The 140,952-nt window shown below is 50.0% G+C and overlaps 5 protein-coding genes across 14 annotated transcripts; 2 read left to right on the plus strand and 3 right to left on the minus strand.

Moving 5' to 3' along the window:
* Positions 1-16,765: 16,765 nt before the first annotated feature.
* Positions 16,766-50,349, plus strand: CEP85 (centrosomal protein 85). The gene is made up of 14 exons (XM_032645180.1): positions 16,766-16,897; positions 23,213-23,286; positions 26,877-27,029; positions 33,742-34,433; positions 35,259-35,392; positions 35,805-35,922; positions 36,993-37,178; positions 41,347-41,499; positions 41,720-41,874; positions 43,005-43,119; positions 44,053-44,103; positions 46,752-46,859; positions 48,014-48,239; positions 48,631-50,349. The coding sequence occupies exons 2-14, from the start codon at positions 23,232-23,234 to the stop codon at positions 48,789-48,791; spliced, it is 2,307 nt and encodes a 768-aa protein (XP_032501071.1). The 5' UTR covers positions 16,766-16,897; positions 23,213-23,231; the 3' UTR covers positions 48,792-50,349.
* Positions 50,350-51,541: 1,192 nt separating this feature from the next.
* SH3BGRL3 (SH3 domain binding glutamate rich protein like 3) lies at positions 51,542-53,035 on the plus strand. The gene is made up of 3 exons (XM_032645196.1): positions 51,542-51,724; positions 52,311-52,478; positions 52,592-53,035. Exons 1-3 carry the CDS (start codon positions 51,557-51,559, stop codon positions 52,655-52,657), a joined length of 402 nt encoding a protein of 133 aa, XP_032501087.1. The 5' UTR covers positions 51,542-51,556; the 3' UTR covers positions 52,658-53,035.
* Positions 53,036-53,711: 676 nt separating this feature from the next.
* Positions 53,712-76,331, minus strand: UBXN11 (UBX domain protein 11). Of its 9 annotated transcripts, none has more exons than XM_032610171.1 (16): positions 75,832-76,331; positions 71,571-71,676; positions 70,796-70,824; positions 70,123-70,221; positions 67,587-67,687; positions 67,085-67,139; positions 66,542-66,618; positions 64,549-64,657; positions 60,579-60,647; positions 57,155-57,369; positions 56,776-56,853; positions 55,701-55,818; positions 55,473-55,576; positions 54,165-54,214; positions 53,950-54,090; positions 53,712-53,869 (listed from the first exon to the last, which is right to left on the minus strand). In XM_032610171.1, the coding sequence occupies exons 2-16, from the start codon at positions 71,639-71,641 to the stop codon at positions 53,713-53,715; spliced, it is 1,473 nt and encodes a 490-aa protein (XP_032466062.1). In that variant the 5' UTR covers positions 71,642-71,676; positions 75,832-76,331; the 3' UTR covers position 53,712. The 9 variants fall into 9 exon arrangements, 8 of the variants coding, with proteins under 8 accessions (XP_032466062.1, XP_032466055.1, XP_032466069.1 ...); XM_032610164.1 differs by having other exon boundaries at positions 75,605-76,331; XM_032610178.1 differs by lacking the exon at positions 60,579-60,647 and having other exon boundaries at positions 75,605-76,331.
* Positions 76,332-87,411: 11,080 nt separating this feature from the next.
* Positions 87,412-111,109, minus strand: CRYBG2 (crystallin beta-gamma domain containing 2). Of its 2 annotated transcripts, none has more exons than XM_032609696.1 (20): positions 110,781-111,109; positions 101,809-104,395; positions 101,349-101,396; positions 101,149-101,261; positions 100,849-100,978; positions 98,801-98,940; positions 97,850-97,976; positions 97,574-97,609; positions 97,083-97,219; positions 96,796-96,922; positions 96,377-96,516; positions 96,154-96,280; positions 95,873-95,905; positions 95,632-95,744; positions 92,428-92,557; positions 91,019-91,158; positions 90,535-90,658; positions 88,845-89,003; positions 87,686-87,845; positions 87,412-87,591 (listed from the first exon to the last, which is right to left on the minus strand). In XM_032609696.1, exons 1-20 carry the CDS (start codon positions 110,801-110,803, stop codon positions 87,503-87,505), a joined length of 4,683 nt encoding a protein of 1,560 aa, XP_032465587.1. In that variant the 5' UTR covers positions 110,804-111,109; the 3' UTR covers positions 87,412-87,502. The 2 variants fall into 2 exon arrangements, with proteins under 2 accessions (XP_032465587.1, XP_032465577.1); XM_032609686.1 differs by having other exon boundaries at positions 101,809-104,640.
* Positions 111,110-116,974: 5,865 nt separating this feature from the next.
* Positions 116,975-123,556, minus strand: ZNF683 (zinc finger protein 683). The gene is given in 8 exon segments (XM_032651898.1): positions 116,975-117,051; positions 117,054-117,310; positions 117,312-117,346; positions 118,364-118,492; positions 119,592-120,286; positions 121,675-121,879; positions 122,494-122,618; positions 123,490-123,556. Coding segments are annotated over 7 exon segments (1,512 nt in total). The 5' UTR covers positions 122,608-122,618; positions 123,490-123,556.
* Between the last annotated feature and the right edge of the window lie 17,396 nt (positions 123,557-140,952).

Genomic DNA, 140,952 nt, shown 5'->3' on the forward strand with positions numbered 1-140,952 from the left:
ACAACTGGTTAACCACATGGAAAAAACATGAAATCAGATCCAGTGGAAACATCTCTTCCTGCACATAAAAACTCAAGACTCCCGTAGCAAGACATCTGTTCATTTCAGCCTGGAATTTTGTTGCAGACAGACCCGCAGATCACTAGAGTTTAGAGGACTCTTGCGATATTAAGCCCAAGTCCCTCACTGTGCTGAGGGGGATGTAGAAGCACTGAGAGTGGTGGGGGTCTTCCCCAAGACTACACAGCAAGTCAGTAATAGAGCCAGGTCTAGAGCCTAGATCCCCCACTCTTTCTGTGCATCCTGGCCAGCACTCTTGCCCTATTGTGACCCCTTAGCTCTATTCAGGGCTAGAAGAAAGTGGGAGGTGGAAGGAGCAGATGCCAGATGGGGGCAGGGTCAGGGAGAAGGATCAGTGCCTCTTTGGAGCTAGGCTGTAGGAAGGACAAGCCCATCACCTCCAGTTTTCTGAATTAGTCCTTTGACAAAGACCAAGGTTGCAATGACAGGGCATCAGGTGATGTGCCTATTTCTGCCCATTGCCCAGGGGGAAGAGGAAGGTTTTCAAGGGATACAGCTCAGTGTAGCTGATTTGGGCCTTTTTCTCTAGAGAGAGTGGCTGGCTCGGACGTGAGAATGAAGCAATGTCTTTGTGAGGCAATGCAGCGTGGTTGGGAAGACATTGGGCTCTGGGATCTGATGGATCTGATTTCAAATCCAGTGCCACCACTTCCTGGCTGTGTGACCTTGAACAGATGCCTTCACCTGTCTGAGCCTCAGTTTCTTCATCTGATAAATAGAAATAATTTTCCTTACTTCAGGGTGGATGTGAGGATTCAGTGCACCAACACCTGCACATTGGAACAGCACCTTACTCAGACAAGGTGAAAAACCAAAGGTTGTCGAAATTATCTTTGACTGCTCTTGCGCTAAATGAAGCACTTGGCTTTTGATTAGGGGTCACGTTGTAGAAAAAAATTGTGTATCTTTAAATATTAGAATCGTATTCAATGCAGTAGGAAACACATCAAAAAAGCCATCGAGAATCAAAGAGCAAGTGTAATAATAGATTTCCATCTTTTTCTGACTCTGTCTCTGTAATAATTCTTGAGTGGAATGAGACATAGTTGCCTGAATTAGTTAAATTCGCTCTCCCTGGAATGCATCAGCTGAGATCTATTAGCACAGAGCTGGCACGTAAATGAATGCGCGCCAGTAATAATGTAGTTGGTGTTTTGTTTTTTGTTTTTGTTTTTGGCTGCGTTGGGTCTTTGTTGCTGTACGCAGGCTGTCTCTAATTGCAGTGAATGGGGGCTACTCTTCATTGCGGTGCACGGGCTTCTCATTGCAGTGGCTTCTCTTGTGGAGCACGGGCTCTAGACGCGCAGGCTTCAGCAGTTGTGGCACATGGATTCAGTAGTTGTGGCTCGCAGGCTCTAGAGCGCAAGCTCAGTAGTTGTGGCTCACAGGCTTAGCTGCTCCACATCATGTGGGATCTTCCCAGACCAGGGCTCAAACCCGTATCCCCTGCATTGGCAGGTGGTTTCTTAACCTCTGCGTCACCAGGGAAGTCCCATGTAGATGGTGTTGATATCATTTTTTTTTAATCTTCCAATAAGGATATTTGATAAAGTGAGAACATCTGAGAAGAACTCTGGATTGGTGGAGGGAATGGGTATATAGGTTTCTTTTTGTTTGTTTTACAGGCATTATGACAACCTGGGGTCAGCTACAACATCTTCCACTAAAGACTCTGTGTTCTTCCACAATTTCATCTCCATCCAACAATGGGAGAGACAATGGCCCTGCAGTTCCACCTAACACCTCACCAACAACTGGCAGGACAGAACCGTCTGAGTCCCAGCAGCATATCACATCAGCTGCTCCTCCAGTTTCACTACCAGCCAGCAGCTCTGCTGGGTCCACTGAGCAGACAACCCCAGCACATGAGACTCAAGAGGAGAGATTAAATACAGTTATCACCACAACCTCTGAGGGCACAACGCTGCCAAATTCCATGGTGACTTCTGTGCTCGGCCCCGGGCGTCCCCGGGAGTCCCGACCAGCAGGACAAATCCTTGTGAGTCCGAGGAGGAACCTGTAGGGGTTGAAAAGAGAAGAAGGGGCAGGAGACGCGAAAGAATGGAGGCAAGACAAAATCCTGATCAAGCCTCAAACTTTTATTGCTGCAGTAGCTGTATTTATACAGTACAGAGAAAGGGGGGCGGGATCCAGAATAAGGGAAGTATTTGGCAAATTATCATTGGTGCTGCGTGCGCGGGCTTTCGTTTTAGGCGCGGGCTTTTATCTCATTAAGCAGGAAGAGAAGCAGGATGTCGGCCATCTTCTAATGGCGAAAACTTCTTGGCTCCCAACAGACTTCTACATTGAAGGACCAGGGAGGGACAACCAGAAGCACAGCCTCATCCAGCATGGCCACCTCAGCAAACCCCTCAAAACAGAACCAGTGTGCTCCAGCTGCAACCCCACTCGCATCCAGTTCCGGAGCCAATGGATCGGAGTCATCAGTGGTCGCTGACTCTCCAAAGGTCAGCCACGATCACAGCTCTAACGGCCTTAAACACACCAGGCAATGACGTCACATCATCGGGGGCCATGAGAACCACTGTCTCTGAGAGGTCAGCTACAACGCTATCCCCCGCAACACTGGACGAAATCACTGATGTGAAAGAATCTTTACCTGTGACAAGCAGTGCAGTTATACCGCTTCGCTAACCATGACCACCTGGGGACAGACATGCCTGGCACTCAGGCAGGGGTAACTACCGCTGCACCCCCAACCCCAATAACAGCCCCCATGATGAGCATGCTGTCCAGAAGACATCACAACACCATCACACAAGCACCTTCCCATCCAGTGGAATCAGCCCCCAGTGCTGGCACTGCAATGGCCCAGTCACCTGAGACAACAGCTGCTCATTCAACAACCCTTATTCCCAGCTCCTCGGGGATGACAAAATCTGCTGCCAGCACTGGAGCCAGTCAAGACTCCCCTAAACACACCAAGAACAGTAGTCCTGGAGCAGGAGTCTGTACTTCAGATGAATACCCGGCGGACAGGAGAGCTTGTATGTACAATAACAGCTACTATGCCCATCAGGTAAGTCTGAGGAACTCATGTCAGTACAGCGAAGAACTCTTCACAACTCTCTTCACATCTGAAGGCCCAGATGAACACATGTCCAAAGGGTGTGGGAGGGCCAGTGAGGTTTGGTCAGACATTGACATCTAAAGAGTCCATCTGGGCAGAGGTGATTTCTAGTGAGAGGAACGGTAGCTGAGCGTATGAATTTGTCTTAGTCAGTTCAGGCTGCTATAACAAAATACCATGCACTGGGTGGCTTATGAACAGCAGAAACATTTCTCACATTTCTGGAGGCTGGAAGTTCAAGATCAAGGCACCGGTAGGTTTGCTATTAGGTGAGGGCCCACGTCCTGGTTCACAGAGAGCTGTTCTCTTGCTGTGTCCTCACATGATGGAAGGACCAAGGGAGCTCTCTGGGGTCTCTTTTATAAGGGCACTAATCCCATTCATAAGGGCTCCACCCTCATGACCTAATCACCTCCCAAAGGCCCCACCTCCTAATACTGTCACATTGGGCATTAGGATTTAACATATGGATTTGGGGTGGGGGTGTGTGCAAATATTCAGTATATAGCAGAGGTAGAATGGACAATTCATCAACCCCCAGCCCCCAGGATTCTAATTACTGACTAGAGATTAAGCCTTCCTGGGGGGAGTAGATGATGATCCACCAAAGAAAAAGGCTGTAGCCCCAACACAGGCCTGGAGGGCTAGACAGGGAAACGGAGGCAAAAATCTTGTTGAGGCAAGACCAGTGTGGCTGGGTTCACAGGGTCTCCCTGTGTTAGTAGCAGTACAACTAACTCCCAGGCTCACCCTCTGGCAGGGCAGAAGCTGGGTCCTGGGAACCAAAAAAGATGATGGTGTCCCCCAAACATATGCCTCCTACAGTTGAAATAAATCTAACCCCCCCCCCCAAAATTTCAAGTTAGCAAAATTCTGATTTTCCTAAAATGACTAGCCTGTTTTGTTTTTTTTTTTTCTTCTTTTGGCTGTGTTGGGTCTTTGTTGCTGCATGGGCTTTCTCTAGCTGCAGCGAGCGGGGGCTACTCTTCGTTGCTGTGTGCAGGCTTCTCAATGCAGTAGCTTCTCTTGTTGCGGAGCACAGGCTTCACTACTTGTGGCTCGTGGGCTCTAGAGCACAGGCTCAGTAGTTGCGGCGCATGGGCTTAGTTGCTCTGTGGCATGTGGGATCTTCCTGGACCAGGGATCGAACCTGTCTCCCCTGCATTGGCAGGTGGATTCTTAACCACTGCACCACTAGGGAAGTCCTACCCTGCTTTTTAAAATATCAAATTTCTTCAAAAAATATTTCCTTGGCATTCCTGCTTTGGTCTATTGGATAATCCGGCCTTAGGATGAAGCTCCTATTACATTTAAAACTAGGCAGTGCTTAACTTATGGACCAGTATTTTCCAAAATGTATTTTGTGGGACACCAATGCTATGGGATTTCAATAGACATTACACTAAAACAAAAGGGTTGTATTGTCAAGTATATTTTGGAAATACTGGATTAAACAAAACTGTTTTTTGACTGCAGGACTTTTCAGAGCCTTTAATATTTAGTATTCCACTGTTCACTGTGACTCCTTTCAAAGTCAGATTTTTAAAACAGATTATGGTATGCATTTTCCAAGAGTGTCCCCAGAAACCTCATTCTTAGGAACATATAAGCAGTACCTTGGAATATACCCTGTTGCCAACGAGGGAGTTCAGATGAGAGTTGAGCAGGCTGGGCAAGGTAGAAGTGACCAGGATGACAAGTCTGACCCAGGGGGGCTTTAGTCAAACTCTGGCTCATTAGAGGTTTGTCCCCATGTCAACAAACTCTCCTGGGGAGACCAGGGTTATGTACCCACTTGTACAATGCAACATGTGTCCCTCCACAGAATATAGGAAGTATATCATTGTGTTTTCACACATTGAGAATGAGACACCTTTTCTTTTCGTGTTAACTTTCTTCCCTGTGAGTAAGAACATGGACTCTGCAAGATAGACTGTCTGGGTTTGAATCATGACTCATTTTCTTCTGCTGGAGATAATATGATCACATTAACTTCCGGGCATCAGATTTTGAGTGTTAGCTATTACTGATATTATTATTTGTCATTCCATATCACAATATACTATTGATTGCAATAGCAGAAAGTTATGTGACTGACTTATACTGCTCCCCTTCCACCAACTCAGGTTGGTACAAAACATCTGCTCTTTTTTTTTTGGGTGGAGAAACTTCCCCCACCAGGGACTGAACCTGGGCCACAGCAGTGAAAGCCTGGAATCCTAACCACTAGGCCACCAGGGAACTCCCAAAGCACCTGCTCTTATATTACAGCCCATCCCTCTGACCAAACATGCCTTCCAGGATAGAATCAGTGAGCTTTTAAAAAAAAGGAAAGGAAAACAAAATCTTTAAATTCAAAGTAATAAAACAAGTCCAGAAATACTTAGTATTTCCATAACATTTTACTTTTTAATGACTAACTATAAGCAGTTCATCCCAAATTCAACAGCAAGTGTGGAAAGAGCAGACATAGAAAGAGGGAGGGGTTAAATATTGATATTAGCTTCTCCTTCATCACCCGAAACCACTGGTGCCTGACATGTATCAGGGCACCATGTGGTGCCAGGGGCAGAAAATCAACACTAACTGGCTTGAGGAAAATTAATTAATTAATTAATTTTAAAAATTGAAAACATTAAACAAAATAAAGCAAAATTTGTTGCCTCATGAAACTAAGAAAAATTGAGGTGGTCCTGAGCAGCTGCTTCCTGAAGACTCGCCACTGGATCCTGGAAGAAGGTGCCTTTTCAGGATGCTCCAGTGTCAGTAAGACAGAGGAGGGTCTTAGTGTCCAGGTCTTCACAATGGAGAAGAAGGAGGGTACCTGTGGACTCCGCCTCTCTGTGAGCAATCTGGGAGGGGCCCTCTGATAGGAAGTTGGGCTGTATGTGTGTTTTGGGGGAGGGACTGGGAAATGAATGATTGGGCACCAGTTGTGACTTTATTTCCGTTTAACCGAAGAATAATTATCTGGAATGGAGTCCAGTCTTAGCAGTCAGACCAGTCTTTTTGGGGAAGAGACCAAGTTGTCCCCCATCAGATTGGGAATGCCTTTAAAAATGGTGCCATGATTGATGGACTGGGAAATCGGTTTCCAAACTTGTCAGCCACAGAATCCTTTAAAATAATAACTACCACAACCACAACCAATATTTATTAATTTCTTACCGTGTACCATGTGCTGTGGGTCAAATTATTTTTTACGTGCACTATCTTACTAAACCTTCACAATAATCCGGTGAGGTTCCCATTTTACAGATGAGCAATCTAAGGCTCAGAGAAGTTGAGGGATTTTCCCAAGTCACACAGCTAGTTATTAACAGAGCTGGTTTGTGCTCCTAACTGCTCACTGTGCTGTCACCTCCTTTCCTTGGAAGGGATCTTACATAAAAGCCAAGTATAAAAATACATATATAAAAGCAGGGCAGGTCTGATTGAATGGAGTGGGAGGAAGAGTGCCCTGCTGGGTCAGCTTCCCCCTAGCACATAGGTGGGCTTTAATGCCCCTTCAAAGAGGCTCTGGAGCTCCCCAGGCTCACTTTGAAAACTAGAGTTCACTCTAACGGCAGGGTGGAGTGGGTGATTTAGTTCCTCCAGTGTCTTGTTCTGCCACCCACAGAGTCATGGTTTCTCTTGCCTAAGTCATAGAACAGAATCGGTAGTTTCAACATGTAATAGCTAAGTCCTTGGCTCTGCCCCTAGAATTCTCTATCAGTGTTCTTTTTTTAATAAACTGCTTGATTTATAGCAATAAAACAAATCATTTTGATTCCTTTTTTAAAATACTATGGAAACAATGAAATACCAAAAAGATATCTGAATCTTGGGATAAGGACCAGGACTTGGCAATTTTAACAAGCCCCACAGTGATTTATTTTTTTCCAAGAGATTCTAAAATGCACATTGAAATTTGAGAACCACTGGCACGGAGTTTAAGAACATGGGCTCTGGGATCAGAGAGATGTTGAATTCTGGCTTTGTTAGTTGCTTTGGGCAAATCTTTTAACTTTCTAAGCCTCAGTTTACTGTTCAGGGAATTCCATGGCGGTCCAGTGGTTAGGACTCTGCGCTTTCACTGCTGAGGGCCCGGGTTCAATCCCTGGTCGGGGAACTAAGATCCCGCAAGCCGCATGGCACGGACAAAAAACAAACAAACAAACTTCAGTTTACTCTTCTGTAAAATGGGACTAATAACAGAACCCTCCTCAGAGAGTAGTGGTCAGGCCACAGTGCCTGGAATACAACCCACGCTCAGTAAACTTTAGTCATTACTCTTATTTAAATCAACAACTTGAAGCAAATGATGATGGGAGAAAGTGATTCCCCTGGAGATCTGAGAGTAATGGCTGCCTCCCTGTGTCTTCTAGAACAACAACAGCCATGCCCTTTATTCTCTGGAGGCGCAGCTTCTGCAGGTTCACCCTGACTATACCAATACTGGTTCCACAATGCTCAACTTCAGCTGCACGTACCCTCTGGTGGTAAACGTCGGCCAGACCCACCCCTACCCGGTGGTCTTCTTCCTGTGAGTTCTTTTCTGTCAGCTGCCTCTTGGGCTGGGCCCTGTGGAGGCTTCTCGAGTTCCCACTGTTACCTATAATCCAGGCAAAAGGAGTCAACACCCTCAGGATGTTGCCCCGCCACGCCCACCCATCATAGGTACCTCTTAGATTGAGACTCGGAGTATTACTGGAAGAAAAAGATGTTCTGTGAAGTAATGCACTATGGGTTGTTTATGTAAATTACCTTGAGGTAGGATGGCGCAGATGGCTTCAAGGGTCCTGGGGTCTGGGGATCTGTGATGAGGCCCCTCACTTTTTAGGAGGTCCAGGAGGAAAGTTGGAAGATTTGCTCCTTCCCTCCCCTAGTTCTCTATGGCTACCAGTGCTCAGTGACCTAGGGTGCAAGGTAGAATGCGAGTGATGCCCCTACCTCTAGGGTTTTGTGGTGAGGGTCTCATTCCCATCCCTCTCCAGATATATCACTATCCGTATTATGGGCACTGGGAACACCATTGTCATCCTGGGCATCTTCACAGACCCTCAGCTCTCATCTCCACTTGAGAACAGACCAGTTCCCCTAGGCAAGCCTCTCTACGTGGTCCTCAGAGCCACAAGCAGTGACCCAGTCAGATTTGCCCTGGTGGCCAATGAGGTCTTTACCAGCAGCAACATCTTCAGGACAGGTGCTGTTAAGGCCGCCTACTACTTTGTGAAGGAGAGGTAAGTACCTGTTGGACTCTGGTAACCGCTTTTCAGTGCCACACTAGCTCTTGGACTGTAGCTTGTGCTGGATGGTTTTGTACCTATGAGCACAGATCCTGCCACTCTTCTCTGTATCACTGGTACATAGACAGTGGGAGAAAGTTAAGTGCTGGGTGAATGTTTGTTGAAAAATATTCAAGCATTATTACCATTCCCATTTCTCAGATGAGTAAATTAAGGCGTTGGGAGATTAAGGTCTGTCCAACATTACAGCCAATTAATGACACTCATTCCTTGTATTCTTTCCTCAAACAATTACCGAGGACCTACAGTGATAAAAGTAAAAAAACAAAAACAAAACTAACATTTCAGGGTGCTATACACTATGTAATATATTTGATATTTACTCCATGCCCGACCCTGTTCAAATCACTTCACATATATTAACCCACTTAAGCCTCACAACACACTCTATGAGATAGGTATATTTTTGTTCCCATTTTATAGATAGAGAAACTTAGGCTCAGTTCACACAACTCGAAGTAGGAGATCTTGCTAAGTTCTGGGCCAAGTCCTTACCCTCAACAGCTCATGGTCTAGGGAAGGAGCTGTGTCTCCTGTCTTCTGGTTGTATTTCATTAATATTAACAAGTCTTCGCAGAACACAGTGAATCATTCATTACCTCATCTATACCTGTAAACAACACTGTGAAGTATTATTTCCCCCACTTTAAAGATGAGGGGATTAGAGAGGGTACAGAGTTTAATGACTAGACCAAGGACATAATGCTGGTCTACTCATGCTCCAGAGTCCCGGTTCTGAAATACCTCAAAAACAGTCCTAGCGTGCAATTCTTCCTTTGTCAGGAGGAAAGAGAACCTAGTGATTAAGGGTATGGGAGGGCACTGCAGCCAGGCTGCTACCTGAAGAAACTTGGACAACCTACTTAACTTCTCTGAGCCTCAGTTTCCTCATCTTTAAAAAATAAAAAGACCATCAAGGGGGGAAACTAGAATGGACTTATTGATGGTGAGTTTGATTCCTGGAATAAAGATCACAGGGTAAAAAAGACTAAATGGGCTTCAGGAAGCACAAGAGACAGAGTTCAGAGGTGACTCCCTAATGCCCACAGGAGGTAGCGTCTGTGTGTCTGGTAACTCAGTGGGAAGATAATTTGCTGTCCCTTAGGCTTTTGCATTGGATGTTTTCTCTTCCTGGAACCCTCAACTCCCTGATACCCATATGGCAAATTCTCATCTCCTTAGTCTTTGCTAAAATGGTACCATTTCAATGAAACCTACCCTGTCCATGCTATGTAAAATTGCAACTACCCTGCACTCATCTAGTCTAGATCCCTATTTCTTTCTTCTATCTACTTATCACCTCCTATCATACTACATTACATGAGATCTTTTTTTAATTAAGTTATTTATTGTCTGTCTCCCCTCACCCACAAGAGAATAGGAGGTTTGGTCTGTTTTGTTCACTCAGTTTTCTAATTCTCCCAAGCACCTAGAACAGGGCCTATGTATAATAAGACTTTCTTTCTGCCCGTGGACTCTACACCACAGGTCTATCCAAATACTACCAGTTATAGTGAAAGGGTTACATCTAGGTTATTGTTACCTCAAAAAAAGTCACCATGACAATAACGTGAACAGTTCAAGCCTACCTCCGAATCTCTTAGCTCAGAATTTTCTATGTCTACCAGAGTTTGCCACCAGTAACTAAAGTTTCCTTTTTTAATGTGGAGAAGTTACTGCTAATAAGTGATCACTGATAAGCTATGCCCAGTCAAGAAGCAAACTTTATCGAAGGGGAGAGCCTTAGAAAAACAAACAAACAAGAAAATTAAAGGTCATCTTGTCATGATTTACTACCACCACACCATCAAAATAATAATAGAAGAGGGGAAGGAGAAGAAAGGAAAAGACAGAGGGAGAGAAAATGTGTTAGGGGAAAAAAAGGAAGGAAGGAAAGAGAAAGAAAGAAAAAAGGGAGGGAGAGAGGGAGAGAGAGGGAAGGAAAGAGGGAAAGAGGGAAGGAAAGGAGAGAGGAAGGAAAGAAAAAGAAAAAAGGGAGGGAGGGAGAGAGAGAGGGAAGGAAAGAGGGAAGGAGGGAAGGAAGGGAGAGAGAGGGAGGGAGGGAGGAAGAAAGGAAGAAAGAGGACGGGGGCAAAACTGTCTTCCTGCTAGCACTGATGTGAGGATGAAATGAAATAATGCATGCAAATTTTCATTATGAGACCCAGCATCTTCACCCACAGGACAAGCAAAAAATGGGAAATCAGTGTTTGCCGGGGTTCCTAGCAGTGGGTGACGCTGCCTCTCCCCACAGCTGCCCAGTCAGCAACAGGCTGCTCGTGGGGCCTGCGGGCCAACGGGGCCTCCCTGGAGGTGACGCTGGCCTTCAACCTGTTCCGCTTCTCGACTAGCGATACGCTCTACCTGCAGAGCCAAGTGACCCTGTGTGACAAGCGGGCGGGACGCCCGTGTCCGCCGGTGAGCAGACAGACAGCCCTAGAGGGTCCGGGCAGTCGCTGCAGCCTCCGCCGGCCGCAGCTCCGGGTGGCTAGCTGAGGAGCCGGACTTCAAGCAATGCAGTCGGGTAGGGACTAAGGAGGGGCCTGCAGGGACTAAGGAGAGGGGGGCCAATAAGGGCCTGACTAAGGAGGGGCCTGGAGGGCGGTGGTGCTGGGGATTGGCCTATCCCGCCGGGGGCGGGGCTGAAGGCGGGGCCGAGGGCGAGGGGCTTGTGGATTGACATAAAGGGCAAGATTTTGGAGAACTCACTGGGGCTACCTGGGGGTCTCGGACAAAGGCCCGCCCAGGCTGGGGCGGGAAGAGACCTCGCTACCCTTCTGTTGTGTCCCTGCAGACCTGTAGTGAGAAGACTCCTCCTGGGAGGAATCGAGCCTGGGAGATCTCAGCTCGGGAGGGTCTGGAGAGCGGCGCTGGCTGGATGGTGTTCGGGCCCATTAGATCAAGTGGTAACTGGATCATATGGGGGGCCTCCTTGACTCCTCTTCCAGATTTTCCCACTGACCTGCTCTGAGACCCCGACCCTTCACTGAGCCTCCTTCTACCTGTGTGTCCTCAGACTCCTCCCTCAATTCTAGTCCATGTCCTCCCCAAGCCCATATCCTCCTCGGCTCCTCCTTTGCTCTGGAGAGGTCTCCTCCCCTCACCCGGTCCCGGTTCCATTCTCACTCATTAAGCTTCTCTCCTCCCATTCTCATCTTTCCTGCCACACCAGACCAATCTTCTACCAGTCTGTTTGTCCCTTGTGCCAGTATGCTCTTTGTAAATCCTCTTTGCTGGTCTGAAACCATCTCTCCTTTCTCTCTATTCCCTGACAACCTTCCAAAGCTCTGACCCTTGCGGGAAAGCCTATCTTCTTAGTAACTCCATTCTTTAGAGGCAGAAGGTTCATCATCACACCCTTCAGAGTCCCTGCTTCAACAAAGGGTTCTTTTTGCCCAATCTTTCAGTGATGGGAGTGTGCTGACCTGGTACTATCAGGATGCCTCCTTAAGCTTAATCTTTCTTCCTTTGTGGTTTCAGAGCCCAATGCCTCCAGTAGCAGGAGTTTGGCAGGTTGGTACACAGCGATTGCTGTGATAAAGTTCTGATGACTGCGCCAGGGTCTGGGGGTGCACACTGGCTTCTGGAGGGTGCTGGTCTTGGATCTCGTCCCTGCTTAACAGTATGTGACTTGGGAGAGGTCAGTTACTGTACATGGTACAGTACATGTACATGGTAGAGTTGTCATTGTGGGGTTGTTCGTAGTCATAGTTAGACTTTTATCCCTCATCAGAACCTGAGGCTTTCCAGAAATGATTTAGGGTAGGGGTTGAAACTTCAAGATACAGGGCCATGAAGGGCCATGAAGATAACAACAGGTGAGAGGGGTTGAGTGGGGTCCACACTGAGATAGAGAGTTCACCTCTGTGTCTCCAACCGCCTCCCCCCAAGTCTAACAGAGGAACTGGCACATGGTGAGTCCCAGGAAGGCTTTGTTGAAAGAATGCATGAATGACTTACAAAACAATCCCCAAAGTGGAGTATCTAAGCCTAAAAAGTTTCCCAGGCTCTCAAAGCCACCTAATTCTGCTTTATAATCATTTCTTTCTTTCCTGCAGTATCCTGGATGACCATCTTTCTTCTGATGGCAATAGGCTGGATGCTAGGATAAAATCCTGCCCAGACACCTCCCCCAACTCTAGTCCTTAGCCTTTACTTTAGTTGCCTGAGGCAAGGGTAGGGTGGAGGAAGATTTAGGGAGAGGTACGTAGTCTGTCCTCTTGTTAGGGACCAGAGAAGTTGAGGGTGAAGATGGAATCCATGTGTGACCCAACTACTGTCTGGTTAGGAGTGGGACCACTGAGCCTTGGGCAGTGCTTCCTCATCCCACCTTCCCTTCCCATCTCTGGAACTCTTCCAGTGGTGGGATTGGGCAGCTCAATATGATAAGGGGCAGGGCAGATATGGCCAATAAACAGCAGGGAACTTTCCTACTTTGTCTGACTCCTTTTCTGTGTTATCAGACCACAAAGCTTCAAGGCTTTATGAGAAATGGTGTGTGTGTGTGTGTGTGTGTGTGTGTGTGTGTGTGTGTGCATGTGTGCATGTGAGAAGTCGCTTTGTTCTCTATGGGTCTCAGTTCCCCCATTTGTAAAATGAAAGAATTTGACCAGATGATCTCTGCTTCAACATGGGGACTCCATGACTCTCATTTTAGGGTAAGTTGTTGGGCCTTGGTCAACTGGTTCCAAATCTCCTTTCTTCGGCAGAATGGGTAAGAGCTATTTAATTTCAGAATTAGGATTAAATGTGTCCATATAATATTGTTCTGACCATTAATTATTTCCAACTTCATTAACTCCTGTTTCCTAATAAAGGGTGGATACAGGCAACAGTATGCTATCATTTATTCATTCAGAAACAGGTTGGAATCTACTATGTTAGGCCCTGGAGATTCAATATTACACAAGACACAGGCTTGGACCTTACAGAGAGGACAGTTGAGTTCAGGAAGCAGGTGGTGTGGATTGGGAAGCAGGACAGGCTTTAGAAGTTGACAGAGGTGGCACTTTCACAAAATCACAAGAAGGCCCTGTGCCTCTTTTTGTTGTTTCATTTTTGAAATACTACTTTTATTGATATCTATGATCATTTAGAAATTAATTTCTTGGGAAAATATGTTGTTCCAAGCAACAAAATCAATATTAAATTTAACAGTCAACATTTAATTTACAAAATCTCTTCTTGTCATTTAATGGTTTAATAGCTCCAGAAAAAATTAAGTCAAATGATTAATCCATATTATTTTTTCATGTACATAAAAATCACACACTTATTAAATCAGTACAATTAATTACATTTCATTGGGAATTCATATTCACTTTATAAGTCTGGAGTAGAAACTGTTTAAATATCCCTCTTGACAAAGGCATTAACCCTTGCCTGTATTTAAAATAGATCCTAAAGGATAAGGGGAAAATATCATTTACTATATTATGCTTAAATATCTCAAAAAGAAAATAGAATGAAACAAAATGAAGTTAACAAGGAAGCTATTGAACTTAAACTATATTTAGTTGACCATGTTAAAGAAGCCTCTGTGCTGTGTAACAATAGATGCTTATAAAATAATCCACCAGACAACACTTAATGCATGTGAAAGTAGCTCTAATTACATGATTACGAAGATGCAGTTAATTTTCTCACTTTTCTTGGTTAAATTAGGGTGGGACATAACTGGCCAACTCTAGTCTTTTTTCAGTCATGTCAGGTGATAGTTCCATTCATATATCTTACTGAAATATGCAAGTGTTTTTTCTTTTTCAAATTTTATTTTACTTATTTTTTATACAGCAGGTTCTTATTAGTTATCCATTTTATACATATTAGTGTGTATATGTCAATCCCAATCTCCCAATTCATCACCCCCCACCCCCTGCTGCCACTTTCCCCCCTTGGTGTCCATATGTTTGTTCTCTACATATGTGTCTCTATTTCTGCCCTGCAAACTGGTTCATCTGTACCATTTTTCTAGGTTCCACATATATGTGTTAATATACGATATTTGTTTTTCTCTTTCTGACTTACTTCACTCTGTATGACAGTCTCTAGATCCATGCACGTCTCTACAAATGACCCAATTTCGTTCCTTTTTATGGCCGAGTAATATTCCACTGTATATATGTACCACATCTTCTGTATCCATTCGTCTGTCGATGGGCATTTAGGTTGCCTCCATGACCTGGCTACTGTAAATAGTGTGCAGCAAGTGTTTTAAAATAATAAAGTAACTGAAGATTTACTATGTCATAACTAAAAATTGTGAATGTTCTCTGAAATTAGTGCCAAAATTTTTCGTTAAAATATAAATGATGGGGCTTCCCGGGTGGCGCAGTGGTTGAGAGTCGGCCTGCTAATGCAGGGGACACGGGTTCGAGCCTTGGTCTGGGAAGATCCCACATGCCGCGGAGCAACTAGGCCCGTGAGCCACAACTACTGAGCCTGCGCGTCTGGAGCCTGTGCTCCGCAACAAGAGAGGCCGTGATGGTGAGAGGCCCGCGCACCGTGATGAAGAGTGGCCCCCACTTGCCACAACTTGAGAAAGCCTTCGCACAGGAACGAAGACCCAACACAGCAAAAATAAATTAAATAAATTAATAAACTCCTAACCCCAACATTTAAAAAAAAAAAAAAAAAATATAAATGAGGAGTCATTCACATTTGAAAATTGGTATTATAATACTGGAGTTACTTTTTTTTTTTTTTTTGTGGTACGCGGGCCTCTCACCGTTGCGGCCTCCCCTTGGGGAGCACAGGCTCCGGACGCACAGGCTCAGCGGCCATGGCTCATGGGCCTAGCCGCTCCGCGGCATGTGGGATCTTCCCGGACCGGGGCACGAACCTGTGTCCCCTGCATCGGCAGGCAGACTCTACACCACTGCGCCACCAGGGAAGCCCTGGAGTTACTTTTAAAATATAGATACCCATTGAAGAAAACTGTACAAATGTACTGTTTGCCAATTGTAAATTTAAATCTCAGCAGTTCCACTGTTCCCAGTCTGGTTTCTCTTCCATTCTCTGCATCAGCTTTTCAAATCTTCCCCATTCTTCTCAGCCCTCTACATGCCTCTGTTCCCTCCCTCCTTACAGTTGCTTTTCACCAAAGAAATAGAAGCCATCAAGTGGGTGTTCCCACCACCCACCAGCCCACAAATTTACTCATTTACACACCTATCCTTACCATTTATATTTTAATAAAAGACTTCTGGTCTTAATTTCAGAGAATACTCCCTAAATTCATCATATCATACCCAGATTCATTATCAATTAAATCTTATTTTCTGCCATCTATATTCTTACCTTAAAACACTATAAGAGAGGGCAAGTGATAGAACCCCAGAGGCCTTCCTTTAGAGTGAATTTGGTCTGGTAATTAACTCTTTATGTCTGGTTCTTCAAAGTTAAGAAATCACACTTTTATTTTTCTTTTGTTGAGTTATAGTTGGCATACAGCACTGTATAAGCTTAAAGTGTACAGCATAATGACGACTTATACATCATGAAATTATTATCACATTAAGTTTAGTGAACATCCATCATCTCATACAGATGCAAAAGTAAAGAAATAAAAAAGAATATTTTTTCCTTGTGATGAGAACTCAGAATTTACTTTCATGTATAAAATACAGCACCGTTAATTATATTTATCATGTTGTATCACACAACTTTTTAATGCCTCTCTCCCTCCCAAGTCGAGTTTTCCAGATACCTGGAATTTTACTGTACTTTGGCTGATGGCTTTGTTCCTCCTTTTAAACAATTTCAGTCTGATTTTTCAAGTATGTATTAATGCAAATAAATTTAGTTCCTTTTCCTAGGGAGCGAGTTTGAGTAGGGAGGCAAGATTGATCCCTTACCCTTCAACCTGTGTCCTGATCACAGATTGACCACTGACTCTGATCCAGACCAAGCCCTGACCCTGATAAGACAGTGACTCTGGCCACACCCTAACTCCTGGTCACAACGTCACCCCTTGCTTCAAGTGGGAGTACTATAGATGGTGAGGAATGGGAGGAGGGTGGGCAGGTTAGGAGGGATCCCGGAATGAGTTGCGCTGGCTGCCAGCTTCTCAATCTGCACAGGCCAAGCAGGCCACTTCAGGCCGGGGTGAACAGGGCTCCGCCCAGAGGCGAGACCCGCCAAGGGGTAGAGGCAACGGCAGAGAGCGGGGGCGGGCTCATGCGCAGAGAGATCCGTCGGTTCTCTGCGCCGAGTGCGGCGTGCAGGGGCGGGACACCCTCGCGGCCCGACTTCTGATTGGTCGTAGGAGGGCAGAAAGGGGCGGGACCAGGGCGGTGCGCGCTCTGAGGCGCGCGGCCTGGCGGGTGTGTAACGGCCGTTAGGCGAGCTGAGGCGCTGAATCGCCGTCCGCAGCCGACGTGGTCGCAGTGGTTGGTGTCCCTGAGTGGGGGATTTCGCTGCCCGCTTTCAAGCTCACGTAAGTCCTCCTCCCTTCGGGGACCCCGTCGGACTGACAGACCCTGTCCCCTGCCTAGAGAGCCTTGGCGAAGCCTCAGACACTCTCGACCGTCCTCCGTGGTGGGGAGGGCCGCGGGAGAGCGAAGAGCATGCGCAGAGCGACAGAGCCGTTCGCCTTGGGTCTCTGACGCCCCGGCTTTCTGAAATAACGCCCCCCGCTCGCCTTCTTCAGTGGCCTCCCGTCCTCATCGCCTCGCTCTCTCCCCGTCACTCACTCCGCAGCAGTTGCGGGACCTTTGCGATGGACGGGCCCAGTGCCGGGCGCCAGGGCACGGCGGGAGGGAAGTTCTTGCCCTTCAGGAGCTCGCAGCCCCGGGAGGGGAGTAGACATCCCGCGGATGGTTGCTCGTCCAGCACTCAGTAGTGCAGGGTGGAGAAGTATGGGAGCGCGGAACCCAACGCGCCGACGGAGTCTGAGGGGGCGGGGAGCCCTCCCCGAGGAAGTGAAGTTTGAGCCGAGATTTGGAGAAAGATAGAGGAGGAAGGTCGGGGGACAGAGAGCCCGTGTGAAGGCGCTAGGCTGGAGTTTCTCAGCCGGCGCGATTTTGCCCCCCACGGGATATTTGACAGTGTCTGGAGACATTTTCGGTTCTCACAACTCGGGGATTACTCCTGACATCTGTTGGGTAGAAGTCAGGGGTGCTGCTATACAGCCTGCAGTGTACAGGACAACCGCACGTCAAAGACTTACCCGACTTCCAATGTCGTTAGTACCGAGCATGAGGCACCCTGCTATAGACAGGGAGGAGCTGGTTCTCTGGATGAACAGAAAGTGTGTTAGAGCTTATTTATGCAACAGAAGCTGTTCAGGACTTACTTCATCACGTTAAACCGGGAGGATCGGAGCCCTGTTTGTCTTTTACACCAGTCTACTTCCACGATATGGCACAGAGCCAGGCAAACAGGCACTCAGTAAATTTTGGTTGATGAATTGAGTACTGTGTGCTAGGAAGGGAGGAGTAGTGATACAAGGACGATTAAGAGAACCATGCAACCATGTGTTTTATTATGTGGTGGTGGTCAGGACTTGTTCTTTGTAAAGGCAGCATCTTGGCAAGGTTTTGGCTTCTCTTTAGGTTTGGTTTAATGAATGATCAAGGCGATGAAAATAGTGTGATGATGTGAGGTTCTTAGTGTGTCTGTGTCAGCTGTCTGTGTTTCCCTTCAAATCCTCTCCTGTCTTGATGTGGTTCTGTCAACAGCTGCCAAGTGTGTTCCACACAATTAAGATTATAATTCTTCAAGGGGAGAACTACTTATAACAGCCACAATCTAATTCTCGGGTAGCAGCTTGGGAAATAGAGCCTGGGTGGTGACCAGGGGCAGAGTGAAGAAATTACATGAGCTGCCCCTGCTCCTAACTGCTTTAGGGCTTGCAGCTCTGGCTGTGTCTGAGGCATAGAAACTCCAACTTGTGGTGCCTTGGTAACTTCCTTTATTTCTTTTTGTCACAGACAGAATGCTGACTAGACTTCTGTAGCATTAGAGCACAGTCCTGGCTTTGAAACCTCTTCCTAACTGTACAATCTTCACCTTTCTAATCCTTTATTTTCTCATCCATAAAATGAGGTAATAGTAGTAACTACCTCATAGGTTTGATATGAGCATTCAACATAACACATGATACTTTAGAGTCTTTAGCACAATGCTTGATGGGTAGTAAGGACAGGCATACCTCAGAGATATTGTGGATAGGATTCCAGACCACTGTAATGAAGTGAGACACAAATTTTTTTGGTTTCCCAGTGCATATGTAAGTTATGTTTACACTATATTGTAGTTTGTTAAGTATACAATAGCATTATGTCTTTTAAAAATCTACGTACCTTAATTAAAAAATACTTTATTAAAAAAATACTTTATTGCTAAAAATTGCTAACCATCATCTGAGCCTTCAGTGATTCGTAATCTTTTTGCTAGTTTGCTAGTGGAGGATTCTGCCTCAATGCTGACGGCTGCTGACTGAACGGGGTGGTGGCCTCTGAAGGGTGGGGTGGCTGTGGCAATGTCTTCAAACGAGACAGCAGTGAAGTGTGCTACATTGATTGACTTTTCTTTTTTTTTTTTTTTTTTTTTTGGCGGCACGCGGGCCTCTCACCGCTGTGGCCTCCCCCGTTGCGGAGCACAGGCTCCAGACGCGCAGGCCCAGTGGCCATGGCCCACAGGCCCAGCCGCTCCGCGGCATGTGGGATCCTCCCGGACCAGGGCACGAACCCATGTCCCCTGCATCGGCAGGCAGACTCCCAACCACTGCGCCACCAGGGAAGCCCTGATTGACTTTTCTTTTCACAGACGATTTTTCTATAACATGCAGTGCTGTTTGATACTATTTTCCCCACAGTGGAACTTCTTTCAAAATTGGAGTCAGTCTTGTCAAACCCTACTGCTGCTTTATCAACAGAGTTACTTAATATTCTGAATCCTGTGTTGTCGTTTTGACAGTCTTGACAGCATCTTCACTGGAAGTAGTTCCATCTCAAGAAACCACTTCCCTTGCTCATCCATATGAAGCAACTCCTCATCTGTTAAAAGTTGTATCATGAGATTGCAGCATTCAGTCACATCTTCAGGCTCCACTTCTAATTTTAGTCCTCTTGCTATTTCCACCACATCTGCAGTTACAGTAGTAACATCAAAGATCACAGATCACCATGACAGATGTAATAACGTTGAAAAAGCTTGGAATACTGCGAGAATTACCAAAATGTGACACAGAGACGAAGCGACCAAATGCTGTAGGAAAAAATGGCACCCATAGACTTGCTTAACACAGGGTTGCTGCACATTTTCAGTTTGTAAAAAATGCAATCTGTGAAGCTCAGTAAAGTGAAGTTCAATAAAAAGTTGTATGCTTGGACTTAATACATGTTAAATTTGTTGAATGCATAGTTCTGTAGTTTAAACAGCTTTGAAAATGGAAACTATCGATGTTGGGTGCTTTTCTTCTGTCTGACTCCATTCATTATTACCTTTCTTGGCTGTATAATTGGTTATTTGTGTTACTGCTATTTATTTATTTTTAATTAATTTATTTATGTGGCTGCATCGGGTGTTAGTTGGGGCATGCAGGATCTTCGTTGTGGCCTGTGGGGTATTTTGTTGTGACTTGGGCTCTCTAGTTGTGGCACGTGGGCATAGTTGCCCCGCAGCATGTGGAATCTTAGTTCCCCCACCCAGGGATCAAACCTGCATCCCCTGCATTGGAAGGCAGATTGTTAACCACTGGACCTCCAGGGAAGTCCCTGTGTTACTTCTTATACATTCATTTCTCTCACTTTTATCTCCAGAAGTCTGTCTTCTTCAAATGGTCCTAAAAATTTCCACCAGTAGGCCATCTACTTCTGAACTTAAGGAGGAAGAAGTTTAAAATTATTTATTCTGTACTGTTTTACTCCTTGGAGTTCTTTTTTTTAAAATTAAGGTATAATTCACATACTATAAAATTCAATTTTATGTATGTCCAATTCAGAGGTTTTAGTATATTCACAAGCCATCATCACTATCTAATCTCAGAACACTTTGATCACCCTAGTAAGAAACCCCATACCATTAGCAGTTGCTCCCCATTTCCCCCTCTCCCTGCCCTCCTCTTAGTCCCTGAGAACCACTAATCTGCTGTCACTATGAATATGCCAATCCTGGACATTTCGTATAAATGGAATTATACAACATGTAGCCTTTGGTGTTTGTCCTCCTTCACTTACTATAATGTTTTCAGTAGCAGGTATCAGTGCTTCATTCCTTTTTGTTGCCTAAGTACTTCGTTCCTTTTTGTTGCCTAATAATATTCCATTGTGTGGATGTACCACATTTTATTTATCCATCAGCTAATGGACATTTGAGTTCTTTCTATTTTTTGGCTATTATAAATAATGCTACTATGAAGATTCATGTACAAGATTTTGTGTTGACATATGTTTTTATTTCTCTTGAATATATACCCAGGAGTGGAACTAGAGTCATAGGATAACTCCATCTTTAACTGAGAGTTCTTTTGTCATCCCATTTTCAACCCCTCTGAACTTGGAAAGGTCTCAGAATCCAATGGGCCTACCATTTTGTTATATTTTAAAGAAAGGGGGACTTCCTTGGTAGTCCAGTGGTTAAGACTCCGCTCTCCCAATGCAGGGTGCATGGGTTCAATCCCTGGTGGGGGAACTAAGATCCCACATGCTGCATGGTGCAGCCAGACCAAAATAAAATAAAAGATCCTTAATTTAATCACATCTGGAGGAAAAAACCCTTTAGAAAAAACAGAAAGGGATTAAAAACAGCATTTTGATATTGACGATTCGGTATGACTAGCAGTAGGGCATCCTTCTGTGTCACGAATAAAACACTGAATAATACTAGCCATAAATGGAATCTTTTTTTTTTTTTTTTTTGCGGTACGCTGGCCTCTCACTGTTGTGGCCTCTCCTGTTGCGGAGCACAGGCTCTGGACGCGCAGGCTCAGCGGCCATAGCTAACGGGCCTAGCCCCTCCACAGCATGTGGGATCTTCCCGGACCAGGGCACGAACCCGTGTCCCCTGCATCGGCAGGCGGACTCTCAACCACTGCGCCACCAGGGAAGCCCCTGGAATCTTTTTTTAACTGAACAAAGTTTCTCTTACCCAGTATGTAGAGACCTGGGATTTCAGGGGTTGGTACAATTTCTGTTGTAGATACAGTGAATTAGTGAGGGTTTGTGTTGTTGTTACTAAGAGGAGACTATAGAGGTCAGTAAAGCACATCAGAGAAATAGTACCATATAGCTTTTTTTTCCCGCCCCCCCCCCCTCCAAAGTTAAATTTCACCTGTCAGAATTGTGTTCTGTTGACAGGGTTTATCCCAAATTCTTCTGGGGCTCTTATAAATTCAGAGTTTCTAAATTCGTACTTTATCTTCTGAGGACTGTACTGTGTCACTTTTTATTAACATAAACTGTTAATATGCCAAGTATAACAAAAACATTAATTAAGCACTTAATATGTGTCAGGCACCATTGTAAGTTAATTATAAATGAATTAGAATGAATTAGGTCCTGGCTTTATCCTCATTTTTATATGAAGGAACTGAGGCACAAAGATATTAAGAAATTTACCCAAGGTTACACAGCTAATATGTTGCTCGTGTGGGGCTTCAAACCCGAACTGTCTGATCAAGAGTCGATACTCTGGGGACTTCCCTGGTGGCACAGTGGTTAGGAATCCGCCTGCCAACACAGGGGACATGGGCTCAAGCCCTGGTCCGGGAAGATCCCACACGCCGCGGAGGAACTAAGCCCTTGTGCCACAACTACTGAGCCTGCGCTCTACAGCCCGCATGCCACAACTTCTGAGCCCGCATGCCACAGCTACTGCAGCCTGCATGCCTACAGCCTGTGCTCCACAACAAAGAGAAGCCACCACAATGAGAAGACTACACACTGCAACAAAGAGTAGCCCCTGCTCGCCGCAACTGGAGAAAGCCCGCGCACGGCAATGAAGACCCAAAGCAGCCAATAAATAAATAAATAAATTTATAATTAAAAAAAAGTCAATACTCTGAACTACTTCTCTTACTCTGTACTGCCTCTCAGTTACTGTGCATTTACAAGATATTATTTGCTATTATTAGTTACAGTTAATTAAAGCTTTTGTTTACATAGATAGTAATCAGACTTATGCTGAATTCTCAGAACCTACCATTAGAATAAATATAAATGTTTTAAGGAATGGGGTAATGGGAAGAAAACCTCATGTTCCCAGCTGAGTATTGAGGTTCTGCTTATGACCAAAAAATCTATCTTTGTACATCATATGACTAACTTTCAATACTGGAAGGAATCGGGGAATTCATTTTACGTTAATCATAATTGAAGTTATAATACTTCACTGTTGGTTTGGTTATTTAGTTTTTTTCCCACCTCACTCTTCCATCCTGTTCCCAGGTTATTTAGTTTTTTTCCCACCTCACTCTTCCATCCTGTCCCCATGGGTAAGTAGATCCATGGCAATGTTTGTTAATTAAAAATAACATTATTTAAAATTTTTGCAACGATTGGATGGGCTCTAGACCTAATAGGATCAGTATTGGGAATCTCTATTTGGTTCTAGGTTTTTTCTTCTTGCTTCAGGAGAAGTAGAGTGGAATATTGGGAGTTGCTTTGCCTTAAAAAAACATCCTCAGGAGTAAAACATGTGGAAGAATACTTGAATACTCTGTGTGTTTTTGACAGTTTCAGCTGAATGAGAACAAGTTACAGGGAATTAAAAGATAGTGGCGAGTCTGACTGGTTCCTTCATTCTACAGCTGGCTCAAATAACTGTTGATGGCCATGCAGGAGAAATACCCAAGTGAGCGGTTCTCTCATGCCACATCACCAGGTGAGTAGTCAAAGTTTTCTGGGTTAAATTATGACCTTTGATCTATTATTTTATAACAGAAATTTCCTTAAAAGGAAATACTGAACAAACAAGCATTCACTGAAAGGCTGACGCTTAAAGAACAAAAATGACATGGGGCTACATTGAATAGAAAAATAGGTCTCTCTGAGAGAACAACTATTTATCTCTGGTCCTGTGTAGCTTCCAACAAGACCACGTGATTGATTGGGAGAGGAGGACACATAAAGGATTGGAACAAAGTGACTTTGGAAGATAGTTCCATTTGAAATCAGAAAAACACAGCATAAATTACTGTGTTCTATGTTGTCTTTGTAGTCCTGTGGGTGGGTCAGTCATCTGTTAGCCCACAAAGATTGGAATTCTTCTTGGATGCCAACAGTCTCACTTGTGTTGTCACTAGAGACTCAGGAATTTATCTCTAGAATGGATTTACAGGGTTTTGAAAGCTCAGTAGATATCCTAAGTTGATATGTTAAAAATTTGTGTATGTATTTAATATATATATTAAAACATGTAAATATATACATATACTCAATAGACAATATTAAGTAGATATGGTATATTCAAATAGGAAGTAGCATTTTAGAAAAATAACTTTTGAATTTGGGGGGATTTATGAAGAAAGAGTACATTTGATGGAACTAATGGTATGTTTTCTTTAACTTGAAAAATCCCACAGTGCCTTATAGCAGACATTTGGTAGATATGTTCTCCTAGGCATACTGCCTTGCATATAATAAGCACTTCTAAAAGCATTTGTTGAATCAATTCAAGGTTCATTCAGCAAATATTTATTGAACATTGCTATGTGCCACGCACTGTCTTAGGATTGAATTATACAATTTCTTATGACACTTATGTGTATAGTGCACCTTCTTGGAATGTAGAAATTCCTAACAAAGCTCACTGCTTTTCTGATGGTTTTTTTCAGTAGTCTCTCATTTCCTACTTTTTTTTTTTTGCCGTACGCGGGCCTCTCACTGTTGTGGACTCTCCCATTGCGGAGCACAGGCTCCGGACGCGCAGGCTCAGCGGCCATGGCTCACGGGCCCAGCCGCTCCACGGCATGTGGGATCTTCCCGGACCGGGGCACGAACCCGTGTCCCCTGCATCGGCAGGCGGACTCTCAACCACTGCACCACCAGGGAAGCCCAGTAGTCTCTCATTTGATTGATAATGGTCTTAATATTTGATAAGGATGCTGCTGATATGATGTGATACCAGCTTTCAGACTTGAATTTTGAAATAATCAGTCTCTATAACTACACCAAAACATTTTTATTTTAGCAAATATCACTTTTAGAATTGATGTTTGGAGTGGGTGAACAGAAAAGTGGTAGTGGTGAAGAAGATTAGTAGTAGTAACAGGGAGTGATTTCCAGTAGGAGGCCAGGAACATGGTAATTGAGACCCTCCATTGATTTTCACTATTTCAAAAGACCTGACAAATTGTACACTGACTAGAGAGATAATGCCATATAGACTCACCACAAGGTCAAATTTCTTTGCTTCTGGCTAGAATTATGTTAATTTAGTATAGTAACACTGGCTAATTTTATGCTGATCAGATGCTCTGATTTTTGGCTGTGTTTTCTATTAAAGATTGTTACAGGGACTTCTGTGGCAGTCCACCTGTTAAGACTCTAGGTTTCCAATGCAGGGGATGCGGGTTCGATCCCTGGTGGGGAAACTGTGATCCCACATGTCACGCGGCACAGCCAAAAAATTTAATTAAAAAAAGAAATTGTTACCAATTACTGTGTGTATATAGATTCTTTCAAATCAGGCAGTCCACTGAGACCCAAAGAATAAAAGGAGTTCTTGGGGAAAGTGAGGTTGTCTTCAGTAGAAAGCAGAAGTAAGAGTAGCAAAAAAAGGGAGCAACTGTAGAAGAAAGTAGGTTCAAAAGATGGGAGAAGGGCTTCCCTGGTGGTGCAGTGGTTGAGAGTCTGCCTGCCGATACAGGGGACGCAGGTTCGTGCCCCGGTCTGAGAAGATCCCACATGCCGCGGAGCGGCTGGGCCCGTGAGCCGTGGCTGCGGAGCCTGCGCATCCGGAGCCTGTGCTCCGCAATGGGAGAGGCCACAACAGTGAGAGGCTCGCGTACCAAAAAAAAAAAAAAAAAAAAAAAAAAGATAAGCACTAAATTCAAATATCATTTGCTTCCCGCTAAACCATAGAGTCTGTAGAACCACATTTTCTGATTTCAGCTCAAACTCTGACGCTTTAAATGGATAAGTAGCTACCATTACCTGTTTGTTTGTTTACATGGATCATCAGGTAAAGTTTAGAAAAATTACAGTGGTTTTTAAAAAATAATTTGAATTTAATTCTTTGCTAGTGTATTAGTAAACCAAGTATTTATTGAACACTTCGTATCTCCCAGCCCTCAAACAGCAGGCTGATAAAGTCAAATAAATCTCATCAGTCTTGTTTCATCTTATCTGCTCAGAAACTTTAGTAGTTTCTTTGCATTGCCCTGCCCCACAAACTCTTCAGATTAACTTATAAGACTCATCTTGATCTGGATTTACCTTAACCACAAGGGTACGCTGATGCAGTCAAAGCAGTGGTTTTCAGCAGGGGACTGGATTGCCTGTTACCTTGCAGAGCATTTGGGAACATATGGGATGTTTTCAGGTTTTATAGTGATGGTGGGATGGAGTGAGAGCTGCTGCTGGCATTTAGTTGACGGGGAGGGACTAGGAATGCTTAACCATCCTGTAATATGTAGACTATACATTGAAGAATTGTCAGGCCCAGAATGCCAAAAGCACCTGTAGGAAATCCTGTAGGAAAGAATGTGGGTATTGGAATCAGAACAACCTGGGTTCAAATCTCAGCTCTATCCTCTGCCAAATAGGGGTTATAATACTTTTCAGTGAGTAGGTAGATGAGATCATGTTTGTAAAGTGCTGTGGCTTCTAGATTGCAAAGAATGGAGCTGCTATTAACTATTACTGTCCCAGTACCCCGGATTCTTGGTAGTTTTTATTTCTGTCTTTGAACATTCTCACCTCTTATGCTATTTCCATTTAAAATTAACTGGGCTTCCCTGGTGGCACAGTAGTTAAGAATCCGCCTGCCAATGCAGGGGACACGGGTTCGAGCCTTGGTCCAGGAAGATCTCATATGCCGCAGAGCAATTAAGGCTGTGCGCCACAACTACTGAGCCTGCGCTCTAGAGGCTGCAAGCCACAACTACTGAGCCTGCCTGCCACAACTATGGAAGCCCGTGCACCTAGAGCCCATGCTCTGCAACAAGAGAAGCCACTGCAATGAGAAGCCCACGCACTGCAGTGAAGAGTAGTCCCTGCTCGCCGCAACTAGAGAAAAGCCCGTGCGCAGCAACGAAGACTCAATGCAGCCATAAATAAATAAATAAATAAATTTATTTTTTAAAAAAAACTCCCTAAAATTAACTAATTCAGAGTAGCTGAAATAGGCACAGGAGAAAGAAAGGTGTGGGGTGCCACTATTCTCTAATAGGTTTAAGCGATTTTTAAAAAAGTCTTGTGGGGTTACCTGAGCAGGTTCACACTAAAGGTGGGAAATGCCACTTGTTTCAGGTTCCAATGTGATTCAGAGGGGTGGTTCCCTGGGGACTGAATGGCAGACCCCAGTTATCTCGGAGGCCTTTCGGAGCCGCTTCAGCCGCTGTTCAAGTATAGCCGACAGTGGGGACACAGCCATTGGCACATCATGCTCAGACATTGCGGAGGGTAAGTTTGGATTAATGATTTGATTACCAAAATGTGTTGTCAATTTCAAATTGTATTCCACATATATTGTCATTTCCAGAGTATTCATAAGTCAATCCATTCAGTCAAGGAGTCTTCTTGATTCTTCTTATCCTATGCTCCTCACAGCCGGTCCCTTTCTCTCAACTTCTACTGTTTGTCCTGTCTGAAACAACTTTCTAATAGGTTTCTTGGCATCAGGTCTTTCCCTCTCCTACCAGATTAATCTTTCTAAAAGCCTGATTTCATAGTTTCCCTTTCCTGCAAATCCTCAGTTGTTTATTTTACTTGGAGGATAAAGGTCAGAGTCCCCAATTCTGTGATATGGCCCTATCCCATTAAAACATATTTCTTACTGTCACCAGGTATGTTGTCTTAACTATGCTATGTGCAGAACCTTTTTTTGTTGCTGTTACTTGAGCTCTTTCCTTCTTTAATCTGGGCCCCTTTGTGCTGTTCTCATCTCTTGCCCCTCCCAGCTATGCTTATCTTATCTTATGATTTAATGACACGTCTGAAAAAGCTTTTCCAATTTCTTCCTCCCATTACTGATCTTCCTTTTTGCAATTTTATATCTTTATTTTTTTCTGTCACTTGTTTTTGCACTTAAGTATTAACTGTCAGGCTGTACTTTACAAGAGTATTTTGTTTCTTCATTTAGATGCTGGGTTCCTAGGAGGGCAGAAAACCTAATGATAATAATTAATTACTGTTTATCAAATACTTTATGATGCATACTGTGCTAAATTTTTTTCTACATTTTTTCATTAATACCTTTAAGAACTCTATGAAATATTTTATTTCCAATCTACAAATGAGAGAGCTGAATTTCAAAATGATTAAATGAGTTGATTAAAGTCACAAAACTAATTACCTTGGTACTTGGTGCATCTGATAAGATGTCACACCCACTAGGATGGCTATAATCAAAAAGATAATAACAGTCGTTGGTGAGAATGTAGAGAAACTGGAACCTTTGTACATTGCTGGTGAGAATGTAAAATGTTGTAGCTGCTTTGGAAAGCAGTTTGGCAGTTCCTTAAAAGGTTAAACATGGAGTTGCCTTATGACTCAGCAAATAGGTATATATACGCGAGAGAATTGATGAAACCATACACCCACACAAAAACTTGTACACGAATGTTCATAACAGTGCTATTCTTCATAGCCAAAAATTGGAAACAACCCCATGTCTATCAGTTGACAAACAGATGAGTAAAATGTGGTATATCCATATGATAGAATATTATTCAGCTGTAAAAAGAAATGAAGTACCAATACCCCCCACAAACTGGATTAACTTTAAAAACATCTATGCTAAGTAAAAAAGCCAGGCGCCAGACCACATATTGTGTGAAATATCCATAATAGGCCAATCTGTAGGGAGATAGAAAATAGATTTAGTGGTTGCCTAAGGCTAGGGAAGTTAGAGTAAATGCAGCATGACTGCTAAAGGGTAAAAAGGTTTCTTTGGGGGGTGATGAAAATGTTCTAAAATTGATTGTAGTGATGGGTACATAATTCTGTGAATGTACTAAAAACCATTGAATTGTATATTTCAAGTGGGTGAAAGTTGTACAGTATGTGAACTGTATCTCAGTAAAGCATTTAAAAAAAAAGAAATGTTTGGAAAAAATAAAAGAAAAATGAAAAGGAGAAAAACAAACGTATCAACTACATCTACTACTAGTACTGACTCCTGGACACCTGGCATTTAATTTTTTTTTTTTTTTTCCACACCACGTGACATGTGGGATCTTAGTTCCCCGACCAGGGATGGAACCCACGCCCCCTGCCGTGGAAGTGGGGAGTCTTAACCACTGGACCACCAGGGAAGTCCCTGGGATTTAATTTTAATAGTTTGACAGCTGTGTGTGTATGGGCCCAGTGTCAATAAATATTGAGTTAATGGAATCATAGACTTTAAGGTAGACAGAACTTTAAAAATCACTTAATCCAGTTTTTTGCAGGTGAGTAGCAAAAATTCCCTGAGGGGTTAAGTAACTTGCCTGATGTCACACAGCTAGTTATCAGATTCAGATCTCCCACCTGTATTGTTCTTTCCATCACTTGTGTAATCAAAAGTGTTAACTGTCAATGCAGTTGTGACTTGTTAAGGTTTTGTCTACATGTACAGTCATGGGACCTTTTTCATTCTGACTAAATAATAGGACTTACAAAAATCAAACAATGGGGGATTTTTTCCCCCCATTGAATTGACTGGCTATATCTCATTCAGTCAAATTGTTACACAGATTGTGTGTGACTCGATGTGTGCTTTTTATTCCTTTGGGGAAATATATATATTAATTGCATAGTACATTCTTTTTTTTTTTTACGGTACGCGGGCCTCTCACTGCTGTGGCCTCTCCTGCTGCGGAGCACAGGCTCCGGACGTGCAGGTTCAGCGGCCATGGCTCATGGGCCCAGCCGCTCTGTGGCTTGTGGAATCCTCCCGGACCGGGGCACGAACCCGCGTCCCCTGCATCGGCAGGCAGACCCTCAACCACTGCGCCACCAGGGAAGCCATTCTATTTTTTTTTTTAATAAATTTATTTATTTTCATTTTTGTCTGTGTTGTGTCTTCATTGCTGTGCAGGGGCTTTCTCTAGAGAGCGGGGGCTACTCTTCACTGTGGTGTGTGGGCTTCTCATTGCAGTGGCTTCTCTTGTTGCGGAGCACGGGCTCTAGTCACATGGGCTTCAGTAGTTGTGGCACGCCAGCTCAGTAGTTGTGGCTTGTGGGTTCTAGAGCACAGGCTCAGTAGTTGTGGCGCATGGGCTTAGTTGCTCTGCGGCATGTGGGATCTTCCCAGACCAGGGCTGGAACCTGTGTCCCCTGCATTAGCAGGTGGATTCTTAACCACTGCACCACCAGGGAAGCCCATCTTTTTTTTTTGGCTGTGTGACACGGCTTGCAGGATCTTAGTTCCCCAACCAGGGATTGAACCTGGGCCCCTGGCAGTGAAAGTGCCTGGTCCTAACCACTGGACCGCCAGGGAATTCCTGGTAGTGTGTTCTTTTTAAATTGTAGTAGCCTTGATGTAGTGGCCAAAGCCATCGGTCTAGAAGTTTCTTTTAAAAGAGTGTAAGGTGTCTTTTCTGCCGTGTTTGATATATACCGTGATCTTAATCTTATTTCTTGCTCACTTTGTTCATGAATGTAGCTTGGTTTATTTGGAGTGCAGTTGACAAGAACACTTATGACTGGTATAAAATATAGTTCGTTGGGTTTTTTTTTCTTTTTTTAAAAATTTTATTATATTGGAATATAGTTGATTTACTGTTAGTTTCAGGTGTACAGCAAAGTGATTCAGTTATACATATATCTATTCTTTTTCAAATTCTTTCCCATTTAGGTTATTACAGAATATTGAGTAGGGTTCCCTGTGCTATATAGTAAGTAGGTTCTTATTAATTATCTTTTTTTTTTTTTTTTTTTTTTTGCGGTACGCGGGCCTCTCACTGTTGTGGCCTCTCCCGTTGCGGAGCACAGGCTCCGGACGCGCAGGCTCAGCGGCCATGGCTTACGGGCCCAGCCGCTCCGTGGCATGTGGGATCTTCCCGGACCGGGACACGAACTCGCGTCCCCTGCATCGGCAGGCGGACTCTCAACCACTGCGCCACCAGGGAAGCCCATTAATTATCTATAGTAGAGTGTATATGTTAATGCCAAACTCCTAATTTCCCTTCCCCATCACACCTTTCCCTTTTGGTAACCATAAGTTTGTTTTCTAAGTCTGTGAGTCTGTTTTCTGTTTCGTAAATAAGTTCACTTGTAACAGTTTTTTAGATTCCACATATAAGTGATATCACGTGATATTTGTCTTTCTCTGTCTGACTTACTTCACTTAGTATTATAATCTCTAGGTCCATCCATGTTGCCGCAAAAGGCATTATTGCATTCTTTTTATGGGTGAGTAATAATCCATTGTGTATAGGTACCACATCTTCTTTTTTTTTTTTTGGTACCACATCTTCTTTATCCACTCATTTGTCAATGGACATTTAGGGGTTTATTTTTTTTCTGGCTTCACTGTGCAGCTTGTGGGATCTTAGTTCCCTGACCAGGGATTGAACCCAGTCCACGGTAGTGAAAGTTTAAAGTCCTAGCCACTGGACCACCAGGGAATTCCTCATTTAGGCTTTTGATTCTACCCTTCTCTAAGGTGTTTTACCTTGAAGATTCTCAAGGGACAGGATAGAGGTGGGTACTGGAGAGCTCAGAAGGCTTTCAGTTTTTTGATAAAGACTGAAATTGTCACTGGCTTAATTCAGACTACCATACTTCATAAACCAGTAAGTGATGTAGGCAGAAGTGATCAAAATTTAGCAATAGCTAAGTCTACCTCTTACCAAGAAAGGGAGGTTGCTAGAAAGAACAAATTGCTTTTGGCAGGGATGGGGGTTGAGGGGCAGGGAGTGTGTTTGAGGAAAGGAGAGATTTAGAAATATATCCTTGAAGTGGCAAAAACCCAGTGATTTGGGGAATTGTAAACTTCTCATAAAAATCATGTATCCCATACACTAAATTTGGAAAGCCTTTGAAAATTGTAGATGATAGTGACCCTTTTGAAAATGTGTTGCCATTTCGTTTCAGAATGCTCTAAAACACAAACCAGACTTAGCAAGTGTGATGTAACTTGACATTTTATAGCACTTTCTGAGGATTACAGTTTCCTAATATAAATAGATAAACCCAGTAGATAAGTGACAAATGCTGCCAAAGACCTCACTTCATCATCCGTAGGTGGACCACACTCACCAGAAAATTAGAAAAACCATATTCTCTTGGGCAGCTGGTACCTTTCTTCTTGGCTTTGTTTTTGCCATTACTGCTAGGCATTATGGACTCAAAACAATTTGGTGAGTCTTTAGAGAGAGTGGTGCTGTGGATGGAGAATGGAAGGAGGTGTTGCTGAGTTCAGCATAGTAGCAGCCCTCACAACCACAGTCTTACTGTCCTCTGTTCCATAATTATATTTTGGGAGTGCGGACACTTGGTGAGAGTGGATATTATGGTGCCATTATGGAAGATTTCAAATAGAGACCTTACTAGTCTTAGAAGTCTTCATCACCACCAGTCTACCTTAACCCTGTTGACTAGTTCTGTATTTAAGTTTTGGGACATCAAAAACTGTGTCCTTTGACTCTGAAATGTCGTTTCTTGGTCCTGAGAAACTGATACATGTCATCAAAAATTACTGGTTGTTTTGTTTCTTGTTTGTTCTTAGTATGGCATTTTATATATCCCACGATCATCTGAGTAGAGGAAATTAGAGACTATGCATATATTATAAGGGATAATTTGGCTTGCCTGTCTTTTTTTTTTTTTGGCGGTACGCGGGCCTCTCCCGTCGCGGAGCACAGGCTCAGCGGCCATGGCTCACGGGCCCACCCGCTCCGCGGCATGTGGGATCCTCCCGGACCGGGGCACGAACCTGTGTCCCCTGCATCGGCAGGCGGACTCTCAGCCACTGCGCCACCAGGGAAGCTCTTGCCTGTGTTTTTAAAGAGCTGCTTACAAACCCATATGAGAAGATGATAGCTGATCTATACTCATATAATTCTGGAAAAGGTTAGTGTCTGTCCTCATTAGCTGAGTGTGTTCTGTGTTGGTTGATGGAAAATGAAAAGAAACAAATCGGAGGTCTACTCTTCTCCGTGGTAGACATGCTTAGTTTGGAAAAGAATACTAGACATAGTTGAAAAAGGAAGACGTTTATATTCCTTGTCCCCCTCACTCAGTTTTCTGCCTGCTGAAGGTAACGTGTGTGTTTGTTTCCTCATATTCCTGTATTGTTCTTCACTTGCAGCCCACTGTCCTGTGTTAATTCTGTGACCTTGTAGTTCTCTTCAGAGTAGCACTTGAAAGTTGGAAATATGTAGAAATATGAACCTTCTACAGCAGGGCCAATCAGCGAGTTGTTTCCCAAGACTAGGCAGGAGCTAAAGGAAACATAAGTCCAGTCTGAAGGAAAGTGAAAAATCACAGTTGTATACAAACAAGTGGGTAAATAAAAGGCAAAATATAAAAAAGAGGATTTCACTGTTTACCACTTGAGAGTGCTCACTGTGCTAGAATGAAACCTGAGAGTTACTAAGAATAACTTCACATATCCCGGCAGTCGGGTCTGGTGTGTGGGAGAGAGAACAGAATCCTGATTCAGATGCTGTGCTCCCTGCCCTAGATACAAAGCAGCACTATCCAGTTCGCCTTATTTTTCGGATAGTTTAGATTCATTGCTCACCTTCACAGGGGAGCTTTCGGAGATCACAGAGGATTCTGGCAGCCCTTGGAAAAGACATTTTTATTAGATTGGATTATAGCTTAGAGTTACCCAGCTCTTAGAAGAGTAGGATCTAATCCATTTCCCTTAAGTAAGTGATTTTTTTTTTTAAGTTCCATTTTCAGCTTTGTTGACTGGCAGGATTTTTTATTCAAATACAAAGGACAGAGTATAAGTTAAAAGTGAAGCCAGTGTTGCCTTTTGTTGGTTTGCCTTGTGAATGGCATTTGAGGTCCTAGAACACACATCTCCTGTTTAGGCTGCTGTGTTTTTTGCCTGATACTTGTGATGACAGTGCCCTTCCTGCGTGGTCTTAGGACAAGCAGAGAATGTCTGGCATAGCAGCCAAAGTCAAGAAAGCTTGCTGCCTCTATTTTGACTTACGGAAGACTGTTCTCTCCGCAGATTTTTGCAGCTCAAGTAGCAGTCCTTCTTTCCAGCCCATCAAAAGCCACGTAACCATTCCAACAGCCCATGTGATGCCTTCTACTTTGGGGACCTCTCCTGCCAAGCCAAATTCTCCTGCCGGACCCTCTTCTTCCAAACTTCCTTTGTCAGGGTTGACTGAAAGTGTGGGGATGACAAGAAATGGAGACCTCGGTGCAATGAAACGTTCTCCAGGCCTATCTAGAGATTTCATGTATCTTTGTGGTGCTGCCGGAGAGAATGGAGTTGAGCAGTCCTGGTTTCCAGCAGTGGGCCATGAAAGAGAAGAAGAGGCAAGGAAGTTTGATATTCCAAATATGGAGTCTACCCTCAATCAGTCGGCAGTGATGGAGACGCTTTATTCAGATCCCCACTACCGAGCCTCCTTCCACAACCCAAGAACCGACACAAACAAGGAGTTATACAGAGTGTTGCCTGAGACCAAGAAGGCACCAGGCAGTGGGGCGGTATGTGAGCGGAATGGACCACACCCTAGTGGCAGCGGGGTTCTTCCTTTGGGACTCCAGCCTGCTCCTGGGCTCTCCAAGCCTCTACCTTCTCAGGTGTGGCAACTGAATCCTGACCCTTGGCATCCCCGTGAGCGATCTTGTGAGCTCAGCACTTGTCAGCAGCAGCTGGATTTGATCCGTTTACAGATGGAACAAATGCAGGTAGAGACCCTTCTTCCCTTGGATTTTGCAGTTTCTGTGCTGATCATAGAACTGTATAGGTTTTGTCCTATAAGTTTTGACTCCAAAGAAAGCATTTGTAAAAAGGAGGGAAGATGTTTGTAGTTAGGAAATGAAGTCTTGTGAATGTCATCAAATCTGTTGGTGGTCTAATTAAACACCAGATAGTTTCTCCAAAGCAGAGGGTTATAAAGGGAAACCCAGAGTTAGGACACCAACACTGACTGTGTGTGTATGTATTTATGTACCAGTCACTAGGCTAGGTACTTTAACATACAGAATCTTATTTAATCCTTATAGCACTCTGATGAGGTAAATATAGAAATTTACCAGTTTCTTAGAATAAGTAATCTGTCCAGGGTCACAGAGCTGGTGAGTGGCAGAGTTCTAGGGTTCAAAAACTATCTTTGAATCCCAGGTTCATTCCACTATAACACTTTTGGGTTAAAAAAAAAAAAAAAAAGTCTTGTGCTGCTTAAGAATGGGAAGAAATGAAGCAGGACACATTCTCCTTTCCTGGTTGGTGAGGACATCTTAGCTCCTGTTTAGCTTTTGTTGCCAGATAATGAAAGACAACTGACCTTTTCTTAGAAACTGGAGCCTTTCTGAGCAGGGAATGTCCAGCTGGCAGAAGTCTCCCTAGCAGGTTCTTTCCAGTCATACATCAGAGCTAAAATTATTTCATAAACAGTGGGCCTTCTCAGACTGAGCCAAAGTAAGCCTTGACTGCAGACCCAGCTGTAGCTCAGGTGTTTTCAGGTGCCTATAGGTCAAGATTAAGCTGCTCTGGGCCTGCTTGTCTTTCAGCTTCAGAATGGAGCCATCTGCCACCATCCTGCTGCTTTTTCTCCTTCATTGCCCACATTAGACCCAGCACAGTGGATCAGCATCTTGAACAGTAATGAAAACCTTCTGAAGGAAAAGGAGCTCCTTATTGACAAGTAAGGGGGCAAGGGGTGTCATAGGGCTAGCCTCTGCTGTCCCAGCCCCCACTAAGGAGGTCTTCCCAAGGGCAGTGCATCTTCCTCTGTTTAGGACCCTGCCTTGCCTCATGGTAGAGCTAGGTCAGTAAGCAGCCTAGTCCAGTATGTGAGTAATGTGATAGGCCAGTTGCATATCTCTGCAGGGGCTGTGGGGAGTGCCTAAAGGAGGCAGCTGACTCTTCGCAGCTGATCTTTCTTCATTTCCCCTGTCAGTTTTCTCATTTGCTCTTCCTCCTTCAGGAAACAGCACTGACCAGAATCCAAGGTCTTTGCTTACAAAGTGTGGTTTGTACGTAAGGAAAGTGGGGGCTCATATTGCAAGTGGATTTGTGTCAGGACCCTGGACCTCATTCTATTCCGGTTTTTGCAGGCAGAGGAAACATATCTCTCAGCTGGAGCAGAAAGTGCGAGAGAGCGAACTACAAGTCCACAGTGCTCTTTTGGGCCGCCCTGCCCCCTTTGGGGATGTCTGCTTGCTGAGGCTGCAGGTAAGCCTTGGCAGCCAGGATGGCATTCTGCTTGTCATAACCCAGTATCTTCCCTGTGTTTGGCACTGTTAGGCATCCAGGAGATAGAAAATGAACCAAGTGATATAAGGTGTCCCTGCCCTCAAAGAATAAACATCTTAAAGTATCTCCTGTTCTGCCCTTGTGGGGGCAGAAAAGGCTTGAGGGTAGATAAAGTGGAAGTCCAGTTGCCTTGGTATCAGGACATACTTGGGAGAAAAGGAAGGCAGAGCAAGGTACGTAGTAAGACCCTAGAACTGAGTGATGCTTTGAGAAGTCTTAATATACCAGCCCTGGCCAAATGGAGGGGGAAGCAGAGGTAATGCAGGATTTAGAGCCATTCCCACTTTATTCTTCCATGTCTAGGAGCAACTGAAGGAAACCATGCTCTCACTTAGGTCAGTAGCCCTAAAAGAAGTTGGCCAAGCTTCTTCTGTAATTTGGGCTTTTGAGTGATGTCTGTTAGACAGATTATAGTACTGTACTGGCTTTGCCACCTAGTGGGCCTGTTAAGATAGTGTTCCATCTTGTAGAATCAGAATGTTAGTGTGAGAAGGGCCGTTAGATAAAATCTAGTTCGGTCCTCTACTTTACTGATGAGAAAATTGAGGCCCGAGAAGGAGGAAGAATTTGCCTGAAGTCATACAGAGAATGAGTGGAGGAGAACCAGGCCTTGAGCCCAGGTCTTCTGATACAGTGTCCTGTATTCCTTTGTTATACTACAACTCATCAAGTATTGCTTTAAGCCAGTGGTTCTGAAATTTGAGTATGCATCTGAATCATCTGGAGGGCTTGTTAAAACACAGATTATTGAGACCCATCCCCAGAGTTTCTGATTCACTGGGCCTGGGAGTTGGGCTTAAGAATTTGCATTTCTAACAAATTCCCAGGTGGTGCTGAAGCTGTTAGTTCTAGGACCACACTTTGAGAAGCACTGCTTAAAGAAATTCTTAGAGAAAGGTGATATTTGACCACAAAGTATACTAGGTATAAGTAACGTGTATGGGACTGTCAGGGTAATGAACAGTTATATATTGAGAATCTCTCTGCAGGAATTGCAGCGAGAGAACACTTTCTTACGTGCACAGTTTGCACAGAAGACAGAAGCCTTGAGCAAAGAAAAGATGGAGCTTGAAAAGAAACTCTCTGCTTCAGAAGTTGAAGTCCAGCTCATCAGAGAGTCACTCAAAGTGGCATTGCAGAAGCATTCAGAGGAGGGGAAGAAACAGGAAGAAAGGGTGAGCTAAGGAGCTGTTGGCTTTCTAATTCACAAAGGAGTTGGCAGTCAGCCCTCTCCTGCCAGACCCTAAACTCTTTCTGGCCCCTATTCTTGGAACCTGGAGGAGCCAATTGGGTGAAACCCCCTACATTGACTTCTTATGCAGGATTGGTCTGTTAGAAATGGAACCCCTCCTTTCTGCTTCATCTGTACAAAACTACCACAGAGAGGGAAAGCCGTATAATCCCTCACTGTCCCAGGTTGTGATGGGCTACCAGCTGGCCTGGGTGGAAAATCAGCCTGGGCAGTCATACGAGATTGTGCTGTGGCAAGATGTACCTGTGGTACATCATTCAGCCTGGTTTCTCCTCACTCTACCTAAAAAGTAGGTGAAGAATCCCATATATGCAGATATTTTGGGAGTTTTATCATTTTTGCCAGTGCTCTTAGAATTGCTTAGGGTGAGATTGGTTATCATAGAAGGAGCTAAATCTTTTGGTTCTGTTCACAGGTTGCACTAATGCAGACATTCTTGGGGGACCAGTTAATAATGTTTAGTTCTGGACCACTTGCATCAAAGTCAGCTAAAGCAGTGTTTCTTAAACTTTAATGTGCTTAAGAATCATTTGGAGATCATGATAAAAATACAGATACAGATTCAGTAGTTGTGGGAGGGAAGGGGTCCCTGAGATCCTGCATTTCTAATAAGCTCCCAGGTGATGTTGGTGCCATTGGTACAGCATAGACTTAGAGGCTTGTTAAAAAAGAAACTTTTAATCAAAATAATACATGTATCTAAGTTAAATAACCAACATGTTATCAAATATCAAGATATTTATAGTAAAAATTAGTGGTTCTGTGCCCAGCCCCACTCCACAGAATTATCTGTCCTCAACTCTTTTCTTTCTTTCTCCTGATATATACCTCTATATTTCTGAATAGTATTCTTTTTTTTTTTTTTTTTGCGGTATGCGGGCCTCTCACTGCCTCTCACTGTTGTGGCCTCTCCCGTTGCGGCACGCAGGCTCAGCGGCCATGGCTTACGGGCCCAGCCGCTCCGTGGCATGTGGGATCTTCTCGGACCGGGGCACGAACCCGTGTCCCCTGCATCGGCAGGAGGACTCTCAACCACTGTGCCACCAGGGAAGCCCTTTTATTGAATTTTTTGCTGTTTTTGTTTCATGAATGCAATATCTTTTCTCTGATGATATTGATTATACCTTTTGGGATATCTGCATCTGCTCATAGTGTTGTTTCTTGTTTCCTTCAGGTCTTTTTATTTTGGTGTCTTTCATGTTAGAGGCTTGGTGATCCTTGAATGAAAGAGTGCTCATATTTAAGAATGTAGTATTTTAGGGACTTCCCTGGCGGTCCAGTGCTTAAGACTCCACGCTTCCACTACAAGGGGTACAGGTTCAGTCCCTGGTTGGGGAACTAAGATCTCACATGCCATGCGCTGCAGCCAGAAAAGAAAAAAACAAAAAAACCCCCACAACGTATCAGTAGTATTTTGAAGCTCTGGGTTCATGGTTGTTGCCCGGTGGGCTTCCCTGTGGGATGATCAGACTTAGTCTGCCCTTTGCACTTGGGAACCCTCAAATACCAGTATCTGAATGTCTCATCTCACTCTGTCTAGGAAAGAATCTTCAGCCTGCTGCCTGGTGGGGAGACTGGGGACAGGAATGATTTTGGCCTTTGGGTTCTCAACACTGAGAAGGAGATTAGGTTTAAAGTCCCACAGTTCTATACATAGATTTTTACTTATACTTATTTTCAACACAGTGCTTCACACACTCCCTCTCTCTGTCTCTCTCTCTCTCTCTCTGCTGTGACTGATATCCCTGAGCTTGACTCTCTCTCAGTTGCTTTCTCCGGAAAATAAATCTCCAGTCTCCTTTTGGGGAAACCTAGGGTGAGAATGGTATCCAGCTAACCTGAATATAGACTTCTAGTGAATCCCCCTATTTTTCAGGTCTATGGCTGATACATACCTCCCTCAGGTATCTGGTGCTTCAAGTACAGGGGTTCTTGCTGGTTGTGAAGGGCACATTGTTTTCCAAGTTGTCTGTAACTCCTACTGCAGATTATAACTCCTTTGCTCCAAGTCATTTATCCCCCCATTTACTTTTATCTTCTGAAAACATGTTGAAATATCTTGTATACTTTTGTCTCCTCTTTTGACTTTTAAAAATCAGTACTTTATTTTTCTCCTGTTGTTTAGATGTTTTGGAAGAGAGAAAAGATAAACATCTCTGGCCAGTCTACCATTTTTTTAATTCACAGTTGGTTATCAGCATCTTTAATAAGCTTCTCAGGTGATTCTGATGCATATTAAAATGTGAGAATCTGGAGAATCACATGGAGCTTAAAGATTGTACCTGGGGTAAAGGTTTTGACTGATTTTCAGGGATCCCTCTTAGTACTGTGTTATCTTTGGATTAAATTAGGCCTGTGCCTCTTTGGCATCAGTAGATCTGCCTTACCTTTTCTCTGCTTTCTCTTACTTCCTCCAGCTTCCTTTTTCATGAGCCAAAGAAAAAGCCATAATAGTGAAGAAAAAGTTTCCATTCAACAAATCTTTTTTTTTTTAATTTATTAATTTTTGGCTGTGTTGGGTCTTTGTTGCTGCGTGTGGGCTTTCTCTAGTTGCGGTGAAAGGGGGGCTACTCTTCGTTGCAGTACACGGGCTTCTCATTGCAGTGGCTTTTTTTGTTGCAGAGCATGGGCTCTAGGCGTGTGGGCTTCAGTAGTTGTGGCACACGGGCTCAGTAGTTGTGGCACATGGGCGTAGTTGCTCCACAGCATGTGAGATCTTCCCAGACCAGGGCTCGAACCCGTGTCCCCTGCATTGGCAGGCGGATTCTTAACTACTGCGCCATGAGGGAAGCCCCATTCAACAAATCTTAATTGATTGCCTGCTCAGTGCCAAGCATTGTGCTGTGTGTTGGGGATATGATAGTAAGCAAAATGGACACAGCCCCTCCTCTGAAGGAGTTTAGAGTCTCATTAGGTCTTCCAGATGATTGCTTAGCTTTATATCCTATGTGGTGCTTAGGGAATAATGCATTACCTATCTCAACAGAACAGAACAGACCGGCTGTATGTCTGCTGTATATACAGTTATATTTACTTTTGCAGTTCAGTTCTGATGCAGACCACTTAGAGTTAGCATCAGATTCCACAGGTTTAAGGGCATGGTCCCCCAAAAGACTATGCTTATTTGTTACTTCTGATGCCAGCTGCAAGTTTTGGGTTCCCTAGACTGCCTATATACTTCTGACCACCTGGCTATAAATCCAGGGGTTCCCATGACCCCTTCAGGTTCAGTAATTCACCAGAGCAACTCAGAACTCAGGATTACAGTTTTATTATAAAAATACAAATCAGGACAAGCCAAATAAAGAGACAAATAGGATGAGGTCTGGGAAAGTCCTCAAAGCAGGGCTTCTATACCTTTTCTCCCTCGGAATCAGAGCATATCATCCTCCTAGCACATCCATGTGTTCACCAGCCAGGAAGCTCCACTGAGCTTCGGTGTCCAGAATTTTTAATTGGGGTTTTATTATGTAGGCATGATTGAACTCAATCTCCTGTCTTTGTCCCCTCTTCACAGGGAGTTGGGCTCAACTCCATCGGTCTTTATAGTGACCAGCCTGCATTCTGGGTCATCTCATTAGCATAAATGCATTTATGGTGGGCTCTGGTCCACTAAGAAAAACAAAGATACTCCTTTTCTATTATTTGGGATATTCTAAGAGTTTAGAAGTTACCTCCCAGGAAGCTGGACAAAGACCAGACAAATTTTTTTTGGCTGCACTGTGCAGCATGTGGAATTTTTCCAGCCAGGGATCCAGGGATTGAACTCAAGCCCCCTGCAGTGGAAGTACAGAGTCTTAACCACTGGCCTATCAGGGAAGTCCCAGATTCCTTATTATACGGTAGAGCTGCCAATTTTTGAAAACTGCCAAAGGAGCCCCCCTTCCTTGCCCTTGATTAGAAAGTTCTTGTGTGTTAACTCTGCATTTTATGCCCTAATCTAAAATGGCAAAATTTTATCAGCTTCCTGCATTCATTGTAGTGGAAAACATTTATAGCCCTAAGGGCAAAGACATCACTTCAAAAAAAGTTGATGTTTAGGGTTGTAGAGGAGTCAATGGAGACAGATTCTCGACATTTCTTCCCAATAGGTCAAGGGTCGTGATAAACATATCAATAATTTGAAAAAGAAATGTCAGAAGGAATCAGAGCAGAACCGGGAGAAGCAGCAGCGTATTGAGACCTTGGAACGCTACCTGGCTGACCTGCCCACCTTGGAAGACCATCAGAAGCAGAGCCAGCAGGTAGCAGCAATGTCTGGGCATACCTGGGGCAAGAAGGGAGTGGCCAAGCAGGGGGGCTTTCTCAGCCTCTGCTGCATGCAGTTACCTGTGGCTTCCTGAAAGGAAGATCCCAATGGAGTCATGTCCACACTCATATCACAACTGAACTGCAAATTTTTTGAGATACCCAGACAGAGTCTTCCTTGGCCTGTTGACCTAAGCATGGAATCCTGTCTTTCAGCTTAAGGATTCTGAGTTGAAGAGCACAGAGCTGCAGGAGAGAGTGACTGAGCTGGAGAGTTTGCTGGAGGAGACCCAGGCAGCCTGCAGAGAGAAGGAGGTTCAACTGGAAAGCCTGAGACAGAGGGAAGCAGAATTCTCCTCCACCAGACATAGGTAAATACCCCTGTGGGGTTGAGGAAAGGAGTGGAGAGCTATGTTCTGGTCTACCCCACTCATTACCTGTGTGACTTTGGGCAAATCACTTCACTTCTCTGAGCTTCATTTTCTTTGGATTGTAAGTAATAGGAAAGCTGTTTATGGACAAGGGCTATGTCTTTGAGATGGAATGTGGGGGGTATAGTGGTGCAGTGGGGTGGGATTTGTCACTGTATCCTTTGAAAGGTTCCAATCCAGTACCTGGCATAATACTACTAGATAATAATCCTTGAATATGTATGTATTGAATGAACGGGAGCACTTCATAAACTGGAAAATGAGTATCTCTATATTTGCAAAAGTAGATCCTGGTGCTGAGGACTGGAGGTTATCCACATTTTGAATCTTGCAAGGTAAAGCCTACCAGGAGCATCTGTTTCTTCTCCTTAGCCCTAGGGATTGCTCTCGATTGCCACAGCAGGTTCTGAGAACAAAACAGGATGCCGTAATGTACTCTCAGGGTGTCTTGGGAGCCTCCTCCATGTTAATAGAAGTTTCTGAAAATGTAGTGGCTGTGTCTCAGCAGCCTCTTGGACCAAATCCAGCTGCTAATGGGATGGATTGGATTTCTCATCCCATATTCAACCACAGTGACCCTGTTGTTTATTTCAGCAGATGGGCCATGATGAAAGTGATTGTGGGGATCCATGGGAGGAGACCACTGGTTGGAGTCAGAAGCAAGGTTAGGGGACATAGCTGGGTCTGCCCCAGACTGTATGTGCAAAGAAAAAAGATTTTTTTGGTATTTTCTAAAATTTCTGCATTGTATACGTGTGACTTTTATAATTTAAATACAGGTGATGAATGTTTACTTTTAAATATCAAAACAAAGAATAAAAAAACCTTGGGCAGGTAGAGAATTGGTAGCACATTGTATAGATGCTGACCTCTAGGGAATGGAACTAGCATAGACTGAGCAAGCAGCTTCTGTGTGGCACTCCCTACGTTATACAGACCTAAGACATTATCCCCACCTATGGCTTGGAAGGGTGTAAATGTCTTGCCCCAAAACATACAGTAAATAGAATCAGGAATCAAAGCCACATCCCTCTAACTTCAGAGTTCTTTAAGAGGCCACTGTTTTTCAGCCTGCAAGATAAGCAGTGTGTGGAGGCGGCCAGTGGAGAAGATACAGCTCAATGGGGAGAAGGTCCCCAAGTGGAAATGGAGTCCTGGCAGAAGGAATGTGATTCCCTTCGAAAGGTGACTGAGGGTGTCCAGGCTGTAAGGGGGTAGGCTTAGGAAAGAAAAGATTGGGTATTGGTAGGGAACCATGAATTTCTGACCCTGAACCCTCTAGGATCTGCTGCTGCCCAGAGTTTTTCTCTCTTTCTGAGAAGTCATCCCTGCATAATAAATTTACATTTTAGATATTCATCCTTATGACTGGCAAGCAACGTTAGGGAAGGACATGCCTCTGAACATCCAAATTTATATGCTCCAAAATAGTACACTGAAGCTTGGTGCACTTCATTCATGGCTCAGGCCCTATTCAGAACCTCTTGCACTGGGCAAAGTTCTACCCAGTGAGGGGGCTCTAATTCAGCAGAGAAGAAGGAGCTCGGGGCCTAGCAGTGAGACTGGTTGAAGGTCAGCAAAAAAAAAGACCCAGAAATGGTTCAGAGAGTACCTGAGGTCTCAAAGGACAGGAAACTAGGCCTGTTTAGGTTCTCTCCTCGAACAGTCAGTGTGACCAAAGCTATAAGTAATGATAACTGTCATAGCCCTGGATAGGACAAGCTTCATTAAACTGAATTTTCAGTCATGTCCTTTACCAAAGAACCAGAATATACACTGGCTGTATATGAAGTTGATTCTACTGGCCTACAATCATCAGGGTGAGGGTGTCTCTCTCCACCCGACTTCCCCATGGTGGTCATAGATCCACACTACATTCCTCTTTGTTTAAGTCTCTTTGTGACTAGAGCACAGGAGTGTGAAGCTAGTTAGCCAGGATAGGGAGTCTGGGTTATTTTTCTGTAGGTAGAGCTAACTTGTCTTCACTCTGTTCTCACTATTGACTGGCTGTAGCCAGTTGGGCTAAGAGCCAGACCACAGATCCTAGTACAGCCTCTTGCCCTCTGACCTCACTATCAGCATGTGCTTACAGCCTTCCTGGATAACTTTGCCTTTCAGATTGTGGAGAAGCAACAGCAGAAGATTGATCAGTTGCGTTCACAAGTACAGGTGAGCTGGAGTCCTTGGGACATGGTGGGCAGGACTTAATGATGGAATTTCTAGAATTCAACCAACACTATTCTCTGCCATGCAATTTACTCGGTGTTAGGAGCACAAGAATGAGACCCAGTCAGTGCTTTTAGCCTACATTCTTGTTGGGAAGGGGTTTTAGCACAGTACTGTTAGAGCATCCATATTATCCTGGGGGAGCATAGAAGAGTCAGTGGAAGTAGGGAGGTCAAGGAAGGGTTTCTGGAGATCGTGAGCCTTCTTTTTTTTTAAAATTAAGTAATTAATTTTTGGTTGCATTGGGTCTTCGTTGCTGCACACAGGCTTTCTCTACTTGGGCCAAGCGGGGGCTACTCTTCGTTGCAGTGTGCAGGCTTCTCATTGCAGTGACTTCTCTTGTTGCGGAGCACAGGCTCTAGGCACGCGGGCTTCAGTAGTTGCAGCACACGGGCTTAGTAATTGTGGCACGTGGGCACAGTCGTTGTGGCTCGCGGGCTCTGGAGCGCAGGCTCAGTAGTTGGGGCGCATGGGCTTAGTTGCTCCGCGGCATGTGGGATCTTCCCGGCCCATGGCTTGAACCCATGTCCCCTGCATTGGCAGGTGGATTCTTAACCACTGCGCCACCAGGGAAGCCCTCATGAGCCTTCTTGAAGGAGGAGGAAGGGTTAGCCAGTCGATGAGGAGGCACAGGATAGGATGGTATTTCCTGATAGAAGGAACAGCATGGGTAGGAACATGAAGGCATGAAACAGCAGGGTTTGCACATGGAGCTGCAAGCAGTTTGATATTGTTGAAGTAAGGTGGTAAATGGAGAACTGGGCTATGGGAGGGCTGGGACTGTTCAACTAAGTTAGCTTTTATTCTTTAGGTAGGTGATGGGAATCTACTATAGTATTTAATTGGGGCGTGATGTGGTCAGGTTTGCAACTCAGGCTTGAGTGTGGAAGAATATTGGTACTTGGAGAGTTACAAGGCTGGAGGCCAGTGGACTGTAGCAGAAATCCTAGTGAGAGATGATGAAGGATGATGCATAAGGCAGCATTGCAAGATGGAGTTGTGAGGGGACAAATTTAAATGAATTTTAGGAGGTAAAATTGAGAGGAATCAGTGACTGATAGAATGTAGGAGGTGGAAGAATAAGGAAAAATCAAAGACAACTCCTGGTTTCTATTTTGGGCCAGAGTAGGAGTGTCCTTAATTGGGTTCTCCAAGAAATCCTAGGTACAGATTCTCTTTGGACTCTAATAGAGGTTTTCACACCAAACAGGAGAGATGCACGTCCACTGAGGAAGAACTGAAAGCTGCAGTCCTACCCTTGCCATTATGTGGGTCTATTTAGTTCACATATTTCAAGTTCTGTAAGGAGATAGTCAGCCTAGTGAGTGTTTACATCCATTTATTATGATGATGATGATGATCAGCTGCGCTGCTCGGCTTGCGGGATCTTAGTTCCCCGATCAGGGATTGAACCCAGGCCCTCGGCAGTGAAAGTGAAGAGTCCTAACCACTGGACTGCCGGGGAATTCCCTACATCCATTTAAAATCCCAGGATTTTAGTAGTTTTTAGTGGATCTCAAAGTGTGTTTCTTGGAACTCTGAGGTTGCACAGCATTTAAAATAGTATATTTACCCATGATGAGACTTTGGTGGAATTAGGTGGATTCAAAATGGTCACCTTGGGTGTTTCATAGTGGTGAGACGTTTTCCTTGGCTGCTAAATTTTTTATTAATGCAAAATGGAAAAGTTCAGAAATATTATTTATACTTTATTTGTTCAAGTCAGTTTCAAAACTGGGGGGAAATTGGAATGAACCAGAATGAGAGGCAGAAGATAACAAATATAAATACCTCCCTCTCTTGACCCTGACTACCCCTACACACAAACGCACGCACGCACGCATTATAACTAGATTAGGTGCCCGAGAGAGTGCTCTCTCTACCCCTTCTCATCTCTGTCAAAAACATTTAATATACAATATTGTCAAGGGCATTTGGCTGTGAGCTTCTCAAAGACAGGGATTGTTTGGTATTCTTTTTAGTATCCCCAGTGCCTGTCAACAGTAATTGCTCGATAAATAATTGAACTCAACTCAATGGACGTTCCTTGCCCTCAAGAAAGTTATGGTCTAGTGGAGGGAGGAATCATGTGCACAGCCAACAGATGTACTCATGAGCCATGATGGAGGTATATGAGTAGCAGGGCAACATTATGATTAATTGGATCTAATTTGCAGATTAAGGAAGGTTCTGGCAGAGCAGAGGGGCATTCTGGGCAAAGGGGAAAGAGGAGTGAGCAACAGTATTGGAACTGTAACCTTTGGGGATGAAGGCCAGTTAGTCGTTCAGTGTGACTGGAGTAGAGGCTGTGTGGAGGGTAGAAAGAGATAAAGATAGAAAAGTAAGTAAGGGCCAGACTGGCCTAGAATGCCCTGCTGAGGAGCTGGCCTCTATTGCTACATGGTCAAGGGCTAGAGAAGGGTTTTGATGCGAAGTCACAGATCAGGGCTGTTGTAAAATAATCTCTTAGCAGCAGTGTGTGGGCAGGGTGGAGCTTTACTATGTATATAGTCCAGACCAGAGGCGATATGGTCTGAAGTAGACTTGTTACCCCTGATGTGTTCTCCCACCCTCCTTGCCATGGGATGCAGAGCCTAGAGCAGGAAGTGGCTCAAGAAGAAGGAACAAGCCAGGCCCTGAAAGAGGAGGCCCAAAGGAGGGAGACAGCCCTGCAGCAGCTGCGCATAGCTGTGAAAGAGGTGAGCAGCAACAGCTAGGCCTCTTGGTACTGTCTTTACAAACCTGATTTCTCTGTATCCTCCTGATCCCTTCTCCCACAGGAGCCCCCACGTTTGGGAGGTCCCTGCTAAGCTTTTTTGGCAGAGGAGTAAGAAGGGACATTGCATCATCCTTTATATTAAAGGTCCTAAGCCTTTGAGTGGCCATAATTACCCAGGAATGCTTTTTGGATATGGACGATCACTCTCTCTTATTTTGTATTCCCACAGCCACAGGTTTGTGGGGTTGGGGATGAAGGGTTCAAGAAGATTGAAGGTATGGTGATCCTCATGGAGTAAACAGAGTTGTTGGCAGGGGGCGGCCAAGGTCACTGCTCAAGTGCTGAGGAAGGAGTCTCCCAGAACTAGGATTGTCTTATGGCCCAGTGTGGGTGAAGGGTGGGGACTGGAGGAGAAAGTCTATTCAGTGTCTTTAAAACAGAATAGAGGTAGGAAGGGAAGGAGTGTGCATTAAGCTGTTCTGGGAAAGGGAGGGAAAGAGACACAGATAGACGTGAATAGCTGGTCTCTGTAGTGAAGCCTGACTCCACTGAGGTGAAGGATTGAAAAGGCAGGACACGTTTCAGCACTATGTCCTCCAGGTCCTCAGCTTCTTCAGCCCCGCCTCGTCCCTACCCACCCAGTGGCCACTAGCTGTCTTGTTGTCTTTCTTGCCTGCTTTATTCCTCTGACACACTCTGATCCGGCTGGCTGGTGGCCACTTTTGTCAGGGTGGCAGGGAGAGATTGAAACCAGTGTCTCCTCAGATTTCACAGTTCACGTTAAACCTTCTCTGATAGCCTGGCTAACAGAGTTGGCTGAGGGACTGGCTTCAGATAGAGTTCCGAGGGGCGGGAGTATCTTCTCTGGTTCCTGAACAGAAACCTGGAGGCTGCTGACTCAGTCTGCTGGGGTGCAGTTTCCCCTCCAATGCTGCAGCCCTGTGGGCCCAACCTGCCTGCAGGAGGAACTAGGCCTGATATTGAGGGGGAAGAGGGGAGTGCAAGGAGGGGGGACATCGCCTTTGACTCATAGCTTCCCCTCCACACACATATATACATATATCCACACTCATGCACAGATACTCTGCTTTTCCCTGGGCCTGGGTTAATGTGCTCGCTTCTCTGTCTGCTCAGCTTTCAGTACAGAACCAGGACCTCATTGAGAAGAATCTGACGCTCCAAGAACACCTGCGCCAGGCCCAATCAGGGTCCCCATCTTCATCAGACACGGCCCAGCTGGCATTTGAGCTGCATCAGGAGTTGGCCCGTTGCCTTCAAGATCTGCAGGCTGTCTGTAGCATTGTGACCCAGAGGGCCCAGGGTCATGACCCCAGTCTCTCCCTGCTCCTGGGCATTCACTGTGAGTCCTCAGGCCAGTCTGGGACCCAGGAAAGAGTGGCTTTCATTCTCCTCTCACCCCTATCCACCTTTCCCATCATTACTGGTAATGTGTGAACTGGGCTCCGTAGACCTGGTCACCACCCTCTGGGAGCTTATGTGTTTTGCAAAGTAGACGTTCAGTAAATCTGTTTTGGAAACAGGCATCCTTATGGGGTACCTGGGTGAAGGACAAACACAAACGTGGCCCTTAGGCAGCAAGATTTCAGCCCATTATTCCTAGGTGCTTTTTAAAAAGTGCCATGTTCCAAGACCACAGGCCTTATGGCACTGCATATCCATACTGCGCTTTCCACAGGAAAGTGTCTCCTGAGTGATTTACTAATAATCTCTCGAAATGCTCTCCTCCCCAGCTACACAGCACGCAGGGACTCAGCTAGATTTTCAGAAGCCGGATGTGATCAGGAGGAAACTAGAAGAGGTTCAACAGCTACGCCGTGACATCGAGGACTTAAGGACCACCATGTCAGACAGATACGCCCAGGACATGGGAGAAAACTGTGTCACACAGTGAGGAATGCTGGGGGTGGGACAGGCTGTATTCCCCAAGGGAGAATCTGGTCTGCTGAGAGCCCGGTCCAGCAGGTCCTGCCCTGACAATCTCTTGCCTCCTGTCTGCTGCTATTCCCAGAGAGAAGGGATGGAGGGGAGGTATGAGCTGCATCTGGGGCCAAGGGCTGATTAGAGAATTTTGTTTGCCCTGCCCCACTCTGGCTTTGCCTTGTTGGATTGCATTTGTCCTGTCATCCTGATTCACCCTTTGAGGGTGAGTTAATAATTAACTTTTGCAGGTAGACTGGGAAGTCCTCGCAGACTGTTCCCAGTTGCAGGCTGACGTCAAAGGCAAGCAGGCTGCTTACCTCCTTTCTCCATCCTTTGGGATGGCTCCGCATTCATTCCCACTCCATACCTTGGTCGTGCTGATGCCCAGAGTTCCTTAGAGGGGCTAGGAAAGGCTGAGTACCAGTAACAATGGCCATTTGAGAATTCTCAGGCCCCATGTGCCAGCCTTCCTGGGACCTGAGCTGGCTCTGGGTTTTCCTAGGCCCAGTCCCACTGCTTCTTCCTCAGGGCTCTTGTTCTCATAGATGCCTCAGGGTGATCTATTCCTTAGCAAAGTACTAACTAGAATTGGGAGCCCAGGGATTATAACCAGGGCTTCTTCCTCTGTGCTACCATGCCCGTTTACAGGAGACCCCACTCTAGTTGCCCTGTGCCCTTGGGGCCCTGGTCGTGTGGTTAGCACAGCCCTTTCTCCTTTGTTCTCAGGCTGGCCAGGTAGCCCCCTTGAGTGCAAACTCACTCCTCTATGGTTCTGGGTTTGGGCAGGATTTTCCCCCAGGATACCACAGGGCAACTATCAAGCTGCTCACCCCCTTCCCCCCGGGGCTGGGGCCAGTGCTTGGCCTTCTGATTTGTGCCTCTCTTGTGTTTGGGATTGGGGGTCCTTTCCCTTTCCTGCTCTGGGCTCCTTGAGAGTTCAGAGTACCCAGTACAGGTCAGTTTTAAGGTACAACTTTCAGTGTTTTTCGTTGTTTCTCCGGGGCCTTTGGACCCTCTGCTTTCTGGTTTCTCTTGCCTCCTCGTTGAGGGAGCATCTCGTAGTTGTTTGTATCTGGTTGTTGGGCCAGCCCCGGGCCTCCTCTAGATCTGGAGCCAGGCCAAGCCAGGCTGTGTGTGGGGAAGGGGGAGCACCGAGTAGTTCAGGAGTCCAGAGCCAGCCATTGGGAGATTCTTGCTAAGCTTTGGGCTGGCAGGGCAGCATCCTGGACCTCACTCCTGGCCTGAATGAGACTCCTTCATAAGTGTTTTTACAAGTTTGTGTTTTATTTATGGAGTGACTTATCCCTTCCATTCAGAGCAGCCCCACCCAGCCATCCCCTCAGCCTCTGGGCTCCTGCCTCCTAAAGGCAGAGCTGCCTGGTTGGTCTCCACCCTGTATTGGCAGCCCAGCCACCATGCTCACGGGTATTTTTCCTCATAAAGTTTATAAGCAGTTATTTATATGAATCCTTGTTATGTCAACTGGTTTGTATTGCCTATTTTGATTACAAAATAAAAATTTAACAGACTCCTTGGTTTACCATTGCTTTCCATCACCATCAGCTCGTACTCCACCCCTCACTTTGGCTTGTTGGAGCCAAAGCCTGGGTGTTTAGCCAAGTTCTCCAAACAGCAGCAAGGAGGGAACTTTGGCAGGTCCAGCCTCAAGTCTGTTTCTACCACTTCTGCTCCTCTGTCTTTCTGTGGGGACAGATAAGATCTCTTCCCACAGCACTTTCTGTTGGGTGAAGCTGCCCTGAGTCACAGAGCAAGTTTGTCATTGAGTTTCAGTAGTCCTCTGAGGAGGAAGTCTTTGCCTGTGGGTTGCTATAAGGAAGTGGCTTCCCCAGGGCAAGGCAGGACTCTGTGTTTGCCTCCAGGAGCTAGGGTTGTCTTCCTGGGCTGTTCTCGGAGCCCTGGACCTGGGAGGACTAATGAGGGGTGTCATGTCCAACCCCAGACAGATGGCTGGGGGTCCAATGTTGGGCTGGTTGCTTCCTCTGCACCCTGTGCCATCTTCTGCGAGGAGTTGGGGTGGGGCTGGGGCCACCCCAAGACCAGCAATGTATCTTTAACAAGGGCCCAGACTCTCAGGAGTCCTGACACCAACCTCTACCTCCACCCAGTCCAGAACTAGCAACCTCTTTCATACCTTGGCCTCCATCTGGCTCTGTGGGGGTGTGGCCCCGTCTCCTGCTACCACCCTCACTTGTCTAAACCTGCCGATCTGAGCGGAGATGAACTCGGGAAATCTCTAATCAGAGGCCCTCCGTGCTGTGGTGTGCCGCGGGGTTAGCTATGTGTGGGTGGCCCCTGGGGCAGTGTGTGCGTGTTGTGGTCGGGGGGCATCCCGTGAAGCGAAGCTCCCTAGCGGGGGAACTTCAGGTTTGAAAACAGCCCAGGACTTCAAAGCCCGGAGCGGAGCAGCGCTGTCGTGTAACCGGCGGTGGGCAGTTAGTTGGGTGCAGCAAACCCGCGCGAGGCTGAAGGGGAGGCCTCTGCCAAACCCTCACCCACGCCCTCCCCGGCCCTTCCTGCCGTCAGCTCGCTCCCCAGCCTCACACTGTCAGCCCCAGCTCGGAGGGCTGAAAAGGGCGGCCCTGCGTGGGACAGGGGTCCTCGGTGCGCCCGGTCCCCAAGGGGGGCGGGAGGGGGCCCGGCGCTGCGTGGGGCGGGGTCGCGCAGGCCCCGCCCCGGCCGCGCGCCTGTCCGTGCCGCCCATTGGTCCCGAGAGCTATGACTCGCGGGCTGAGCAGGAAGGAAACCGCTCCCGAGCGCGGCGGCCTCATCTCCAGGCCGTGCAGCTGCTGCCACCGCTACCCCGTCTGCCTGTCGGCCCGTCGGCCCATCCGCAGCATGAGCGGCCTGCGCGTTTACAGCACGTCGGTCACCGGCTCCCGCGAAGTGAGTGCGCGCCCTGGGGTAGAGCGCTGGTGGTGGTCCTGTTGCTCTGGACCCGGCGCCTGGGACCCGCCCCCAGGGCGGGGGCGGCGAGGTGCTGGACACGGCCTCCTGAGTTGGGTGGGGGCAGGCTCCTTGGCCCCATCCTAAACACCTCCTTCGGGCATCCTGGGTCGTCTGCACACCCACTACCAGGCTGAGCCTCGACCATGTCCTTATCTTGCCCTTCTTCTCTTCCACTGTGTGTGTTTGTGTGTGTGTACCTGGGGGCGGAGGTGGCGCCTTACCCGTCTCCACCCAGGCCTGCCCTGCTTTCTCTTTGCCGAGCTCCTGGCTCTCCCCACCCTTAATTTATCTCACTTATGTTCACTCTGACTCCCCTCCTCATGGTTGGTGGTCCCGCTCTCCTTCCACACCACCACAACCCTGACTCCTCCTCCCAACTCCTAGTGGCCAGAACCCTCCCCTAGGGCGTGGAGCGGGACAGGGGGACAAAAGCTCCTGCCCACACTCCCTTTTTCTCTGCCCAGGGTTCCTTCCATAAACCCTCCAGTCTGCTCACTAACCCCTGCCCGCCCTTTGCCCCCAGATCAAGTCCCAGCAGAGCGAGGTGACCCGCATCCTGGATGGGAAGCGCATCCAGTACCAGCTAGTGGACATCTCCCAAGACAACGCCCTGCGGGATGAGATGCGAGCCCTGGCGGGCAACCCCAAGGCCACCCCACCCCAGATTGTCAACGGGGACCAGTACTGTGGGGTATGGGCCTGGGGGTTGGGGATGGAGGGAGTGTTGTAGGAGGATACCAGCCAGAGTCAGACCTGAGACAAAGCACCAGCACTCAGGTGACCACCTCTTGTCCCCTCCCCCAGGACTATGAGCTCTTCGTGGAGGCTGTGGAGCAAAACACACTGCAGGAGTTCCTGAAACTGGCCTGAGCCGAGTCAGCCCCCTGGACTCCGTCACCACGTTCCCCCCGGCCATCACCCATGAAGGACCTTGTGACAACTCCGTTATTCCTAACCTTCCGACCTTGGAGCCCCTCCCCCCAACCCAAGACCTACGGCCTCCCCTCTCTAACTGTAGCTCCCTCTCCTCTATTCAAAAGCAACATTCCTTACCCACTAGTCTCAGAAATCGTCTTAAGCAACAGCCCAAGTGCTGGTTGTCCTCAGCCTGGCCCTGAGGCTGCCACCCTGCCTGGCACTGGCTGATAGGCACCTTTGTTGGTTCCATTAGCCAGGGCTCTGCCAAAGGCCCCGCAATCCCCATCCGGGAGCACCGCAGAAACAATTAAATGTTCCATTCCATTGGCATCGTGTCTTTGTCTGGTGTGGCATGCACATCCTGGGTCCCTGCTCTGAGCAAGTCTGGGAGGTGCGATTGTGCTGAGGCTGTGCTCCCGTGCGGCACCTCTGCGTGCGACTGACAGTGCGTGTGTTTGGATATATGTCCAGCACACACATACCTGTGTGGACCAGCGGTTTCTAGAGCGTGTGGGTGGGTCACCCTCCAGTGCACATGCACGTGATGGTGTCCATCACCCTGGTGTATACTGCACGTTTGCATGCCAGTCAGTAACGCGGCTGTGCCTCGTGGCCACCTGCCTGTGTCCCGACAGCTCGGCTAGGCGTGGGTGTGTCATGGAAGTGGGTGCCCAGATGCAGTTCTGTCAGCGTTGGGGCAGTGGCTTTGATGCATAGTGCTGAAGTGTCCCCACGTGCTTGTGGCCCTGCGCGTGTGTGTGCGCAGGGATCTGCACACTGGCACAAGAGGCGCTGGGCTGGGGCGGGCCCTCTCTCCCCTGGAGCAGCTTAGCCCTTCTGAGCAGAAAGAGGAACCTAGAGGACAAAGACCCAGCGGCCAGGCCCGCCAGCTGGGGCTCGAGTTACAGAGGGGCGGCTCGGCGCCGCCCCCTCCTCAGCGGAGCTAGTGCTGCTGGGCTGCCCTGCCAAGAGAGCCTCGCAGAGCAGCCGTTGTTGGGGTGGGTGCTTTATTCGGGGCCGGGGGCGGGCAGCGGAGCCCGGCGCGCCCGAAGCAGCAGCGTGGCGTTGGGCACCAGGCCCACGGCCTGCAGCGTGAGAGCGTCATTGTGGTAGACTGTGGGCGGGAACGTACTGAAGATCTCGAAGGTGGTGGCCTCCACGGCCCTGGGGACAGGGAAGAACGAATCAGGCCGGGTCGTGGGGCCAGAGCCCCGCTGCGGCCGCCAGCTGAGCCCCGCGCCCACCTGGCCTGTGCAAGCAGGGTGCGCACATCACCGACTGTGTCCTCCGGCCGCATCAGCAGCAGGAAGGCCTGCTCGCCATTCTCAGACTTGATGCGCAGCGTGGAGAGCGCGGGCACGGGTGACTCCGGAGACTCCTGGCTCCTGCGGGCCCAGAGGCCGTCAATACCCCCTGGTAGCCCAGTCCCAGGGTCCTCACCTCTCCACTCTGCCCTCACCTCTCACGCTCAGCAGCCAAGGCAGGCGTCTCCACCACGATCTCCTGGATCTGTACACGCAATGGGCAGCAGTTCTGGGAGGCATCGATGGAGTGGACAGAGCCCTGGGCCCTGCCAGTCACACTCTCCCCCCAACCCCTACAGGGGACTTCTCCTGACCAGGGATGGATGAGACCAGTGAGCCAAAGCGGGAGGGGGTATTCTGTGTAAATGGGGGCCCAAGGAGAGGAAACAGAAGGGAAGCTTTGGGAGGTAGCCCCATCGTTCCCTTCCCTCATTCTAGTGGGGGAGACAGAACCCCACACAGAGACCAGGCTGGGTGCCTAACCTAGCATGGGTCAGGGAAGGCTTCCCTGGGGAAATGACACCCGAGATGTGACTGAAGGATGAAGAGGAGTCCTTAGAAATGGGATGGGGGGCAAGGATATTCCAGAGAGCATAGGTCAGGGAAGACTTCTGAGAAGAGGTGATGTATTTGAGAAAGTGTCAGCATTCATGTGGCTGAAGCTGGGAATCAGGTTGGACTGGAAAAAAGAAAAGGTTAGAGGTGGGAAGAGGACCAGAAAGGAATGACAGGCCTTACCTAAGAACCACTGAAGGGTTTCAACAGGGAAGAGCCAAGATCCAATTTGCATTTTTAAGAGAGCACAGAGGCTGCTGGGGGAGGATGGCTGGCAGGGCGGGAGTGGAAGTGGGAGGCCAGTGAGGGGCCACTGCAGTTGTCTGGGAGACACTCTGGAGCCTAGGCTAGGATGGTGGGCGGGGGGAATGGAGAGAAGAGATGGATTCGGGAGCAGTTCTGGGGATAGACAGATCTGACGGGACTTGGCCACGTGTGGTGAAGGCAGAGTCCTGGGAAAGGGGTTTGGTATCTTTCACAGGTGGAGACGAGGGAGGAGTAGCAGGATAGTAAGGAGAGAGGATGATGAGTCCTGTGAAGGCCAGGAAGGTGTATTTTGGTCTGGACCTCAAGAGGGTGGCCTGAACTTGGGCTCACCCCCAACCTAGACTCCCCTGACTTTCCCACTCTTACAGCCACACACTCCTGCGTTGGCCAGCTGCTCTCTGGTCCCAGCTCAGAGAGACCAGGAGACAGTCCTGAGAGCTCACCAGCTCCATCGTTTCCAGGAGACAGGGGAACAGCTCTGAGGAACTCATCTCTCCATCCAGGCCATCCTCAGGGGCCCTCAAGCCTGAGCCTCCAGGTAAGCCGCTGCTCCAGTAGGCTGGGCCAGGGTTGATGGTAAAGCCGCCCCCCCCGCCCCCCTCCCCCGCCAATAAGGCTGGGGGAGCCAGGGCTGGCCTCACCTTCAGGGTGTCCCGGATGGGGCCTCGAATGTCAATCACCTCGCCTTGTCGGATCACTAATTTGGGCAGCCTGTTCAGAAACTTCTCGGCGATCATCCTGGAGCCTGCAGAGAGGGCATTGGGAGCCTTGGCCGGGGCAGAGACTGTGTGTGATGGTGGAGGAGGCTACCTGGAGCTTGTCCTGCACAGTGCCCCCACCACCTGGCTCAGCCTCAGGGCCGAGCTCACCTGGGTGCTCCATCCTGTCCAAGGGCTTTCGAATCCTCTGCCAGCCTACCACTCGGCCCTCGCCTGGGAACGGGTCCAGCCCATTCTCTGGGTAGACCTGATTGCGCAGGTCACTCACCTGTCAAGAAGGAAGGGAAACAGCGGCTGGCACATCTCTTCAGCCCTGAGCTCCATGCCCACCCCCACTTGCCCAAACAGAGGCCCCAGGAATAGGCCCAAGGGATGGTCTGATGCAATCCCCATTTTACAGATGAGGAAACCGAGGCCCTGGGAAAGAGCAGGGGAGCTGCAGTTCATGCTGCTCCCACCCACCTGAGCCCTGCTCTTCCTGCAAGCTCCCCTCATCACTCCAGCTGGAGCCACAGTACTGACATCCTCTTCAGAGTCCCTCTCGGGAGCAGACCAGGAGGGGAGGGATGAGGATGTTAGGAGAGGGCAAAGCCCTGCTTGGCATGAACTACCTCAAACACCCCTGGTCGTGACTCACGCTATTTTCCAAGCCATGGTGGCACACACCCCCTCACATGCTCTCACTGTGGAACTAACGCACCACCCTCTGGGACACAGCCTCATGTGCTCCCATCACAGCACCCTCATCTCACTGCCGACTGCCCCCACAGCAGGGGGCCGGCTCCATCTCAAGTCCTTTAGTCCCAACGTTTGCCCCCCAATGGCACTACCTTCCACCCCAACGAGGAGGCTCCAGGAGCCTCTGGGGGGAGCCAGGGCAGTTTTGCGTGGACTCCTCACGTTCCCCAGGCTGTCCAGGTGTCCTGAATGCTGGGGAGGAGGGGCAGTGGTGCCACGCAGCTGAGGGCTCTGCTTTCAGGATGCCAGAAGGGGGCGCTGCCTGCTGTTCAGCTACATGCCTTCCCCACTGCTGATGCGTCAAGTATGGCCACGGCAGCCTTCCCGCTCCCTTCCCAGCCCCGTTTCAGGCTCACCCTCCTTCTGGAGGTCATCAGACTGGGGTCTCTGAGGTGGGGCAGTGCCCCTAGGTGATGCCTGAGGAAGCATTCCCACCCCCTCCAAAATCCCCACACTGGGAGTGAGTGGTTTAAGGAGAGCCCATCACCTTAAAGGGGACCCCGTCAGGGTACAGCCGCTGGAGCTCTGACGGGAAGAAGCCATCCAATATGTCTCGGAGGCAGCGCTGCAGGGGGAGAGGTAGGGTGAGGCCTGGCTGGACCTGTGCAGTGCCCTACACGCTGCTTCCTGTCTAGATGGCAGGCTCTGGGCCCCGGGATCATGGGGCCAGTTACTCTCTGGATCAGACTCTGGAAACAGAGTCCCAGGACATGGTTGGGGCGGGGAGGGCGGTTCTGGAGGTTCTGCATGAGCCTGGGTGCTGGGGGTGAGCTGGGCCCATCATCTCCAACTAATGGTGAGCAGGGGGTGGGCCACCACAGTGGCTTGAGGGTGCACAGGCCTGTCTCCCCCCCTGTCACTCCTACCTGTGTGGAGGGATCGTGGAAGGGCCGGAAGGGCCCATCGAACATCACGATGCCATTCCGGTAGAGCTCCAGTGGGATGGGCTCAAGGACACCGTGTGGCACTCTGCTGGGCATTGGTGATTGCTGGGTGTCACTGTCTACCGCCAGCTCACTGAGATCCTTCAGGCTAGCCAGCAGCCTGTCAAAGTCTACCTCGGGGGGTACCAGTGAGTCTCCTGGCAAAGAGGATTGACACCCATGAGCCTCTCTTCATGGCTGCTGTGCGCTCCAGATCCCTGGCTTCCACAGCCCCTTCCTATGCTGGGCAGGGGCCTTAGCATCTCTTTAAGTGACCACCTGGGGAGGAGGAAGGACAGCTAACACTAGATAATAATAATAGCTGTCTTTTAGTGAGCATTTACTTTGTGCTAGGGGTTTAACATCTATTATCCCATTCTTTCTTCATACCAACCCTATGCTGTAGGGACTATAAACATCCCCATTTTCCATATTAGGAAACTAAGGGTTAGAGGTTAATGGCTGGCCTAGGGACACACACAGTAAGTGGCAAGAGCGGGATCAGATCCCAGATCAGATGTGCCAGGCACTGTGTTAGCAGCTGAAAGGCACAGTGCAGAGTTCCCAGCTGTCTGGGCTCAAATTCCAGCTCCTCCACTTCTACCTGTGTGACTTTGGTCAAGTCATTTAACGCTCCGCACCACAGCATTCTCTTCTAGAAGGTGACGATGATAGGATCAGGATGGCTGTGAGGGTCCAAGATGACCACGTAAGAATTCCAGCAAGCATCTGTCTGTGTTAGTTATCGTTGCCAGCTCTACCGTGCACAAATGGACCTCAGGCCAACCCAGAGGCCACGCAGCAGGGGTTATTTATCTCCATTTTACACATGAGGAAACAGGGCCACAGAGATGAAAAATGATTTGCCTCAGGCCACTTGGCAAGTTAGAAGAGGGGATTGACCCTGGAGTCTGTTCTTTCCACCCATCTGCACCATCAGGAGAGAGAGGTGAGGGTCGGGACACCTGCTGGACAGGACATGGGAGACCTTGGGTTGCACGTGTATTTGGCCTCCTCTTCTGACAAATGTGTTGTCCATAGAGCTGTTCATAAGGTTCACGGGGTGCAGGTGGGGTGATGAGGCAGCCAAGACAGATGCCAGAGCAGAAAGGATACAGGGCAGGTGGGGTGCTGCTGGGGGACAGGTCAGGAGCTTGTTCTCAGTCCTGAAGGGATCTTGCCCCGAACTAAGTCATCTACTAGGGTGTAACCCTATAAAACACTGGTGACTTTCTGGGCCTTCTTGGAAGCTGTTTTTCACCAGGACAGCCAGGCTGAGGCAGGATGTGGGTCAGGACTCTGGGGACCCAATTCCTTTCCCCACAGTGGTGCAGTGGCTGTACCGGGGAAGTACAGATGTGGGCGGCCCTGTTTCCTGTTGCCTTTGTGGCTGCTGAAACGGTAGGCCCCAGCTGGCCTTCCCTTCTCCCCTACATCTCCTACTGCTGCAGGGGCTGCACCTGCGCCCCCCTCTTCCTGGGGTCCCCTGGAGTCCCTGAGAGTCCCAAGAAAAACTCACAGAACATCCTGGATATCCCTGGTATGAGCCAGAACAATATCGAGACACTATTTTCCTTTAACAGCTAACTAAGTACTTTCAGAACACCCAGGTAAACCCGAAAATAACAGCAGAAAAGCTCATCACTGTCAACATGTGCCCCCACCCTATATTCTTACAGATGGAAAGTGAGGCCTAGAAAGTCACATGACTTGGCCAAGGCAGGCCACACAGCACGGCCAACAGGACGACTCAGATGCGCACGGACTGCTAATCCAGCTGCCTCCTGGGGCCTGGGCTTTTTCAGGGAGCTGAGGTGTCGATAGGGGAAGGGGCAGGTGGAAACCCAGGGGAGGATGCCAAGAAGCAATGAAAGAGAAAAGAAAAGTTGGCGGAGAAAATCAGCCCGGAAGGCTCTCAGCCAGGGCTCGGGGGTGGAGAAGTGAAAGCAGGGTGGGCCTGGCAGGTACCAGATGCAGCAGAACGGAGGTGACATAAGGGGCCCGGGAGAAGGAACCGCCGCTCTGGACAAACCAGGGCTACGAGAATAAGGCAGGAAGAGCCTGGCATCGCCACCTCACAGCCAGGAGTGCTCAACAGAAGCCTGGCCCCGTGCAGCCGCGTCACATGGGATGAGGCAGGTCAGAGGTCAAGTGAGGCATTTCCTCTCTGAGCCGCAGCTTTCTTTTCCAGGGAATGGGTAGATAATAGAAATCTTCATCCTGCCCGCAAGATCCAGGGGTGAACTGACTGTGATGATGACTCAGCGTTTACTATGCCAAGCATCAAGAGGCAGGTCTTCCTTCTCCCATTTTACAGATGAGGAAACTGGGCCTTGTAAGGTGACATGCCCCGGGTCACGCAGCTTGCAGGGCCCAGGTGACTCTAAGCCTCTGTCCTCAGTGACCACGCAGGCTTGCCTCTCAGTGTTGGCTCTTCAGATACTGCTCACTGGGGCTCCTTTCCAAGGAGGGGTACAGTGCAGGGAGATCATCTCTGAGGCCTCATCCAACTTTTGAGAGCCCATGATTTTACTTAAAAGGGGAGTGAACAGGCATGGAGATCAAGCTCCTTGGCCCAACTCCCAAGACCCTCAGAGCCCTGGCTCCCCAGCCTGCCCTCAACAAGCTCCCCCACTCACACTCTGAAGCCGTACAGCCCGGGCTACCACTTCCAAGCTGTGTGACCCTGGGCACATGGGCCAACATCTCTGGGCCTCAGCTTCCTCTTCTATAAAATGAAGATAATAACAGCCCCACTTTACAGGGTTGCTGTGAGGCTCACAGGAAGTGCCTGGCAGACAGAGCTGTTGTTGTCACTAACACCCCACCCTCTTGACCATCACAGGGCTCAGGTGCCCTCTCACCACCTCCGTGGAGAAGCCTTGCCCGGAGCCCCTGCCCCTGAGCCTGGGCCTCTGTTCCTCCTGGGTTTCTGGAGCCCTTGGGCCCACTCCTGGCCCTCATCACAGGCTGCTGTCATTTTGTTTGCTTATTGGTCTTTCCAGCTACACCGGTCACTCCTTGAACACAGGCAAGAGCAGCCAGCCCTGGGCCTGGCCCACAGTGGGTGCCCAAGACGCACTGGATCCGTCCCTCCACCCCACCACCCCGCCATCCAGCAAGTACGTCCGCAGCGCCCGTGCCCTGCCAGGCTCTGAGCAGCATGGCCACGCCCACGCCCAGAGTCCTGCCCTCCTCAGGCTCATACTTGAATGAAGGAGACAGGGTGACAAAGAGTGACAGTTGCATGTGTTAAGTGCCACTGTGGGGTCGCAGGGCCCAGAGGAGGGCCAGACCCTGCCCCTAGCGCAGCTGAGTGGTGAGCCTGCCCTGGGCTGGCCCCTCGCACCCTCACCGGGAGGACAACCTGCTGCTGTGAAATCCCGGCAGTGTCCGACGTGCGCCAGCAGGCCCGTCCCAGCACCGCAGGCGAAGGCTGTTGAAAGGAAACAGACCCGCTATTTCCACCCACCTGCACGCCGGGCCCTGCTCTGGGGACTTCACCTACATTCACTCTGCTCTTCAGAGGAGCCGGCGGGGAGAAAACGGGCTCCGAGAGTCTGGTCACCGCCAGGGTGACCAAGGGGGGCCTTGTGACTCGGCAGGAGCTGACTTCTGCCTGTGACTCGGCAGGAGCTGACTTCTCTGGCCCTCGCTTTGATCATCGCGCTGCTTTTCCCCACCTCATCCTGTACAGAGGATCGTCCCGGCGGGCTCTGACCATCCAAGCCAAGGGCAACCAGGCAATGCCTGCGAATCACCTGCCTGTGCACGTGCCCTGGCCTTCGGGTCGAGCCCTGTGCTGGCACTCTGGAGCACAGCAGGGGCGGGGCAGTAGATGGACATGGTCATCATTCACTGACCGCATGTCCGCCTGAGAGAACACTCCACGTACTCCACACTGTGGTATTCAGTGCTCTCAGTTCAGGGCCTAGGGGTCAATCGTACCATTTCCTCACCTCACAGATGAGGATGTGGACTCAGAGGTGAGGCAGGTTCCCCACACAGGGTACGATCTGACCCAGGCCCCCCCTCTTCAGCCAGAGCCTTTAAGGCTTTCACTGCAACGCAGAGCCCCTAACTACGCGCCCGGGGCAGCTGCAGGGCGGCACAGCGCCTGGCTCCGAACAGGCACTCCACGCACATGTGCTAGAGCAGGTGGGGTTTGAGCTGAGCTTCACAGGAGGGGAGAAAAGGGGGCAAGGCACTTGGGGGACACAGCACAGGACTGAGCTAGTGGGAGGGTGGGTGGCAGGAGTCCAGCCTGCCTGGGGTCTAGGCCAGGCCAGTTCCAGGGGCCCAAGGGCAGCCCAGGGACAGCCCATGGAGGAGTCAGGCTGGCTTCCTGAGCAGGGGAGGGAAGAGGCTCCCACACAGATGCCAGAGCCTGGGCTTGGGGAAAAGGGTTGGGGAGGTGGGCGCTGGGAGTGGGAAGGGGAGATGTAGAGAGAGGGCAGGGACTTGATGGGGGGGGCGGTGAGGAGCTCAGAGGTGAAGGGTGGGGGGAGCTCAGAGTTGGCTGGAGCTCTCAGCCCTGAGGCTCAACACCTGACCCGAAGGTGGTAGGACCAGAGCCGGAACTGTCCCTTTCATGTCTCCGCATACCCTGAAGCACCTGGCACCGCATCCTGTTTGCTACTCAACATACTGGTGGGAAGGGGTGAATGATCTGGCCTGAGGCCAAGCCCTTGCAAGGCTTCCTCTCCCCTGAACCCCTTCATGGGCCCAACTGACCCTCCTCCCTAAGAGTCCCAGGCTCTAGAATGTTTGAATCAGCCCCAGTCTGCCTAATACAGATGCCCCAGCTCACCAATCCACTGGCCTGCTGCCCCAGGGCCTGTGGGGAGTGGTACCCAACAGAGGGAGATCCAGAGAAACAAGCCAGAGCATCAGGGTCAGCCAGAGGCTGGCTTCATGGACCCAAGGGCCCTTGGGGCAGGGGCAGGTTGGCACATGGGGACAAGGCCATAGGGAGAGGAAGGGAAAAAGCCAGGAAAGGGGGGTGGGCAGTCCCAGGAGGAAAAGCTGCTAGAAATGAAAAACATGTTGTTCATCTGTCAGAAGAGCTAAACTGAGCCCGCTCCATGTTGAAGAATCAAAAGGCAAAAGAAGAAAAAGACACAAATCAGGAACTTGTGGCCAGGCTTTAGAACAAGTGGCTTGAGAACAGCCATACTCTGAGCAAAAAAAAACAACACAGAGCAGTTGGGGGCTGCTCTCTTTTTGGGAGGAGAGGGTGGAATCCACAGAACCAGGTCCAGAAACCAGCTGTCTGGTCTCACCCCTTCCCCAAAGAAGCAGGAAGGGCCCCACTGGCCAGAAGGAAGTCTGCCCTCCAACTAGTCAGCAAGGCCACATGAGGCCTGAGCCCAGCTCACCACACAGGGGCAGTGTGTGTGTGTGTGTGTGAGTGCGTGCGTGCGTGCGTGTGTGTGTCCGTAGTGCCGGCAGGCCTCTGGCCCTGGACCCCAGGAAGGGACATCCTTGCAGCTTCTGGCTGTTGCCTACCAGGGTCTCGCCTCTCACCCAGGGAGAACGTCCCGTAGCACTCAGCCCAGGGTTCAGCCCCTGGCATGGCCCAGCTGCCATACAGCTCCCCAGCTTTGCCGTGTCCTAAACGGGACATCTTCCCCGACAGCCGTGCTCCCCAGGGTCACCCCAGGTTCCTCCCACCCCTCCCTAATGTTCGCGCAATTGCCAAGGCCATGGATGCCCCTCCTAAATCTCTCTGCTCTGCCCCTTCTCACCAGCCCCACCAGTATCACCCTTATGCTGGGCGTCATCTCATCTTTGGCCTGGATGACTGTAGCCGTCTCCCAGGGGGCTCCCAGCCTTAAGTCCTGCCCCCTTCACTCAAAAGACTGCTTCAGTGCCTCAGTTTCCCCATCTGTAAAATGGAATAACCCCCGGCCTGTGCCAAGGCCATTTGTGAAAATGCTTTAAAAGGGGCAAATATGGTGCAAATGGGAAGTGATGTTTTTGAAACAAGGGTGAGGGGGTTTTCCCCTGAGATTTAGGGGGATCTAGCCAATGTGCAGCAGGTGGGACTCTCATGTTTTCAGTCTGGGTTTTTACCCAGCAGGAAACTTATGAAATTAAGAAAGTACAGTTGTCTTCCAAACAGTCCCCTGGGAGCCAAGCTCATGTTCTCATGAGACTGCCACTGCCTTCTGACCGTGGAAAACAATGAGAGTTCCCATTTGTGGGGCTGATGACATGCGAGGTCAGTGCTAGGTGTTGTGTCCAACCCACTGACTCGTAGTAAATGGGAAAGAATACACACCCATCTACTGATGAGGAACTGAAGGCTCAGAGAACGGAACTCGAGTACCCAAGTCACACCTGGGTTAGGCGGTGGTGATGAGGACCCAGCTGTGACCAACAGAGCCTGGAGAACTACCTTCCAGGCAATGACCTCCATTCTTTGAAGAGAATGGACCCAGCTTTCAGAAGTGGCCAGTTCTGGGACTTCCCTGGTGGCGCAGTGGTTAAGAATCTGCCTGCCAATGCAGAGGACACGGGTTCGATCCCCGGCCTGGGAAGATCTCACGTGCCGCGGAGCAACTAAGCCCATGTGCCACAACTGAGCCTGCGCTCTAAAATCTGCGAGCCACAACTACTGAGCCCGCGAGCCACTACTGAAGCCCGCCCGCCACCGAGCCCGTGCTCCGCAACAAGAGAAGCCACCACAATCAGAAGCCCACGCACCACATCGAAGAGTAGCCCCTGCTCGCCACAACACAACTAGAGAAAGCCCGCACACAGCAACGAAGACCCAATGCAGCCAAAAAAAAAAAAAAAAGTATATATATAAAGGAAGTAGCCAGTTCTATGGCCCCAAATCTCTGGAGTGCATCCCTCGGGATATTAGCAGTTGAGTTAAAAATAAAACGTGGTGGAGGCCCAGAGATGCAGGTAGATTTCAATAGTTTGCTACAAATGAACCTGGAAAGGGAGTCCACAGAGGGGACCAAGCCCCTGGCCTGAGGGCCAGCTTCCAAAGCAGGGGGATTGCTTCTAAAGGCCACAGCTTTTAAATGGGTGACATTTTGTAAACTATGGTGCCTGAGACAAATGAGGTCTTGTTACGTTTTGTATCCCTGGGTCCCTGGAGCCTTAGAAAGATGAGCAAGCAGAGTCCAGGGTTAGGTGGTCAGGGATGGAGGCTGAAGCCTTTCCCTCCTGCTCCTGTGTCAGTGGCAAGCTGTGGGAGGCCTTGGGGCACCTTGTGCTGGGAGAAGGGGCATGAATGAGCTGGCCTCTGGACAGCTGTGGGCCATCGGGAGCTGTAGGGGAATTCCCTTTGCAGGAGGGCCCGGGGTGGACCCCGACTTTACCTGGCTTCCAGAACTTCTTGGCTGTCATCCAGTCCCTCTCGCCATCCTCCGAGTCCTCCTCATGCATGGGCTCACCCACCCACTGCAGGCCGTAGTCACCGAGGAACCGCTGTGGGGAGAGAAGAGGGAGATGTCGGGGGCACTGTCAGCTCAGCCCCTTCCAGGGGAAAAGGCGGCATCAGCCCAGCCCCCAGCCTCAGGCCTCCGCTCCCAGCCCACTGGATGGGGCGATGGGCCGGGGGTCTTGGCCACTTCCTGGCTGTGGCCTTGGGAAGCCACCTCACCTCCCAGAGCCTCAGGCTTCTCCTTGTAAAATGAAGCTTGTGAGGACTCACTAAGGTAATTCACATAATGTCCTTAGCACAGGGCCTGGCACAAGTAGGAACTCGCGTAAGTCAGCCATTATGGCGGCGGGGAGCCATGTGGGTCTGGCCCGAGGGGGAGGAGAGGAAGGGACACCTGCTCTGCAGGTCTGAGAGGACATGTCCCCCCACATGTCCCACATGTGGCCTCTCTAGGGCTGGCCGCCCAGCGCCTTTACCACAGGAAAACTTCCGAGTTGTCTATGCTTCCTGTTGCTGCTTCCTCACCTTCACTCCTTCCCTCAACCCACTCCAGCCCGGCTTCCATCTCCACAACTGACTGCAACTGCTAACAAGCAGCCATCCGCAACCTGCCTGCTGCCTAACCCAGCGGGCACACTTCTGCCATCATCTCTTGCAACATATGTTCTTCTTTTTCAGTTTCAAATTTCTAGCCATCTACACTTAGATGTCCAACAGGCACCTCAAAATGAACTTGGCCCAAACAGTCATGCCTCCCTGCTCCCACCTCCCAAGGCGGGGAGTGGCCCATGTCCCAGCTAGTCTCTAATGTGTTACCCTTTTAAATATTTCACCAGACTCCGTACTTGTGTCTCTTCCTGTGTACTTGTTTATGTGTGTCCCCTCTAGACTGTCAGTGCCATGAGGGCAGGGACCCTCTCTGCATCCCAGTGCCTGGCAGGGTGCTGGGCACACAGGAGATACTTTGTCTGAGTTTGCTAAATTAACGAAGCAATAAACGTGTGAACAACGTGAACGTGGGAGCCCCAATGCCCTCTGCCCTGAGGGGGCAGTCCTGACTCCTGTGGCAGCTGCTCAGAGAAGCCCCACGGGCTCAGGGAGCAGCTGTTTACCCACAGCCCCGGGGTATGCACAGGCCTGGGTGGGAAGGGCCCTCAGCTGCAGCTGCTGCTTGGGGGTTTGCGTCTGTGGTCTTAAATTAGGTTGGGGCTTTGGAAAGCAACTCGGTGTGGAGAGGGAGAGGTTAGAACCCCAGAAGGAGCTTCTGGTGGGGCCGGTGAGGCAGTGGGGGGCCCTGACGATGTATGCATGCCTAGGACCCTCCCTTGAGCCTGGGGTCCCTCCAGCTCAAGCCTTGCTGTGTGAACGATGGCAACAAAGGTGACACTGGGTGAGTGAGATGCCACGTCCAGAGGCGGGGAATGGCCATGATCAACGCAGTAAACACGCACGGCCAGGCCCCTACCAGGTCCTGGGCGCGCAGCAACGAGCAGGAGAAAAGTGCTCCCTCCCTCGTTCCCTCATGGGGTCCACGGTCCCCAGAGGAAGAGAGAGTGGAGAACCTGCCCTGGTCACAGGTGAAGGGGGTCCCCTGGGAAAGGTCTCCCACCTTGACTTGAGACTGAGGATCAATGAAAACTCGCCAGGGGAAGGTAGAAAAAAATTTCAGGTGGAAGGAACAACACGGACCAAGGTCCTGAGGTGGGAAAGAGCTTGATGTGGTCAAAGAAGCAGAGGCAGGTCCCCGTGGCTGGAGGGGAGAGTAGTTCAAGCCGACACTGAGGAAGGGGGAATGGCTAGCCCAAGCCTGAAATGGGATGGGGGGTGCCCCGGGCCCCTGTGTGGGATGTGCAGTGAGGAGACCCCAGAGAGGTGGGCTCTGACCCAGTCCCTGGGGGCAGACAGCCCTGGGCCGGCACCTCCCTCACCTCCATCTCCCCGACCTGCCGCTGCAGCTGCGCGCATGTGGTCTCCAGCTCCTCCTGCCGCTGCAGGGTCACCGTGCCTTCAGGAAAAGACGGGCAGGGGTTCCTGTGCCCGCCGCACGGAGGCTGCCAGGCCACTTCTGGCCATGACAAGAGCTTTGGCCTGAGGGTCATCTGGAGAAGCTGCTCCACGAGAACTCGAGGGATCCCCGGAGAAGCACCTCGTGGCCTCTCGCCCTGACCTTGAGAGGGGACGCCCTGACTCTCGGGAGGCTGCCAGCCCACCAAGCGAGGCTCCTGACGGGGCTGCCTTTCCTCCAGGCTTTGGCTGGCAGGCCCTGTGCTCAGGGCTGGGCTAGGGCTGCGCTCGGGGGACTCAGTCCCACACAGAAGGGCACCGCCCTGGGTGTCACTGCTCCTCTCTGGGCTCCATTGCCCAGACTCCACCACAGGACTCAGCTTGATGCTCTCGGAGCCCTGATACCCAGAGGTCGCTGGCCCAGGGGGTACAAAGGGGGGCTGACCAGCCCACAGAGGGCCTCTTACCCTGGTGCTCCTGGAGGGTCTCCACCAGCTCCTCCAAGGCCCGTATCTTCTGATCCTGCAGCAACGAGACAGGAGGGGAGCAGACCTGGTGGTTCCCAGAGCCCAAGGGAGCCCCTTCCAGATGGGAAGACCCGGCTTAAAGCCCCTGCCCCGCTCTGGCACTGCTCCGGTGCTCAGATGGCCCTTGTGGTCCCACTGAGGTGGGGGCAGGGGGTGGGCACCCCCAAGTGCCCAGCACTCAGCAGCCACTGCTGCCACCCAATCTGAGGTCTACGGGCCTTGCTCAGATGTGGAGAAGACCCCTAGCCTCTCTGCTCAGGTCACAGGGACCCAGGTCAGTCCCGGGCCAGACCTGGCCCTCAAGTTGGGCGGTTTGGTCAAGGAGATGGTTCTAGAACCCATCCACCATGGTCTATTGCAATAGTAGCCTCACTGGCCTCCCCAGCCCAGGCCCTTCCACCCCTCAGACCAGACCCTGGCCCTCTCCCCGCTGGGGCCCCACCTTGGAGAGCATCTCATCCGCCTGGGCCTTCACCTGCCGCTCCAGATCCCGCACTTTCCTCGCCATGGTGGCCATCAACTCCGAGTCGTGGTACACAGGGACTGCCAACCAGACAAAGTCCTAGAGCCTGAGCCTTGAGCTGAGGCTGAGGTATGGGGGTCCAGGGGAGGGGAGAGGTAGCGGGCTCCCCAGCAGCGGAAATAAGGGTGGTAACAACTGCCGCCACCAAGATAATGGGGATGGTTCTACACACTCTTCATATGCCAGCTCTTCTGAGGAAATGAACTGTTTTGGGAAACTGAGGCACAGAGATTCTGTAATGCACCGAAGATGTATATATGAGGGAGTGGTACAATATACGGGTTCCATCACCTTGAAACGCTGTCAAAAAGTTGTTCACCCTTAGAACAACTACACTCCAATAAATATTAAAAAAGAAAATGTTCACTCTCAGTTGAATCACTCCTCTAATCTCGCCCCTAATTCACAGGAAATACGGTGGATAGAGGAGCAAGTTAAACAGCACCGGACAAATCACTATGGGGGACATCCTGCGGGACAAGTAGCCCGGACGCTTCAAAAAGTGTCATTTTTTTAAAGAGGCAGGGATTCTGCTCTAAAGAAGTATAACCATCAAATGCAGTGCATGACCCTCAATTAGAACCTAAATCGGGGGGGGGGGCGGGGGGGGAAGCTATGAGAGATATTTTGGAACACTGGGATGTTAGAGAGAGTTACTGGATTGTTCATATTCTTAGGTGAGATCACAGCATCGTGGTTATGTACTTCCTTACTCCTAGAAGATGCAAAGGGAAGTATTTAGAGCTGAAATGTCATGATATCTGCAACTGATTTCTAAATGGCTCATCCAAAAAATACATTTGTGTTCATAACATATGTGTATATGGATAGAAAGCAAATATGGCAAGATGTCACTAACTGTTGAACCTAGGCTGAGGACGTATGAGTGTTTGCTGTACTATTATTTCAACTTTGCTGTTTGCTGACAAATTTTCAAGCTAAAACATTTGTGAAAGAAAACAAGAGAGACACATGGGAAGAAACAGGCCCCCTTCTTCCCCTGGATGTTGTCTCTCTCTGTGTGAAGCCGGAAGTATTGCTGTAACCACGTGACCATGCGGAGCTGACAGGCCCAAGGATGGTTCAGTGCAAAGCTGGAGAAACCTGAACTTCTGACAATGTCTTTGAGCTGTTGTCTCCCTAGGACTTCTTGGTATGTGGGATAATAAAGCCCCCTGATGTTCCTTGGTTGAATCAGGGTTTTCGCTGACTTTAGTCAAAAGCTTCTTAACTGATATATAGACATTTGGCAACTGTCAGCACATGGATGACAGCACGTGTTTGAGGCAGAGTGGAGAGAGAGAGGAGACCCCAGGCAGGAGGAACATCACATGGAAAAGCTGGAGCTGGCAGGGAGCCGAGAGGGGAGAGCCTAGGAGGCAGGAGGATGGCAGGGAGGCTGTGTTATGGAAGCCAAGAGCCCGGGGTGTCCTGAGAAGAGGGATCAGGGAACTGTGTAGAATGTTTCCCTGCAGAGAAGTGAGACAGGACAGGCAAGCCCTTGACTGTGAGCTTGGCAAGGGCAGCCCCTGGCTGAGAGTGGGCTGAGGGGTGGTGGCAGGGGAGAGGCAGAGAGACCTGGGGAACAGCCAGTTTCTGTGGTTGCTGTTGAAAGCATCCCCCCTGGGGTGATGGAGATCCTGGCTTTGTGACCGAATGGCTGTGGGGCCAGGCTCTTCCGGTCTCCTTTTCCACCTCAACCCCTCCCTACCTGTACAGGAGAGGGGGCATTCGGTGGAGGATCAGAGACCGAGAGACAGAAACGGAGACAGAGAGACAGGAAGCTGCTTACCCAAGATATCACAGCTAGTGGAAAACTCTCACCTCATCCCCAGCTCCCCCAGACTCCCAGCTCAGACCCTGCCCCTGCCCAGTGCACCACACAGCTCACCCTGCCAGACCATGAGTCCCCTGTGCCCAGGACTGCTCAGTCCTACCTCCTCTGGGAAGCCGCCCCAGTGAGCCCCATCCTACTTTGGGCACCTCCACGATTGCAGTGTTGCCACAGCCCTTTGCGGATGGTGTGGGTCTGGCTAGGGGGACTGTCTAGGGGACTTTGGCCTTGTCCAGAGCCCTGCGGAAGCAGGAAGTAGATGCCCGGAGGCTGAGCTTCCCCCTCAGGCCCTTCATTCCTCTTGGACCCTGAATCCTAGAGCCACTGACATCACTCTTGATGGGGATTCCAGCCAGGTGTACTCCAGAGGTGCCAGCCACAGCCCGCCCTGGGGCTTTGCCAGACCTCCTGAGCTAACTGCCGGACCTGTGTGTGGCTTCACGCCAAGCCAGGCTCTGAACAGGTCTGGGGTGCAGGCCCAGGGCCACAGTCAGCCAGGAGTAGAAGCAGCTGCCTCTGACCCAGCAGGTGGGAGAAGGTGCCATGCCTCTCAGGGCCTCCCTTTCCCCGGGGCCTCTCCTGCTGCCAGGGACACAGACCCCTTCGGGCCTCTGCACTCACCTTGCCTAGTCACAGGGGCACCTATGCCACCATGGCAGGAAGGAACAGAGATCCTTTCTTCTGAGCCGTGCGCGTCATTCAGCATGTCCACCTCATCTTCTGCAGACAGGGATGCCCAGGTCACTGCTCTGGGGCTGAAGCCCAGGCGAAACGGGGGCCCTGGGCCCTGGTCAAGATGAAGTGGCCTGTTCTCTGTCCCCCCAGCATATGAGGATAGAAAACTTGGGACGCTGGAGAGCAAGGATCCAACCAGAACAGGCCTCTTCTTGGAGTTCTCCCAACCTGGCTCCCTGGGGGGACCTGGGTGGCCAATGCCGGCACCGCGGTGGGGGCTAAAGGAGGGCTGGGATGCAAAGGTCTGAGCCTGCGGGAGGCAGGGCAGCAACATGAGGACTGGGCTTCAGGGAGAAAAGGCTGTAACGGGCTGCAGGTGGCTGTCGGAGAAGGAGGGCTGGGGTCTGCCCCCCTCATGGCCCACCCCACGGTGAGTGGAGGGGTTCAAATATTAGTGATGACATCTCCACTAAGGGTGTGGGGTGTCCAAATCCGAGAGCTGCAGACAGCACTGCAGTTGGCCAGCCACTCTGGCTGACGGGAGTTCATCACGCTCTTTCTCTCCATCCGCCCAACTGCAAGGACATAAGGAGGACACGAGGGCAGAGCCCACACTTACCATTTCCGTACATTTTTATCCCTCGCCTCCTGGGAATGGGGCAGGAAGAAGAAGGAAGACAGACAAGTTAGGACCCCCTGGATTGCCTTCGGGGGAGGCTCTGGCACCAGGTCCCCCATCAATCCTAAAGAAAGTGTCTCCTGAGGACATCCACCCCCAAATCCCATCCCGGCCCAGGGGTGAGCCAAGGGGCAGGCTTCAGGGTGTCCGACTCCTCCCAACAAAGAAGGATGGTGAAGAGCTGAAGGGCAGAGCCTTGGAGAAAAGATTACAAGAGTCCCCAAGCCCAGGAGCCCAGCCCCAGCTCTGCCCTGAAATGGCTGCAGGACCCCAGGCCTGTCACTTAACCTCTCTGGACTTCCTTGGCCATGATGCAAATGACTCAAAGTGGGCTTCAGAAGAGCAAGGAGAGAGGTAAAAAATGCTTTGAAAAGATGAAACTGATAGATGAACAAACAGGATTCTCTTCACTGAGAGCCCAGCACGTGGTCGGGCCTGGAACAGGTGGGCCATCAGTGTTTGAAGAACTAATTCATGACCAATGAATAAACAGATGGATGCCGAGCCACCCCACTAAATGGCACAGCCCAGTGTGTGCTCAGACACATGGAGAGCCTCCCAGAAGAAGGTTCGAGAAAGATAAGGTGATCAGAGAGAGATACATAACTTCTTATCATTTTCCTCAGGACACTAGGAGTCAATCTCCTAGTCCACGGGAGGGGCCGGGAGGAGGCAGGGGCATGGACACAAAGATCCCACGAGGCCAACTCCTTACCCCTGATTCACAGGCTCCGAATGCAGAGGCACTCGCCGGGTCTTGCCAAGGGAGGCCAAAGGTGAGCTCATAATTCTACTTCTAGTCTCTAGCTGTCAGGAACTCCCTGAGAAGAAAGAAGTCAGCCCTTGGGGACAGTCACTCAGGACCAGGGAGCGGCCTGAAACTTCCTCTGCCCTGGCTACTTTTCCCAGGAGGGAGCACTGTCCAGGGAGTGGCACCCCTCACTTCTTCCTACTGCCTCTGCAGAAGTTTCTGGAAGCGGCCTGGCCTCGGGATCCCTATGCTTGATGTCCACTGCTCCGCTGGATATCCAGCTCTCTGCTCTGCTCTTGGAGGTCTCTGACCTAGCAGTGCTTGGGAAAGGGCGATGGGGGTAGGATGGGGTGCAGAGGTGGGCCGGAAGCCTGGGACTTCCCCAGACTTCAAGCCCTGGCACAAGACTACCCAGCAGGCCTGGGGCTTCTGTCTATCTACCAAGGAGCTGGTCACCACGCCCAGGCGTCCCCTTCCCTCCTACCAGAACCAGGGGCCACCTCCAACTTCTCAGAGCCAGAGAGGGGCAACCCCAAGGCAGGATTCTACCAAGACACCACCTGCATGGCAGGGAGGTCAAGAGCCCAGACCCTGGATAGGTTCTGCCATTCCAGTATAGCCTGTGCCTCAGTTTCCTTTAGCGTGAAGTGGGGATGGTAATAGTACCAGCCAGGTAGGGGTAACACACATAAAGCACCTAGCCCAGTGAAACGCTCAAAGGAATTACTCAAAAATGTGAATTGTGGCTGCTGCTGTTATTGGCACATAGAAGGCCCTCATAAATGCTGATTTCCCTTCCTTTCCTCTTCCTTCTGGAAAGATGAATGAACATCAGGGATGCAGTTAACGGTCACTACTCTACTCAGTGAATTAAATATCACATGGCTAATGTCTAGAAATCGAAGAATCAAACGACCTCCATCAGGGCCTGAATCAAGTCTTCTGTTCCACTTTGGAGATGTGTGGCCCTGGCCTCCACCAGCCCCTGAATCTGCCCAGCAAGGGGACCTGCATCACCAGGAGGCAGCTCCCTTGGTCTTAATTCTGGAGTTTGGGACTCATGCCCCACCCCTTTCTCAGAGGTGCCCTCCAAGGACAAGGTCCAGAGTTTCCTGATCTCCATCATCCGGCATCCAGCCTCCCAAACCTGCCCCCAGCCTGCCTGGTTCCTGCCGTCTTGTCCGGGCATCCTCAGGGTATGTGTGGCCAAGTGTGACGGCCCCTGTGGCTCCCTTCACCAGTCTCCACACACTGCCAGAGGAATCTTCTTAAACCCAAAGCTGACATGTCACTTCCCTGCTCAATACTCCCAGTGGCTCCTTCTCACCCACAGAAAAAAAAATCAAAATTCCTTAACATGGATGATCTGGTCGCTGCCTGTGTCTCTGGACCTCACCCATCATCACCCACGGTCCCCCCGCATCCCACCCTCCACTTGAGCCACTCTGAACTGTCAGCCCTGAAATGCACCAGGGCTTTCTTTGCACACATGGCTCCTCAGGCCTGGAACCCGATCCCCCAAAATGGTCTCCCTACTCCTACCCACACCCTTCCCTTGGCTGGCTAACTCCTTTTCTTTTTCTTTTTTTTTTTTTTTTTTTGCTTTTATTTAGTTATATTTTAACTTTTTACTTTAAAATTATTATAGATTCACAGGTAATTAGGACAATAGTAGAGAGGTCTGGTGTATCCTTCACAGTTTTCCCCAACAGTCACATTTTACATGACTATTGTACACAGTATCAAAATCAGGAAATTGACATTGTATAATCTGTATGTGTCATTCTATGCCATTTCATCCCCTGTATAGACTCTGTGTAACCACCACTGCAATCAATATATGTACAGAGGACTTCCCTGGTGGTGCAGTGGTTAAGAATCTGCCTGCTAATGCAGGCGACACAGGTTCAAGCCCTGGTCTGGGAAGATCCCACATGCTGTGAAGCAAATAAGCCCATGCGCCACAACTACTGAGCCTGTGCTCTGGAGCCCGTGAGCCACAACTACTGAGCCCACGTGCCACAACTACTGAAGCCTGCGTGCCTAGAGCCCATGCTCCACAACAAAGAGAAGCCACGGCAATGAGAAGCCCACGCGCCGCAACTAGAGAAAGCCTGCACACAGCAACAAAGACCCAACGCAGCCAAAAATAAATAAATTTATATTAAAAAACGATATGTACAGAACTATTCCATCACCACAAAGATCTCCCTTGTGCTACTCCTTTAACATCACACTCATCCTCTTCCTCACCACTGTTCCTAACCCCTGGCAACCACTACTCTGTTTCCCATCTCTATAATTTTCTTACTTCAAGAATGTTATATAAATGGAATCAAATAGCATGTGACCTTTTTTTAAAAAAAAAACAGCTTTATTGAAGTATAATTCACACACTTAACTCTTTTAAAAGTACACAATTCACTGGTTCTTAGTATATTCATAAATTCAGAGTTATGAAACCACCATCACAATCAGTTTTGGAACATTTTCATCACACTAAAAAGCCCCAGGCACTGTGCCTTTAGTAGCAAAAACAACCCTGCATGAACTCCCACCAGACCTGATTATCCCTCCTTTCTCCAAATTCTCATCACCATAATGACCCCTCAAAAGAAACTGGTCAAAAAGACAGAAATTAATAAGCATTGGCAAGGAAGAGGGGAAACTGGAACCTTTGTTGGAATGTAAAATGGTGCTGCTGCTGTGGAAAACAGTCTAGCAGTACCTCTAAAGGTTAAACAGAGTTATCTTATGGCCTCCATGCCTAGTTATATACCCAAGAGAAACGAAAACTTACATCCACACAAAAATCTGTATATCTGTTCATAAGCAGCATTACTCATAATAGCCAAAAAATGGAAACAACCCAAATGTTCATCAACCAGTGAATGGATAAACAAATGTGGTATACCCTTACAATGGAATATTATTTGGCAACAAAAAAGGAATGAAATACATACTACAATGTGAATGGACCTTGAAAACATTATGCCAAGGGAAAGAAGTCAGTCACAAAAGACCACCAATTGTTATGACTCCATTTATATAAAATGTCCAGAATGGGCAAATCCATAGAGACAAAGTAGGTTAGTGGTTGCCTAGGGTAGGAGGTGCTAAAGGGAGACGGGGAGGGTGTGGGTGGACTGCTAAAGGGTATAAGGTTTCCTTTTGGGCTGATGAAAATGTTCTAAAACTGATTGTGGTGAGGGCTGGGCAACTCTATGAATATACTAAAAACAATTGAAATTTACATTTTAAAGGGGTGAAGTATATAGTATGTGAATTTTATCTCAATAAAGCTATCACAGGAAAGAAAAGGACCTGGTCTCCAAACCAAAACCAACATCTTCCCTCAAAATAAGCTCCTCCCACTTCCCCCTTCTTAATGGGACCCCATCATCCAAACACAAAAATTTTCCCTCCTTCTTTCCCTCTTAATCCCATCAGTTACCAAATCCTGCAGGTTAAACTCTGCAAGTCTCTCACACATAGCTCCTCCTCTCCATGACCACTGTTGGCCATCCTAGTGGGACTCTCACTGCCCTTATTTGGGGCTGTCACAATGGCCCCAAACTGACTTCCCCATTCCAGTCTCTCCAGGCCAATCCAACACACTGTCTTCAGATCCATTTTCCCATGGATTATAGGAGACCCGTGAGGACGACGATTGTATCTTCCTATCAGCCTGGGGACTCCTGAGCGCAGGGCTGTGTCTCCTGCCTCAGACCGAGGACCCTGAGGACAAAGCCACGTCTACTCCCTTCACTTTGGGGTCCTCCTGGGAGGACTCTGTCTTCCCCCTCAAGCCGGAGGCGGCTAAAGGTTAGGCTGTCTGCCTCTTAAGACTCAAGTTTTGAGAGGAAAGTTCTGTCTTATGCCTCTACATCTTTGGGAGTCAAATTTATCCCCCCACAGGTCCCAGCGCTCGCCAGCGCCGACAAGGGCCAGCAGGCTGTACACCTTCAACCCCTAAATCCCCAGCTGGAAGCGCTCACCACGTGACTTCTACCACCAGTCCCGCCCTAGGAGCCGCGTCACCGCCTCCCTTCCTCCACGCGTAGCCATGGTAGGCGGGGGCCCGAATCTGCTGCCAGGGCGCGGGGGGGTCTTCTGGGGGAGCCGGGCCGCGGGTCTCGCGTGTCCTCGAGGTTCTCGGGGTGAGGGCCCCAGCCTGTGTGTGTGTGTGGCTCCATGGGCAGAAAGGTCTAGGGCCGTGACTCACCACGCAGGGATGCAGAGCCGCCCGCGGCGCCGCCATCTTGTTGTTACACGGTTTCCCAGGCGACCAGGATCCGTGCGCTTCTCATTGGCTAATTCGAGGGGTGTCCCTGAGCAACCAGCAGGCAGCGGAGGCGGGTACAGCCGTCTGTACTCGAATTCTATTGGCCCACGGAGTCTCAATTCATCGCTGGATACTGCAAATCCCAGAATCCACCGCTCTGAGCGGACTCGGGGACTGGAGAAATGGAGGGCCCGTTCATGTCAACCCAAGGCACAGAAAGCGGAGAACCTGGGATAAGATTCACGAAGCTGCTGGAAGCTTCTGGACCTGCACGTGTAATCCCGACAATGCCACTGTTTTGCTAGATTGATTTTGGGAGAAATTACATTTATCCCTCTGAGCCTGTTTTTTCATCTGATCGGTACAGTACTAAGGGGGCAGTTCTTTTAAGCATGAATGGAAATGATGCAAGTACTTAATAAATGTTTCTTAAATCTGAATTTCTCTGCTAACTTCTTGACCAAACGGCGCCCTGAAGGGACGCTCATATTCTGTTTCCTTTGTGTGAAAATTTGGGTGAGACTCCCCCTGCCTTTGGATAAGACACTTTGTGTGATTTTGGGTGAAACACTTCCCCTCCTGAGCCTCACATGAAAAAAAAAAAGGTGTTGGATTAAAGCAACTAGAGAGGGCTTCCCTGGTGGCGCAGCGGTTGAGAGTCCGCCTGCCGATGCCGGGGACACGGGTTCGTGCCCCGGTCCGGGAAGATCCCACATGCCGTGGAGCGGCTGGGCCCGTGAGCCATGGCCGCTGAGCCTGTGCGTTCGGAGCCTCTGCGCCGCAACGGGAGAGGCCACAACAGTGAGAGGCCCGCGTACCGAAAACAACAAAAAACCAAAAAACTAGAGACAGTTTAGTTAAGAGCATGGACTTAGCTAAGCCTCTGGAGTCGTGGATCCTGACTTGTGTGTCCTTGGGCAAGTTCCTCACCTTAATTTCTTCTGTAAAATGGGGATAATACCCATCCCCACAGAGTTGCCATGAGAATTAAATGAGATAATGCATACAAGAGTACCTGTCACAACACCCATACAGAATAAGTTTTCAAAACATTTCCTGCTTTTAACTAGCATTATCATCTCAGTCTTCCAGCTGTGATCTGGGAGTCTATGATTTCTGGCACCCACTTCCTTATGCCTTGGCTTAACCACCAAAGCCCTTTCTCTGTGTGTCTCAAACTGCACTTACTAATATTTTCCATTTGACCTTCTCGTCTACTGCATTTAGGGGAGGGCAGGCTCCTTGAGGCATTCTTTACACACCAATTGAAGACTGAAGGAAGCTACCAATTAATGAGTGTCTTGCAAGTGCCAGATGCCAAAATTATGAGCTTTACAGATGAGAAAACTGAAGCTCAGAGAAGTAAAGTCACTTACTCAAGACTATGCAGGTAGAAAGCAGAAAAGTGGATTCAAACCCAGAACTGTCTGCCTCCAGAATCTGTGCTCTTTCCAGAAGCTCCCACTTTAGTAAAACAGGCAGGCAAAGGTAAGCCAAGGTGCAGGTGGTACAGGTCCACGGCCAAGGGAAGGGTTCAGGTGGAAAGTGTGACTGGAAGTTGGAGGTGGGAGAGCTCTCTTGCCACTAAGCTGCTCCCAGAAAGTTCTCAGAGGCTTGAGATAGATGAGAAAGTTCGAGGTCATGCTGGGGCCAAGTGTTTTGGGGGGTTGGAGCCACAGTCAGGGGACTAGCAACCTTTTACTGTCACCTTGCTCATGTTCCTTCTGCTCTTAAAGATAAGCAAGGACCAACAGCAATGGGAGGCAGGGGGCTCTGGCCTCATGGGTCCTGGTGTGCCCGCTGCCTCCCACCTCAGCAAGACTGGGGAGTGAACTGGCATTTACCCAAGCATCAGAGTTTACAACATACCTCCCTCCTACCCAGGGCCGGAAGCATGGCCTGAGACTCTGCAGTAGGCAGACATTCAGCAAATATCTCGTTCCTGTGAGGGAGGTGGGAGCCCTCTAACCTGGCGGGCAGTTTATTATTATATATATTTTTTTTGCGGGGGGGGGAGGCTGCGTTGGGTCTTCATTGCTGAGCACGGGCTTTCTCTAGTTGCGGCGAACGGGGGCTACTCTTCGTTGCGGTGCATGGGCTTCTCATTGCAGTGACTTCTCTTGCTGTGGAGCACGGGATCTAGGTGCCTGGGCTTCGGCACTTGCAGCACGCAGGCTCAGTAGTTGTGGCACACGGATCCCAGAGCACACGGGCTTTGTTAGTTGCGGCACGTGGGCTCAATAGTTGTGGCGCACGGGCTTAGTTTCTCCACGGCATGTGGGATCTTCCCGGACCAGGGATCGAACCTGTGTCCCCTGCATTGGCAGGCACATTCTTAACCACTGCACTACTAGGGAAGTCCCCAGTTTATTATTTTTTAAAACACATTTATTGGGGGAAGTCAGGGCCTTATTATAAAAGTATACATTTTCATCATAGAAACTTGGAAAATAGTGATGGCCATCATTTATTGAGGAAATATTAGGGGCCACCAATACTTAACAAGTCTACGGGACTGGGCTCTGTCACTTACTAGCTGGCTGTTTCTGCTCCAGCTACTCCACTGAGCCTCAGTTTCCATATCTGGAAAATAGAGATTCTAATAGAACCCACCTTGCATGATAACCCTTATCATGCAAATTAAATTTCTCATAATATTGTTATATTGTTTTTAAAAAGATGTTTTCCAAAAACAAAGTTATGAAAATGAAACAAGAGTCTAAGCTCGCCTAATAGTTATTTTTCTGACTTATATTTTTCTATCTCCCATCTTAGATGGTTCTGGAAATCTTTCCAAGGTCTCCAGACTTACATAAGATTTCAGTGTTAGGGATTTCCCTGGCCGTCCAGTGGTTAAGACTTTGCGCTTGTACTAGAGGGGCCACGGGTTTGATCCCTGGTCAGGGAACTAAGATCCCGCGTGCTGCCCAGTGCAGCCAAAAAAAAAAAAAAGATTTAAGTGTTAGAAGGACATTGGAGGAAAATTTGTCCAGCTTCCAAGCTCACCCAGGACTCCCTCTGGACTTCTGGGGTGGGGGCCACTTGGCCTCTTCTTGATTCCATCCTGGGGTGGATGCTCATTGCCTGACAATGGTGCAAAAGCCCTGGAATGGGAGGAGGGAGGCTCTTTCTGGGTCTGCTCCCCACCTGTGGGATGAGGAAGTGGAGGGTTACAGGGTTAGAGTGTTAGAGGGTTCTGGAGGCCTCTGTTCTTGAGAATAGAGTCCGCTTTGCTTCTAGGTCATTTCCTGAAAAACCCTTATCAGTTATGACCCCTTTGGGGCTAAAGAGTTTATCAACTCCTAGCAGCTCAGGAGGGAGAGGTAAATAATAATGGAGAAAGAGGTCCTCTCAGTTCAAGCATTCCTTCAGAATAAAAACCTGGCTATCTCTCCCACCTTCCCCCTCTTCTCCACCCACATCACAGGCGCCTTGGGTCAAGCCCTCCCTATATCCTGTTGACATTTAGGACCTTCATATTATGTGTCCTGCCCTTCACCCTTCTTAGTGTTCCAGAAACTGTCATGTTCTCTCCTATGTTGAGGCTTCTCCTTCCAATGGGAACATCCTCCTTTGCCTTTTTCCCCTGGGAAAATCCCCCTCCATCCTTCAAGAACTAGTTCAAATGTCCCCTCCTCCACGAATACCCCCACTCCCCCCAGATAGAATTACACTCTACATTCTAGTAGGCCTGCTGCCATTATAACATTCCTTATTCCTTTTCGTGATTTTTTTCTGTATGTGTCTCCTTCTTGGACTATGAACTCCTCAAGGGAAGGGATCTTTACTCATTCGTCTTACCTGATACACAGTAGGTGTCAATAAATTGTCTGAAATGAATGGATGAGTGGATGGATGGATGAACAAACAGATGAAGATTTCCCTTGGAATGCTCTGTGGCGCTGTTGGATCACAGCCCTCTCTCAGTGGGGGTGAAAGCTGCAGGGCAGATCATACTGTAATATGTGCTGCAACCCCCTTCCTTTCTTCCCATCCTTGCTGTGTTCCATTCTGTCACTGAGCTCAAGTACATATTGAGCGCTTGCCCGGTGTGAGACTGTGCAAGGCCCTGGGAACAGTCATTAAAGAACACTGTGAAACTGGAACAGGGAGTGGTCTGAGGTGTTTTGCTCACCCAGGTCCCTCTCGTTCTGCACAAACATTCCCTTTGAGTGGTCTTCCCTGAACACTAACCTATAATATGTCCTCTTCCCATTTCTCTTTTCTCACACCACCCTTTTGACTTCCTCACAGCATTTACTGAAATCTTAAATTACCATAATTTTTAATGTTTTCCCCCATTCAAATGTCAGTTCCATAATAACAGGGATTATGTCCTTTTTTTTCACTTCTGTAGCCCCAGTGTGTGCAGTACCTGGCACACAGCAGATACTTAACAACTATATTATGCTGTAGTATTTTAGTATCATTTTCTACTTCTCTAATTCTCTCTTCGTTTGTGTCTAATCTGATGTTAAAACTATCCACTGAGTTCTTAATTTCTATTATTGTATCTTTTTAAATTTATTAATTTATTTTTGGCTGTGTTGGGTCTTCGTTTCTGCGCGAGGGCTTTCTCTAGTTGTGGCAAGCGGGGGCCACTCTTCATCGCGGTGCGCGGGCCTCTCACTATCGCAGCCTCTCTTGTTGCGGAGCACAGGCTCCAGATGCGCAGGCTCAGTAGTTGTGGCTCACGGGCCCAGCTGCTCCGTGGCATGTGGGATCCTCCCAGACCAGGACTCGAACCCGTTTCCCCTGCATTAGCAGGCAGATTCTCAACCACTGTGCCACCAGGGAAGCCCTCTATTATTGTATTTTTAAGTTCTAGAATTTCCATTTGGTTCTTTTTTTAAAAAATAAATGTATTTTATTTATTTTTGGCTGTGTTGGGTCTTCATTGCTTTGTGTGGGCTTTCTCTAGTTGCGGTGGGTGGGGGCTACTCTTTGTTGCAGTGCACAGGCTTCTCATTGCTGTGGCTTCTCATTGTGGAGCATGGGGTCTAGGTGTGTGGGCTTCAGTAGTTGTGGCACGCGGGCTCAGTAGTTGTGGCTCACGGGCTCTAGAGCACAGGCTCAATAGTTGAGGCACACGGGCTTAGTTGCTCCATGGCATGTGGGATCTTCCCAGACCAGGGATTGAACCCATGTCCCCTGCATTGGCAGGCGGATTCTCAACCACTGCGCCACCAGGGAAGCCCCTCCATTTGGTTCTTTTCTATAATTTCTAGTTTGTGGTCTTGTCTTATATGTCTTTGAATACACTAAGCATTGTTATTTAAAAGTTTGGTTGATAATGCCATTATCTGGATCTTCTGTGTAATTGTTTCTATTATCTGTTGTTCCTCTTTGTTTTTTTCGAGGTGTTTTTTGGTTTTTGATCACATTGTCTTCAGTTTCTATGACGGGCTGGGCTGTTGTTTCCTGTTTACTCTTACTCCTCAGGTGTAACCTTTCATGGTCCCAACCCAAAGCCTAGTGGAGGGTGGGGGAGTTTACCAGGGCCCCCATTTCTTAGTAGGTCTTGAACTACAGTTTTTCTCCTCCAGCCCCATAAATCTGTAGAAAGCTCTGCTCAGTTTCTCAGCTGTCTCTTCTGGAAGTGGCAAATACTTTTAGGGGAAAAGCAGTCCCAAAGGGCTCACCTCTTTGTTCCCCTTAATTCTTTTCTTCATTGGTAACTCCCCAGTACTTAGTCTGCTCTTGCCCCATAATAAGCATTTATTGACTGCATGAATACAGGTATGCACGGCTTGGAGGTGGGAGTGATCACCTCATATTCACCCATTCATTCAGCTAGCCTAACTGCCATATTCTGTTTTTTTGTTTTTATTCATTTATTTATCTATTTTTGGCTGTGTTGGACTTTCTTTAGTTGCAGTGAGTGGGGGCTACTCTTCGTTGAGGTGCGCGGGCTTCTCATTGTGGTGGCTTCTCTTTCTTGCTGAGCATGGGCTCTAGGCGCACGGGCTTCAGTAGCTGTGCCATGCGGGTTCAGTAGTTGTGGCGTGAGGGCTCTAGAGCGCAGGCTCAGTAGTTGTGGCACACGGGCTTAGTTGCTCGGCGGCATGTGGGATCTTCCCAGACCAGGGCTCGAACCCGTGTTCCCTGCCTTGGCGGGCGGATCCTTAACCACCGCACCACCAGGGAAGTCCCATATTCTGTTTTCTGCTGAGTTAAAGAGGTGATGAGACCTAGAGGGACCTGGTGTTGGGTCAAACTACTAGACCATATTCTTAGCGGGCACAACCTTTAGTGCAGTGACCAAGAGAAGGAGCTCTTGGAACACTGAGGAACTCCCTCTCTTTGAAGGAGTTGTAGGGGGTGTGGATTGAGATTTCCCATCAAGTCAGGTTTGGAGAAGGTGTACAGTAGGACAGGGAAGTCAAGAAATAGACTAGGTTCTATCTCCAGCTCTGCCATTAACCTGCCCTTCTTGGGCCCTCAACTTTCCCATCTGTAAAATGGGGGTCTCTCTAAGCTCTTTAAGCTTTGCGACCAGGGTTCTGTCTATCCAGATGGTGTCAAGACAGAATCAAACTGCTCAGAGGGCAGGAGAGGAAAAGGTTTGAAGCCCCACTTCTCTCAGGTACTGACAGACTCCAGATATCCCTTCATGCCCCAAGTCCTGATGACCCTAAAAACCCTTCCAGCACCCAGGTCCCCCCACCACTAGCAGCTCAAGCTCAAATGACAGCAGAGACCCAGGACATGGAAAAGAAATTTCTCAGGTTTCTAAGAATATTTTTGCAAATATGAGCTTGGCATTTAAGTACCCTCACGAGAATCCACAGCATGGAGAAAGGGCATCCTGGCTGGCCCCAGGGTTTAGCCCACCTTAGCTGCCTCTTTGTAAGAAGGGAGAAGACTGCCCAGTATGATGGCGCAGAGCAATCTTGGACTTCAACATGGGCCTCTTGTCTCCTGGGCCAGTGCCCTTCTGGTATCCCTTCCTCACAGACTCTCATGAACCCCCAGAATCACCCACCCCAACAGGTGCACCAAAGGCAGCTGAGACTTGAACAAGAGGGTCAGGAAAGGCCTCTGGGGAAGGAGCTGATGGGGGTGGGCAGTGACAGGTAGTTGAGGGCTCCACCCACTTCCTTCCCTACCCACCTCCCCGGGGCGAGATTCCTACCCCTCTCTCGCCATTTCCTGGCTTTCTCTCTCCAGCCTTGACTTTCAGTTCTTTTCTGTTTCTTTTTAGCCAGGGCTGGAGGCCCTAAAGGCCCACACAGGTTTTTCTGAGGCTTGATACATGAGACACAAAAGCATAGAAGGGAAGTGAGAGGTTTTATTTTTCTCACTATCTGGCATGCAAATGAGACATAGAATAGACTAAGGAAGGGAGAGTAAGTGGGGCTGGAGCTGGGCTGTAGAGCCGATCCCTGGGTCCTCCAGGAGGGAGCCAGTCAAGGAACCAAGACTTAATTGGTGACTTCTAGGAAAGCCCCAGAAGTTACATACATGGCTGCAGCTTCAGACATACCTGGATTCAATTACACATGAAACTGGCTCCAACTTTTATTACCTTGGACAAGTCACTTAATATCCAAGCCTCAGTTTCTTCATCAGGAAAATGGGGATAATTATGAAACCTACTGCAGAACCCCACTGAGAGAATAAAATGTATAAAGAATGGAGCACTGTCCAGGCACCTTTGTGATTCACCTCATCCCCCACCCCTGGCTAGAACTTCACAGCCACCCCACCCCAAACCCCTTCCCCAGCAGTTTATTAACTTCTCAACCCTCCACTAGCCCTCCTCCTATCCATCTGAGATTGACATACACAATCTGTTATTTTCTTCATCCAAATCACAAGATGCTAGGTCTTAATAAACTTCAGAAATAATCCGCTTCAGTCTTCTCACTTGAAATGCGAAACCTGAGGCCCAGGGGGAATGGGCTTACCTAGAAGCTAGGTTTCTGGATTCCTAACACAGTGCTCCTTTGTTTTCACAGGAATCTCCTCCCCCACCACCCCAAATTTTCATGCTCCCCAAGCCTTCATTCTGAACCTGTGGAACAGTCTACAACCTTATCCTGAAACCTAAATTTATCCCAGCCTTTTCTCTTTCAGCACCTATCCCCTGCCCCAATCTCCTTTTAATTATACTGTATTTAATTCTCTGGCAGCTCTTTTGTTAAAGGCTCAGAGACGGACAGTTTCTGGCCCAGGGTCTCGGAGTTGCTATGTGATTAAACCAAGATTCAATCCCCACTATGCATGACTCCGAGCCCAGGGTTCTATTTACTGCCCCACAGGTGCCTCGTGGGTGCCTACCTCCCATCCCCTGGGATGTGCCTCAGTCCCTCTCCAGAAGCCGCCATCTGCCAGGGCTGTAGAACCTAGGGCCTGGCACGCTCCACCCCAAGGCCTGTAGAAAAGCAGTAGCACCCCACCCCACCCTGTAGGCCCTCCTTCCTCTCCCTCCACCCCGCCTCCCTGCCTCCTTCTCGTTCAAAAGCAGCCAAGCCAAAAGAGGCCTGCAGACAGCCCTGCGTTCATCTCCAAAAGCTGCTACAAAGAGGGCCATTGAGAGACTCCCAAGATGAAAGGCTTCCTCTTCCTCCTATTCACCATCAGCCTCTTGATTATGACTCAGGTAAGAGCAGCACCCCAGAGCCCCCAGCACCATCACCCAGGACTCCCCAGATCTGCCCGGCATGGAGGAGAGGGCATGTAGGCTCCTGGGCACCCAGCCTTCTTCCATGGGAGCAGAGGCTCCAGCAGGGGAACCATGGGCTCAGGGGGCCTGACTCCCAGCCTTCAGTCCGTCTGGTTGGGATCAGCCCGTTTGAGGGCTGCCCCTGAGCAGGACTGTCTCCTGTACCCGAGGCTGGGGAGCACTTACAGGGTGCCAGGCATACTGAGGCACCCAAGGGGTGCTGTGGAATAACAGGGGATTAAGAGGCTTGGGAAGACAGCCCTGAGAGAGGATGGCATCAACCCACAGGGAACCTGGGGAAACGGTCCTATGGGAGGGGGCTGGGAAATGTTCAAATGGAGCCTGATCCGGTTCTGGAGGTGGCAGGAAACCCCCCGGGAGAGGCGCCCGCGCGCTTGGCAATGCTAAGATAGAAATCTCCCACTCCGGAAACAGGTAGAGTCTTGAGATCAACTGCTATTCCAAGAGGCAGCTTTGGCGGCATCTCACGTGTTAGTCGGTGTGGGACATGGGAACCGTCCAGTTTTCGATCAGGAACAGCTTGATCAAGCATCGAGAACAGCTTAATCTCCATGAGGGGCAGTTCTAGTTGCAGCCTGATCAAGCATTGAGAACAGCTTGATCACCATCTGCTACCTTCTCAGGGGAGAAGTCACACCCTCCCCACCCACCTACACTTTGCCAGGTGCCTTCTCACCAGCCCTGTCTCATGTGACCCCCATGACTGTGACGGGCTCTTCTCCCCATTCGCAAGATGAAGAAACTGAGGTTCAGGGAGGCTCAGGCCCTGGACGGTCAAGGGCTGGGGCCACAGGCTCCCCTATCTCCTACATGCTGGAGGAGCTGGTGGTCTGGTGGACGTGAAAGGAAGGTTCTGTGGGACGTGGACCGGTAACTGCCTCTGACCCTGCCTGTGTTGAGGCAGGAAGCAGCCAACCATCCCCACAGGACCTTGTGGTAGAAGTTGTGGTCACTGGGGCAGGGAACTGAGAACTACTTGGGGTGGGGGAACTGTCTCTAAGCAACAAACACGAACTTCAATCCCCCATGAACTTGCCGTACTTCTCTTGCAGATACAAACTGGAGTCTTGGGAAACCAGACCACCACCCAGAAACCCAGGAATGGGGCCCCAGCCCTCGGCAGCCTGGGCGGCGGCAGCACCCTTGTCTTCTTGACTAACATCCTCATCCAGCTCTTCCACCTCAGATGAGGTGACACGCCCCAGCCCAGCCCTAGCCCCGTGCCCCAAGGACAGCTGCCACCATCACTAGCAAGAGAAGCCCCTCCCTGCCCCATCCTGGGGAGGGGCTGATGCTAGAAGTGAGCAGGTTGTGGGAATTGACACGTAGAGCCTGGGGGGCCATGGCCGACACAGCGAGATACTGACATGGAGGGGCAAGCACCACCCAGCCGGGGCTCAATAAAGTTGTCATGTACTTGGAGTGGGGTCCCGTGTGTGGTCACTGGACGTCACCAGGCCCAAAGAGCCAGGTCTGCAGCAGCACCAAGGGGCTACCTATAGCCCCATCAGCAGGCGAGGTGGCACCAGCGAGCTCGCACCTCACCTGCCTTGCGCCGAAGTCCACATGCGGAGGCCCTTCCCCTTCGAATCCCCTTGCAGGGACACGACGCGGAACCTGCCATCTTCACCCTCCCTTTAGTTGCATTTGCTTACCTGTCCCTGCGAGTTTGGGAATGATGGTCCCAGAGGACCCCACCCCCACACCCTCCCAGACCCTGGACATCCCCAGTTGCGGAGGCTCAGAGAGCCCCCCACTCCACTGCCTCGGTGTCCTCAGAATGACAGATTCAGAGAGAAGCACCCCCACACACACACCAGCCTATAGGGGTTCCCAGCCTCACAGCCATCCTCCTGTCTTCAAGTCCCCAACCACTGGGGACTGAAAAAGACGAAGAGGCCACTGTCCATTTCTTCCCTGCCTACCCATGGGCTGGGAAGGCAGGAAGGACAACCCTCCTGGGTGCGGGCTGGTGGAACTGGGAGCTGAAGAGTAGGAAGGGAACTCTGGAGAAGCCCCCAAGGGCCTCGACCATCTGCCTCTTCCTGGAGGGCGTTGGCCAAGGGGACAAGTGTCTACCAGACAAGTGTCTACCAGATTGAAAGACTATGTCCTGCCCTCTCTGAGCTGGGTTAGGGACCAAGACCCCCTGTTCTGGCTTCTTGGGGGCCAAACCTTTAGGACTTGAGACCAGAGTTGGGGGGAATTGAGAGGAGCCCGGGTGGGCAAGGCCCTTTGAGGTGTGGCTCCCACTTGCCTTTCCCATCCCGCCCACTGAGTCTGCATCTGCAAACTGCACTTCCCAGTTTCCGCCCCTGGACTTGTCTGCATCCCTCTGCCACCCTTTAGCCTGGCTGACTCCTTCTCATCCTCCACATCTTAGCTGAGGGTTCCCTCCTTCGAGCAGTGTTCCCTGCCCTGTGCCCCTAAAAGGTTTAGGCTCCTCCCCTGTGCATCCCTCCACTTCCATTCTCACCCAGTCACTGAGTGTATCACCGTTCCCATCGGGATCCTCCACTGGACTGTGAGTGGCTTGAGGGCGGGGACCAAGGGGCTTGGTTCATATTTGTGTCCCCACAGCCCAGTGCCAAACCTGGCTCAGAGCAGGACCTGAGAACACATCATTTGGGGTGACTGCATACAAGACCACACTCAGTGGTTAGCCTGGTCCCACTGTTCCCTCTGTGGCAGACGGGGGCCTTACCTGGGCCCCAGAACTGGAGCTGGGAGGGAAGAAGCCCACCTGAGTGCAGGCAAGTAAGAAGGCAGGTGAACAAATCTTCACTCCCATCCCCAAATACCAAGGTGCACAGAGATGAGGATACCTGGGAGCATATTATAAAAGTTTATGTTACAACAAAAAACCCTATAAAAACATTTCATCCCAGGGAGAGCCTCCAGGGCCGGGGGGTGGGGGGAGGTTCAAAGCACATGGACAGTCCAGATCTGGGACGCCCTGTCCTTGGCCAGCTCCCACAGCACTGCGTGGTCCCGGTCGTAGCCCTGGCCACCTGGGGGAGGGGGTAAGAGATGGGGAGATGGTCAGAGAGAGCTGGGGACTCTGCTGCCTGCAGGGGCCTTCTCCCACACACATGCCCAACTTACCCTTCACATCTAGGATCCAGCCTTCAAACATCTGGCTGCAGATATGGCCTGATTCACTGATGCTCCACGTCTGGCGGGGCAGGCGGCTCTCAGCCCACAGCACTACCTTGGAGCCGGTGCTGGGGGTGCCAATCACCTGCAGGCTCATGGTGGGGGCCACCTGAGGCCCCAGGAGGTCGTCAGGCACTGGCCTTCCCCACAGAGACTCCACCAAACCCAAGACACCATTGACACACCCAGCTTTGAACCCTGGCTTGTATGGACTGTGACTCTGGGCAAATCTCCTAATCCTTCTGAGCTCTGGTTTCCTTGGGGACGGCTGTTGTGAGGGTTTAATGTGAGAAACCATAAAAGGGCTGGAAAAATACGAGCTCCTCCAGGAAGCCTTCCATGACTGACTCCTGAAGCGCAGGCTTTAGCAGCAGACAAGCTTCCACATACTTACTGGCTATGTGACTTTCAGCCAGTTACTTAACTTCTCTGTGCTCGTTTCCTCACCTATAAAATGGGAAGTATAATAGAACTTGCTCCCTAGTGCCCTCTAGGGATTACATGAGGCATTCACATGAAGAAACCTGCAAGGTGCCTCCCTGCAATGCCACCTTCTCAGGAAGGGCTCCCCTTGTCAGAGCTACTGATACTTCCTATTTTCCTTTCTTATTGTATTTTTCCTCTATTGCACTTTTTAACACCTAAGGTACTAAGATATTTTACTCATTTGTTTCTTTCTCTCCCCACTAGGATGCAAGCTTCAGGAGGGCAGGAGTTGTTTCTGTCTTCTCACTGTTATATTCCCAGCACCTAGAACAGGGCCTGGCACATAGCAGGTGCTCAGGAAATGTTTGTGGAGTAGATCTATCATTATTAATAGGATCCAAATCTGTCACAGGATATCAGAGCTGAGTGGTCCCTTAGAAGCATCTGGTTCAACACTCTTGTTTTGCAGATGGGAGACAGGCCCAGAGAAGAGCCCAAAGTGCCCAGGGGTACACAGCCTGCATTCTCCACCTCCACCAGGGTCTTGGTGTTTGTGTATCTCTCTGTCTCTCTGGCCAAAGGCTGGGTCCTGTTCCTGACTGGGAACAGGCTAGGAGTCCCAAAGGTAGGCTTGTGAGGGTCTGGGGCCCTGGTGACCCTGTCCCAGTCCCTAAACTGGTACCTGGTTCTTCAGCAGCCCATCCTCGTAGTACCAGATACAGCTGCCTCCAGCTTGGGGCTCAGAGACCACCACGCGGCCCGCCTTCATGTCCTCCACGTGGTCCGGCACTGCCAGGAATCCCCCCAGTGCCACATTCCAGAGTTGGAAATAAGCCCGGCGCTGGTGAGTGGGGGGAGCTGAGAGTCAGGGGTCTCTGGGCAGGGATACTCCCACTTGGGCCCCCAGTGCCCTCAACTCTGGACCCTCCAGTATCCCAAGCTCCCAAGCTCTCCCTCCTGCCCCAAACCATCCTCGACCCTGCTTCTAAGTCACCCCTTCTTTCTCACACATATGCCGGGGGCACATACGTAGTGCACACGCACACAGTTCCACATCTGTAGAGATACACACAGAAACACTGGCAGATACACCCAAGATCCACATGGTTGTACAGGAGTGCCGCAGTCACAAACACATGGATACACATCGACATGTACGCTCACACTATTTGCTCCCCCAGCCGACTCCATGCCAGGCACTTATGTTTGCCGAAAGTTTGGATGTGTATAGGAATACAGATGTGCACACACACTTACAGAGAGAAATGCACGCACTACCCATGCTGAAGAGGTACCACAGCAGGGAGGACACTGGGCTGTCAGACATCAGACCTGGCTCGGCCACAAATCACCTGGGGGTCTCGGATGGTGGTGACAGTAATAATAGTAATAATAATAATCATGGCTAAGGTTTGTTGAGTGGCTAACCATTCAAGCACTGTTCTAAGGGCTTTACATCATTACTATCTTCAACCCTGTAAACAACTCTATCATACATAGCACGCCCATTTTAAAGATGAGGAAACTGAGGCCCATGGAGGTAAAATGCTCGTGAAGATTGCAGAGCAAATTCTTGTCCACTTCTCTGGGCCTTTATTTCCCCATCTGTAAAATGTGAAGGTTGGAGATAATCTCCAAGATTCCTTCTAGCAATGATGCTATAAGAGTCTGAAATAGGGACCACACAAGTTTCCTCATACAAAGACACGCACTTTCAATGGTGTCACAAGTACAGGTACGTGCAGTCATAAATACACTCTCACAGATGTACAGGGTGAGGGGATGACAAACATCCCCCCACAGATCACCTCCAGAGGACACATGCATACAAGTGATATCACAGACACAGAAACGCCCTCAGATGGGCACGCGTGTGCGCGCGCACACACACACACACACACACCTCTGTGGCCATGCCTCCACATAAATGCACAGGCACATAAATGAGACACATGTCCAGACATGCACTCACAGACATACGGAAACACAAGTACAGACACAGTGTTTCAAAGTGAAGTGTGCTTACCACTGGTGGGTGGTACAGGAGATAATTTTCAGGCTTATGTGGATAAGCCTTATTGTTAAAAATTTAATGGTAATGAACTTATCACAATGTCTATTAAGGAAAAATCATACACATCAAACCCATGATCTTATGGACATTACTCCTTAGGATAGGATAAAGCAAAAAAAAAAAGTGAGTTGGTTTAGAGGAAAATATTAAGGAGACAATGGTTCAAAAGGAATGATGGTGTGACAAAAATTGTGACAAAAGGACACAAAGGCTGAGTTTGAGAAACATGGGAAACGCACAGACAGACAAACAGCCAGACAGACTGGCCCAGACGTGCTCAACCCGACATGCTACCTACCTGCCTGATGGGGTAGAGGGAGCCCACCCTCTGGGTCCCACTGTACGTCAGCCAGTTGGTGATCTCGCAGCTGCCCACCAGCCACTGGCGGCCCCGGAAGTCGCTGTGCTGGCACAGCACCCAGCTGGGCCCAGCAAGTGCCACAGACACAGCGAGGAAGACAGACAGGTAGGCAGGTAGAAGAGGAGGAGCAGCCGTCAGAACATTCTCCACCTCCTCCTCTCTCATGCCCCGACTCCTCTGCCTGGGGTTCAGGTCCCGGAAGCGGGTAGAGAGGGAGGCTGGGAGGGAGCTCTGGGGTTTGCAGGGTAGAGGAGGGTCCTGGAGAGCACCTCGGGCTGGGGTCCAAGCCCTGAGGGCCAGTGACCCTTCCCCCCTCTCCCTCCTGGCGTGGAGGGGAGTGCAGTAGAAGTGGCGGGAAGACCTGGAGGCCCCTGACCTCCCTCCCTCCCTCGCAGCCCCCGCATCCCCACGGCACACTCACAAGCCCCCCTTGATCCGCACAGACAGCACGTGGTTGTTGAAGCCCTCGGCTTGCAGGCTCCGCAGCTCCCCACTGAGCTCGATCTCCTTCCCCTCGAAGCACTCCAGGCCATACAGGAAAATGGATGGCTCTGAAAAGTGCTGTGGCCGGGGGCACAGAGAAGGGGTGAGGCCGCGAGAGTCCCCGACTCAGTCCCTCTAGTTCCAGACACCCCGACTCCCAGAATGGTCTTTCAGGTTCTCTTCCCTCCTGAGCTCCACCCCACAGGGCCCCTGACTCCTGGACACCGCCAGCTGGGTGTCCCCCAGGTTCTCAGATGTAGCATGTGCCAGATAGAACCCCCATTGCCCCTCAAACCTCCTCCCCAGTAAATGGCACTTCTAAGATGAGTGACAAGAATAATACTGGTCATTATAGCAGTTCTCTATCCAGGGCTTACTACACGCCAGGTTCTGTGCCAAGTGCTTTACCTGATCTTATTATAACTTCTCAACAGCCCTATAAACAGGTGTTATTATTATCCCCACTTAGAGGGAAACTGAGGCTAGAGAAGGTAAATCACTTGCTCAAGGCCCTAAGGCCAGGCTTCAGAACCAGCTCTGTTTGTCTTCAGAGCCCAGCATGTAGCTGTACAGAACCTGGCTCTGTCTATTATCAGCTGCGTGACCTGAAGCAAGTCACGTGACCTCTCTGTGCCTCAGTTTTCACGTCAGAAAAAGGGAGAAGATAATAGTTATATAGCTCATAGGGCTGTGGTGAGGATTAAATGCCTTAGTGCATGGGAAGCCTTTTAAACACTGCCCAGAGCATGGTACAGTAAACACCAGCTGTTCTGCTTGTGCCACTCCCACTGGCCACCCAGTTCATAACCAAGTCCTACAGACTCCAGGTCCTTCATCAGCCCATGTCACTTCTCTCCACGTCTTCCTAGTCCAGGACATCATCATTTGTCCTGGATCACTGTAGCAGCAGCCCCACTGCCTTCCTCCCGCCCACCGTTCCCCCCATGCAGCAAAGCCACCTTGCTGTTCCACTCCTCCCTGCCCAGAATCACCACCTCATTGGTCACCCCTGCTCCCAGCCCACCCCTGAGTGCTAGCCCCTCCTGGCCCTGTCCCACCTCAGTTTCAGGACACAGCACTCTGAGCTGTAATCTTTCTGGGTTCCTTGAAGGCAGGGCTGTGTCTGATATATTGCAGGGCTCCAGGACCTATCTCAGCAGGGGCTCAATAAATCCCTAGTAAGCTGACCTGGCTTTGAAGCCCTGGGGTCAAGGGGACCTGGGGTGGTTCTGAAGACTGGGTTTAAGCCCCAAAGCCCACTCAGCAGGGAGAAGAGGCTCTGTGTGTGGGCTCCCCCAGCAGCAAGCCCTGCCTCAGGGGTGCCTGAAACTGGAGCGGGGCACTTACCAGGGGCACCTTCTGGAGAGAGCCCAGGACCGTGGAGGCCAGGCAGCCCATGGCTGTGAGAGTGGGGAACTCGCCCTCAGAGAGAATGTGCTGCTCACCCTCAAAGTTCTTCTCATCAAACAGGATCCAGCTGGGGAAGGAAGGGGAAGAGTGGGGGGATGTCAGTAGATATTTGAGCCCACCCTCTCCTTGGCCTGCCCAGGCCCCCCTGAGATACAGCAGAGTAGATGCAGACTTGACGGGGATCCCCCGGTCCAGGGGAGGCCAAGGATAAATGGGCATTGCAGCAGCAGGGACTAAGGTCAGACTTAAGAAAGGACTGAATGAAATCATACCGCCCTTCGGGGGAAATTCGGCAACATCAAGCAAAACTCCATGCACAATTACTCAACAATCCCATTTCTCAGAATCTATCCCAAGGACACCCTTCAAAAACATGAAATGACACATACATAAAGCTATGGATTACACACTGTTTGCAGTGGCAGAGTGGGAGCAGCCACATGTCCATCAATTGGGGATTAGTTGAATAAACTAAGAATCTGGAGCGTAACATAGCAGTCAAAAAGAATGAGGAAGAGTTCTTAAAGGGATATAAAGTGATATCCAAACTGTTAAGTAAAAAAATCAAGGTGGGGCTTCCCTGGCGGCGCAGTGGGTGAGGGTCTGCCTGCCAGTGTGGGGGACGCGGGTTCGTGCCCCGGTCTGGGAGGATCCCACGTGCCGCGGAGCGGCTGGGCCCATGGGTCGTGGCCGCTGAGCTTGCGCATCCGGAGCCTGTGCTCCGCAGCGGGAGGGGCCACAGTGGTGAGAGGCCCGCGTACCGCAAAAAAAAAAAAAAATCAAGGTGCATAACAGTGTTTACAGTATGCTTCCTTTTAAAAAAATTGAGATATAATTCACAAACCATAAAATTCACTCTTTTAAAGTGTACAATTCAGTGGTCTTTAGTATATTTACCAGATTGTAGTATGCTTCTTTTTGTGTAAGAAAATGGAGGAGGAGGAAAACCAAACATATTTGGTTTCTATAATTATATGTAAATTTATGAGTGCATATTTGCTTATATCTTCAAAAAGAAACAATGGATGAATAAACTAAACACACACACACACACACACACACACACACACACACACACACAAAAGATTACCTATAGGGGGAGGGAGTGGAAAAGGTAGCAGGGACAGAGATGAAAGCTATTGTTTTTTTAAGTCTTGACTTTGGAAATATTATGGACTGAATGTTTGTATCTCCCCAGAATTCCAATGTTGAAGTCCTAACCTCCAATGTGATGGTCTTTGGGAGGTAATTAGGTTTAGATGAGATCAAAAGGTTAGAGACCCCATGATGGGATTAGTGTCCTTATAGGAAGAGGAAGAGATAGGAGCTCTCTTTCTCAGCCATGTGAGGACACAGCAAGAAGGCAGCCATCTGCCAGCCAGGAAGAGAGCCCTCACCAGGGAACCAAATCAACCAACACCTTGATCTTGGACTTCCAGCCTCCAGATCTGTGAGAAAATAAATTCCTGTTGTTTAAGCCACCCAATGTATGGTATTCTGTTATAGTAGCTCAAGCTGACTAAGACAGGAACACTACAAATATTTTATGTAATTAGAAAACAGAATTAAGTAAAAATGAGAAGTATTCATAAAAATTAAAATAAACAAAATAAATGAACCTAACTGTATATCAGGTTGGTGGCATAACTGCACAGAAAAAAGTATTATTTCAAATGTCTTAAAAACACAATAGTTTGAACTGTACATACCTAATGGGATGTAGGTGAATGTTCTGAGGACAAAAAGAACAACAGAGAGACCTCAAACAGCATTCACTGGTTTTTACTGTTAGTAGTAATATCAGTATTATAATTTTGAAACACCTAGCGTGCAGATTTTGGTCTCCAAAGAGCATTATGCATTAAAAGCAACCAGGATTCTTTGGGAAATGATTCCTGGTTTGAGGCAAAAAATGTACGAAATGATCCTGGAACATCTTACTGTACCAGAAAAACAAGGAAGTTATAAAAAAAACTATTGGGGTCATATAAAAAATACCCAGGAAGCAATTTGGAGGTGCTCCCATTTGCCGAAGATGAAACAATTTGAGTACACAAAAGAACAAGTGACTCCAAGGGCCTGGAGCATTTCATATACATAAAAAACCCGTGAGTTCATAACAATACTTTAAAAAATCTTCATTGGTCAGCTCTGGAGGTTGCTAGGGCCCCAATTCAGAAATTATTCTGAAAATTGATAGAAAGGGGCAAACACTGATTCTTGGGAAAAGATCAAACTGCCTTTTTTGTATAAACTATTTCAGGTAAACAAATAGTTGAAAAGGGAAAGTTCTTCTTTATAGAAGTATTCCAGCCAATATATGTATAGGGAATAACAAAACTTAGAAAATCATTTTGTAACCTCTAAAGAAATAATGGGTCTAGGCAATTATCATCAATGGATGCTAAAAATCTTTAGGTGAAAGGTCAGAGAGGAATCTTATAATGTAGGGATCTTAATATCATTAAAAATGGGACAGCTAGACATGTGCCTCCTGATGTGATGCCGTGGGAAGTATACATACCACCTCTAATAGTCTTCTTGCCAGCAAAACAAAACAAAACACCCTGGATCTCATCAAGCCTCTAGATCTAACTACCAGTTTACAGGAAGTATGGGGCACAGAGGAACAAAATTAAAACACCACCAGGAAGCAATCAGGTAAATACAGAAGATGGGAAATTTACAGGGCAAATTATTGGGTTCTTTAAACGAGTAAATGGTATAAAATAAAAAGAAGGGAAAGGTACTGTTATACATTATAGATCAAATGGACCACATGCAATGTGTGGACCTTGTCTGGATCCTGAGGAAAACAAACCAATTTCACAAAGGCATTTTTTGAGATAACAGGAGGAATTCGAACATGGACTGGGTATTAGGTAATAATAAATTATTGTTAATTTACACTATACTGTCTACAGTTTTTACATTTTCTACTAAAACTTTATTTTGCTTTGTTTGCTTTAAGATTGAATGATTTGGGATAGAATAGCTAATCTCAAGGAAGCCAAAGGAAGGAAATCATTTGCAACAAAGACCTCTAATTACAGCCTCGATTTCCAAGCTGAGCTAAGTGCTTCTGTGCAGGTGCCCCCCCGCCCCCCTCCCGCCCCCGTCTCCCCTTCCCCACTTCCTCACCTGCCGCCGTGGACCCGGCAAGATTGGGGCTGGAAGGAAGGGGGAAGAGAGGTCTGGTCATCCTCAAAGGAGATGTGGTCGCCCAGGAAGTCCGGACCGGAGAAAAGCTGAATCTGGCGGCAGACACGGGAAGAGATGAGAGTGAAGGAGGGTGATGGAGTGGGACAGAGAGAATGGGGAAGCGGGGGAGAGATTTGAAATGAGGGAAGAGGAGACATAGGCCCCCCCACCAGCTCCTTACCTTTGAGACAAAGTGCAGATTGTGCTCCCCGACCTGAAGGGAGGGACCGAAGTTTCGAGATTTAAGGGGTGTGCTAGCCCCCAGCCTCAATTCCTCTGGTTTCAGTATTCCCGACCCTTTTCGCAGGTCCCTCACCCTCCAGGTCCGTATTAGCCCCGCCCCTTCCAGGAGGCCCCGCCCCCAGGAGCTCCAAGCCCGGTTGTTCCAGTCCCGCCCACCACTGCTGGGGGACGCCAAGCCCCTCCGCTCTAAGAGGCCCCGCTCCTGCGGCGGGCACACACCTGCAGGACCGGCTGCAGAGAGGCGAGGGCGCTGTTGCTCGCGCCCCAGTCGTCGCAGTTGCGGTACACGCCCTTCTCCAGCACGTACTGCTCCCCGGAGAAACCCACTTCCTCATAAGCCACCCACCTGCAGGAAGGGCGGGGCGCGGGTCAGCGTGGAGGAGCCAGTACCTCTGCGGAACCGCCCCCGGCCGGCCCAGCTCCCTGAGCTTCCGTCACTCACACGCCGCTGAGCACGTGGATGGCCTGCGTTCTGGGGCCGTGTCCCGCCAGCTCCACATCCGGCAATGCCTCGCTCACCTCCACGCCATGCCCCTCAAAGTCCATGGCCTCAAACAGCACCACCTCCGGATCCCCGAAGTCCTGGGCCCCAGGGACAGTCAGGTTTCTCCCGCCCACCGACGGAAACCCCTGGGAGTGCCCAGACCCCAAAGACGCAGTCCACCAAGGGACTTTGCGGTGAGGTGATCAGTGTGGGCTGGGGAAAGGCATTAGGAGGGAGAGAGGCTAGACCTCAGGGAACACTTCCAGGTGCTCTAGAGAACAGGGAGAGGAGGCGCAAATTCTTCCCTCAACAGATTGTGCTGGGGTAAGTATGGCTGCGGCCAGAGGCAGAGGGATGTCCCAGTTGCTCTTGCTTACCGTCCGGATGATTCGCAGGGAGGTCAGCGCCTTGTTATAGCCTCCCCAATGTGACCAATCAGCGTATTTTCCCTCCTCCAGCAGATACTGGTGACCCCGGAAACCCTCCTTCTCGTAGCCCACCCAGCTGGGGGAAGGGGGAGGCAGACAAACAGACTCAGTCACAGGAAGCCCATGGATGTGTAAGAGAGCTGCCCCCACCCCTAGGCAGACCAGGTCACTTCCCATCCCGGAGTGTAGAGGCTAGTGGAGAGGATGAGGTAGAAGGAAGGGTCCTGAGTCCTCACCAGCCCCCAAGAACTTGCAGGGACCCCACAGAGGCCAAGCTGGGGCTCTGGCCGTCCTCTGGCTGCTGCAGGTTGTAGATGTCTCGGCTCACTTCCCAGCTCTGGCCCTGAAAGCCTGGGGCCTCATACACTACAGCCTGCGGGGGAGAGGAGCTGTGTGAGGTTGGTGGGGAGTGATCTGGACCCAGACCCACCCAGCCACCCCAGGATGACTTCTGCCCAGCATCAACCCAGAGCTAAGCCCTCCCACTCCCTCACTGAGCCCCAAGCCCTTACCTAACTCCTGTCTCTTCTCTGACCTCTGACCTGGTCCTTACACATCAAAAGCCAGTTCCCAGTTAGCCCATCGGGTTTCCACCCCGCCCCTCCCCAGCCCAGCCTCTAGCCCCCAGCTCCCACCTCTCCCGCCTTCTAGTCCAGGCCGTGATAGCCACACACATACAAACACCCCACCCAAAGGTCCTCTTTGACCCTGAGGCCCAGATGCCTACCTTGGGCTCCCCTGGCTTCTCCACACTTGGGCATCCCTGCAGAGGAGACAGAGCTGAGACACCAGCCCAGAGGTGCGGGAAGACAGATGGGGCTGGTGACCTAGGGTTTATTTGTTCCTGGGGCCCCTAAAAATGGCCAACCCTATGTCCTCCCTCTCCCCCAACCCCTGGACTAATCCTCCCTCTCCTCCAATCCCATTCCCAATAGGAGCTCCCAGGCCCAGCCTCTTCACCCAGACTGCAGAACAAGCCTGTTTGGGACCACCTACTCCTTACCAATCTCATGGGCTTCAGGGAGCCCACACTGGGATCTGATGCACCCCAGGCCTCTGGGGTGGGGTACTCTCCAGGCTCCAGGATGCAGGGAGTGTCTTCAAAGAAGGGCTTGGGGTATAGAAGCCACCTGAGGGGAGGCAGAGAGGCAGCTGCACCCCAGACTCCTGGGAACACAGATTAGTGGATGAGGTGGAAGGGGTAGAGGGGGGAAAGAAGTTTTGGGGGAGAGGCCCCCATCAAGGGGACTCTGGAGGACATTTCAGGCCCCCATAATTTCCTGCAGCAGCCACTCCATTGATCTCCCCTCCTCCGACCCGGCCCTCTCTAATTGCACACAGCGGCTGAGAGTCCTTTCCAGCAGCCGGACCTGCTTAAAAACTCCGGGTAATTCCCCATTAGCCTCACAATACAGTCCAGCTGCACAAAGAGGCCTTTTGTCCTGTCCCCCTGCCTTCCTCCTGGACCTCACGTCTACCCACTTGCTGCTTTCTTTGGCCAGAGTGAACTTTCAAAGTCAGTCTCTCACTTCTGGGCCTTTGCAGGTGCTAGTATACTCTTTCCCCCATTCATTCAATTAACAAATATTTAGGGGCATCTACCCCATGCCAGGCCCTGTTTCAGGCATCAGAGATACAGTAGTGAACAAAACATACAAAGTCCCTGCCCTCATGGAACTTAGATTCTTCTGGGGCTGACTCGTCCCAGCTGAGGAGTCTCCTCCTCCAGGAAGGCTTCTCTGACCTCAGGCTGGTTTGGTGCTGTTCTGTACTCCTACAGCCCGGTGTCTCTCCATCCTGGAACTCTGGATTGCCACCGTCCGCTTACTTGCCTGGCCCCACCAGTAGACTGAGCACTTCTTGAGGGCAGGAACCATGTCCCGTCACCTCTGTGTCCCCAGCACCCAGCACAGTGAATGTTAAATGTAGGGTTCCCAGAACAGCCCAGACTCACAGTCCCGCGGAGACAGTGGCAGATGCCACCTGCAGAGGCCTCTCCAGGCCCTGGGGGTCCTCCAAGGCCTTGGTTAGCTTCACTTGCTCCCCCTTGAGGCCCTCCTCAGAGTACAGGCTGATCTCTGGGGTAATGTAGTCCTATGGAAGGAAAGGGGTGGAAAAGTGAAGTATAAAGCAACAGCCCTCAGAGACCAGCCACACCCACACCTTCTTCCCCAAGTCTGTCCAGCTGGGGACTTCTCCCCAGAAGCCAGAAATGACTAGAGTGTTCTCTGAAGGTCAGCCAGACAAGCCTGGGACCAAAGCCCTCACTGGTCCCGCACTGGCCCTTTGGGACCTGAGGCCAAAATTCCCAGTAGGAGCCTGCCAAGTGCCATGCCCTTTGCCTTGCCTCTGGGAGCCTCATTTCCAGCCTGGTGGAGGGATGGGCGGGATAGCCAGCCACTTCCTGAGGTCTCACTTTGACCCTTCTTTTGTATACAATTCCAGACTGCATACAAATCTCTATGGCTGTCCAGACTGGCCTCCTTAACCCAGGAAGCTGTACCTCATCTCAGGAAGCTGCAGGTCCTCTCTGCATTCTGGGTGTTTCTTCCTCACTAGGGCCATTTTCATTCACTAACTCCATCAAATGTTTATGAAGCACCTACTGGGTGCAAGGCATATATATATAAGGGCCTGTCCTACCCCTTCTCATTTGGTCTTCCCAACGAGAGTTATTACGCGCCATTCGCAGGCTAGGAAATTGAGGCTCAGTGAAGTTAAGTGGGCCGCCCCAGGGCACACAGCCTGTAAGTAGCAAGACCAAGAACAGAGCACTGCAGTTTTTCTTCACCTTTGCAACCCGGCACGTCCCAGGTGCCTGATACACACTAGGCACCCAATCAGTGCTGAATGAATCAAAGGAACCCAGGTCCACTGGACTTCAAAGCCCTTGTTTTTCTCTTGTACCTCATTACCTCCCACGTGAAGATGAATTTATTGTGAGAAGCCCACAATAAATTGTCCACAAGTATTTGTGTGTTTCCGGAGAGGCTTTGAAAATTCTTGTCCCTTCCTTTGCGTGGCTGGGCCACTGCCCTAGTTAAGATTCTGATCCTCTCTTACCGGGAGGATTTCAACAGCTCTGAACTCAGGGTTATTTGTCCTTCCATTAAAAACAACAACAACAAAAAAAACAAATTAAAAAAAAACCTAAAACGTCGGCTAGGCCCTGCTCTTAGATCTTTGCGTTCTCATCTGGGTCTCCCCAGTGGCCAAGACGGCTTTGTCAAGCTTAATTTTAGCAGTTTGTAAATTTGTGTTATGAAAACAATATTATTTTCCCCCACTTTACAGATGTGTAACTATAATAAGACTATGTCTTTTCAAACCACATACCCCTCCCTCAAAATTCAGAGGCTCCCCTTGGTTGGAAATCACAGCCCTTCCTGGTCTTCCTGTCTCCAGAGTCCCTGTCTTTTCTCCTCCTGGCAACCAGAGGGATGTTTCTAAATCTCTAATCTGTTTATATGGCTTTTCTGCTTCAAACCCAGCCCTCATACCCTAGCTTGACCATGAGTCCTACAGGGCAGAGAGCAGATCTCCCAACCTACTCATTGCCTGGTGTGGTGCCGGGCACACAGCTGACATGAAAGAGCATCTGTGAGCACGTGAATCAACATACGTCCATGGCACCTTGGTTCTGGCCGTGGGCCTGAAAGCTTGGGCCCGGGCTGGGGAGGTGAGTGCTCACAGCCACCCCTACCCATTTCTGTTGCTCTAACTGAATCCTTCTCCAGCACTAGCTGGAGCTACTGGAGCTTGGCCTCTGCCTGGCCCCTGCCTCCCCAAGCCAGGCTGAGCACACCCAGAATCCTTTTCTTCCCCACTGGCTCCGAGGTCAGGACTTTACAGGTGAGAACATGATAAACTCTCTCCAGGCTCCGATCCCATATGATCTCTCCCAGAAATTCCAACTCTGGGTACCTGAGGCTGTCTCCCTCCTCAGGGCCTGGGGCTTAGGGTAGATGGGCAAAACCTGGTCCGCCACACCCAGCCACTCACCCGGACAACCCTCCTCAGGGAGCCAATGCCTTGGGTACTCCATGCTGGCCCCAGAGCTCCAAGTTCCACATCTCCTTCAGGCAGGACCAGCTTCTGGCCCCGGAACGCCGGCTCTTCGTATAGCACCCAGCTGCGGGCACAAAGACCTAGGGTCACTGAGTGGGGAGACGATGTACCCACGAGACAGGGTCTCTGGGTAGCTGAGGGGGTTTCTGCCAGGCACTTCTCACTGGGCACTTCCCACTGCCCTCACATCCCCCAGGTTCACACGCAGGACCCCGCCAGGAACTCCGGACTCACCAGCCTCGTACCACCCGTATGGAAGCCACGTGGGCCCAGCCGGAAGCATCAGCAGTGTCTTCCCAAACCTCCCTGCTGCTGCCTTGGCAGCCAGGCTCCGAGAAGAGCGTCATCTGGAGAAGGCACAGAGGGGGTCCTCAGGCCCTGTCCACAGATCCCCCACCTCCTGCTGCCCCACCCATTTGCCCCCCACTCCCTACCTTTCCAGGCCTAGTGTTCAGTTTGCCCTGGGTCTTCAATGCTGAGCTCTGGAATGGAGAGCGGTGATAGATCTTATGGGGTTGCCTCCTTACTGTCTCCCCCAACCTGCCATTCCAGGAACCCCACATCCTCCCTGTGGCCCTCCACCCCCAAAGAGCTGGCCCACAAAGGATGCCACACGTGCTCCCAACCCCCTGGTACCTTCATCACTCTGTCCCTGGAAGCTGTCCCCTTCCCCAGCTTCCTAGATATCAAGCCGTTTGGAATCTACAGTGCAAATCTGCTGTTTGGATAGGGAGACGGAGGCCCAGAGAAATGTGGTCACACTGAACTAGACCTCAGACCCATGCCCCTGGCCCCTGGAGACTCTGCCCCCCAGTATCATGGTCCTCACACCATCCAAACCCTGGCCCAGATGAGGCCAGGCCCCCTGCATTGCCCACCCAAGGCCTCACTTACCCACCCCTCCGGGGACTGGGCACATGCGGGCTTCTCTGGAGGTGGCCTTTCCCTGTAGAGCAGGGGCAGCTGTCCTGGCCCCTTCTTGAGCCCTGGTGCCCTGTGGGGCGGTAGAGCGGATGGTTTGGTGTCCAGTGGTTCCAAAGTGGGGGCCTCCTTGAGGGCAGGCACCAGGCCCCCAAAGAGAAGGCTGCCTCCAAGACGGGAAGTGGGCCGGCTGCCTGCCTGCCACTCTGGCCCGACTTCTGGGTGGGCATCCTTGGCACCTGCTGTGTGCTTCTTCATCATCTCCAGAAGAGAGCAAGAGACCTGGGGGGGTCGGGCAGGGTGGGAGTCCCAGGAGGGGCTGGGCCTGGCTTTCTCCTGCCTGCGCTGGAGCTTTTCACTGTCGCTCAGGTAGGGGTTCTGTGGTTCCTCCTCCTCCTCCTCTCCCTTTTCCTCTTCATTTGCTTCCAGTGCGGGCACCCCCTGGGGGCTGGGTCCCAGCACCCATGGCCCAGGCTGGTCCTCCTCGATGGCAGGCAGCGTGGCGTATATGGCCAGGGAGGAGGAGCGGGGCGATCGTGGCAGCCGGTGAGTGCGGAGGATCTCGGGGGGCTCCATACTCCGCAGGGTGTCCAGGAAAATCTCCAGGTCAGTGGTCAGGTCCACCTCCTCCTCCTCCCTTGATGGCTCCGGGAACGTCTTGCCCTCGGTGGAGTCAGGGACAAGCTGGGACTCCAGGCTGGCCTCTGCTCCTATCAGCCTTGGGGCAGGGGGGCCTCCTGGGCTGAGGGATACCTTGCCCCCTGAGGAGGAGGGGGCAATGAGAGCAGTAGGGCCCTGGACAACTACTTTCTGGGTGGAATATGGGACAGTAGAAGCACCAGGGCCCTGGACCTCTTTTTGGGTAGGAGATGAGATGGGGCTCTCCTCAGATTCCTGAACCTCCCCTTCCTGTTTGGGGGGTGGGACAGCAGGAGCTGTCAGGCCTTGACCAGCCTCCTCCTTGGTGAGAGGAGGGGCAAGGCTGCCTTCAATACTCTGGACAACCTCTTTTTGGGTGCTATGGCTGCCTCCTGGGGCCTGGGCAACCTTGGTTGCTTTAGGGGATGAGTCAGCAGGAACCCCAGGGCTCTGCACTACATCTTTCTGGGTAAGGGAGAAGATAGGGACATTTTCAGAGTCCTGAACAACATTATTCCTTGGGGAGGGTGGAGCAGAAAGACCTCCTGGGCTGGTGACAGCCTTCCTTCTTGTAGAGGATGGAGCAAGAGATTGTCCAGGGACTGTAAGAACCTCAGGCTTCACCGTGGGCAGGCTGGTGGCAGCAGGGGGATCTGGATGCCCTTCCCTTTCAACAGAGGGCCAGGCCTGGGGTCCCCTGGGCTCGAGAGTCAGCTGGGCCCTAGCATGGGTAGGTACTTCCGGCTGCTCTGGGGGGTGACCTAGGCCCAGGGAGGGGATTTGGGTCTGGAGTCTGGGAGAGGAGGGTACTGGTGTGTGACCCTGAGAGGTCTGGAGAGGGAGCTGGGTGGGGCTGGATGCTCTCTGCACGCTTGGGACCTCATAGACCCTGGCATCTGGGGCTTTGTCCTGGTCTCGGTCCGGGTGGGTTGCGGGGACATCCTGGTTCTGAGGCGGGTGGGCATAGTCCAGGAAGCCTGCGGGAGCCAGGACAGATCCGTCCTCTGGCTCTGCTGTCCCCGTCTCAGGCGGCTGCCCCAGGGCTGCACCCTCTGTGCTGCCCAGACCTGGACACCTTGTCACAGCAGCCAGGGGCCTGGGAAGCCGGCTGGCGGGTGGGCTCCACCCAGCAGGCACAAGGCTACTTAGCAGCTCCAGGGCCTGGCTGCGGCTGGGTGAGTCCTTGGCTTGGGGGCTCACCACCACTGCCTGCACCACGCGGGCAGCATTGCGGCCCCTGGGCAGGGCCTTGCTCGGGAGCCTTAGCCCCACAGAGTTCGTCACAGAGCTGTTCACCTGTCGGTGCACGTGCCCTCCCACCACCATGGTAGTCTGCACAGTGCGTGTCACCCGCCGTTCCTCGAGGCTCCGGGAGTTCCCGCCAGTGAGACTCACACCTGGGTTGGGCCTGGGCTCATGGGGCCCGTGCACCAGCGCCAAAAACTCAGTCTTGGCCGTGGCTCCTGGGCTTGGTGGCTCAGTCCTGGGGTCCTGGGGACTGCCATCACCCTGGTCCACAGCCTCCTTTGGCCTTCCCACTGGCCTTTTCTCCTTGAGGGGCAGCGTGTACTTTTTGGAGAAGATGGGCCCATGGCTCTGGAGGCTTTTGGAGCCAGCCCCGTCCCTGGGACCCTGGTGACTCATAGTCTCTTCTTCCAGCGCAGCAAAGCCATTGATTTCCTCCCGACGGTGGCCATACTCAGACATCTCCTCCTGGCGGACTTCCAGCTGGGCCCCTGATACCAGGGACACCTTGTGAAAACGGTGTTTGCTCTCTTCCTGGGCAGGGGGCCACTGCCGCCATGTCAGTGTGGTACTCATCACTCGGGCCTTGGCCCGAGCTGGGGGCCCACTGGCCTCCTCCTTGTTGGGCCCCAGCAACGGGTCCTGAGGTGTCCTTGGCTCACTGTGGTCCAGATCACTGCAGAGGGTGCCGGGAAGAGGAGAGACAGGGTCGGGCGTGGTCAGGGTGGCTGTCTGCAGTGCAGAATCACTCCCCCTGCCAGGGTCAGGCTGAGTAACCACAGGCAAATCATGTGAGCTTTGGAGCCTTTGTTTCTTCATCTGTAAACCGGGCACGATACTCTCAGATCTCCCACCCCTCTCCCTACTTTCAGGTGTTCTCCTTTGCCAGGGTCCTTCAAGGGGTGAAGCTAAGGGCTAAGCCTAGAAGGAGAGAGAAGGGAGAGAGCAGAAAGGCATATGGGTCTGACCCACTGGTCTGCGGATGGGGCTGGGACTCTGCCCAAGGAGCCCTGCGGCTAGTCCTCCAGGAGCTGAAAACTAGAAAACCGAAAAACTGAGAATTAGGCAAGTGATGTTCTGACCGTGTTTCTGATCACTATAAAGGAAGGTAAGGAAAGACAGCTTTGGCCTCCAGCAAAGTTGGGTTCCCCCTGGCCCTGTCACTCACTAGCAGGATGACCTTGGGCAGCCACTTCTCCCCGGCAAGCTTCAGGGCCCCCAGGCACAAAACTGGAATAACAAGAGTATATGCTGGGTTCACAGGGTTATTGTCAGCATCCAGTAAGAGAGAATAAAAACTCACTTTATGAGAAAAACAGATATCGTATATTAACGCATATACGTGGAATCTAGAAAAATGGTACAGATGAATCTATTTGCAGGGCAAGAATAGAGACACAGACGTAGAGAACGGACGTGTGGACATGGTGGAGGGGGGAAGGGGAAGTGGGATGAACTGGGAGATTGGGATTGACATATATACACTGCTGAGTGTAAAATAGCTAGCTAGTGGGAAACTGCTATATAGCACAGGGAGCTCAGCTCAGTGCTCTGTGGTGACCTAGATGGGTGGGATGGTGGGGACGGAGGTCTAAGAAGGAGGGGATATATGTATACATATAGCTGATTCACTTTGTTGTACAGCAGAAACTGTCACAACATTGTAAAGCAACTATACCCCAATTAAAATTTTAAAAAAAGAAATAGATGTTAAAAGAAAAAAACTCACTTTATAAACTAAAACACTGGCTCATAAGCTTCCTCGTAAAGAACAAATTATTCACTATGGAAAACAGTATGGAGGTTTCTTAAAAAACTAAAAATAGAGCTACCATATGATCCAGCAATCCCACTCCCGGGTATATATTCAGAAAAGATGAAAACTCTAATTCAAAAAGATACATGCACCCCAATGTTCATAGCAGCACTCTTAACAATAGCCAAGATATGGAAGCAACCCAATTGCCCATCAACAGACGACTGGCTTAAGAAGATGTGGTATGTAAATACAATGGAATATTACTCAACTGTAAAAAAGAATGAACTATTGCCATTTGCAGCAACATGGAGTATTATACTTAGTGAAGTAAGTCAGACAGAGAAAGACAAACATTATATGATATCACTTGAATATGAAATCTAAAAAATAATACAGGGGCTTCCCTGGTGGCACAGGGGTTAAGAATCCACCTGCCAATGCAGGGGACACAGGTTCAAGCCCTGGCCGGGGAAGATCCCACATGCCGTGGAGCAACTAAGCCCGTGTGCCACAACTACTGAGCCCATGAGCCACAACTACTGAAGCCCACACGCCTAGAGCCTGTGCTCCACAACAAGAGAAGCCACCGCAATGAGAAGCCCACACACCGCAATGGAGAGTAGCCCCTGCTCGCCACAACTAGAGAAAGCCCGCGCACAGCAACGAAGGTCCAATGCAGTCATAAATAAATAAATAAATAAATAAATAAATAAATAAATAATACAAATGAATCTATATGCAAAACAGAAACAGACTCACATACATCGAAAACAAACTTATGGTTACCAAAGGGGAAGGGGAGGGGATAAATTAGGAGTATGGTATTAACAGATACAAACTACTATATATAAAATAGATAAGCAAAAAAAAAAAATAGATAAGCAACAAAGATTTACTGTATAGCAAAGGGAACTATATTCAATATCTTGTAATAACCTATAGTGGAAAATAATCTGAAGATACATATAACTGAATCACTTTGCTGTACACCTGAAACTAACAATTATAAATTGTTATTAATTAACTACACCTCAATTTAAAAAAACAGAATAAATTATTTATAAATTATAAACAAGGGACTTCCCTGGTGGTCTGGTGGTTAAGACTCTGTGCTCCCAATTCCAGGGGCCTGGATTTGATCCCTGGTCAGGGAACAAGATCCCATGTGCATGCTGCAACTAAAAGATCCCACGTGCCACAACTAAGACCCAGCGCAGCCAAATAAATAAATAATTTAAAAAATTATAAACAAATGTTCCCACTTTGCACATGAGGGGGGGAAGGCTCAGAGAGGTTAGGAAACTTGCCCAGAGTCACACAGTAGCAGAGGCAAGAGTTAAACCCAATCCTAAGTGCTTAACCACCGAATCAAATTCCCTGATGTATCTGGTAAACTTAGACTCTGTGGTTTGGGGGTTTACTTTTATTTCACCTCTTTTTTTTTTTTTGCAGTACGTGGGCCTCTCGCTGTTGTGGCCTCTCCCGTTGCGGAGCACAGGCTCCGGACGCGCAGGCTCAGCGGCCATGGCTCACGGGCCCAGCCGCTCTGCGGCATGTGGGATCCTCCTGGACCGGGGCACGAACCCGTGTCCCCTGCATCGGCAAGTGGACTCTCAACCACTGCGCCACCAGGGAAGCCCCTGGAGGGGGAAGCCCCTGGAGGGGGAAGCCCCTGGGGGTTTACTTTTAAAGGAGGCCATACAGTCCTGGAGGGGCCAGTCAGCTACTACTACTTCCAGGCTGCACTGAGCAGGGCAATCCTATTCTCAGGCCTCAAGAACCCAAAAGGTCAGCTTGTTCCACATCAGCCTCAGTACCAGCCTGTCTTCAGCTCCTCCTTTCTGTGAGGCAGCCCCCAGACCATTATAAGGGCAGTTAAGGCCGGAAATGGACCCATGCCCCCAACTTCCCTCCTCCTTCTCTATTTTCCTCCCTCCTGAGAGGCTGGTAGAACCCAGAACTTTGGCCCTGTCTTGTGGCCCCAGCAGTGACTCAGGTTTTATGATGGGCAGAGATGAATGGGGATGAGGCCCAGGGAAGCCTGACCTGACTTGGGGACCACTGGTGGCTGTGACAACATGTGGCCTGGCCCAGGACGGGGTCTGAGTGGCCCCAGAAAAGCCTTGTATATGGGGGAGGTGAGGGACTGAGAAGGATGCGTAATCCTTTCCCCGGGCCAGAATTCCTGAGAGCGACACACTGAGGCCCTGGATTGCAGCCCTTCCCTGAGGCCTGACCCTCTCCCCTGTCCTCCTTGCTGAGGCTCCCCCGCACATGGAGCTTCACCCCTTGATGAGCCCCTGTCCCAAGTCTAATCTCCATTTCTGAATAACAATAACAACTACCATTCGCTGAGATTCCCTGTCCGTGACAGCAGATGGTAAGGGGCAAAGCCTGGGTTCGAGGTCAATTATTCATTCATTCATTCAGCACTAATCGTGTCACGTGATGCGCTAGGCCCTGGTTAGGTTCATCCAAAGCCAATTTTCTCTTGGAGGTGGTATCCTAGGGGTCCAGAAGTCAAAGAATTAGACATAAAAACAGGAACCACATTTGGAAAGCCTCCATAGGCTTTGGCAAAGCAACAGGAGAGCAGCTTCAGAGGAAGCCATTGGTAATCCAGCCCCTGGACAACACCCCCGATAGTCATTCATTCCACAAGCATGTGATCATTTGTTTCTGCTTGCATACCTCTAGCGACAGGGAGGTCGCAATTTGACAGCTGACCCGTCCCATCCCTGAATAGTTGTGATGGCTAGAATGTTCTTCGAACTATGCAGGAATCTGCCTGCCTATAGCCCTCCTCCATATTGTCCTTCCTCTGAAGACACACCCCAATGACCCAGGATGCCTCTCCCAGGCCAGCAGAGATGCCCATTTCCAGAGCCCTCTCTTCTTCAGGGCCCCGGACCGTAGGTGGATTTGTCACAGGTTAACCTGTGCCTTCCAAATCAGGTGTGTGGGGCTGGGAAAGGGAGAGGCTGAGGAGGGGGCAGGGGGAGTGTGGGAAAGAGCCTCATCTAACCCGACACGTCCTGGATTCTCCCCGCTTACCTGTGAGTCACCCACAAACTAGGTCAAACCGGCCCACAGGCGTACAAGCTCGTGCTGCGTCACACACAGACACACACGGCACAGACGCACAGAGTCACACAGGAACAAAAACGCACATAGATGCTTACCCCAACGTACGCAGTCAGACACACAAACACAGAGTCAGTCACAGACACTCGGGGATACACACACGGGGACACAGCAGACACACAAGTCACACACATACACAGAAACACGCGAACACAGTGACACACGCACACACATTAACAGTACACACACACACACACACACACACGAGTCCGTTCACAGCCCCCAGCCCTCCTCCTCTTGAAATTCACCCTTCTCTGAACAGATACACGCACTTGGATGCATGCACATCTTACATTTCCAGACCCAATTGCGTTGTGCCTCCCCACCCCCCACATTTGCCAATCCTGGCCCAGAGAACCCTCCCCCAGAAAGGGAACAGAGAAGGATGACACCCCTGGAGGCCCTCTTCCTTCCTTTCTAAGTGAGCGCTTGCCTCCTGCGAGTCTGTCATTATCCACCTGTGCCCAAAACAGTCAGGGAGTAGAAGATGGAGCCCAAGTCCCCCAGATGAACCGCCTTGCTCCTTCCTTTCCCCTCTCCAAGGGCTGCCCCTCCCACTCACCCTCCCTCTCTCTGCAGCCCTTCTACCCCAGCTGGAGCACAACCTCCCCCCGCAGCAGGTCTCTGAGCCAGCCTGGGTCGCACATGTCCCTCTTCCTTGTCACAGAATCATTACCCTGACTCCTGCCCAGAGGCCTGGTCATCCCTGATGCTGTCTCTGCTGACACAGTACTGCCAAATCTGCTCCACGAGGTTACAGAAAGCTCTGCAGTCCACACTCAACACTCCACTGCTTGCACAGGGCCACCGAGGCCTCCGTTAGAGGCAGGAGAGAGAAGTAGTTAGAACACGGGTACCCGGGTTCAAATTCTGGCCCCTTCACTTTCTAGTTGACTTTGAGCAGGTGATGGAACCTCTCTGAGCCTTAGTTTCCCTATTGTAATTGGGGTGGGAAGGTGGAGAGCAGGATTAGTCCAACTTCATGGGGCTGTTGTGAGGATTAAATAGAATTATGCTTAAAAAACGAACCATAAGTGACAGCCACCACCATCATCGTTAGGAAATTTTCAGAGCCCTGTTTGAGGCCCAGTGCCCTTCCTGGTGGTTCTAGAGAGATCCCATGTTCATCCCCTCTTCAGTGAGTTTTAGGGGACACATCCTTCCACCTCTGAGCCCACCAGGCAGATTCAGGAGAGTAATTTCAACACAAATTAAAAACGGAGGCTTGGGAAACTCAGTGCGTGATTCCGTGGCTGCCAACACAGAACCATGTGGGGTAATTATTGCTGCGACTGAAGCTTTATTAATAAGCATCCCTGAGCTTCCCTGGTGGCGCAGTGGTTAAGAATCTGCCTGCCAATGCAAGGGACACGGGTTCGAGCCCTGGCCCGGGAAGATCCCACATGCCACGGAGCAACTAAGCCCGTGCGCCACAACTACTGAGCCTGAGCTCTAGAGCCTGCAAGCCACAACTACTGAGCCCACATGCCACAACTACTGAAGCCTGCGCTCCTAGAGCCCGTGCTCCGCAACAAGAGAAGCCACGACAATGAGAAGCCCGCGCACCGCAACTAGAGAAAGTCCGCGTGCAGCAACAAAGACCCAAAGCAACCAAAAATAAATAAATAAATAAATTTCTAAAAAAAATCATCCGTGCTATTTCAGCAGCCCAACTCTCTAGAGTTCAAACTACTTTCCTGTAACCACCTCCTCCTTCCTCATCTCCAGCTACCAAATCTACCTGACAACTCAAGGCCCAGAGAAGTTAAGCAACTTGCCCCAGGACATACAGCACTTTGGCTGAGAGCCTCTTCTCAGGCTGGGAATGTGGTCTCCGGAGCAGAACGAGGGAATGAGGGTGTGTTGCTGAGGATAAGGTGATCCCTCCCCCATCCTCTCCATGACAGGATATCCCCCTCCTCAGTCGGACAGAGGAATAGGGAAGCACTGGGCCCCAGGATGTAGCCTTTGGATGAGGGGAGGGAAAGGAGGGCAGAGTTGGGAAGGGGAGGGGATGGCAGAGTCAGCTCACCCCCAGGGAACTGAATGAATGGGCCTTGAGTTGGAGAAGCCCGGAGACAAGATAGAGACCCAAGAGGGGGCAGCCAGGCCGGTTTCCCCCGCCCGCGTTGCCGCACGTGGGGCAAAGTCGACTCACCATCTATGCGGGGACCCAGGCATCTGGCCAGCCTGGAGCTCCTGCCGCTGGGCCGTGCTCCCCTGATGTGGTGGGGCTCTTAGCCGGGGCTCCTGAGGCAGGTCCACCAGGCACCCTGTGATGGGGCGGGGCCTCTGGGGAGGCTCTTGCCAGCCCCTGGATTCCTCAGGGCCGCAGGCGTGGGGAGCTGGTTGGGCCAGTTTGGGCTCCTGAGTCTCCTCCCCAGGTGCTTGCCCACGCCCCTGCAGGGTGCCGGTGATGTGGTAGCAGGTCCTCCTGGCAGAGGGACACTCACGTAGAGTCTGAGCTGGCTCGGGCAGGGCTGGCCCTGCGCTGGTAGGCTCACCCTTTGTCCCCTCTGCCCTGGGGGAGGATGCTGGGCGGGGCCGCACGTCTTCTGGGTTGCTGGGTGGCTCAGAACTCAGAGGAATCTCTTGGGCTGTGTACGGGGGTTGCAGGCAGGTGCAGCCCGGAGATCCTTGTTCCAAACATCCAGGAGCTGGTGGTGGGCATGAGGGACACCTGGTCCCAGCAGGCTCTGCTGAGGTCACCGCCAGTGCCAGGCTCTCTGGCCCCACAGAGGCAGAGTTGGCCAGGTCAGAGGCGCTGCCCACTGCTGGCCTCTGTAGGCGCCCCGGTGGCTCAGCAGACCGTCACTTCCAAAGCCAGGAGCCACGGCTCCCTGCCCAAAGGTCCAACTCTGAGAGGCTCTGGGCTTGGGCCTGAGGGAAAGCAGAGGCAGACACTGGGTGACAGCATCACTCCCCTGCCTTCTGGGTACCCCTGACACCCCGGCTGCCCTCCTGGTCACAGAAGAAGCTGAGCAGAGCTCTGACACCAAGCAGAGCTGCCTTAAGGAGAGACTGCCTCTTAGGCCACAAGATCTGGACAAAGAGGCAGAGCTCTGGAAAGGCCCTTCAGCATTTAACTCACCCCTTCCCATTCTACACACGAGGAAAGTGAGGCCCAGAGTGGACACTGACATGACTTAAGTCACACAGTGAGGGCTCCTGATTCTCAGGCCAACTGCTGATTTCCCAGGAATCCTCTGGCCTCCAGCCCTTTGGCACCAGCTGCCCTGGGCCTTAGGGGCTTTGTGGGCATGCCTGCCACAAATGCCTGTGGCCTCTGCCCGCTCCTGGCTTCCAGAGAGCCTGCAGCCAACTCCCTAGTACCCTCCCAGCCCGAGATTCCCAAACACACTTGGGAGGAGGTACTTGGGCATAGAGATGTTCTTGGGACAAGAGCGAGCCTGGAAAGAGGTTTCGCCTAAGTGGGGCAACACTGACTTCTGTCCACTGTCTTCCCCTGGGGCCCAGCCTAGCTGTGTGTGTGAGGGGAGAGGGTTCAGGACCGCAGACCCAAATGGACACTGCCATCCAAAACACCAGTTTTCAGGGATGGGTTTTTGTCCCTGGCAACAGAGGAGCCAAGTCTGGGGTCAAATTCCTCCTAGCAGGGGCCCTTGATCCCAAATGCCTTAATTTACTCATCTATGAAATAGATGCAGCCTCTCACTCCCCAGAGGCTGAACATCTCAAGAAACAGGAGGGTTGGATGATTCATCTGGGGGCCCGGAGCAAGGCAAGCTGGGCTTGATTCTCAGCTCTGTTACTTTCTACCTGCAATACCTCTTGCATCTTAGTTTCCCCATGTGTAAAATGGGCGTGATAATAAAACTATTGCTTCCTGGGAGTGCTGTGAAGATTGTATGAGATAATCCATGCAGAGTACCAGCAGTGCTCAATTAAATGCTAGTAATTATTGATAGTATTCAGGATCACAGAGAGACACATGGCTGCTTGAGCCATCTCCAGAGGAAGCCGTCTGCTCCTCCAGGGGGTGGGGAGTGGGGAACCTTGTCTCTGTCCAATCCATGGCTCAGGTCCCCACTGATGATGGGGAAACTGTGGGCAGAAGGTTAAACCACTGGCCCAGCGTCACCCCTGGGGGCAATGCCAGGAAGTGGGGAAAAGGGGTCAAAGATGGGGAAGGTCAAGCTAAAAGAGGGAGTGTGGAAAGGGGGTCCTGAGAACAGGTACTGCCCCTACATGCCTCCCCCAGGGGCCCCGACGTTAGGAAGCTGTTTTCTGAGCATCTAGGCCCCGCACTGGAGGTTCTACATCTGTTACGTTATTTCTCACAACAGCCCTAAGAGGCATTACTCTTCCCATTTTGCAGACGGGGAAGCTGAGGTTCAGAAGTAGGAAGTGACCTGCTCAGGGTCACACAGTGAATCCGTGGCAGAGGAGGGATGAGAGAACTCCAGTTGCCTAACTTGTAAGTCAGGGTTCTCAGGGCTGGTCCAGCCCCTCCCAGAGCTTCTGTTTCCCTACACTCCCCCACCCTTGTATTCTCTCCTACCTTGAGGCTGACTCTGCTGGTGCTGCCCTGGCCCTGGGCCAGGTCAGGGCAGCTCTGGCCACCCCAGGGCCTGGGAAGGAAGCACAGGGAAAGGAATGAAGTAGCCTCCTCCTCTCCCACCTCCAGACCGGACCTGGTGGCTCTCCCCGCTCTTCTCTCAGGGCCCACACAGGCAGGATGAGTACCTGAAATCTTAGGGGGTGGGGGGGCGGGGCAGGGGAGGTCTATACAGCAGTCTCCTCTCTGTTCCCTCCTCCAGCTGTCCACTCCACCTCCAGAGACAGAGAGACAGGGATGGGATGGGCCTGGGACCAAAATGGGGACTAGGTCTGTATCAGGGCCAGAATACAGAAAAAGGACAGTACCCTAATAATTCAAAAGCTTGCCATTTGCTGAGGCCCACCCTATGCCAGGTTTAGCACTAGGTATCACGCCTACATAATTCTCCTTTAAGCCTCACAAATAATCCTAAAAGGTAGCTATTATTGTCCTCATTTTTCAGGTAAGGAACTGAGGTCCAGAGTAGTAAAGTGACTTGCCTGGAGTCACACAGCTAGTGAGCCTTGGAGTTAAGACACTAGGATGGTATCACTCCAAAGGTTGGTTGGGCATCACCACGCTAATGGGGGCAAGATGAGGAAGTGCCTTGGCTGCCCCCTCCGTACACTCTGCCCCCCACCCAGGCAATCAGCAGGGAGCGGAGGCCTGTGACTCAGGCCCAGAGTCCCATTCCCACAGCCAGTGAGAACCAAGTCCAAGTGCACACATGGGATGTATCATCACGCTGGCCCAGGAGCATGTGAAGTCCCTACCCTGCCCTTCCTGTCCCTGACTCACCCGCAGCCCTGCCTCCTCTCAAGTGGGGAAAGAAAGGGAGGAGCAGTGTCATCTGGGCCTATAGGGCAGGTTCCTGCCAGACAGGGTAAAGGGAGGGGATGTGACTTCCAGAGAGGGCACTGGGAGGGTGTGGGCACCCCCGGCGGCCACCCAGGCTTCCAGGTATAGGGTGGCTAGGCCCTCCCCTCCCTTCTCTCTTTGGTGTGAGAGAGCAGCACAAACTCCTCCCCTCACTCTGGCCCCACCACGACCGCCTCCACTCCTCCCAGGGTAGGCTGGAGACAGCCCTGTCATGATAAGATCAGAACAAAGCGCCCAGTCACTGCACAGAGACACAAACACCCCGTGCCTGAGAGCACACGCCATGTTCTTTGCAGATATAGGGCCTGTGAGCTACTGGGGTCCTCTTCGCTATGCCCCTCCCAGCCATTCAGCCTGGCCACCCACAGAGCCTTTTCTCTTTCTCTCAGACATCAGGTAAGAGTGAACCAGCTGGGAGAGATGTAGCAATTTGTTCAGGGTCACGTGGCCAGTGGCATCTAGGGTTAGGACAGAGCTCCGGCCCCCTGGCTTGCACTCCAGAAATCTCTCCAGCAACAGAGCAGCCCAGTGCTTCAGGACGCCGGCCCTGGGGTCAGGCTGCTTAAGCCTGTGTCCCAGCCCCACCACTTCCCAGCTGTGTGACTGGGGCGGTGACTTCACCTCTCTGGACCTCCATTTCCTTATCTGACTCACACAAAATACCCACCTTGTCTGGCTGCTGTGAGGATTAAATGAGATAACCCAGGTACAGCACCAAGCAAGTGACAAATAAAAGTTTAATGTTATTACAATCTGAGATGACAGGGGGAAACCTCTCCATGGCATTTAAGGGCGAATGCAGTGCAGTCTAAGCCAACTCAGGAACCTGTCATACTCATGAAAGAGGGACGTGAAGACCAGAGCTAAACTGTCCTGTGATGAGAGAATCAAAGTCCACAGGGGCAGGAGGACTGCCTATCCCCATATTTGCCTTTCAACTACCTCTGGAGAGAAAAATCAGGAGATCCCTGGCATGCCACCTGCCAGACTTAGGAAATTGCAAATTTGTTGTAAAGTTTTATAAAAGCACAGGAACTTTCCACATAACCAAAATCGTGGTACACCGACAGGTATGTTTTTATGCTCCCAGACACTCATACAGGCTTATTTGAACATCAGGTACACTCCAAGACGCACACCCACACCCTTGGGCCCAGGGGCGCCCCAAGCGGCCCTCCTCCAAACCCCTCACCTATCCCGGGATCTGGCCTCCTCCGGGATCGGCTTCCCCTTGCACTCCCTCCGGACCCCTAGTCTGGCCAGGCGGCGAGCCAGGCAGGACCCCAGGACCCAGCGCCGCTCGGCGATGGCAAGGGCAAGGTTCCAGGCTCGGGGCGTCAGGACACCTGACCGGTCCCCGGCCGCGGGGACCTCCCGAATCCAGCTCATTTGCAGAGAAACGCCTCCTCCGGCCCGACCCCCTGAGCAAACAGCGCCCGGCCCGCAGTGCGGGCGCGGGGTGAGGACCGATCCAGATGCTGCCCAAGCCCCAGGGCAAAGGGTGCGCTCTGCAGGGGTCGTCCCCACCCGGGCCACCACCCCGCCCCCCCCCCGCTTCCCCCACCCCACCCCCGCCCCGCTCCAGCTCTCGGCCCTGTCTGCGCTACTTCTTTAGGCCCCCGGAAGCGCCAGGGGCCCACCGGGTCCCGGTGCTGGAAGCCTTCAAGCTGGGCCTGCACAAAGTAGGGCGGAAAGGTGGGTCCTGGGGCTAGAAGGGGCCAGGAGGCTGCACTGAGCCAAGCGTCTTTCCCGCCCCCCCGGAGAAGGACGGGCTTGAACGCAGGGGCGGAGCCAGGGGCAGGAATGGGCGTGATTGGGGGGGCTAGCCTGATTGGTTGGCTTGTTGGGCGGAGCCAAAAGGGTGACCGGGTGGGCTTGGAACCTAGACCTCGATACTGGTGGGGACCGACGCCGACCCTGCCCTTACCCTGCCATGGTGGGCCCTTATGAGAGTTCTCTCTCTCCGTTCTGGAGACCCTATGACACAGCGGGAATCTCGCCTGTGGGGGAATCTTCCCCTGGTGGGGAAGCCTATTCGAAACCCACAGGGATGGGAACGGCGACCCCTGCTGGAAGTTGGCCAACTATTATGATTTACCAATACTACTACTGTTGTGACTATAACCTGGGCCTCCTGTACCCCCAAAGGGCAGTACCCTTTCCCACCTGATGCTACCTCTCTTAACTCTCGGGGGGGGGTACCTTGCACATTGGGGGATCCTCTGGGACTGCGGGAAGAAAGACCATCAGGAGGGTCCCAGTTCCCCAGGCTCTCTGCCAGTTCTTCCCTGCCGGCAGTCCTTGTAGGGCCTCTACCCCTTCACCGAGCTTGGTGCCTCCTTAGCCATTTGTCCTCTGTGATGACTGGTCCTGACACACAGGGGGACATCTTGCTTGTGGGTCATGAGTGGACACTGATATCCTTGTGTTCCTGCCTCTCCCACAGGGAGCTCAGATCCTGGCATGTACAGAGGGAGGAGTATGCCGCACCTGACCACGGCAGGGAGCACCAGCTGAGGGAGCACGTAGGAACTGTGAGACAAGAATGTTGCGGCAAGCAGCAGACAGGCATCTGGGCAGGTTCTGGAACATCTGTTCGGAAAAGAGGGCAGTGTGTCCTGTGCTTGGCAGCACAGTCTGCACCTTGCAGCGACCTGGAAGGCTGGACTGTCCATCGGCGAGCTGAGATGGTGGGGCTGGTCCCAGATAGGTCCCAAACGGAGTGGAACTCAAACCCAGCCAGAGTAGATGGCTGCAGGCACCCACCCCACGCGGTGGGCAGCATAGTCTCTTCCTGGCTGTGTTCCCTGAACTGCCAGGTGGAGTGGGGTGTGAGGTCTGGCAAATACATGGTGACCTCCCCCTCCACTATTGAAGCTCAGGAGGCCTCAACTCATCATAGAGAAAATCCTTTAATTGCTCTGCCCCTGCCCCCTCCCCAGGGCAGTCCTGGCACCACTGCTCAGGCTGGCTGCCCTTGCCTTCCCCGGGATGCTGAGGACACCTTGACCTTGTCCACGTCCCAGTCTATCTGCCTCTCTGATGGGGCCACCACAAGATCTAGTGCCCCCTGGTGCCATCGGGCAAGGCAGGCAAGAGACGCCAGGGGCAGGTGGGTGTGAGCAAGGCTGCAGGGCCGTGGTGCATGCAGCCGATGGTGCAGCTTCAGGTGGATGTGCTGCGTGAAGCGACTTGGGCAGACACTGCACTGGAAGGGCCGGGCCCCTGAGTGCAGGCGCAGGTGAGTCGAGGTTGCTGGAGCTGCTGAAGCGTTTGTGGCACATCTGATGGGAATGGGCACTGGCGTCAGCTCTGCCCACCTGGTTGACCCAGGATCTCTGCTCCCCCTCCCCATCTTGAAGATACCCCCCTACCACCTCCCTGTAATGCAGGCCTGGAAGCTTTCCCCCCATGATTCCTCCCCGGGACCCACAGTGTCTGGCAGATTGTAGCCAGTCAGACTGGGTTAGTATCTTGGTTCTTTTACTCCCTGCATGACCTTGTATAGGTGACTTCCCCTCTCTGATCCTTGCTCTCCTTATTGGTAACATGAGAGTATTAATACCTAACCTCATAGGTTTGGTGGACTGAATGAGATAATCACATAGAACCCTTATGCGTGGGGCTGCAGCTTTAGTGGGCGTAATTAACATTTACTGGGAGCTGCTACATGCCAGGAACTGGTCTCGTGTACTAGTCTTCTCCAGGACTCTGGAGAAGCAAGACTAAGTACTACTCCTATATTACAATGAAAACGCAGAGGCTCAGAGAAGTGAAGCCACTAGCCAAAGCTCACACGGCAAGTTGGAGGCAGAGCTAGGATTTGAACCCAGGTAGCCCAGACTATAACCACTATGCTGCTTTTATTTCTGCCTCTTTAAAACAGGGAAAGAGTCTGGGCACTTCTGACCTCCCAAGGGACATGGTGAGGCTCAAAGAGGGAGGGAGCTAACATTGAGCTGATGTTGTAAGTAGTGTTTATATACTTTGCACACACTATAGCATTAACTCCTCCAACTATGCTGGGAAGTAGGCAATGGGTATCCCCAGGACTCCTAACTTCATTCTTCTCCCGCCACAGACATACATCTCTTTTCTCCCCTCCAGGCCCAGGGGGTGACCTCCAATATCACGTCCTGGCCCTTCCCTTCCACCTCCCTCTTTCCCCCAACCCTTGCCTCTAGTCCTGTCTCCACTTGCTCAGGATGGTTGGGGAATGGAGGCCACGGGTGCCATTCCCCAGGGGCCTAGAATTTTTCCACAGCCTGCAGGAGTACAGGGGAGGGGGAGGATGGTCTCACCGGGCACTTGTGGGGCCGCTCCCCAGTATGCACCAGGTGGTGCTTCTGCAGGTGGGCGAACTGGGTGAAGCTCTTCTGGCACAGGGCACACTGGAACGGGCGCTCCCCGCTGTGCACACGCAGATGGACCTGAGCCAGGTGTGGGAGAAATGCTGCCAACTGCCCAGAGCCCTCCAGCAGAGCCGGGGATCCTCTTCAAATCTCTACCCACATCCCCATAGGGCCCCCTTTTGGCATCAAGGCCTCTCAATCCCCCTGCATCTGTATCACCTCCCTGAAGGCCAATCTACCACTCCCCAGGATCCCCTCTCTCTGCTGCCCTGCAAGAGGGGAGATGGCTGTGGTTAGCAGACCAGGTGAGGGGTACCCCGTGTGTGTGTGTGTGTGTGTGTGTGTGTGTGTGTGTATCTTGTGCAGTGCTTCTCGAAGTATGGTCCACAGACCCGCAGCATCAGCATCACCTGGGAGGGTGTTAGAAATGCAGATTCTCAGGCCCCACCCCAGACCAGCTGAATTAAAATCTCTGGGGCTGAGCCTAGGAATATGCATGTTTACTAGCTCTCCAGGTGGTTTGAGGCTCGTTAAAGTTTAAGAATTCATGCCCTAGAGGATGCAGAAGGGCTGTTCTCCAGTAACTGTAACTTTTCCTCAACTTCAGCAGGTGCCAACTCGCGCCTAGCTTCCGGTCTTTGCTGATACACAGAGATGTGCCCATGGTTGCCCCCTGCTGGACGATGCCTATAATGATGCTTACGGCACAGCGCTGATGTGCAGGATCCCACATGAAAAAGGCTGGTTGTCAGGTCTGTGGTCTAGACTCACTAAAATCTACCTGTTCCCCTGCCTGAACTTCAAATAAGTAAACAAGAGGAGGCTTAACTGGGAATCAGAGAGGATGGTTGTTCAAGAAAGGGCTTTGCCCTAGATGTTGAGAGACTGAGATCAAGACCTGACTGCACCATTAAATCAAGGCAACCTTGGGCAAATCTTTTCTCAGTTTCCCTATTTTTAACTTAAATGAGAGGATCTCATAGACAGTCTTTTACTGTGGAGAGGACTCCTCTCTACGGATGTGAAACTGAGGGGCCAAATGAACCAGCCAAGGTCATAGGCCCTAGAGGTTGCCCAGGAGTTCCTTCTGGCTGTAAGGTCCTTGATTCTAGAAGCAGGATGGGAGGGGGGTCATTGAAGGATGCTGAGGGGAGCCATGGAGCCCAGAGGCAGATACCTTGAGGTTGGAGAGCTGCCCAAAGCTCTTGCTGCACACGTTGCACTCATACAGGGTTTTGCCATTCTTTTTCTTCAGCGGATAAGGCAGTGCCGAAGAGCCCGCCTGGGAGCCCGGCGGGGCCGACTTTGCTGGAACCGCCCGGCCAGCATGCTCCAGCCCTGTGGAGTCGGTCCTGGCAGCTGCAGAGCCTGGATTCCGGGCCTGGGAGGGTTGGGTTTGGCCAGAGGCTTGAGAGGCCCCTGCGTAGGGGTGCAGGGTCTCCCCCTGGGTGCTGGAGTGCCCGGCCTCATAGACATTCATCAGCAAGGTGGGCACAGCCATGGTGGTGTAGGAGGTGTTCTGGGGCAGCATGAAGAGGGAGGGACACTGCACAGAAGGTAGGCCCCCACAGGTGACCAGGTAAGGTGAGGGGAGGAGAAGTGGGTACACAGGATAGAACGGGCAGAGGTGGGATGGGAGTTCTTTGGAAATGGGGGTGGGTGGGGGCCAGGAGCAGAAAGCCAAGGGGCTGGGGCTCTTTTTATCTTGCCAAGGGTTTGGGAAAGAGCTGTTGTGAGGAGAGAAGGATGGGCCGGGGGACCCCTCGCCAGCTCTTCCCCGCTGGCTTCCCATCTTGTCCCTGCTCAGAGGGTACTTGGCTGTGAGTTTTTCGCCATTGGAGGAGCCGGCAGGCCGCCTTGGTGGCTGGTGCCCTGAGCAGGAAAGGGAAGACGGTCAGGGCCGCACAGACTTGGGTAAAGTTCTGCTCTGCATCAACCTGCCTGGCTCGGAGCTGAGAGAGGGCTCTAGCCTGCACGGCACCTCCCCTCTCTGGGCTTTCCTGGTCTGCAATTGCCCTTGCCAATAAAAGAGGCTAGAATGTGTGCAGCGCATAATAATTTCAGAGAGTGAAAGCGGTTCAAGAAACCTATTAGACGCACAGGTGGAGAAGTCAAGTGGGCAGTTGGGTGAATTGGTTTGGAGATTAACAGAGCAGCCTGAGCTGGAGACATAAATCTGGGTGCCATGGGCCCAAATGAGATCCCATAAAAGGTGGTCCTAGATCTGCTGTGTCCAAAATGGTAGCCACCAGACACATTTAAATTGATTAAAATAAGTACAGTAAAAACTTCAGTTCCTCACTTGCACTAGCCACACTTAAAAGGCTCAGTAGGTATGGTATCAGACAGCACAAGTACAGAGCATTTCCATTACTGCAGGAAGTTCTATCAAACTGCTACTCTAGATAAAGAGAACAGGAGAGAAGGGGGGAAAGAAGAGAGAGGAGAGGAGAAGAGAGGAGATGGGAACATGGGAGGAGAGGGGAGGGGAGGGATGAGGCGGCGGCTCTGGACTGAGTTCCTGAGCAGGGGAAGACTTAGGAGGTACGTAATGGAGAGCAAGCAAGGGAGACTGAGGTGCAACAGCCAATGAGGTAGGAGTTACACTGGGAGTGATATAAAGTAAAATATTAAATATGTATAAAGATTAAAAAGTAGATTGTCTGCTTGGATCCTCATTTATTCACTCAACCAGCTTTACTGAGCTGCTTTACTCTGTGCTGGGGAAATAAAGGACACAGCAGCATGGTCCCTGCCCTCCAGGTCGAGTTGCATAAGGAAATGGGGTATCGTAAGCAATAAACATAGAACGTAGGTTAGCGAGATTGTACTTTTGTGGGAGAAGAAACTGGCCTCCATGATGTCATAGAGCCAGAAATGGCAGAACCATGACCCCACCCACGACTCCCTGACTCCCAGTCAGGGCTCCTGTCTTATAAAATAGGCCCCTCTAGCTCAAACACTCTAGGCAGACAAAGCGCCACTCTCAACCGCCGGGAATAGCTACGCCTACACCAGATCCCATACCCACGCCTGAGAAAACCACTGCCCACCTCCTCTGCTCACCTCTGCTCACGTGTCACCACCTGAGAGGCCCTCGCACCCCCAGGCAGAGCTCCAGCTCAGAATGTGGCAGTAACACGTGCTTGAGGCACTGTCCTCACGAGTGACACTGGGTCCGCAATGTCTCTCACCCCAAAGCTAACAGTGCTTCCCACCTCCAGCCTCCACCAAGGTGCAGCCCCGTGCCCTGGGCTTACTTGTGCTCGAGGCATCCTCTCTGAGACCCTGCGGGGCTGTGCCCGGGGGTGCCGACTTCAGGGTGCACAGGTATACGTCCGGGCCCTGAGGGCAGGCCAGCAGGGAAGACCTGGCCAGTGCCAGTGGCAAGGGGCACAGCCAGCTGGCACAGGACGGGCCATGGGCATCCACTGTGTCTGGAAGTGGCCTGAAGCCTGGCAAGACCTGGAAGGCAGGGGGGAGGGGCTTGGGGGCCAGGGACTGGGAGTTCCACCCCTAGTTTGGTTTCCAAAGGGGGAGGAGAAGCTAAGACCAACCCCCAACCTACACCCGCCTCCACCATGTCTGTCACTCAAATGGCTTCCCCTTCCCTCATCCGCGTTCCCAAGGGACTCACACGTCCACCCCCAGGGTTACCCTCCCCCTGCCCCAGAACCCCTCACTCAGCCCTGCTCTTCCTCCTCCCCTTCCTTCCTGACCACCCTCAGACTATCTACCTGAATGGAGCCAAGGTGAACGTAGAGAAAATTCTCATCAAAGACTGTGTACCCCACAGGAGGGCCCTGAGCCTCCTCCCTCTAAGGCCCGGGCCACGGTCACACAGCCAAGCTTCCTGCATGGCCCTGTCCCTTCTCATGCCTCACAGGAGAGTCGGGCCCCTGGGGCACGGGAGAGGGTCTCTGGCACTTCCAAAGGCACATTCCCATGATGTGCCGGGGTACGGGTGCTCAGGACCAGGGGAATCTAGGCCCCTTCAGATTTTCCCCCTACTTCTTCCTAACATCCCCTCCTTCCAGAAGCAGCCTGGACTCAAAATTGGGGATGAGACCGCATCTTACCTGATCGCCTTGGCAGAGCTGGAAGTCCGAGTGGGGGGACAGGGAGTCTCCTGTGCTCTCCAGGGGCTTAGTCTTGTGGCAACAACCCAACTCTGGAGCGGGTTCCTCCTTCATGCCCCCACTACCTGCTGGGAAGACAGGTCAGTCACAGGTGAGCAGTGAAGGTCCTCCAAATAAGAGCCTGTCTTCGAGGACTGGCTCTCCCAGGAAACCACTGTGTGACCTTGAGTCAGTCACTGCCCCTCCTGGCCTCAGTTTCCCTATCTGCAAACTGGGAGGGTTGGACTGGCTGATGTGAAAGGACTGTCTCAGCAATGACATGAAAGCCAATGATGCTTTCCTGGTAGGGGCAAGAAGAGGATTGAATGGAGACTGGCCAATCAGAGGCAAAGAGCACAGCTGGCCTGAATCCCATCCCTGGGGAAGAGAGGAGAGAGGAGGGTCCTCATGGAGGTACTTCCAGGTAAGCTCAGAGATCTGAGGAAACATTCCAGACCTCCTCAGGGCCACAGGGAATTGAGAAGCTATTCCAAGACTCTACCAACCACAGGCTCCTCACTGAGGGGCGCCCCTGTCCCCCAGCTCATACACTTCCTCTGAGGAAGCCCCAGTGTCCTGCCACCCAGACTTTCCGGGCTCAGCTTCCTCAGCAGGGGTGGTCTGAGCGAGCGGACCCAGAGTCCCCCGGTCCTGACTGGCCTGACAGGAGGCTGCCCTGTGCCAGCTGTCTGCTCGGCTAGCGCCTCACTTCTCTGCTGCTTTCACTGAGGCCCGCGCAGCCCAGGGACCACGCAGCTCAGCAAGTGTCCCGAGGCCCTTCCCTTTCCCCCCCGTAACCCTCCATAACCCCTGGTTCCCCTCAGAGCCTGGCACCCTCACGCGGATGTCTCATTCCTCCAAAACCCGGTCTCCTCTCCCTCTTCCCTGACTCCTCCCAACCTGCCCCAGGTCTCAGAACACCCTAGAAGGAGAGGCGGCCTGGGTGAGGCTCTTCACCTGGCTCGGCAGAAGTCCCTTCTGGCTGGGGAAGGAAGCAGGTGGGCAGGTGGGCCACCAGCCTCTGTCTGTGTTTGCGGCCCCCGTGGGTGTGAGAGGTGACAGGAAGGCGCTACATTTGAAGTTGCCACAAATAGGAAGGGGGGGCAGGCAAGCAGGCGGGGGCCCTATGGGACCTGACAAGGGCGAGCCGCCCACCTGCCTTTACCTACCTGAGACAACACTGCCAGAGCTTGGGGCCACAGTAAACTTCAGTGTGCGGGCTGGGATGGAGTGGGGTGTGGTTAACTCTGGTTCTCAGAGAACTCAGATGGCTGAGCAGGAGGGGGACAGAGCAGGGCTCAGAGGCTGGAGCTGGGGTCCTTCCAGGGATGCGGGCCCAGCGAGGACAGAGACGGGCAATGATGTTGACAGGGAAGACAGTGACGGTGGTGGCAGGGAAAGAAACAGGCAGAGACAAGAGCAGGCAACATAGGGTGAGGCAGGGGAGAAAGCAGGAATCCGACCTCACACAGCAGGCACCTAGGAGGCAACGAGTACATCTTCCTCCTCTTTGTCCCATCTCTGATTTCTCGGTTCTGGGGAATCCTTTCTCTAATTTAGATAGAATGCCGAGGGACCCCCGCCCCCCCCCCAGCAAGAGATAATTCAAAGACACAGTAAAATGCTTGTAAGGCATGACTAGATATCAAAAGGGAGACCCTTTAGGCCAGAAACAGCTTTAGGCTGAGCAATTTCATCGTTCCTGTGAGCAGGAGAAGGTGCATCACCCCCCGGCCTCACACAAATTCTGCCCGGTTGGTGTGTCCGCAGTGTCTGGCCCAGTGTGGCAGCCCCATCCAGGCCTCAAACTCCACCTGGCCATGCCACCCAGGTGGCATGGAATGCACAGGGACATCTCGAACTCTCCATTGTAGGCAAGGGGCATATTACTCTACCAGCTCAGCCCCTGGTCAGTACTCACTTCCGCTCTGGCCCCCGTCACTTCCTGTCATAATCATTTGCCCATAAAACTGACCCCTACGTGTCTGTGTGTATCTCAAGGTCAGGGACCACTCTTTACTTATTCTTGTTTCCCATGTAGATATTTGCCAGGTTTTTTGGGTGCCCAGCATCTGGAACTTTCTCCCACATGAGTCTGGAGGGAGGCAGAAGGCACATTCCACTATAAAAGCCAAAATGGCCACATGCTGAATTCCTACCTCCTTGCTCCAACACGTGATGCAGGCACATGACCTGGACCAGACTGACCAGATGTGCCCATCCAGACTGTGATCAGAAGCCAGTGGCCCTGGGGCTTCCCTGCTGGTGCAGTGGTTAAGAATCCGCCTGCCAATGCAGGGGACATGAGTTCGAGCCCTGGTCAGAGAAGATCTCACATGCCGTGGAGCAACTAAGCCCGAGCACCACAACCACTGAGCCTGCGCTCTAGAGCCCGCGAGCCACGACTACTGAGCCCGTGTGCCACAACTACTGAGCCTGTGCTCTAGAGCCCGCGAGCCACGACTACTGAGCCCGTGTGCCACAACTACTGAAGCCCGCCCGCCTAGAGCCCGTGCTCTGCAACAAGAGAAGCCACTGCAGTGGGAAGCCCATGCACCGCAACGAAGAGTAGCCCCCGCTCGCCGCAACTAGAGAAAGCCCGCGCACAGCAACAAAGACCCAATGCAGCCAAAAATAAACTAAATAAATTAAAATTTTCTTTTAAATTAAAGAAAAAGAAGCCAGTGGCCTTGAGGTGGCAGGTTGGTGGAGCCCACTCTGTACGTAGATGGTGATGCACCAGCCTCCAGGACAGCAGAGGGAAGAAAGGGGTTCAGAGGGTGTCACCAGTCCTCTCAGGGCTGGTACTGGGGGTGTGGTCCTGGCCCTGCTTTCCAAGCCTGGCTCTGCAGCCTTCCCAAACCTTCTCTGAGCTTCCCCAGCATCTTTTTTTTTTTTTGCGGTACACAGGCCTCTCACTGCTGTGGCCTCTCCCGTTGCGGAGCACAGGCTCCGGACGCGCAGGCTCAGCGGCCATGGCTCACGGGCCCAGCCTCTCCGCGGCATGTGGGATCTTCCCAGACCGGGGCATGAACCCGTGTCCCCTGCATCGACAGGCAGACTCTCAACCACTGCACCACCAGGGAAGCCCCCCCAGCATCTTTTAAGTGAATTCTTCCTTTCGCTCTCTCTTCTTTTTTTTTTCCTTTGCTCACACTGTGTGGTTTGTGTTCCTTGACCAGGGATTGAACCTGGGCTCTCAGCAGTGACAGCACAGAATCCTAACTACTGGACCAACAGGGAATTCCCTCCTTCTCTCCTTAAATCCTCCTGAAATGGTTTCTGTAGGTTACAACCAAGAATCCTGCACTATACATGTCCAGAATAGATGAAGCGCCAGGCTCAGGTTGGAATACTCCGAGGATTAGAGTAGATAGCTACATTTACACTTACTATGTGCCTGGCACTGTGCTAGGGGCTTCATAAACATTATCTTACTTAATCTTCACAATAAGCCTGTGCGGTTGGTTTTATTATCCCCGTGATGATGGAACAGAAGCTCAGAGAGAGTAAGCAACTCACTCAGAGTCACACAGCAAATAGCCAAGAGCTCTCTAGTGCCAACCCTCAGATTCCACTGTCTCTTGGCAATGTCAGCCCACCCCCAGTGCCACCCCCACTGCTTCATTTGTGCCCCCCATACTCTCTTCCGAAGTGCCATTCCCAAGGCCCAGACCACCCTCCCCATCCTCTCCCCCAACCAACCCTGCACACATCAGTTGCCCTCTCAGCACCCTTCAGATTAGTGGGCAGCCCTTCCCATGGCACTCCTTGCCATCTTGGTCAACCAGAACTCCACTCCCCAAAGCTGGAGCCCTCCCAGCCTCCCAGGACACAGCCTGCCTCCCCTCCAGCCTTGCCTGGAATCTAAGGGTGCAAGAGCCTCACTGGGTACCTGTGGAAGGCCCCACCCACATCTCGAAGGAGGATTCACACACACCTTTGGCTTCCATCTGCCGACTCCGCCCCCTCCTGGCATCACACTCTGCTCCCAGCTCACAGAAAAGTGTACAACCTCTTGGTTAGGAACAAGAAGGAAAATGGCCTTGGAGATTTCCAGATCTCCAATCCCTGAAAGACCTGGTTAAGAGTGTCCCAGGAGGAGGGCTGGGGACACAATTCCTCAAGTTACCACTGGAAACAGCCTCTACCTGCCAATCCCTTCCTTGCTCCTTTCTCTTGGGCCTTGCCAGGTCCTCTGTCTTGCCAGCCTCCAGGTCCACTGTGATGTCACCAGCTTAACTGTGATGTCACCATGTCCCACATCCCCCCGAGGGGTAGCACAAGGGGCAGGACCATGGCCTCCTGGGAAACCTAGATTAATGCCTGGACCCAGATGAGAGACCCAGGCCAAGGCAAGTCCTTGGAGACCAGAGGGGGCTTGAGAAATGATCGTGGAGGAGAAGCAGGGTTGAGGAGCTTTCAGTGCTGAGCGAAAACACCAGGGAGGCCTCAGAAAAGAATCAGCGTCTGGAGCAGAAGGGCGGGAGGGGTGGACAGGGGTCTTCAGGCTCCTGGCTCACGGTGCACTTGCTTTCTTCATCTTTCTGTTAATTACAAAATAATACAGATGAGTGGTCAACGATTCAAGCAACATAGAATATAAAGACAAAAAATGGAAGCTCCCCTCCTTCACGGTTTCCCAGTGGTGAGTGTGAATTGTTTGATGTTCATCCTTCCAGACATTTATCCATGAACCTACAAACAAGTAAATGGACTTTAAAATTTTGTTTTTATACACAAATGAATTATATGATAGTACTGTTCTGAAGCTCTATCAACAACCTACTGTGGCCATCACTTCATGCCAGAATGCACACATCATCTGCCTCCTGTTTTTTTCCTGACCATATAGTGTTCCATTGCAGAGGACTACCTATATGTCCTCTGATGGACATAGTATGTAGCATTTCTCTGTTGGTGCACTCCAATTTTTCCCTGTTCCACACAAGGCTGGAAAGGATCTCCATGCAGAGGTAATATGCAGAGTGTTTAAGAATATTAGCTCTCAGACACAGAAAAACAAATATTATATGATATCACTTATATGTGGAATCTAAAAATAATACAAACGAACTTATTTACAAAACAGAAACAGACTCACAGACATAGAAAACAAACTTATGGTTAGGAAATGTGAAAGAGGAGGGGGAGGGATAAATTAGGAGTATAGGATTAAAAGATACACACCACTATATATCAAATAGATAAACAAGGATTTACCATATAGCACAGGGAACTCTTTTCAATATCTTGTAATAACCTATAATGGAAAAGAATTGGAATACATATATATATATATATATATATATATATGTTTTTTTTTTAAAGAATGTTAACTCTGCTGGATTTAATCCCAGCTCTGTGACATTAGGGCAAGTCACTTAACCTCTGTCCCTCTTTCCCCATCTGTCAAATGGGGATAATAATAGCACTTGCCTCACAGCGTTCTTTCAATGATTCCTCAAGATAATTTATGTAAAGCCCTGAGGACAGTGCCGGGCCCAATGCAAGCACTTGACAAATGTGGGTTACTGTTAATATTGTATATCAATCTTTGCCTAGTTAGGCAAGTATCTGCAAGTCAGCTTCCTAAAAGCTGGTGATGAATGTTCCTGGCTCACTTCGGAAGACCAGAATTTGGGCAGCACACTTGGAGTCGTGAACTGCATTCAGTTTTATTGCTTTATTCATTAAGCCCTGGTTGGAGACCATTGCTCTCCTCCAATGCAGTCTTGCCCTCACAGCAGTCCACATACCACAGCAATAGTAGCTCCTGGCATTCGAGCCCTCCCCATGTGCCAGGAACCCTGCAAAGCACTTTGACCAGCTTTATCTAACTCCATCAACACAATGGCAAGATGCATGCTATTATTTCTGTTTTACAGACAAGAAAACTGAAACTCAGAGAAGGAAAGTGACTGGCCCAAGATCACGTGACCCAAGTTGGGGCTGCGATGTCCCAGAAGAGAAGGAGACCTCAGGGAAGAATTCCTGGGGCAATTCAGGGGCACCTAGGAACAGACAAAAAGGGCCACAAATGTGGTGCAGTAGAGACTGGATTCCCTCCAGAGGCCAAAGGACCCTCGGAAAAGTAAAGATGGATAGAGACCCAAGTAAAGGACTGGGGAAATGTGCTGCAGAATTAGCATCTGGCACCGTGCAAGCTCCCCAAGAACCTGTCATTCATTCATTCACTCACATATTCATTCACATATTTATTAATTGCCAACTATGTATCAGGCATTGGACTAGTTGATGGGAATAAAGCCCATAGGAACATGACACAGACCTTGCAATTTACAGCCCACTTATCAGAAGGCTTGCAGGATGTTGCTGAAATAAAAAGTTGTGTGCAACTATCAAAGCTTATTATCATTAAACGGTTTGGGAAGCAAAGTAGAGCCAGGAGTGTTGGGCTAGCTTGTGCAGTACAAAGAGAAACACAGTGGAACCACAAGCAAAAGCCCCACTTCCTCTTCAAAAACTTCTTCAGTCCATAACCACTGCCACCTCCCACCTTGAGGACAGTCAGCTGAGCTCCTGGCTGGCTCAGTGCCGGGGTCCTGGAACTCTGTTGCATGCATAATTTTGAGGGGGCACCAGATCAGCCAGGTCAGGAGGGGGGTCTGGGACCATCCTTGCTTCAGAGGGTTAAGCAGCTCTGTGACTCTGACAGGGTTGGGGGTGGAGAGCTCAGCCCAGTCCACAGTGCCCGGCCCCCGCTCTGTTGTTGACACCTCCCTCCCTCTGCCTGACACCCACTTATCTCATCTCCCCAGACAGCCCAGCTGTCAGTCAGATGCAACGTTGGCCTTTGGCTTCACACCCCAGGGCGGGGAGATCCTGAGATAGGGCTCGCCAGCTCTCACATTTGCAGAAAGGGCCTCGAGATTCTTGCATCTTCCCCTGCACCCACCCGTAAACTTCCAGTCCTTCTGTGGACAAAACTGTAGATATATCTTCAAATGATATTTGATATCTTCAAATGACATCTGAGATTTTCCCACCCATCCCCTTATCTCAACCATTTCAAGAGGATAGGAGACAAAAAGAGGTCACACAGCTGGAATTCAAATCCAGTAGCGCTAATATACCCTTAACCACCATATAGCACTGCCTACCATATACACGGATGTCCTACCCAGCCTTGTGTGAAACAGAGAAAAATTGAAGTCCACCTATATGCCCACCATTAGAAGAATTGTACCTATTATGTACATACATGCAATGGCATACTACGCAGCCAGCAAAAAGCAAAGGGTAAATCTACTAAGTGCCTCCTGTGTGGTAAACCTCTTTATAGTCATCTCATTTAATCCTCCTTGAAATCTTCCAAGGTAAGAACTCTTAATGTCTCCATTTTATAGATAAGCAAACAAAGATTCAACAAGGGTAAACCAGGTAGCATCCACTCAAATACCTACAGTGGCCATGCAGTTAACAAAGAGTGGTCCAGGAATAAGTATGATGCAAATGGTACCTGACACACAGCCTTGGTGTCAGGATTAACAAGGAAAGGTGGAGACTGAGGTAAACCAGAGAGCTTAGGCCATTCATCATGACTCAGCATATTAGAGGCCAGTGCTGCCAAAGGCTCTGACTTTTCTAGAGAATCTGAAAATCAGGATTCTTGTGTGAAATCTCTAGATTTTTTTTTTAAAGTTGGTTCAAGTGTTTTAAAATAATGGGCCCACCAATCAGAACAGATCTGTGTGTCAGATTCAGCTGCCTCTGTCCAAGGTCCCAGAGCCCTAGCTCTTTCCTGTCTCCAAAGGATATGACCCACATTCCATCAAACCTTCAAAGAATATCAGTTCTTGACAAAATCTCCTAAAAAATAGAAAAGGAGGGAACACTTCCCAACTCATTGTATGAGGCTAGTATTACCCTGATACCAAAACCAAAGACATCACAACTACAGAGAAATATCTCTTATGGATATATATGCAAGCATCCACAACAAAATATAAGCAAACATCCACAACAAAATATAAGCAAACATCCACAACAAAATATAAGCAAACAGAATCCACCACAAGAGAATGATTATACACCACGACCAAGTAAGATTTATACCAGAAGTGGTTTGACATCCAAAAATTGATTAATGTGACACACTATATCGATAAAATAAAGGATAAAAACCACACAGTCATCTCAGTAGACGCAAAGAAAGCACTTGACAAAATCCAATACTCTTTCATGATAAAAACGCTCACTCAACTAGGAATAAGGGACTTCCCCATCCCAACAAAGAACGTCTACATAAAGCAAGTGGCGGACATTACACTTAATGGTGAAAGCCTTGTTGCTTTCCCTCTCAGATCAGGAACAAGACAAGGATGTCTACTCTCACAACTTCTATTCAACATTGTCCTGGAGGCCCTAGCCAGGGCAATTTTAGGCAAGAAAAAGAAGTAAAAGTCATCCAGATTAGAAAGAAAAAGTAAAACTATTTCTATACACACATGACATGATCTTATATATAGAAAATCCTGAGGAATCCACAAAAACGTATTGGAATTAGTAAACGAGTTCAGCAAGGTTGCAGGACACAAGATCAACCAATGGTGCTGAGAAAACTGGATATCTGTGTGCCACAAAATTCTCACACTGTGTACAAAACTGACGCAGAATGAGTTATAGACCTAAAGATAAGAGCTAAATCCATAAAATTCTTAGAAGAAAATCTAGGAACAAATCTTCGCGACCTTGGTTAGTCAAAGCCTTCTTAGATACAACATCAAAAACGTAGGCAAAAAAATGGGAAAGAAAGGTAAATTAGACTTTAAAACTTGTGTGCTTCAAAGGATTCCATCAAGAAATGAAAAGGCTAGGATGCCTGTAATTAAAAAAAAAAAAGTGTTGGCAAAGTTGTAGAGAAATTGGAACACTCATCCATTGTTGATAGGGATACAAAATGGTTCAGCTGCTGTGGAAAACAGTTTCGTGATTCCTCAAAAAGTTACAGAATTACCATATGACCCGGGAATCCCACTCCTAGACATATACCAAAAGAATTGAAAACAGGTATTCAAGCAAGTACATGTACACGCATGTAGAAATAGTCCAAATGTCCATCAACAGATGAATGGATAAATAAATTTATTATATATATATGCAATGGAATATTATACAATGTGGATGAACCTCCAAACCACTATGCTAAGTGAAAGAAATCAGACACAAAAGGTCACATATTATATGATTCCATTTATATGAATGTCTAGAATAGATAAATTCATAGAGATAGCAGATTGGTCATTGCCAGGGGCTGAGGGGAAGAGGGAATGAAGAGAAATTGCTTAAAGGGTAAGGGATTTCACTTGGGAGTTATGGAAGTCTTTTGGAACTAGATACAGGTGGTGGTTGTACAGCGTTCTGATGACAGTGAATTGTTCACTTTAAAATGGTTAATTTTGGGCTTCCCTGGTGGTGCAGTGGTTGAGAGTCTGCCTGCCAATGCAGGGGACACGGGTTCGTGCCCTGTTCCGGGAAGATCCCACATGCCGCGGAGCGGCTGAGCCTGCGCGTCCGGAGCCTGTGCTCCGCAACAGTGAGAGGCCCGCGTACCGCAAAAAAAAAAAAAAAAAAAAAGAAGAAAGTGAAAAAGCAACACGCAGAATGGGAGAAAATATTTTCAAAGCATTTATCTGATAAGGAACTTGTATCCAGAATATATAAACAGCTCTTACAACTCAATAATAAAGAACAAATAACCAAATCAAAAAATTGGCAAAGGGTACGAACAGACATTTCTCCAAAGAAGACATATAAATGGACAATAAACATATAAAAATTCTCAACAACAGCAAAAAGAGCTCAACGTTAAAAGTCATTAGAGAAATGCAAATCAAAACCACAATGAATTACTATTTCACACCCACTAGGATGGTTATAATTTTTTAAAAAATATGATAAAAGACAAGTGTTGGTAACAATATGGAGAAATTGGAACCCTTCTACGTTGTGGGCAGGAAAGCAAAATGCTGCAGCCACTGTGGAAAATAATTTGGTGGTTCTTCAAAAATTTAAACAGTTACAGCATGACTCAGCAATTCTATTCTTAGATAATATATACTCCAGAGAATTGAAAACATATGTTCATATAAAAACTTTTATATGAATGTTCATAACAGCTTTAGTTGCGATAGCTAAAAAGTGGAAACAACACATAAATCTAATATACTTCAATTAAAAAAAAAAAGAAACAACCCAAATGTCCATCAGTTGATGAATGGATAAACAAAATGTGGTATATTCATACAACGGGATATTCTTCATCTATAAAAATGAAGTACTAACACACGCTACAATGTAAACATTAAAAACATTATGTTAAATGAAAGAAGCCAGTCACAAAGATGACATATTGTATGATTCCATTTATATGAAATGTCCAGAATAGGCAAATATATGGAGACAGAAATTTGATTAGTGGTTGCCTAGAGCTGGGGGTTGGGAGGGGGAAATTGGGAGTGTCTGCTTTTAGTGTGATGAAGATATTCTAAAACAGGTCATGGCTGGCCTTCCCTGGCGGCACAGTGGTTAAGAATCCGCCTGCCAATGCAGGTGACATGGGTTCGATCCCTGGTGCTGGAAGATCTCACATGCCGTGGAGCAACTAAGCCCATGCACCATGACTATTGAGCCTGTGCTCTAGAGTCCATGAGCCACAACTACTGAGCCTGCATGCTGCAACTACTGAAGCCCACCTGCCTAGAGCCGGTGCTCCGCAACAAGAGAAGCCACCACAATGAGGGGCCTGTGCACTGCAATGAAGAGTAGCCCCGCTCGGGCTTCCCTGGTGGCGCAGTGGTTGAGAGTCCGCCTGCCGATGCAGGGGACGCGGGTTCGTGCCCCTGTCCGGGAGGATCCCACATGCCACGGAGCGGCTGAGCCTGCGCGTCCGGAGCCTGTGCTCCGCAACGGGAGAGGCCACAACAGTGAGGGGCCCGAGTACCGCAAAAAAAAAAAAAAAAAAAAGAGTAGCCCCGCTCGCCGCAACTGGAGAAGGCCCGCACGCAGCAATGAAGATCCAACACAGTCAAAAATAAATAAATAAAATAAATAAATTTAGAAAAATTTAAAAATAAAATAGGTCATGGTTAAAAATATATATGATCATAGGGAGGCCCCTATTCTTGCCTTCTTAACACTAGAATGCCTTCCTGGGGTTTCCATAAATGCCTCCTGCTAGAATGGGAGCTCCATGAAATGAGGGCTCTAGTGAAGTATCCATCAAAACCTACATGTCATTTCTCCAAAGAAGACATACAGATGGCCAACAAACACATGAAAAGATGCTCAACATCACTAATTATTAGAGAAATGCAAATCAAAACTACAATGACAGGGCTTCCCTGGTGGCGCAGTGGTTAAGAGTCCGCCTGACGATGCAGGGGACACGGGTTCGTGCCCCGGTCCGGGAAGATCCCACATGCCGCAGAGCGGCTGGGCCCGTGAGCCATGGCCGCTGAGCCTGCGCGTCCGGAGCCTGTGCTCCACAACGGGATAGGCCACAGCAGTGAGAGGCCTGTGTACCGCAAAAAAAAGAAAAAAAAATCTACAAACAGTAAATGCTGGAGGGGGTGTGGATAAAAGGGAACCCTCCTACACTCTTCGTGGGAATGTAAATTGATACAGCCACTATGGAGAACAGTATGGAGGTTCCTTAAAAAACTAAAAAAAAATAGAACTACCATATGACCCAACAATCCCGCTACTGGGCATATACCCTGAGAAGACCATAATTCAAAAAAACACATGCACCCCAATGTCCATAGCAGCACTATTTACAATAGCCAGGACATGGAAGCAACCATGGAAGCAATGTCCGTCAACAGATGAATGGATAAAGAAGATGTGGTACATATATACAATGGAATATTACTCAGCCATAAAAAGGAATGAAATTGGGTCATTTGTAGAGACCTGGATGGACCTAGAGAGTGTCATACAGAGTGAAGTAAGTCAGAAAAAGAAAAGCAAATATCGTATAATAACGTATATATGTGGAATCTAGGGACTTGCCTGGTGGCACAGTGGTTAAGAATCCACCTGCCAATGCAGGGGACATGGGTTCGATCCCTGGTCCTGGAATATCCCACATGCCACAGAGGAAATAAGCCCGTGCGCCACAACTACTGAGCTTGCGCTCTAGAGCCCATGAGCCACAACTACTGAAGCCTGTGCACCTAGAGCCCGTGCTCCACAAGAGAAGACACCTCAAGTGAGAAGCCCGCACACCGCAATAAAGAGTAGCCCCCGCTCGCCGCAACTAGAGAAAGCACACGCGCAGCAACGAAGACCCAACACAGCCAAAAATAAATAAATAAATATTTTTTAAAAATAGCATATATGCGGAATCTAGAAAAATGGTATAGTGATATTATATGCAAAGCAGAAACAGAGACACAGACGTAGAGAACAAATGTATGGATATCAAGGGAGAAAGGGGTGGGGAGGCAGGAATTGGGAGACTGGGATTGACAAATATACATTACTGATGCTATGTATAAAATAGACAACTGATGGGAACATACTGTATAGCACAGGGAACTCTACCTTATGCACTGTGGTAACCTAAATGGGAGGGAAGTCCAAAAGGGAGGGGATATCTGTATATGTGGCTGATTCATTTTGTTGTGCAATGGAGGCTAACACATTGTAAAGCAACCATACTTCAATAAAAATTCAAAAAAACACCCCAACAGGACCTGTATGTCAGGCTCCCCACAACTTCAACTTAATGGTATGTGAACAAGAGCAGGCCCAGAGCAGAGTATTTCCACACACAAACTCTGCTTTGGCAGAAATGGTGATGGAAATGGTGGCTTGGCACTCAACATCCCTTGCTCCCTCCTAGCATGCCTTCCTGTACTGCACAGGAGGAATGTGAAAAAACTACATTTCCCAAACTCCCTTGCAGCTAGGACACTGATTATTAATATGGTTGTGCTAATCCAGACACATCTGGATGAGGTTTGGAAGGTGAAAGTGAAGAGGTCAAAGGCTCTAGGTCCGCCTTTTTTACAACAGTATCAGCAGCAGGACCAGAGTCAAAGTTTGGAGCATCTTTTGTTTTCTTTTTCCTTGTGGATCTGGCATAGGTCTGGAGCCAGCCCTTACAGATTCTCCACCTTTCTGAGTGAAGCAAAGGGAGCAGCTCCCCAGCCTGGTCAGTTCTGTAGAGTTGTTCTGGAATTACTCCTGGAGGCCTAGTCTAGAACCAGCTCCCAGTCCCTTCTTGTTATTTTGGAAGATTTAGTGCCCTGTATGACATCCCTTTCCAATTGGCAATAGCAATTTATTTATTTATTTATTTATTTATTTATTTATTTATTTAAACCATCATATGCTTTTTTTAAAAAATAAATTTATTTATTTTTGGCTTCTTTGCTTCTTCATTGCTGCGCGCGGGCTTTCTCTAGTTGCGGCGAGCGGGGGCTACTCTTTATTGTGGTGCGCGGGCTTCTCATTCCAGTGGCTTCTCTTGTTGCAGAGCACAGGCTCTAGGTGCACGGGCTTCAGCAGTTGTGGCATGCGGGCTCAGTAGTTGTGGCACGTGGGCTCTAGAGCGCAGGCTCAGTAGTTGAGGCTCATGGGCTTAGTTGCTCCGTGGCATGTGGAATCTTCCTGGACCAGGGATCGAACCTGTGTCCCCTGCATTGGCAGGCGGATTCTTAACCATTGCACCACCAGGAAAGTCCCAATAGCAGTTTATTTATTTGCAGCTTAGCCTTAAGGAATACACCAGCTTCGCCCATGTTGTCTTGCATGAAGACATGTAATCATTCTGAGCCTCTGTATCCTCATCTTTAGAATGGAAGTAAGAATACCCCACCGCAGATTAAATATGAAGTATTTTAAGCTAGCATACTACTTGACAACAGTTTCATGAACTGAAGCTCTCTGGTTCAGTTCAGGGGTGCTCGTAGCTTGGACTCCTGTGAGGTAACAAACAGACTCAGGCTACACCCTCCTTCCTCCCAGAAGTTCACCCCAACATTTCCTATCTCTGCATCCTTAAAACTCGGAGCCAAGTGGTGTAGGTCCCGTTGTGTCAGGTATGAGAGAGTAGGGCAGGGGAGAGACCACCAGATTGGGGCTTGGACCATCTAGGTGCCAGTAGCCCTCTTTTACAGATGAGAAGACTGACATTTAGGGAAGATAAAGGACTTGCTTAAGATCAACAAGCCACAGAGGCAGAGAATGGATCTGAAGGCACTTTTGTCCGACTGCGGAGTGAGGCCTTTGTTCAGCACACTACACAGACCTGTTACCTTTGGCACGTGATCCACTCCCCACTCTGTTTGAGGAAAGGAGGTGGCAACCTCATTTCAATGAGAAATTACCTCGAGAGACAGCCTGCTGTGGGCAAGGACACCACTCCAGGAAACTGGGGCAATTTGGGTACCACGAAGAGCATTCAGGAGGCAGCAGGTCCTTCGCTAGGATCTAGGTGAGATGACAACTCTGAGTGCTCACCCAAGGAGTCAGGAGAGAAAGATCTAGTCACTCGGCTGACGTCGACCTAAAACGTGCTATGCGTGAGGTGCCATGGTGGCTGTGGGAACGTGTGCTGTAGCAGGGAGCCCAGGCAGGGACCGTTAGTTGCCTACCCATCAGTAGGCCTCAGACCTTCCCAAGGACACCGTTCCCAGGGCCCCAGGAATTTCACACCTTCAGAGAAGGCCCCCAACCCCCATCCCGCCAACTGCCCACCTTTAAGGTTCAGTGGGCAACTTCCTCCTCTAAGACCGGACCCCAGTTCAGCAACCTATCCCACCTCTGAGGGTCTGCAGCCCTCATTTCAGGCAGACCGCTCCTCAGGGACACGAAAAATCCTGCCTTGTGTCATGATTACAGTGGAAAGAATAGGAGGCCTGGGCTGACCTCAAACCTACATCAGTCCCACTATACTTGTGTGGCCTTGGCCTGTTACTGAGCCTCTATGAACCTCTTTCTTCACCTGTAAAACATGGTTACTAATACCTACTTTGCTGGAGAGGTAAAGAGAGGTAAGCATGTACTGGGGCTCCTGTTCAGTAGATGGTCGTTCCTTCCTCCTGGCCCCTCTCCTGCTATTTCCTTTCGGATTACACCATCCTTCAGGGCAGAGGCAGGACCTTATTATCTCTTTACCCACAGCCACACCCGCACCCAGATGTTGCCTGACAAAACCTGTTAAATGAGTCAACAACTAGAAGCCTATGGTCTACATCACTCCATTTGTTTCATTCATTCGTTTGTTGAACAAAAGTGTCTTGAGTCTTAACCAGGTGCCAAGCCCTGTGCTTGGTGCCAAGGATATAAAACCCGAGGGGCCCACAGGCTGTGATAAAACAGACATGTGTGATATTATAGTCCAGTGTGATCACTGAGCTAGGGGCATCCAGTGGGGAATGTCTAACCTGGGGAGGTGGGGACAAAGTTGTCAGGGGAAGTTTCCTGGAGGAAGTGGGGCCTTGTCTGACTTCATTTAGTATCTGTGTCTCTCCAGCCATTAGAATGGAAGTACCATGGAGGCAGAGATTTTTGTTTTGTTCACCGCTGTGTCCCCAGCACCTGAAAGACTACCTGGTACATAGCAGGTGCTTGATCAGTACATGTGAATGAATGCATGAAACAGGCAAAGAAGAAGAGTTTTGCTCAGAGGCTCGGAGGCAGGAGACTGCTTGGCTCCTCTGGGCTCCTGCGTCACTTGCTCTTTTTTCAAGGGACACCATAACCCCATACAGGGCTCTGCTCCTCTCAAAGGCTCTCATACCCCTGTGTCCATTTCACAATAGCCCAGTGAGGTGAGCAGGGCAGATACAATTCTCCCTACTCACCGATGGGGAAACTGATCTTTGGAGAGAAAAAGTGATTGGCTCACGGTCCCATGGCAAATTGGTGGCCTTGCTGAGAGGAGAACTCAGGTCTCCTGGCTCTGAAACCTGGCTCTAACCTGCTACCCTGAGGACAGGACTCAGTGCAAGCTGCGGTACTCAGCTGAGCTGGGTGTCTCAACCTTCAGACCCAGAGAGGGGACCTCAGCAGGCAGTAGAGGGAGATCATGGTCCTGAGAATGGAGACGGTATAATAACAGTAATGACGAAGAGGAGGAGGAGAAGTAGAACTTTTCTATTGTTATGATACATTTTGTTTTAGTAAGTTCAGTGCTAGACATCTATTCTTTCATTTATTCCTCACCACAACCCTGTGAGGTGGATATACTTCCCCCTATTTAACAGATAAAAAACTGAGCTCAGAAAGGTTAATTAACTCGTTTGAGGCCATACAGCCAATAAGTGGTAGAGCTGAATCATAGGCCAAGTCCGTTGAGCTTTTTACCATCTTTGCTCATCTACAAAGGGCAAAGGATATGGGACAGGTGTGATGCTACGATGCTGTATTCATGCTGGGGACCAGGAGGCACTGCCAAGGTCAGACAGCTTTCTCCTCGCAGCAGAGTCTAGGGCTTTCGGTACCGGGAAGGCCCACGGTTCTGACACAGAGCTTCTCCTGCTGCCATAGCTGTCACACAACAGACACTTACAGATGCCTAGGTGCCTAGCACAGCTGGGATGTAAATGTAACCCAAACACCCAGGCTTCCCCATTTCTTGGGAATAAATGAGGGCATGTTAATAGAAACAACTTAAATTTCACTCCAACCCAACCTTGCAACCGCCCTCAATTATTTCTCCTGTGGCAGTTGAGTATTTTGGTTAACAGACCAAGACCCTAAAGTCAACCAGACTAAGTTCAAATCCCGTCTCTGCCACTCTAGCCTGCACCTTGAGCAAGTTCTGTGACATGCCTCAGTCTGTTTCCTTACCTACTTACAAAATAGGAATTGTAACAGACCGAGGTCTTGGGATGTTAGGAAGATTGTAGCAGACGGTGCATGGAAAGTGCTTAACCCAGCACCTCGCCCAGAGGAAGGGCAGGATGAATGGAGCTGCCGACAGGATTTTTCTGAGAGGTTCTGGGGACGGCTTGGTGGGCTCTCAATCATGCCACCTGAGGGATACTAGCAACTGCCTCCATGGGAAGCCAAGGATGCTGCTTCCGGAGCTCCTCCAGCACTGGGCCAGCAAGTCACTCTTAGGACATGTTCTGCTCTCAGTGATGAGAAGGGTGTCCCACTCATGCCCCAGGTCCCGCTTTGTCAGCAGAGGGTGAGGGAGCTGAAAAGGCACCTCTTGCTCTCCCATACATCAGAGCCCATCATAGTAGCAGCTCCTGGGACTCTGACAAGTGGGCTTGTTGATCATCCCGACCCTGTGGCTCTGGCTCAGCATCACGGCCATTTCATTCCCCAGGGAACTCCTCAGCCCTCGCACCCGTGGGCCTCAGGGATCCATGCCAGCCCTTAATGTCTGAACTTCAGCAGACTCCACACCTGCTTCTGGCCACACAAAATCTCCCAGACTGGGTAGAAAAGACTCCAATAAGTGATAATGATGAAAGCCTTTAAGAGACAAAGAGAGAAACTATTGCAGGAGCACAGAGCAGGGAGTCTTTTTTTTTTTTCCTGTCTGGACCAGGGAAGGCAATCTCACTGTGTCACTAATGACTCAAAATGCTTCCATGGCTCCTCAGACCCCCAGTTTAGCCTATGAGGCCTTATCTGACACAGCCCCTGCCCAGGCCACCACAAAGTGTATGTGACCTCACTTCATCCTGCAGCTTTATTTCACAGAAAAAGAAATGAGGCTCAGAGATTTTAAATGATTTGCTCAAGGTCACAAGACAAGCTAGAATTTGAACCCAGACCCAACCCCAGAGCCTGTGCTCTAAGAACCACAGAGTCATTTTAAAAACTAAATGAGCAACTTGTAAAAACACTTTGGAAAGCATACAAGAGAAATTAAAGGCACCATTCGTAGTAAATTAAAGACACCATTTGAGTTAACTTGAAAATATTTTCCTCATCTTGATCAAAACCCTCAAGGGAAAAAAAAAAAAAAAAACCCTCAAGGAACCCAATGATAATATCACCTCTAGATCTGGTCACTCTTAAGACATCAAAGGAGACCAAAGGGGTCAACAAGAGGTGGCTTACAAAACTGAGTGTCCTCCTTTCTGGACAGGGTGGGCAGGCACAGATTCTGGAAGACTGTTCCCTGTGGATTATGGCGATACCAGACTCTGCTCTGCCCTCAGCCAGAAGGAGCTGTGTAAAGCCCATTGCCCGGAGCACCATCAGGAGCTGAGAAGTTACGCTCATTCAAGACGGGTTCTGGCCAGCTCTTCCCAAAGTCTCCCATGGAACACTTATAAAGTAAGGATATTTTAGCAGAACACTCCCAGGAGGTCATGACCTCCAGATTAAAGGAGACAGCCCAGTCTCTAACAAAACAGCAGAGGTGTCAAATTAACTGCTACAAGAAATGATCAAAAATTGATTCCTATTTTGAATAGACAG

The sequence above is a fragment of the Phocoena sinus genome, chromosome 1 (assembly GCF_008692025.1).
Source record: "Phocoena sinus isolate mPhoSin1 chromosome 1, mPhoSin1.pri, whole genome shotgun sequence".
Classification (NCBI taxonomy): Eukaryota; Metazoa; Chordata; class Mammalia; order Artiodactyla; family Phocoenidae; genus Phocoena; species Phocoena sinus.

Bases quoted from the DNA above. Each gene is read 5' to 3' on its own strand.
- CEP85 (XM_032645180.1), top strand. From the start codon at position 23,232: ATGGCCATGCAGGAGAAATACCCAAGTGAGCGGTTCTCTCATGCCACA. The intron at 41,500-41,719 runs GTAGCAGCAATG...CCTGTCTTTCAG, and splicing joins ATCAGAAGCAGAGCCAGCAG to CTTAAGGATTCTGAGTTGAA. The intron at 48,240-48,630 runs GTGAGTCCTCAG...TCTCCTCCCCAG, and splicing joins CCTGCTCCTGGGCATTCACT to CTACACAGCACGCAGGGACT.
- SH3BGRL3 (XM_032645196.1), top strand. From the start codon at position 51,557: ATGACTCGCGGGCTGAGCAGGAAGGAAACCGCTCCCGAGCGCGGCGGC. The intron at 51,725-52,310 runs GTGAGTGCGCGC...CTTTGCCCCCAG, and splicing joins CGGTCACCGGCTCCCGCGAA to ATCAAGTCCCAGCAGAGCGA. The intron at 52,479-52,591 runs GTATGGGCCTGG...CCCCTCCCCCAG, and splicing joins ACGGGGACCAGTACTGTGGG to GACTATGAGCTCTTCGTGGA.
- UBXN11 (XM_032610149.1), bottom strand. From the start codon at position 70,510: ATGTTGCTGCCCTGCCTCCCGCAGGCTCAGACCTTTGCATCCCAGCCC. The intron at 66,619-67,084 runs GTAAGAGGCCCT...CTTTTCCTGAAG, and splicing joins GACCCTCCAGGAGCACCAGG to GCACGGTGACCCTGCAGCGG. The intron at 53,870-53,949 runs GTGGGCGCGGGG...CCCTGTCCCCAG, and splicing joins ACCCTGCTTGCACAGGCCAG to GGCCGTGGAGGCCACCACCT.
- CRYBG2 (XM_032609686.1), bottom strand. From the start codon at position 104,538: ATGAAGAAACAAAGGCTCCAAAGCTCACATGATTTGCCTGTGGTTACT. The intron at 90,659-91,018 runs GTGAGTGTGCCG...TGCTGGGCCCAG, and splicing joins GTGCGGATCAAGGGGGGCTT to CTGGGTGCTGTGCCAGCACA. The intron at 87,846-88,844 runs GTACCAGTTTAG...CTGGGGCCTCAG, and splicing joins ATGGGCTGCTGAAGAACCAG to GTGGCCCCCACCATGAGCCT.